The sequence below is a fragment of the Patella vulgata genome, chromosome 7, assembly GCF_932274485.2.
Source record: "Patella vulgata chromosome 7, xgPatVulg1.2, whole genome shotgun sequence".
Lineage (NCBI taxonomy): Eukaryota > Metazoa > Mollusca > Gastropoda > Patellidae > Patella > Patella vulgata.
Genome location: NC_065885.2, coordinates 52,282,069 through 52,417,152, shown reverse-complemented (window position 1 = coordinate 52,417,152; position 135,084 = coordinate 52,282,069). Strand labels below are relative to the sequence as shown.

The 135,084-nt window shown below is 34.1% G+C and overlaps 4 protein-coding genes and 1 long non-coding RNA gene across 7 annotated transcripts; 1 reads left to right on the top strand and 4 right to left on the bottom strand.

The window, feature by feature from the left end:
• Positions 1–14,728: 14,728 nt before the first annotated feature.
• LOC126827651 (integrator complex subunit 11) lies at positions 14,729–40,746 on the bottom strand. The gene is made up of 18 exons (XM_050557090.2): positions 40,559–40,746; positions 39,809–39,820; positions 39,418–39,503; positions 38,678–38,751; positions 38,144–38,255; positions 37,824–37,940; positions 37,285–37,383; positions 35,623–35,796; positions 33,940–34,059; positions 33,059–33,154; positions 25,526–25,648; positions 23,292–23,381; positions 22,504–22,666; positions 22,130–22,246; positions 20,715–20,779; positions 19,944–20,086; positions 15,960–16,083; positions 14,729–15,673 (listed from the first exon to the last, which is right to left on the bottom strand). Exons 1-18 carry the CDS (start codon positions 40,584–40,586, stop codon positions 15,617–15,619), a joined length of 1,800 nt encoding a protein of 599 aa, XP_050413047.1. The 5' UTR covers positions 40,587–40,746; the 3' UTR covers positions 14,729–15,616.
• A 14,464-nt stretch (positions 40,747–55,210) lies between these two features.
• Positions 55,211–64,856, bottom strand: LOC126827176 (ubiquitin-conjugating enzyme E2 J2). The gene is made up of 8 exons (XM_050556414.2): positions 64,755–64,856; positions 62,104–62,228; positions 60,789–60,829; positions 60,152–60,254; positions 59,153–59,243; positions 58,753–58,800; positions 58,501–58,581; positions 55,211–57,619 (listed from the first exon to the last, which is right to left on the bottom strand). The coding sequence occupies exons 2-8, from the start codon at positions 62,226–62,228 to the stop codon at positions 57,380–57,382; spliced, it is 729 nt and encodes a 242-aa protein (XP_050412371.1). The 5' UTR covers positions 64,755–64,856; the 3' UTR covers positions 55,211–57,379.
• A 126-nt stretch (positions 64,857–64,982) lies between these two features.
• Positions 64,983–67,053, top strand: LOC126827177 (beta-1,3-galactosyltransferase 6). The gene is made up of 2 exons (XM_050556415.2): positions 64,983–65,185; positions 65,706–67,053. The coding sequence occupies exon 2, from the start codon at positions 65,758–65,760 to the stop codon at positions 66,790–66,792; it is 1,035 nt and encodes a 344-aa protein (XP_050412372.1). The 5' UTR covers positions 64,983–65,185; positions 65,706–65,757; the 3' UTR covers positions 66,793–67,053.
• Positions 67,054–80,966: 13,913 nt separating this feature from the next.
• Positions 80,967–87,158, bottom strand: LOC126828643 (uncharacterized). Its single transcript, XR_007683185.2, has 3 exons — positions 87,039–87,158; positions 81,332–81,410; positions 80,967–81,026 (listed from the first exon to the last, which is right to left on the bottom strand). It is a non-coding gene; the product is annotated as an uncharacterized LOC126828643 (long non-coding RNA).
• Positions 87,159–94,335: 7,177 nt separating this feature from the next.
• On the bottom strand, positions 94,336–134,039 carry LOC126828644 (uncharacterized). Of its 3 annotated transcripts, none has more exons than XM_050558529.1 (23): positions 133,921–134,039; positions 126,157–126,298; positions 125,721–125,792; positions 122,822–122,994; positions 120,170–120,246; positions 116,385–116,468; positions 115,027–115,126; positions 114,225–114,264; positions 113,721–113,914; positions 112,881–112,953; positions 111,824–111,930; positions 111,215–111,368; positions 110,352–110,472; positions 109,999–110,059; positions 109,495–109,565; positions 108,930–109,033; positions 108,551–108,621; positions 108,281–108,348; positions 107,190–107,769; positions 105,521–105,657; positions 105,054–105,158; positions 104,426–104,659; positions 94,336–102,770 (listed from the first exon to the last, which is right to left on the bottom strand). In XM_050558529.1, exons 2-23 carry the CDS (start codon positions 126,249–126,251, stop codon positions 101,907–101,909), a joined length of 3,585 nt encoding a protein of 1,194 aa, XP_050414486.1. In that variant the 5' UTR covers positions 126,252–126,298; positions 133,921–134,039; the 3' UTR covers positions 94,336–101,906. The 3 variants fall into 3 exon arrangements, with proteins under 3 accessions (XP_050414486.1, XP_055958548.1, XP_050414488.1); XM_056102573.1 differs by having other exon boundaries at positions 114,225–114,261; XM_050558531.2 differs by lacking the exon at positions 133,921–134,039 and adding an exon at positions 127,475–127,946.
• Positions 134,040–135,084: the final 1,045 nt, after the last annotated feature.

The following is a 135,084-nucleotide window of genomic DNA, read 5'->3' as shown; positions in this document are numbered from 1 at the left end:
GTTTTCCTACTATCATTTTTAAAAGTCATCATAATCATCACCAATACCATTAATACTAATCAACACAATCAATTGAATAATCATGTAACCAATCAACAATCACCATCATCATCCGAATTAGGCGCATCCTCAAATTAAGAAATGCAGAAGCAGACACAAAAAGACTATTCAGAATTGTCCATCTTTTGAAAATTACAGACTTGTGCCCTTGGATTTCTCTCCAATACTTTCAAACGTATTCTGGCTTATCAATTGGAAATAGTTCATATCGTACCTACCAGGAAGAACACTCATCAAAATCCCAAGTATTACCTTTCGGTGTGCCGCACGGGTCAGTTTTAGGGCCAATTTTGTTTACGTTGTATATCGGCCAAAGATATTTTTGTTCGCCATAATCTTGAATTGATGTTGTATGCTGATGACGCACAGTTATATCTTAAATATAATGCATATTTGTCTCGCTGAGATCGGAGATGGATGAAGGCAAACCATTTAGTCCTTAACGACGATAAGACAGAAGTCGTACACTTTACCTCTTCCCTCAAATGAGATGTTTAGAGAATTTAAGAATGGGTGGGGTTGAAGTTAATCCATCTCTTTCAGTTAGATAGTTAGGTGTTTTGTTTGACAAGGACATCTCAAGTTAATCAAATCTGTAGGTCTGATTTCAATTCACTCTATAAATTAAGAAAGATTAGGGCACTTTTAAATCGCCAAGAAACTAATAATTAATTCACGCATTTGTAACAAGTAAACTAGATTTTTGAAACAAACTGTTAATTGGTATTTCTGGATACACAGTCTTCTTGGGTTTAGCACACCCCTATATTTGTAAACTGATAGATGAAATCCCAGGTCATCGAATACAAAACTTTGTCTGCTTCAGAGACGGGGAGAGAGATGGGGCATTGGTCTGTCATTGAGTGAGTCAACTATTGTGGTTTCGATTACCTGGTTGTACGTGACAAGGAATAGGGTCGCATGCTAAAATCCATAATAGTCCTGATACATGGAAATTATTTCGTGAATACAGTGCTAAAATCCATAATAGTCCTGATACATGGAATTTATTTCGTGAATACAGAAATTTTGTCATATCTGAAGTAAGAAAATGTAAAAAGGAATATTACAATAACATTGATAATAAAATTAACTATGAGAGATTTGATAAAAGGGCTTGGTGGACACTTGTTAAAAGTCATGCTTTTCATACCGGCAAATCCTCCACGGAAATCCATACCCAGAAAGTTAATGAAGACTATTTTATGGTGATTGTGAAAAAACTAATATTTTCAACGATTATTTTTCGAGTTAGTCTCATCTTGAGGATGCTAACGATGAGCCACCGGAACTTTGTGTTAATTCGATTGAAATTGAACAGCCAGTTTACACAACGGCTAAGGTACGCGATCAGCTGATCTCACTTTCGACAAATAAAGCCAGTGGACCTGACAGAGTTAACAACATTATTTTGAAAAATTGTGCTACGTCATTAAGCCAGCCCCTTTTCGCATTGTTTAATTTCCTACACAATACAACTGTATTTCCGAACATATGGAAACAGGCTATCGTAGTTCCAATCTTTAAACAAGGTGATACTCACGATCCCGAGAATTATAGACCTATATCATTATTAAGTCTACTTGGAAAGGACTAATTTACAAAGATATACACAATTTTCTATTAATCAATCATTTATTAAGCCCTCTCTAATCGGGATTCAGAATAAATGACTGTACTATTTATCAATTAATTGATATATATATATGATTATATTTCGTCAGCTCTCGATAACGGTAAAGAAGTAAAAGCCATATTTTGTGCTATTTGTAAAGTTTTCGACCGTGTGTGGCATAAGGGTTTGATTCACAAACTGAGTTGTATCGGTATCCACGGTAAACTTTTAACTCTTATATTAGATTACGAATAGAAAACAATCGGTAGTTATTAAAGGTGAAAGCTCTAATTTAAATAATATAACCACAGGTGTTCCCCAAGGATCAGTATTGGGTCCACTTCTTTTCCTTATCTATATCAATGACATTACTGAAAATATCAATTCTAATATACATTTATTTGCAGACGATACGTCGTTGTATCTAACTATTGAAAACCCAGGCGAATGTGAAAATGTAATAAATTTAGATCTGAATTTGATTAAAAGCTGGTCGACTAAATGGAAAGTAAGATTTAACCCCCTAAAAACAGTTTCCATGGCATTCTCTAGAAAATAATTCCAAACCTCTTTTGGATTAAATTTTAACAATGTAAGAATTAAGGAATCGATATACCACAAACACCTTGGTCTTATTTTACAAAGTAATTGTCAGTGGGATAACCATACTGAATATGTAATATCTAAAGTTAAACGCTCTATTGACTGTCTCCGTGGCTTAAAATATCGTACTTCTCGTTAAGTCTTTAGAGATTATTTACAATGATTTATTTTGCCCTTATTCGACTACGCTGACGTCGTTTGGGACAACGGTAACAAATTTGAGTCACTAAAATGAGAAAATCTCCACAGGTCTTGTTAGAGGTACTTCCCATAATGTACTTTACTATGAATCTGGATATAACCCACTATCAACAAGACGTATAAGGCACAAGCTTATTCTTATGTATAAAATGGTCAATAAGTTGGTTCCCCCTTTCTTAAGTCTTCTAGTACCACCTAAAATTTCTGAAGTAAATCCTTACCCTGTTCGTAATAAGAATGAATTAAAAAATATAGCTTCTAACACCAATTATTATAAGAACTAATTTTTGCCTTCAACAGTGGACCTTTCAACAGCCTTTCTTACGATACGCAAAACGCCTCCACTATACAAAATTTCAAAATTAAGATAAGCGTGAATGATCATAAAATACCCAAATATTATTACTATGGAGAACGTAAATTTCAGATTATCCATTCCAGACTTCGTAATTGTAAAAGTGCTCTAAACTTCCATACATTTTTAATGCATATTTCACATAATCCGACATGCAGATGTGGCCATACCCAAGAAGGCAGCGACATTATTTTCAGCACTGCCCAAATTATTCGTCTCAGCGTATCTCAACATTAAATACCCTCCCATTTAAATCCATACATACAAAAGCGTTCCTATATGGCGACCCCAACGAAAGTAACTCGTACAACGAAGTGATTTTTAGTGAAGTTCAAAAGTATTTAAAACTAACCAAGCGCTTTGAACAGATACGGTAATTGGCAGGCGACGATGAATGATTTTAAATAATGATGGTGATAATGATGACGATGACGATGACCATGAAGATGATTTATTTATTTATATATTTATTTGTAAAAATGTAAGATATAATACCGTTGAAATTTGTACATTTTAGCAATGTTATTGAAATTTACAATTTACATGGAGATGAATTTATATAAGCTATGGCTTGTTTTCAGATCCACAATATCAGTATTGTAAACAATCATGATATAATGGAAATAAAATATTGTTTAAATCACCTAACGTGGTTTCGACAGCCCAGTTGTACGTGACAAGGAATAGGGTCGCATGTCCAACCTCGTGGGTTTTCTCCCACTGCTAAAGACCTCTACGCGCAAGCGAATCATTGAAGTAAAATTGAACCATGTGTTAGTCCCGAAATGACCTAGTTTGTGTTGAGTGGACGTTAAACCCCATCCTTGTTTTATTCTTTAATTTTTGTTTTTATACTGCCATGGCATTCTATACATTTTGTGCTATAATGTTTGTTTTTTATTTCATACATTATCTTTGTTTAATATTTATTATACCAGTGTTCTGAGCTTCGAAAAAGCATGTAATAAAGACCATGCACAACATATTATTTTGAGTCCCCTACCCACCCTGGATATATCTCTGTATGCTGTTTTTATGGGAATTGTTATAGTGTACAGGACTATTACAAATAATTATTAGAAGTTATACATCCGGCCTCTAGGGACTTCCCGCAAATCATTCATGGCAGAAAATTCCAACACGGTTTATATAAGTTTACAGAAATAGTACTTCTGCGTATTCAGCAGGCATATCGATTTGAAGGTAGCTAACTTAATTTGTTATTCATCCCTGTGTTATCTAATTCAAGCTTTAACATGTTGCTATTTGAGAACGACACAAATTACAAGCCGGTTAACACAGTAGAATAAACACAGCTCATCACAGAACAAAAGTTCTCCGAAACTCGCAAATAAAAATCAATCAGTTACAAAGAAATTTAAAAAACAACATCAAGAAGTTACAACAAACTATTAGAAGTTAATCGATTAAAGGTCAAAGAATTCACCATGCTTAATATAAATAATAACCCTCTTTCATACATTGGGATTAAAGGAAATGAAATGGGGTTTAACGTCCCCCTTTTCAAGGGATTAAAGAGACACTATGAGGCGATAGAAAGGGTTCAATTCAAGGGGATCGTCCCATATCGCCGACTCGTAGATATTGGAAATTCGACCGCGGGTCTCTTTGAGGAGGTTTAAACCGATTAAGAGGGTTAACGAGTCAGGGACCAATCTTTATTAGGTTTACCAATGAATATAGTTCACTTAAATTATATGAACTTGAATTGTATCAGAACCCAACTCAATAACTAATACAGTTCAACATGAAGCTGACAGGTGATCAACATTCACACTGTAATTATTTCTCATAATGTAAATCATTTCGAAGACACTTCTAATGCCCAGTTGCAATCCAAGTTTATTCCCACACATAAAGGTGGCAGATACCTATGTGTTGCTGGTTTTATGCATAGACTGAATAATAGACAGAATAACAACTTAATGATATGGCAGTGCTGTGAAGAATGCAAGGGATGTAGATCTACAGCTTCTACCATTAATGATATAGTTAGCAGAATAGACAACAACCACACACACCGACACACCAATCCATTCCGATATACAGATAAGTTACTGGGTTAAAAAGAGTATCAGTAAAATTGAACTTCAATTCTCAATTTTAATTTCCAGTATTCTAATTTCCTATAATATATTATTTTTTAAATTAAAGAAATGATGGAAATGATGCAGGATTTAATGGGAAAAGCCCAGTCTTCGATTACTCTAATTTCTCAACTATATCAAGAGCAAATCAACAGTAAACGGAACGGGGAATGAACAGAAGAAAATAGAGACACAATCTCCAACATGTCAACTTTTCACACCTAGAAGAGTACCCTGTATAGAGCCAGAAATAAGTTATTTCTTAAACTACCAAAACAGCAACCGACGCTTAAAATAGTTAATTGGAAAAGCGCGTCCAAAGAGAAATGGGGTTTAACGTCCACTCGACACAAACTAGGTCATTTCGGGACTAACATATGCTTCAATTTTATTGCAATAATTCGCTTGCGCGTTGGGGTCTTTAGCAGTAGGAGGACCCGGAGAAAACCCACGGGGTTGGACAGGCGACCCTACTCCTTGTCACGTACAACCGGCGAATCGAAACCACGCCAGTTGACTCAATGATAAGACTTTATGATACTGCGCGCACGCGCTAACCATTCGGCCATCCAACGCCCCAAGAACAAAAGACAGTTGAAATCCAACTATTACAATATTTCAGTGGCCAGCGACAACTACCTAAAAGAAATATACTGATGTCAACTGAAAGACTGAAGATACTAAATTTGAATACGAACAAGGAATAATGGATTTGTTAGAATTTTTAGATTATGTTGGCCACTGTATGCGAGTTAAAAGTTGAAACTTTGTTATTATGTTTTAAAATAAATAAAAAAAATAATAAATGCTCCCCAGGTTACCTGCCAAATTAGTTTTATCCTCCAGCTTGGTCACTCAAGCCCTTAACATCGATTAAAAGTTATCCCCTAAAATCTGTCGAGTCGGCGATCTGGGAATTAATTAATTCAAGTTGGGCAGGATCAGCTTTATTCAGTTCAATCCCAACATTTCTAATGGGATTTGGTAAAAATTTGAGATGTTTAATTTCATTGCCTGACTCAATATAACCATATTAAAATATGTATGGTGTGTATTTCAAACGATGGTTGAACTCAGCGATATGAGATCAAGCGGTTGCCATGCAAGATTCGCCCACCTTTTGCAAGAAATGGACAGAGTAAAAGCTAACAGGGCGATTTTTCGTGCAATAAGGGGTCATAATTCAGGATGTTAGGGTCCGACGTGTCACAAATTTAAAAGAAATTTTGGGATATAAACATATATTTCAAGTTGTGTCCTATAGAGTATAACAAGCTGAAATTGTGTTTTTTGTACAATCAGCTGCCATAATTCATGAAGTTACTGTCCAATACATGCCAATATCGAAAAGAAGCGGGATCTTTGGAAGATAAACCTATATTTCAAGTTTTGTCAAAATCTGTTAAAAATTGTGACCTGTAGAGTGCCCACAAACCGCCGGGTGGGCGTATAAAAAGGGGAGTTCAGATGTCGTCATATAATGTTAAACTAAAACATGATGCAACTTCTTATTGTTTTAAAGATGGGTTGCCAGAAAAGTATTTATCGGGTGGTTATTTCCAATAAAAGTATGGTAATATATGGAAAGTAGAGATATCCAATTTTACTAGAAAAATACTGGATTCCCCGAAAAACGTATACAGGACAAAAATGTAATGGTTCCCCTAATCAACAGCCCGGCGATTAGGAATTTCTGCACACGTATGTCAAAGGTCACACGCGAACATTGAGCGCTTGATGTACAAGTTGATAAACTTTATGAAGAGTTAGACGTACAACACTTTCTGAGATAAAAATGACGGAAAAAGACGCAGGTAGTGGATAATCCGAGAATTTAATTAGGATTCGATATTTGTAATAAATAGTAAGCGATTAAAGACAACATCGTCTTATGTATGCAATGAATTCTCCTCGGACTTCCAAGAGAGGTAGGTCACGTGACGTAAACATGACCCGGTTTGGTCGAATTTTTATAGCAGGACATTCCTTCGCAATTACAATGTTTGAGAAGGATTTGAAGCAAAGTTATGACAAATTAATTAGTTTGAATATGTTTTTAGTCCATATATACCATTAAATCACCCAGTTTGTACGCGGGAACCCATCTTTAAAACAATTTCTGTGGAAATTATATTTGTTTGTTTGAATTGAACGTCGTTTTAGGGAGAATATATGGAGATTATCTTAAAGTTACAATTCCATATTTTCTAAGAAAGTCAAAACATAATTATTTCTATGTCTTTTGCTGAATAGGTTGTCAACTCACTAATATACGATCATAAGTGTCATTCTCACACTTAAAACTCATTTACACCGGAAATAATAACACAATTACCTCCCTTGTTTTCTATTCTCCACCATGGAGTAGTTATCTTCAAACGTTTGAATTTGAAGAGAAAAATGATATTTTTGCCAATTTCTCAACTGGCAATAGTGAATTATAGGATTAATAGGATTATTCTTTAACAAGGTAGGACTGTTTATAGATACCATCTATTTTAAGGCTTTATTTTAATAAATTTTAAAAATATAACTTAAAAATATGAAATTGCAACTTTAACGGAGCTTGAAGGGACAGAATTCTAAATTTTACATAGTTTCATTAATGTTGGTAAATTATTCAGATTGCCATAATAATCTTATTGACAATTTTTGAAAAAGTCATAGACGCAAGTTGTACCGGAAAACTGTCCACATTTTCTCAAATAAATCAATACATATAGTCCAAATCAATGAGGCTAGTCATTAAAGAAATATATTTCTTTTGCTGGACTGATGTTTGAAAAATGCCAAGGTATATGATATTGTGATAACTATCTGACAAGAAATGGGTGAAATTACATTTAAACCATTCCTAATTTTATTTTCTCTGTGATCTTGGAAATAAACTATAATCGAACGAAGGCTGTGGTGTACTGATAAAATTAATTATTTATTAAATACACATATCAGTGCCAATTCCCACCAGCAAATCAATTTCGTCTTCTAGTATGATTAATCGATTTTTTTTTCTATTTTCAATCAAAGTATAGTACAAGTCTTATGTCCTGAAATGATCGTCGTGGATTTTTCTTGGTTTGCCTTAACCATAAGACTAAAAGCGAAAGTTATTTATAATAGTTAAATATTGAATCAAGATTTCAATTGCTGCTTCGAATCGAGAATTCAAAATGTTAAGCATCATCAATTGCCCTATGTTCCTGAACCAACAACCGCGAGTTTTACAAATGTTAAAGCGAGACCATGCCTTCAAATAAAGATATAAATACCCAGACTCGTTCACTAAATTAAAGGTTTAATAAAAAGTAACTTTAGCTATTAGTAATAAAATCAACAATATTAAATTCCGGGTTGCGTAACAAATCGGCGAATAACCCCAAAACAAAGCAATAAAACGTTGGTGATAATATCATCATGGGAACAATTTTTAATTGGAGATACTTGTTTAAAATTCTTTTATTGTTTTGATCGTCAAGGCGTGTTTTCATGACACATTTTCACCTGTTTACGATTGGGCTTTTTTTTAAGGACATATTATTTCAGTTTCAGGAAAGGAGTGACGTTTAAACTTCTGCTAAAACAATAGTCGGTTATTCAGAGACTAACATGCTTATTTGTTCTTTCCTTAGCAGTGCAAGTATAAATAATTCTGTGGTGTTTCTATCTACACTTCATAGAAATGCATTTCATTGCTACACGGTTTGAATTTAGCATTTCATCCCATCCGAACAATTAGGCATAAAATAGATTTTGATGAATACGGTTGAGCAAAACATAAAATAGGACTTGCTATGCAACGAACCGTACTTCTACATACAACCTTTTCTTGCCAGTCATCTAAAAAAATAATTTCTTGCCAGTCATCTAAAAAAAATAATTTCATGTTTATTGACAACAACAAAGATTCTATGAAGATTTTTTAAAAAAAGGGTTTTTTTTTATTTGTGACGTTTTAGCTCAAGCTAATTAAAGCATTTATTTTTTTGTTCTTTAATAGAAAGTATTTTTTTAAAATTTAAAACAAAATCGACGACCACACATTTGTCTATGGGTACTATTGATTTACGGAATTATGAAACAATGGACACAGTAGGTCTTTTTAAAAGTATGTTTATATTATTAATTAATGCACTCGTTAGGAACATTAAAACCAATTATCTATACACATACACAATTACAAAAGACGAAATAGAATAGGAATTGTTTCGGTTTTTATGTTTCTCCATGTAAAGTTTTTGCAGTGAGCTATAAAATGTAGTGCTTCAAACCAGTGATTGTTTTCCATATAAATTGTGTTTTTTTTAAATTTCTGATACCTAGACTAGCAATAAAATGAAAAGGTGAGAAAATCAATGAACATCAAAGTAGCTATTAAGTATCAGTTGCTAAGTTGCTAATACCTGGCAAGAGTTTACATTGTCCGTCATGATATTTATACTTAATATATAGAGGATATTTGTCGTTTTAGAGTGAATAACATATTTTATTTCATCGAGAAGCAAGAAAACTTATATTTTCACGAATGCGTAGCATGAGTGAAAACATAAACGTTTTCTTGCTTAGAGATGAAATAAAATATGTTATTCACTCTTAGGTAAAAACAACTAGCCAGTGGAATAACACTTTTATTTCACTGATAAAACGTGGTATTCCACTACTGATCATAAAATAAATAGATGTATAGTACGGTTTTGCGTTCTATCACATCACTTATGGATGCATTATGCAATAGTTAGATACAGAGCTAGCAGTTCCCGCTATAACAGTTAAAAAAAGAATAACGAAAAAGTAATGTATTGAACAATTCAGTCAAATTACTCTGTTCTAAGGGAATGACTTAATTAATGAAGAATAGTGTAGTCTCGATTATCCTATTTAAAATTAAATTGGCAAATTAATAATTTATATAGCATTTGAGGATAAAGAAAGATCTGCGATAGGCAAATTTAACTCTTACATAATGCAATTTTAATAATACAGTTATCAACAGAAAAACATAAATAAATAATTGAAATTAGACACGCGTAAGTAAATGAATTCAGGTTAATGAGACAAGATCCCCAGACGGCACGAGAAGCAATATTTATATCGTTTTGGGCTGTGTAGAGCATGCTAGAGTTGATTTCTAGCATAACCTAGCCACGGTCTAGCTATGTTTAAAACTAGTGGTTGAGCATTATGTTTATGAATATACTGTTCAAAACCGAACTGAAACCACGTGATTTTTTCCACTTGGGGGGGGGGGGCGAAAATTGCATATCCACGAAAAAAAAACGGCGTATCTACTTCATTTTAGTCCATGTGACGAGATACTTTCTGTTATGTGGAGAGCATTGTTTGGTGTGGAATTTGATTTACTTATAATTGGTTGACGTAATAGCGGGGGATGGGCAATTTTCTGGTGTGTGGATTTGTGTTGACGTGGGGGTTGCAAGGAAAGTGTCCGAAATCGACGGACAGACAATTTCTAGATGAAATTAATGGTTCAACCATGACCACATTGGTAACGAAGACCTTAGGTTCATTGTTCTTATTTCCAGTTCAGTAGCCTATCGGAGAAATCGTTACACAGCGGATTTAAGTTTTAAAAGGAATTTACAGTACTGAAACACACATTTAATAGGGCTGTCCGATCCTGTTGGCCAACAGTGGTCAAAATCTAACATGGCGTTCAAAATAGCCGCACATTAACAGACACCCACTAAAACCCTAGACTGACTGCTATACGGAATTGATAAATAAGTAGTTTAAATAAGAATAAGATAAAATAAAGATTAGAATCCTATGTTGACAATTTTCTATGTGAGTTCAATTTCTAGAACTAGAAATCAGGACTTACATCTGCAGCTATTAATTCCCTGTAATACTTTGCTACTTCTGGCTTTAGTATAGCTGAATTTTTAAAAAGGTTTCCATTTACTATGTTGTAATTTAGATATTTATAAAATAATCTGTAAAATGCAGTATTATAATTTTAACAAACAGATCAGAATCATTTCGCAATCAATCAATATGAGTTTATTGTCACACAATATTTATTGTCCCCGTGTGGGCTTCATAAATCTAACAAGCGGTTGCCTCGCAAGATACGTCCATATTTTGAAAGAGATTGGTAGAAAACAATCTAAAAAAGCGATTATCATAGAATAAGGGGTCATAATCCTGGATATTACAGTCTCCGACATGCGTCAATATTTTCACAAAATTAGATAATATATTTGAACGGGACAAAATATTGAGACCTCTAGAGGGTCAACCAGTTAAAAACGAGATTTTTCGTACACTCAGGAGCCATAATCCTAGAATTTACTGTCCGATATGCGCAAATACCGAAATGATCCGAGATCTTTCGGATATAATCATATCTTTTAACTTTCATTGAAATTGGCTCAAAATTGTGCCCTCTAGGGGGCCCAAAACCTTGGTGTTACATACTTTTACACTTTTTGCGTATGTGGAGAGGCCATTTTGCAGGGCAGATTCGGCCAGATTGTCACGAAATTCAAACCCAACCGTCCATATGTAACGGTGGTATATTTCAATGGTTTTTAAAATCGGATAACAAGCGGTTGCCATGCCAGATACGCCTAAATTTTGCAAGAGATGGACAGAGAACAAGCTAAAAAAAAAAGCAATCTTCGTACAATAAGGGGCCATAATCAAGGAAGTTACGGACCGATACGCGCGAATATCGAAAGGAATCGAGATCTTTCAGACATAAACATATTTTTTTAAGTTTCGTCGAAATTGGATAAAACATTATGATCCACAACCTTGGTATTACATACTTTTACACTATAACCTCGTTTACATTACAAATTTTAAGCGTGCCAATTTGGCCCACTGAAGTGAGGTGGTCTCGGCATGGTTAAATTTTCGTAGTGTAAACGCTATCCGGGTCGAGATATTTTGAAAATATACAAAATCTCTAGCCTCATGTTGAACTGGTTTCAAACGTAACCTTTCGTGCGAACTCATCAATAGCCTCATGAAAATTAACAGCGCGTGAGAAGCCATTTTCGATGCTTAAAATTGCATGATAGTCATTGGTCGGCAAAAGGTCCGCAGTTTGCAAAAATATTGGAAAACATTGAGATTTTTAACGCCTAACGAAACGAAGACGAAAGTAAAAGTTTCTCTTTCAGTTTGCTTTTTAATGATCGGATACCAGTCAGCCTACATAAGCGATCGATAATCACATGCTTGATCACTTGCGCGCTCACTATCATTGTCGAGTTCTACAGACCAGGACTAGGTCCCGATTAATTGCAAGGGCCCGGATACCCTGGCGGTGACAAGAGCCTCAAACAGACCGAGGACGTGTCGGGGCCGCATGGCGTGAAGGCCTGGCAGGTGGTTTATAGTTTTAAAGTCAACAATTCCCCCCCCCCCCAAATGGACTGATAGAATCCGATTCTAATCCTACCCAAGTCACCGGGTTTCTTCTACTTTAAGATCAAGTAAAAGTATTTTATTTATTATTTTATACTAACAATTATTTCTTAAAACATTACTTGGCTTACCTCTGGGCCCCTCTAGGCTCCGGGCCCCTAGACAAGGGGCGACGACAATATAAACGCACATGAAAATGTGGGCGAATAAAATTTTTTATTGAATTTTTAATTTCATATTCTTAAGATAATCATGACTGAATTGGCAAGATATCGAATCAGTTTATGAAAATTGTGAATAGACCTAAATTTCTAATAAAAATATCAAATTGAATGTTTGATTCTATTTGCTAAAAATAAATTGTGATTTTAATTTGTTTTTAAATTGTAGTCTTATCCAGGGAAGATTTAGAAGACTAAAGAACACCTATGCAAAAAGGAATGTGTGTGGGCCGGGGGTCTAACCTCAGATAATTCAAAGGTGATCTTAGGAATGATTAGGTTTTTTTTTAAAGTAAACGGTAATCAATAGAAGACTAATCAATGACCTCTTTAAAAAGTAAAATAAGATGAATATTTACAAATAATCAATAGGAAATTAAGCTATGACGATTTCAATAAAATAGGGTTGATGTCATGCTATTTTACACTCAAATGGGTTGGGGCTGATTTTTGGATTCTGGTTGAAAGTGATTAATCCAGGTCTCATCTATAGTTACAAATCTAGCCAAAAAATTATCAGGATCTGCTTCAAAACTCACGGGACATCAGGAATCTGACACATTTCTGGTCCGCAGTCAAGAGTTTTGGCATCCATTTTGAAGAAACTTTTGTCATTCCTAACTCGTTGGCGAAAATGTGCTCAACCCGCTCATGAGATATGTCCCCAACACTGCCAATATGTCGAATAGTCAATCGTCGATCAGCCATCACCGGGTAATTTTTTTCATAAATGGACCATTGCTGTTAGCCTTCCAGTGCGCGGGTCATTGTCAAGACTCTCTCTGCCAGGCTTAAATCCGACAGCCCACTTCTTTACTGTAGAAAAGGAAGGGAATTCGTCCCCTAAAGTGGAAACCATGTCGGCATGTATCTGTGGTGGGATCAGTCATTTCAGTTGCAGGGAGGTTCACAAGATGGTCTGGTACGAAGACCATAATAAAACTACTCTATAATTCATTCAATTATTGTACTGCTTGGTGGTAAAAGCTTGTTACAACCCAATTGATCTATCCTTTTTGGGGATTAGAACGTTTCAGCCAGCTCTCGTAAGGAAATTGTTTAATCTCAAGTACTTCACTGTGGGCTCACAGATATTAACGTAGATCAAATTATGACAATATGCATGGATGGTTCTTGTGACCATAGTGACAAAAAGATTAAATTTCAAGCGGGTTTCGGTTTAACAATGAGCTATGAATAATTCATTTCATGTTACTGATTAGTCTGGTATTGATTACTTGTAAAATTTCACAAAAGATTGCTAATTGAAGATTTAGAAGGCAGACACATCTATAATCTATAACAAATTCTTCTGCCTTATATTGTGTTTGTTTATTTGTACCTTGTAGGTCAATGGTTAGTTCAGTCAGTATATTAATTGAACCATCGATAAAAATTAGTGTATATGGTATGTGTAGTCCCTGTGACGTCGCGAAAAGTGTTTTAAAGGGCAATATCGAATAATTAAAATCAGACTGGTGTGAAATTGTTGTAAAGTGTATATATATAGTAACCACTAACTTTACGTACATATACTTTTGTTTTGGTCATTTTATGAGCTCTTCAAGGTTAAATAAATATTTTTTCCTATGGCCATAAAGGAAATTTCAATTTAGATTATTTTGACATTATGCACTGATGCTGTCTTGGTGGCATCATCTTTTTTTTTATATTTTTGTTCAATTTACTTAGACGTTCGTGTTTACAATTGAATATTGTCTTGGTGGTAGATGATTTGTAAAATGTGGCAATAGCAGCAGATGGAATTCCATCTGTAGCAGTTCATTGTGTTTCACCCACTGGAACACCCACATACACAACAATTCATAGTGATCCATCATAGATCCAGAACATGCCTAGAGAGCAGCCACAGTGTTGCATCCACAGCTCTACATGTCATTCCAATACTAAGGTGGTCCTTTTACAACACTGGGTGTCAATGCCAATGGCATAGAGCTTGGGAAAGAGCAAGGAAGTATAGTATATTTTTCAAAAGAATTTAAAATCGTTTGGTAAGTGCCAAGTACCCCTTTTCATTTGCCATGTGCTCATTCCCTGTTAGAGTCTGGCTACGCCCTGGTGTTGTTTCATGCAAAGCAAGCACAGAATTGACTTCTCTGGCAGAAGACATTGTTTTCAATAAAAGAAAGAAAGTTCAATAAAATCAGTGGAGTTAATGCTAAACTGTTTTATCGCCATACATGTATGAATTATTTATGAACTATATTGGGTTACACTGCATAGGAAATATTATACAGTTGAATTGATGCAATCTTCTTCTCAGTTGATAACTTTGGTTAATAAAACAAATGAATTGATAAAAGGAAATCCATTTTAATTGTTGGTAATTCTAAACCCCAGGCGTGCATGTCACAGGATGAATTATCTAGCTGTCTCTTTCATAAGTATAATTTTACATGAAATCCTACGCAGTGCAGCTATCAGCTACTCAAAATAATTGAAGAAGATAGATTGCCAGGCAATGAAAAGTACCCTCACAGGTGTCCACAGGTGATAAACTTCAATAGTAATTCTTGGAAATTGTTGCAAATCACATTGCTTAATCATCTCATAAACAGTAACAATGTGTATGTCATGTCAGTTGGATAAGTTAGAGCATCCACAAGCAATGTTCCTCCATAAATGGTAGGATGTTAAACCCCATTTCATTTCCTCTATAAATTCACTAAGTTTACAATGGAATGTTTTCTACCAGAGTTCAAGATTACGTGTTTGTACACCCAAACTCTTCACAAATAATCATCCCCAATTTCTCAAATAATTGTTATACTGTATCAAAGTTTAGATAATCTAGATGAGTTGTTAACCTAAGATAAGTTTAATTATTGTGACAGACACACATGTGAATTCTGTTTTGTCAGAAGTGGCAGAATAACTGTGTGCGAAGTTCATTAATTTTATAATACATGCACACCTAATTTCGCCATTTTCTCAAACTTATTCGGATCACTTTTAAAATTTTAGCACTTTGTCTTACACTTCACTTTTCAGTCAATATTATGTGCAGTATTTAACTCTCCTTAACAATGTCTCACAATGTTCATGTTGTTAAGCTTGTTCTTAAAATCTGCAATAAATAGCTGCCCAGTTCTTCATCCTGTAATGTAAAACAGATGATAGAACATTTTTTTCAGAAATACTAAATATAACAATATATTTACAGTAGTAGCCTGGTATAGCTTGTGTCATATGAACCATGCTCCTTATCAATGCAATATCTGATACCACTTCTAATTTGAGGACTACACATTGCTAACAAACTTTTGATGTACTTTACTTGCAATTGTATAGTCTGACAATATAACCAAAATCTGGTTTCCTACAATAATCTCTGTTCTATAGCATAAATTGACTATTCAAGGAGTCAATCATAATTAACTTACTTGATAAGACCAAGAGACTAAAATATCTTTACTTTCTTCATCCCCTGACACTTTTATTAAAACTGATTCTGATACAGTTATAGAACCATCATTAGAATACTGTACAGGATAGTTCTTTAATTTACTATAAAATACAGTTATAGAATAATTAGAAAACTGTACGGCACAGTTCTTTAATTTACTAGAAAATACAATTATAGAACCGACACTACACACAGTATTGATATAACAACTGGCATTATGTAATTAACATAGTCCTATGGTTAAATCAACATTAAGGACTAATACTAACTACAATTTTCAAGATTATAAGTTTAAACAAATTACCCTAATATTATACTTAGATGCAATGAAAACGCATCACTGATTTGAAAGGAAGTGCTGGTGAGACATAATGAAGCTAAAATATGATTTTTGGCATGAATGTAGGCTGGACATTTACTGACACTAGAAACTCAACAACAACCCATAAAGACCATGACAACATTAATTTAGAGTGAACATCGGAACCAAAAGTAAATATCAGAAGTCAGAACGGTGTATGGCTACTTCTAGAAACCACACACTGCACGCGATGAGCCTCTGAATGGATCCATCTCCACTCTCTTTACAAAGCAGTTCATAAGAGACATAAAAATGTAAACAATATAATGTAAATCATAACCAATTTTGTCTATAAATATTACTTTGATCTGAAAGTCTATATTTTGTCTTTATTGCAACTAGCATGTGGATGTTTTAAGAGTATTATTTATCATTGTGTGACCTGTGATGGCAAAGTGAATCGCAATGAGGAAATTTTAAAAATTAAGTTACTGTTGTTTTTACATTGTCCATCTCAATACCTTCAAAATGAGGTATAGTTGGTATGAATAGGGCAAAAATTGACTGAGCTATATTCGTTTGAAGTTGCCCAATTCAGAAAAGGTAGTTTTAAGTAAAAGCAAGTTAAAGATTTTGCTATATTCTAAAAGAAAATCACATACCAACCACGCCATATATTTGTTATTTCTTCGTTTAATATTTCTTTCCGTGTTTAAATTTAGAACAAAAGAGACTAGTCCATACATTAGTAAGCTAGATTTTGTATATTATAAATTTTATGGGAATAACTTCCGTTAATCTCATCAATTAATTACCACCTTAGTACTCAGGAGATTAAGATTGTTGATTGGGTAATCAAGTTTAGTTTCTTGATAATCATTAGGGCGTCACAGCTATTTGTGTGTTCTGTTCTCTTCGTCACACGAATAAATTAAAATAAGGTTTTGCGTGTACAATAGGTCTACTGTTATTTTCAGGTACCGTAATGGTATCACAATCTGAACCCCTGATAGAATGACTAATAAGAGATGCTTACGTTAACTTAAGTGCATTTTAGGGCGTTATAATCAGGCGATACGTTTCAAGTCAGTAGCTTGAAGCGTATATATGGTATTAGTGTCAGTGGCCTGTGGCACGAAGTAACAGTATATTGTCGCATACATAATATATTATGTCAACGCTTGGGCGATATAATATATTATGTCAACGCTTGGAACTAGGATGGAGGTGACTAGGCATGAACTTGCAACGATAGATTTAATTGGCGCTTTGATAACCAATGAATGCTTGTTTTTTTCTTTTCTGTTTTTTCTCTCTTTTCTGTGTCCTAACCCTAACCCTAACCCTAATCCGAAAGAAAAGTGCCCTTTTTTGAAATTCTGACATCACAGGTGCCCTTTTTCTGATAAGGATGCCCTCTTTTATTTACAGGGACACTTTCTATGGCTCTGATGACGCGTACATTCCACTGAGTCTACAGGTCTAATATGCTAACACGCTTGGAGCGTCAACACAATATATTATGTCGCCCAAGCGTTGACATAATATATTATGTATGCGACAATATACTGTTACTTCGTGCCACAAGCCACTGACACTAATACCATATATACGCTTCAAGCTACTGACTTGAAACGTGCAGGGTGTTATAATAAACAAATTGCAGACCGTTTTCTCACTCGAGAATCGTCACTATTCGACCCGTTCGTTGTTTTGACGTTTCCGATTAATGGTGATAATATAATTTGAAACAATAATATCCAATTGGGCATGCTTGTATATTTTACATGCCGAATCACTGATAGAAATTTCAATTTCATTTGTAAGAGATGCGTACATTCACTTCAGTACTATTTTGCCGCGGTTCGTTGTTCTCACGTTTCCAATTCATAGTGATAATATAATTTGAAACAATAATATCCAATTAGGCATGCCTGTATGAAGCCACAGTAAACAGAATTCAAATATCAAAATATCATTTGTTTTTAAAGACGAAACGAAATCTCAAATAAACACCGCTTGGATAAATTATTCGGGGGGGGGGGGGGGCTTCATTTATATCATTGGCAATAATCAATCAATTAATCATTAATCTATGACAATTGATTAGTATTACTCAATGACACGATGGGGATATTCAGCTAGTTGACGAATTTATAGAATTCGGCCACGTGGTTGTGACTGACACTCAACGTCAATATATATACGATTAGAATTTTAAGACCCTTCTCCATTTTCTCAGAAATATTATGGCCAAATTAAATTTTTTATCGCAAATTGCAAACAAAAGCGCGAGCCCTGGACGCACTCGGCAAACCTTGGCAGACTCCGGTAGCCTACATCTTGCCTCGGCTGTATGACGGTAAGTGATATGTACCTACACCTATACAATTGCGATGGGGCTACCGGTTTACTTAACAGGAAAACTAGCCGCTTTTAGAAAGACGTTCTCAATAAAAAAAAAAACAGTTTCAGACATTAAGAGCTTTGTATGATAAAACACTCTTCATGAGCGTCTTCATGGGCGACGCCATTTGTAATTCGGGAACTTGAAATTAGTTCCATTGGCGGAATTCATCATACAGCCGAGGCTAGATGTGGTGTACTGGAGTCTGCCGAGGTTTGCCAAGTGCCATGGACGCAGTCACCATACCACAATGCAGTGTGCGGGATGTCTGGGCCAATCAACGAACGAACTGAGACGACTTGACAGCAACAAACTGATTTTGTTTACCTATTATATGGGTTTAAAAATTAGTTTGTATTCGTTGAGCATGTGGTTATCGGTAATAATAATATTTATAAACTAGAGATTCACTCCACCACAACGATGCCAAGTATTACGAAAGGGGATTGACTGGTCATCCCCCTGCGAACGGAGAAAAATAACTTAAGTTCGCTGAGAATTTAAAGACACAAGGAAGATTTATGAATACGATACTCTCGCTAAACGTCAAAATAAAGGTGTTTTGAAATGTTTTATTGTTTGATCGTTTGGGTCGATAGATAGTATATTTATAGACTCATTTTTGTGAAAATCTCAATTTCGATCAAAATCAATATTTTCACTTGTTTTGTCTGTAGCTCAATATTAGACTTTGCGCATTTTGCCATCACCGGTTACAATGTCATCCAGAGATAAACAATGCACAAGAAATCCTTTGAATCCTTGAATATAAAGCAATCTTATAGACTTGAGTTTTGTCATTGTTTGTTGGAAGCATTCAGTGTTTTCGGGTCTCTCTTTATTGTTTCAGGTGTATGAAACAATGCTCTTTTTGTAAACGTCGATAAAAACTATTGTTGTATAAAAGTTACCTAGTTAAACACATCATTCACTTTGTTAAATCTAAATATAAAAGTTTTACCTCCTAATATAAAAAAAATCCATTACGTCTATTGATTCATTTCTCAAGCAAACATATAAATATTTGTCTGTAATGTGAATTATTTCCTCATACATCCTAGAATATCATTTTATAAAAACGAAATGAGGTTTAATGACCGACCGACTGTTCTGCTCTGATCGCGATAATCACTATTTACAACAGGTGGAAATAGTGAAATTGGATCTAGCATCCTCTGCAAGAGGAGTTGGATTGACTAACCTGTCTCTTCCCTACACAATAATAAAGTGATGGTAGATGTTATATATTTTACCTTTTAGTTAATTGATATATTTTATCTACAGTTTGTGTAACAGGACCCTCTTCATCTATAGATACAGTACATGTGAATCGTAGATGATGTTCTTCTAAACCCAGTTCTCTAAAGGCATGAGCTGGATCTATTAACTGGAGTTTCTGAGAGAAAAAATAAATTTGGAAAAAATAAATTTTAAGGGAGCTTTTATGTGAAAACAATACGATTAAAATCCCATACACAAAGGTACATTAATCCTAATTGTAGACATTTTATTTGAATCCAACAAAGGTATGACAGGAAGTTTGTTTGAAATCAATATTTGCAAAAGGAATAAGACTTTTTTTTAGTATTTCTTGTTTTAGATTTTAAACATTTTTTAATATTTTCCGTTTAAGAATAAACTCAGGTTATTTTCAGACAGCGATTTATCGCAAGTTAATTAAAGAGCTCACATTTGCACAGGTTTTTTTTTATTTAAGTGGAATGGTGTTTAGTGTCTTGTCCGTACAATTATTTGGTCATTCTGAAACAAACATGTGACACTTTTTTATTTTTATGATTACATTTGCAACGTCAGGGAAAGAAATGAAATGAAATGGGGTTTAACTCCACAGTTCTGCAATGTCAGGGAGGAGAATTTGGTCTACGACCCATACGTTTTGGGGTTTGTTTTTTGTTTTTTTAACAAGACCAGTTTTTATTGTATATGGTCTTAAAGTAAATAATTGTCATTTAGTCAGGAGTATTGTATCTTTAACTGACAGTATCATTAAACAAGTGACTTACATTTCCTTTCATCACTAATGCACCATGTAAAACACATGGTCTTTTAGCATCAGGTGGTTCTAAAGCTAGAAATTAAGAGGAATACAAATATTATTACATCAAGTTATTCGATAGTAGTCAAATAAAAAGTATTGATCCTTTAAAAGTCAGAGCAAGAATGTGATATGATTCTACAGTAATATCTCATTAGCAGCTGCCACAGCAGATATGTTGATTTATCGAATGACAGCAAACAAAAACTTGAAAGCAATTATAGTAGAGTAAACAGAGCAAGATGAGCTATTACGAACATTTTTGTATATATTTTTACAGGTTCATTTCTTTGCCAATATTTGATGAATCATGTTCAGCTAAGATCTCAAAAAAACTTAAAACTATATTTATAGAATGCAGATTTTAAAATGGTGAAGGGTTAACTCCTCCTATTATAAACTTCAGCTCTTTTAGTGAATACAACCCCATATTTCATTAAATTAGTTCTGTAAGCTTATATAAATACACACAAATTTTCTTCCTTGCAATACATTTCAAAGAATGTTCATATTAATCATAAATTCTTTAGCCTTGATGACTAAGATTAATAGTTCATGCATTAGATGTTATGCTTATCGAGACTGGTTTCACTTTTTCAACATGTTTCTGTGTCAAGATGTCCCATTACTCCTCTACATAGGCTGTACTGATGAATAAGTCCTTTTTAAAGATAACTAAGAACAAAAGGATTTTCCTTCAAGATATGAAATGGGGTTTAATGTCTTACTTTTCTACGTACACTAACCAGAATAAATAGTATATATCCATATGTTTTAATTTGTGAAATCTATTTCTATATGTCTCAATCTGATTAAAATACAGATCTATATTTCAATTCGTTTTTTTTTTATACTTTCGATGGCCTATACTGCATGTAGTGGAGGTCGCATCAGGGGTCATACGAGCGGCTTTTGGCCCTATGACGTCAGACTTTGATTACCCAATCAACGTTGATGTTTCTAGTAGGATACCCACAGTTCCGTGCATCGCACGCCAAGAACTCGTTACAATAGACCGTTTCACTGGCTAATCCCTCACATCAACCAGAACGCGTCTAATAAACAACTCTTCCAGATCCTAGTGTAGTAAAGACAAGTAAAACGGAATTTTGAACTATAAAAAATGAAATCAAATAGGATCTGTGGTTTAGTTAGATTGTATATGTCTTATAAGGATTACAGACTAAATAAGACTGATCAAGAATTTTAATTAAGACCTCAAGATATAGGTATTGATATATTTTCATTTCATCACAAAACAATAACAAATAGTAATTTTTAATGCCAAATTTTATCCCTGACATGTCATTTAGGGTCAAAACTAGTAAAATCTGCTACTTTATTTGCTAATAAAAGAACAGCATTCAATTTATATACACCAACCTGATGACGTTAACGAACATTCTCGTTTAAGTAAATTAAGTGATATATCAACTGGTATGTTGTGTTTGGTTTCTATTTCTGCTGTTTCTCCATTGGCTGGCATATAACAGTTGATATCTGTATTGTTAAAAAATAAATAAAAAAAATACTAATAATAGCAATATCTTTTAAAATAAAATCAAATCTAATATTTATTCTTCACTTTTATCAACTGAATGCAACAACTCTTAGTTCTGCAGCTCAAAGTATCAAATTTTCGACTGTCAAACAAGACAATTCCAAATGTAGTGGTCAAAGCTTTATTAATTTGAAGCTAATATTTTTATAGTTCCAGTTTCACCGAGTTTGTTTTTATTTTTACCAGTAGTACTTACTAAATTCTTTCTCTATCTTAGTCTTGAGGAATTCCATCTTTCCTCCCTCTCCATGAACCAGCATCACATTTTTAGGTTCACATTGACCTATTAATGTCATAATGCCCTTGGCATCAGCATGGGCACTAAAAGACATATACTGTACCGACAGTTTTACATCTAGCTGAAATACAAAATTATCATCCGTGGGGAGTCAAATGTCGTATCATGCATAGTTTGTGAAATTCACATTTTTGCTACTTTCGAATTAGAATAGTTCTGATCGCTTTTCCATCGGTATTTCTAAGTCAATAATTGTTGTATTTTTAGACATTGTATTAAGATGTTGAATATGGGCAGTTTAAAAATAATATCTATATTAAGTGAAAAACTGTTGGATTACCTTGAAGAAAATCAATTTTGTTTCTCTCCAAAGTGTTAAAAGCAAACAGAAAGTGGTCAATATTGTATATGGACTAGTTATTTATCTCTTAAGATATTACTGAATGGGGTTGGGTGGCTGAACGGTCTAAAGATCTGTCATTGAGTCAGGTGGTGTGGTTTCAACGAATTCGATTCCACACTTGTACACTGAACTAAGTATTAGAAATTAGACAGTTTGTGTCAAGTGGACGTTAAACCACATACACATGTATCCCTCTCATATCTACAACTATGGTAAAAAAATAAAATAAAGGAAATAAAACTAATACTACTGTCATAAAGTGAAACCTTTTACCAGAACCAATCAAATTGTTTTCAATTATACATTTGTTATAAAAAAAAAATCAAATCAAATATCATATTACTATGTGTTTATTTTCCATTTCAATTTTTCTTTGTCCATTTAAAATTTTATGTCCAACAGTTCCTGCTACACAATATCCTGGCATTATAACCTGTAATTTAAATTAACTTTTGTACCAAGTATTATCAGGTTAATCGTGTAATATTACATAATTAAACATAACAATCCAACAGTGAGGCTGATGTCCCCCGCTGAAATTCCAAAATAAACAGATGACACATATTGATTAATTACACATTTAACTTTTTCAAAAGTATTGAGCAATCAAACTAATTATCTTTACTTTGTCTAAGCATAAAATGTTCACGATCAAACTCAGTCAAGATCAAGTTTATTAAACATTCTACCGCAATTAAAAGCAGAGTTGTTATGTTCCAAACTCTTGACCAATCAAATTGCTTATTGCTCTTTAGCCTAAGCAATTCTCACCATCAAACTTAATCTATACTTGGAGTTTCATCACTCTCACTTAATTAAAACCAAAGTTATCGTGCTCCAAAGCATCAACCAATGAGATTGCTTATCTCTGCTTACATTAAACAGACAATGTTTATCATCGAACTCCATCAAGGCATTCACCTACTGTACGCCTACATCAAGTTTGAACATTCTACCTCAATTACATTAGAAGGAGAGTTATTGTGTTTCAAAGTCTTGACCAATCAAATTGCTTAGCGCTCTGCTTACCCAGAGCAGAAAATGCTCATTATCAAACTTAGTCAAGGTATTGATGTGATAAAACAATACGCCAAGTGTCCTTACTCTCACTTAAACATACATTATGCAAGAGCTAAATCTGCCTATTTCAGGTCTTTCTTTAGGCCTGAAATGTTATCTAAATTATTAATTAGACATTAATTAACCTATCCAGGCCATAATCAACTCTAGATGGCAGCGCTAGCCTGCGATCTTTAGTGGATTGTAAGCCGATTTACTGCATAACTTTCCTTCTCGATTAAACGATTAAATGGATAATCAAGACTATGCTGTTTATCGTACTGACTTTAGTAATGATGACCGAGGCTTATGGGAAGTTCAGTTGCTTAGTTCTCGGTGAATGAAATTTTCACCAAATTGCTTTTACATTATCTAGTTTTTAACTATTATAGTGAGAACTGCCAACTCGTTACCGAATCTCCCATAATGTATCTTTAATTAGAACTAAAGTTATCGTGTCCCAAAGCATCAACCAATCAAATTGCTTATCTCTGCTTATCCTAAGCAGAAAATGCTCATCTTCATACTCCATCAAGGAATTGACCTAATAAACACCTACACCAAACTTGGACATTCTAGCTCAATTAGAAGGAGAGTTATTATGTTCCAAATAGTGTGATTGAGGGACAGACAGACAAACAGACAAACCCATTTTAATAGTCCTCTGCTTTCTTCCAAAGGCGGGGGACAATAATTAAGTTTATTAAACAGAGTGTGTTTATTTATAAATGTTAAAGGTGCCTATTGACAGAGATGTAATGTAATTTATAAAAATATATATAATATACACAGGAATTTAAAATTTTCGCTAGGTAGGCAATCGAGTCTATGATGACGTTTAAAAATGGTCTACGTGACTTAAATAGTAAGTGCAGGGGGACTGCACCACACAAAATTTACACAAAAACAAATACGCGGACAAGACATCATACTCAGAAAAACACAAACAGACAAACAATTCAAAAAAAGTAAAAGGATCTGGGGGCTAGCCGTAAGCGTCCACTGCGCTGTAGTCCCAGGTCTGTAGTGACACAGACTTCACTCAAATTTGAAAAAAATCAGGAATACAACCCAAAGAAGCCATTGTGTAATGCCAGCATGAGTCATGATCTGCTATATGCTACAAGAAATACGAAAGTAAGCATATGTCGCGTTGATAATTTTAAAAAGTCATGTAGACTCGATTGTCTACCTAGCAAAATTTAGTGAGTATTGCCACTGGTTGACGGAATCTATAGTAGTGAACTTTGATCCCAATCATTTAATTCCAATCCGTTTCTCACCTTCGTATTATTATATCTACTGAAAGAGAATCTGTTTCAGATGAGTTATTTGCTCCGCAGTTAGAAATTATAATCAGACCAGTTATTTGATAATCTCGCTTATGAACATGGACGTAACAGACTTTAGACATATACATAGTCATAGCTTAATGTTATTTTTGAAATATTTTCCAGATTACAGGCGCCTGTGCTCATGATTGGTATTATAGAACAGTGTACATAGTCGTTAACATACCATATTCAGTTCATTTGAGGCCCAGGATTTAAATATCTGTAATGAAAGTCCAGCATGTAACATTCCTGGTGTTGCAAATACAACCATTGGTCCTGGATTTTCGATGTAACTACGATCGAATCCCTTAAATAAAACAGAAAACAAACACAAATGTATTACACCACATATCAGACTTAACTGTCAAATATACCAATTTATTATTTATAAATTTCAATGGACACAAAAAGAATCAAATCGGACTCAAGTGGTGAGAGAGAGAGAGAGAAATGGGGTTTAACTCGACACAAACTAGGTCATGTCGGGACTAACATATGGTTTAATTTTATTTCAATAATTCGCTTGCGCAAAGGGGTCTTTAGCAGTGGAAGGAAACCGGGGATTCGAAACCACGTCAGTCGACTCTATGACAGACTTTATGATACAGCGCGCGCACGCTAACTATTCAGTCAACCAAACCCCCCCTTTACTAAAGTGGTAGCTTGGTGAGTACAGTGCTGTGTCAGGGTTCAATGCTGGTGCTGGCCAAGATAGTTCTTGCTTTTTCAGTCTGGTTACCTTTTATCCATGGGAAGGCGTGACAGACGACCTTGTAAAGAAATGCATCTAGTCATTCAGATAGGATGCAAAAACAAGGTACAGTATATTGGCAGCCCAGATGGAAATTGAAATATGATTGGGTCATAGTGCCGCTGTCTGGGCACACGTCCCCTCATACCACACTGCATAGCACATATGCCTATCATCTTTAGTCAGAACGGTGAAACTCAATTTTCTTTTATTTCATGTAAACAAAACACATTTAAAATGCAGTGCATTATATCAAAAACAACAATTAAAAATCCAACTCATGAATTATTCAAGTAGAACAATCACAGCAAGTATTTCATAAAATTCTATAACACGACTGGACTTCCAAGTGTTTACAGGAATAATGTGGGCATATAAAAACATAATGGATTTCTTGCAGAAGAGGACTTCAAGTGCAATGAAAATGTTACTTTAGATGTAGCTATTTTTACATAAATCATACCCTATTTGTTATATTCAGAAAGCAATATGATGTTGAGTCGTTTGCTAAGTATGTGAGTTTATAAAATAAAAAATCAATTTGGACAAATTGGATGAGTCCAATAATGTCAAGTTGGAAAACAGCATGTACAACCTCTTCACTACAAAATGCTACAGTTCAAGTTGTTGACGTCAAACATTTTGCCTTAGTTTTCAAGCAGCTCAGAGTTTTAATGGCAGATCTTAACTCAAATATCACCAGCAGTAAAGTCACCAAACACCAGAACTCTGACAATAATTATTGACAATCAATAGGCATCTTTCTCTCAAGAACAAAAACACAGTGTGTAAAAAATTGAAATCAACATGATAACTTTACCTCTAATGATCAAGGGCCACAACACTGACAGTAATTAACTGAAACCGTAGATACTAAATTATAGACTTTTTCATCCCATGACACTGTGTATAATTGTTGAAATTCAAATACTGTGCATCAATTGTAAGTCAATGGAATGATAACGTTAACTTGCGTAGAATGTTCACAAGCAATTCTGAACAATAGAAGGAAAGATGGATAAGGTGGGTACAACGTACGCCCATATTACAATATAGGTGTAATGAAGTTTTAACCTTTAAATCAAACAAGGCAACAGTGAAGCTGATGTCGGCTGCCGAAATTGCAAAATAAATAGACGACACATATTAATTAATCGCACATTTATTTTTTTCACTAAGTTTCATCACTCTCTATCAGATAGAATCAAGATTATCTTATCACAAACCATCGGCAAATGAAATCGATTAGCTCTGCTTAGCTTCAGCTCGAAATGTTAATTATTGAACTCAGTCAAGACATTCACCTAATGAACATCTACATGTACATCAAGTTTAAACATTCACCTAATAGAAACCTATGCCAAGTTTGAACATTCTACCTCAATTAGAAGGAGAGTTATTGTGTTCCAAAGTTTCGACCAATCAAATTGCTTATCACTCTGCTTACCCTCAGCAAAAAATGTTCATTATCGAACTTAGTTAAGGTATTCATAGAGTAAACAATAAAGTGGGGGACCCCTCGGGACTACATCTTATCGTTATTGCCATCCGGTGTGAATGTTCTTAAAGTTTGAATTCATTGGCTTTCCTTACGGCATTGTTTTTGCCGTTATCTGGGTCAGTCTTAAAAAGCTCTATAATTTTAATCATAACATTTCTACTCGTATGTCTATCTAAGTTGAAGTGTAGTGCGACCGGCTTTGGCCTGTTGTGTTAATAGCTGCATAGTGTTCCTTTATTCGTTTTGAAAAGACACATTTGCTTTCTCCTACAGACGTATTGTTTTTTGGAGGAGCATGTTAATTGGTAGACTATATTTCTACTTAAACAATTATAGCCTGTGCGGCAGGAATATTTCTTGCCAGTTTTACCACTAATAAAGTAGATATTTTGGTCTAATTTTTAGCAGATATCACAGTCTTTCTTGATACATTTTTCGAATAGATTTTGAAACGTGACTCCGCTGGTTTGCGAGTCCCGTGGTGGATGGATGAATCTTGCTTTCATCAGCGTATCCTTCAAATTAGGATTACTCCTAAATGCTGTGATTGGTTTGATGTCTGAGATGGAACGGCACATGTCCGATCCGGATAATAGATGCCATTTCTCTTTTATGAGCATGCTAACTTGAACAGCAGTTGGATTATAATCTGTTACAAAAACGAGCAACTTTCGTTTTTTCAAAATGGTAACCGTAGTCGGGCTTAACCGGTATTTTCTGGCTAGAGAATTTGCTCTGTTCTTATTTTCCGACACTACTTTGTGTGGGTAGCCTCTTTTATGATAAAAATTGAGAAGATTTTGGCTATGACTTTCATAGTCTATTTCTAAGCGACATACTGTTGTATGTAGTAAAGCCGGAGTTAATTCTCAGCCTAAACTGTCTCGGTATCATTTGTTTATCCAGGCATGCCTGGTGGTAGTCTATTTGAATACCCAGGCGGCTAATTTTGCTGCTCAAGTTTCGGAGTGTTTTGTACTCCGGTATAACTGCTAAGGGCAGAACAAGCGCTTTCTGATTGGCGGACTTTGCTCCGGTTTGATTTACGGAGCTGAAGTCTACCCTGAGTCTTTTTGGTACGGAGTGAACTTCCCCTATTGTGATGTTAGACTCGGAATCCAGGATCTCGTTTAAAATCACTGATTTTAAAAAATTCATAGCTTGGAATAGGTTGCTCCGCAGTTGGGTTGAAGTAAAAAATCTGTAAATAGGCGAACAGCCTTCCCAGATTTTTCTCAGCTACTAGTTTCGTTCTTATTCGAACTCTTCAGGCTTAAATGAGGATGTGCGGTGGCCCTCTATATATAGTGTCGGTGGGCACCGGAGCACATGTGATGTCACAGATGGATCGGAGTCGATCTTTGGCACCGGAGTCGATTATTCCGAAAAGTGTGCAAAGATATTCGGCTAAGAATTTGCCGTCATGATTATGCTTATTTGCATTGACTCAAGGCTCCTAACCCTTTTGATCTCTAAGTTTAAAGTTTCGTAAACTAACGAGGGCTTAAAAATAACTCTATTAGGTTATGGGCGTGTATGCACTAATTTTGTATTAGCTTATGCCGTAGGGGTACCACGGCTAAATTAATTGGGAACTCGTCCTTGTTTTTCATATTCGGCCTTGATTTAGGCTAAGGATTATGCTACTATTTCGCATTATACTTTGAAAAGTGGCTCTAGGAAAATATTTCTTGAATTCAACAAGGAGCTCACAAGGTTGTTTTTGCGTTTCTCGATTGAAACGTTGTAAAAATACCCAGTCTTCTTTACTGATGTTTGATTAGGCCAAATCATCGGAATTCGATGTGCGACAAACTGGCCAGGCCTCTAGTTCGAGACAAAGATCAACTCCTTCACAAAAAGCCTCCCAGATACTCATGGTTGGAAAAGGTACAGGACAAGGCGATCTGCCATATTTTACCTCCGTTGTTTTGGAGACATTGTCTGCAAATTTCCACAGATGTGCTTCATTTTCGAAAGTAGAAATATTAGTGGACGTCCCTATTGTGACATCACGGGGTACCTCTAAGGCTAATTGATGGCAATGTGCCAGGTATTTTGAGCGGAGTCAATGATACGAGTTCCAAAACTGCGCTCAAAATACCTGGCACATTGCCATCAATTAGCCTTAGAGGTATTTGAATTTGTTGAAGTTTAGTTTACGAAACTTTAAACTTAGAGATCAAAAGGGTTAGGAGCCTTGAGTCAATGCAAATAAGCATAATCATGACGGCAAATTCTTAGCCGAATATCTTTGCACACTTTTCGGAATAATCGACTCCGGTGCCAAAGATCAACTCCGGTCCATCTGTGACATCACATGCGCTCCGGTGCCCACCGACACTATATATAGAGGGCCACCGCACATCCTCATTTAAGTCTGAAGAGTTCGAATAAGAACGAAACTAGTAGCTGAGAGAGATCTGGGAAGGCTGTTCGCCTATTTACAGATTTTTTACTAAGGTATTCATATAATAAATCTATACACCAAGTGTCCTCACTTTCACTTAATTAGAACCAAAGTTATCGTGTCCCAAAGCATCAAACAATCAAACTGCTTATCTCTGCTTACCCTAAGCAGAAAATTCCCATCTTCAAACTCCATCAAGGCATTCACCTAATTGACACCTACGCCAAGTGTGAACATTCTAACTCAATTAAAATGAGAGTTATTGTGTTCCAAAGTCTCGACCAATCAAATTGCTTATCACTCTGCTTACCCTAAGCAGGAAATGCTCATTGTCGAACTTAGTCAAGGTATTGGCCTAATAAATACCTACAGCAAGTTTGAACATTCTAGCTCAATTATAAAGAGAGTTATTGTGTTCCAAAGTCTCGGCCAATCAAATTGCTTATCGCTCTGCTTACCCTAAGCAGAAAATGCTCATTGTCGAACTTAGTCAAGGTATTGATGTAATAAAACTATACACCAAGTTTCATCACTCTCACTTAAATAGAACTAAGTTATCGTGTCCCAAAGCATCAACCAATCATATTGCTTATCTCTGCTTACCCTAAGCAGAAAATGTTCATCTTCGAACTCCATCAAGGCATTGACCTAATAAACACCTACACCAAGTTTGAACATTCTAGCTCAATTAGAAGGTGAGTTATTGTGTTCCAAAGTCTTGGCCTATCAAATTGCTTATCGCTCTGCTTACCCTGAGCAGAAAATGCTCATTATTGAACTTAGTCAAGGTATTGATGTAATGAAACTATACACCAAGTTTCATCACTCTGACTTAATTAGAACTAAAGTTATCAAGTCCCAAAGCATCAACCAATCAAATTGCTTATCTCTGCTTATCCTAAGACGAAAATGCTCATCTTCGAACTCCATCAAGGCATTGACCTAATAAACACCTACACCAAGTTTGAACATTCTAGCTCAATTAGAAGGAGAGTTATTGTGTCCCAAAAAGTGTGACGGACAGACAGACGGACGACAGACGGACGGACAGACGAACCCATTTTAATAGTCCCCTGCTTTCTTCGAAAGGCGAGGGACAAAAAGTTTTTGTAACATATAGGGTAATAACTCTGATTTACAATAAAAATATTCTTTACTTTATAACAGGATTCCACCTTATGCTCCAATGAACAAATCACACACAAGTTGAAAATTTTGTCTTGGAACATCTTTGAAGTTTACAATACAAAATTTTAATAATTTGATAGGTTACATCCTTATGCATGCCTTTATGAACAATCTACCCGTAACAGTTTAAATTTGTTTAATTTTAATTTGATATGATATTTCCTCATACATTAATCACCAATCCAACTATGAGGAACTGTGTCCTGTATCGAGTTCACAAGCTTTCATACGCTTGAACATAAACAGGGCAATATGTGGCCAGATAGTGAAACTTCGAAATAAAGATAGGTTGTCAGGCAACGAAACAATAAGCTTTTTCGTCTCCTAACCTTAAATAAATTTATAGTCAATCGGATATTAATGTTAGTCTCTAGAGAGTACACAAGATTTTTCAAAGTCATCAAGAGTCATAACTCTGGCACTAATAGGCTTCTTTGTCTCATGAACATTTACACTGTGTATTAATTTAAAGTCAATGGGATATTAACTTTAGCCTCTATAGCATTCAAAAGATTTTTCAAAGTGATCAAGGGTCATAACTCTGGCAGTATTATCAGAAATCATTGAAAATCATAGGTGTCTTCATCTCATGACCTTAAACATTGTACATAAATTTAAAGTCAATTGGATATTAAATTTAGCCTCCAGAGTGTCCATAAGATTTTTCAAAGTGATCAAGGGTCATAAGTTTGGCAGTAATTATTTGAAATTGTTGAACGTCAATAGTCTTTTTCGTCTCATGACCTTCAACATTGTGTATAAATATAAAGTCAATCGGATATTAACTTTAGCCTGCCTGTGGACACAGTCTGGCCGGCCAGGCAGAGGTGAGGGCAATGTGGTCGTATGAAAGGTATTTATGATTGTGTTTGGTAGCAAACTCTATATCTAATCTTTATTCTGGCATGACCTAGTGACCAGGCCCAATTTTAGCTGAGAATAGCCTAGAATACCAATGGGATCGGTAAACAACCACAAAAACCAAAACGTAATTGTCATCATCACACAAGCAGGGAAAGGGTGGGGGGGGAGGATGTATGGATGACTGGGGTGGAGCCTGGGGGCCCCAATATCAGTTATATATATTTGTGCCACCAATAAATGTATATCTCTACATTACAAAATGCGTTTGTGTGTGTGTGACCGACAATGATCAGAATATGCCCCAGTAAAATTTCCAGCCAGGTGCCCCATGCAAGTTGGAGAGAGAAAGAGAGAGAGAGAGAGGGAGACGGGGTTTAATGGCCACCTGACACAAACTAGGTCATTTCGGGACTAACACATGGTTGAATTTTATTTCAATAATTCGCTTGTGCGTAGGGGTCTTTAGCAGTGGGAGGAAACCGGAAGACCTGGATAAAACCCACGAGGTTGGACAGGCGAGAATCAGTAACGAAAGGGCTAAGCTTATCCGTAAAAATACACAAGTATTAGGTGCACAGAATAATAAGCCATAGTTTCTACGGCTAAACAAATGAAATAAATTGGGGTTTAACGTCCTACTGTTTTGCTCCGAACTGGGCTAATGAAGACGGGCATACGCCATACAGTCTGCTATGAGAGAAATTTTGCCCGGACAGCGGTACTACAGCCTACTCTTATATCGATTTCCAACTGTCAAGGGATCTTTTACGTGCACACCAATGTGTACATGGGACCACGGTTTTTCATCTCATCTGAATGACTAGACAGCTGTCCTTGTCAGGCCCTCTGTCCTTCACCACTGACAAGGGGGAACCACGCCAGAAAATCTGGGTGAACTTTCTCGGCCAATGCAGGGATCGAACACCCAACCTCCAGGCTAGCGAGCCAGCGTCTTACCCACTTAGCCACAGTGATCCCCCATGGCTTAACAAAGCTAAATTACCTTTATATGGTTGAATTCAAACATGTTTCTTTCAACAAAGGTTTTCTTGATTTTTTGACTGGTCCAAGTTATAAAGAGTTTATAGTAGTTGTTGGCCTGAAAGATAAAAAATATTTAAAGTAGCCTGAAGGAGAAAAAATTCAAAATATTTGAATTAACCAGACAACTTCTGTTCTAGACAAACAGAAACAAGTCACAAAAATCCTTATTTCTTAATGTACATTAGATTTTACAAATATTCAAATAAAATTAAATGTACATTAGATTTAACAAATATTCAAATAAAATTAAAAACAAACAACAGAATAAATAAAGCGACAAAAGTCTATTATGATGGGGTTGTCCAATTGATGAAACTGTCAATATTGATACCATTGAATAGACGAACCTAAAAAGCTTTCCACTGTTTAACATTTACCGTCTGCAGGTATGCGTTGACATAGTAACTTTATAGGCGGAGACATAAAAACTATTTTGGTCCATAAAATTTAAAAGAAACAAAGAAATCTATGCTATTTTAAAGAAATTAATAAAGTAATCCAGACTATTTTGAAGAAATAAACAAAGAAATCCATACTATTTTTGTCCCTTTTATGAATTATTGTCATACAATATAACAAAGGGTAGGTCGACCTATATAAATAATGTACTTTAACACAACACAAATGTAGAGCACAGAATATGGTAGCTATGTGACATTTTCAGTAGTGCCACATATCAGGAATCCTTACATTTTAATTTAATAAAGATAATAGGTTTACATAACTGTAAAAAGTCTTTTCACATATGTTACTTACTCTAGATCTATAAACTTCGTTTCCTATTTTAATATTTGGACTTAGTTTCACATATCAATAAATTTTTATATTTCATTTCATTACCTTTTCTGTAAGACCAAGTGAGAAGTAAATAGGTACTTTAAGATTCATTCTCTCCCAGTATGTCTCTAATAAAATACATAACTCTTGAGCTCTACCCAGAGCAAAAACAGGAATCAGCACCTGAAATAAGAATAACATTGTTATGCATAACAACCTTACATCTTAATGCTGGTTGAAAATATGAACCATCAAGACAAAACAAAATAAAGATATAATTTAAAGGAGATTGGATTGATGTAAACATCTATGTGCCAAGCTAGATCTTCTGAAATTTTGTGTAATAATAAGTGAGACTAAAATACATCAATTTTCATTTCTATGGATACATGTGCAATGCATGGTGGAAATTTCCCCCCACACCCGGCTCGAATATGATTGAAAGATACATGGTCTCTAGCATCATTCTGACGTATATCTGGGGTAACTTGAGGTCACTTTGCTAAAACACAACAACATATCACATACCAAATACATGTACAGTAGACTCGGTCACTTCCGATATCTGAATACTATGGCATTCTGTGAAATCCGTCATCATTTTCATGTCCCAATTTATTTCCTTATTACTTCAACCCAAAAAGTTTTGCGTAGTCAGGATTCTGAATATTCCGAATTACGACATCAATCAGCGATCCCGTCACACAATTTGCGTTAACATTGGATAATCAGACCTTCAATCGGTGGGTGTTAACTGACAAGCAATAACCAATCAATTATCGGTGAGCTTAAAACATGTGTCGGTCTTTATAATTTATTGTAAGAGAGCGCCCAGTATTTGATTTGAGTTTCTCAAGTCACTTCATAATCTGTGATCGCCCTGCAAAGCGTTCCCGTACAGATTTGACATTATAGCAGATTCTGAGAAAGTTCCACAACCTACACAGAAGGAGTTAGCAGTTAAGTATGCATTTGACGTACTACAGTATCCGACATATTAAAGCAAAAAGATGAATACAAACAGTTTGCCGATAACTTGAACGCTAAGTTTGAAGACATCAACAGAATGACGCATGAGTGCTTTAAGGATATAATACTTTCGGTATTGAGGCAATTGAGTATTCTGTTATGCTGTGTAATCCGGCATATTGTATCGATCACATACGAAATCGGAATTGACAGAGTCCACTGTACTACGTTTTAGATTTACTGATGTAATAATAACCAGATATACATGATTTTGACAGGAAATTCTAAGCAAGCAAACAAATGGAAAAACAAAAACCCTGACCAGCAGACGTCATCACATAAAATCATGTTGAACTGGATTCAAACAGAACTTTTTGTGCACACTTGGAAGCGGGCATAATCAGTTACTGCAGAGCACGACAATGGAGCAGGAGCCCAGTTACCATGACTGTGATGAGAGCCTCAAATGGTAGCTTATAGTTTTCAATTGACCAATATTTTAAAAATGGACTGACAGAATCTGATTTTAATCCTACCTACGTGCCACTAGGTACCTACATTCACATCAGGTTTCTTCTGATCAAGTAACAGTGTATTTTTATATTAATTTATACCAACAAATTTGTTTTGAAACATTATTAGGGAGACCTCTGGGCCCCTGGACAAGTGTCCCAGCCCCCCCCCCCCATATCCTATTTTTAAGGGCTTAATTCTTCTATGGTAATCTCAAAATGTAAAAAAATAATTTGGAAAAAAAAAATCAACTTTTAAACATACCTTTCCTCCTTTCTCTACGCAATCATGTACTTTCTTTAAAAAATCTCTCTCTCGACATCTCTTTGAATCCCGTATAGTTGTGGCATAAGTTGATTCTGTTATGAGTAAATCTGGACGACATTTATCTATTGAAGCTGCTCCAAGATGTCTATCTGGTGTCATATTATAATCACCCTAATGTTAAAAGACCAAAAATTATTTTATGACAAATAGATATGGAACAGATCTTTGCTTAAATAGTCTTGATATGGTCAGTAAATAGTTATCAATGATACAGTTTGAGTAAAGCATATTCCTGAAGCAATGGTAATGAGCTTTAGACAGCAATTATGGATTTTTGTTTTCATTGGTCTATTGGGTTCGCTAGCCAACTCATCAGATGAATGAAACAGTGTTTAACAGTCTACTCCTATGCACAAACTGGGCTAATGAAGATTCTCTCTGTCGTCTGATACGATACGATAAGACTGTCCCTATTGAGTCCGCGATCTGGTATGTCCACATATGTTCGGATAAGTTTCGATGCGATCAACACGACTGCTACGACTGACCTCAATATATAAGACCTGATAGGATCACCATGAATACTCAACGATTGTAGCGTGAATCGTGATAGTGGGAACCTAGCATAATCAAAATAGTCCACACAACCTATCTGGTGTTTTTACTTGGCATTATCCACCAATCATACAAGCATCAATTAAACTTTTGGAAAAGTACATTTCATTTTAATCTGAGTTGCAGTGAGTATATCATGTCTGTATCATATAAAGGATGGGGTATGGGCCTGCATCCTAAAGTCTACCTCTTAGTTGACATCAAAACCAGACTCTAAGGAAGATACATTACCACATATGGCAGGTATACAAATATTTACCATATATTGTTTTTCAGAAAACTTATAGGAGTAGTCCCATTGATAAAAGTTGGTTTAAGTGTACAAATTAAAGAACAAATTGTCAAGAAAAAGCTCAAATAGAATACCTAAAAGTTCCATCTCCAAATATCTTGAGTCATTTAGGAATTCATCAGTAGGAGTCATGTGATAATCACGAAAAATGCAACTATAACACAAGCTAGTACGTAGACATGGCTAAGCATGCACAAGGAGATAACGTTTTGAATGCGAGGGTTTGTACCTCTGCATAAAAGTACTAAAAGCTGTAGTTGTACCTGACTTGGATAAGGGTTTCTAAGAGTCTTTGTACTTGCACCAGTTTTATTCAATGAAATATATCTGAGGCAGCTCTAATCTGATTAAATACAGATCTATCTTTTATTTCGTTTTTTTTTATACTTTCGATAGCCTACACTACATGAAGATTTGACCAGTTGTACTACATAAGAGCGACTTTTGACCCTATGATGTAAGACATTGATTAATCAATCAGCGTTGACGTTTCTAGGGGTTTGCCCACAGTTCTGTGCAGAGCACACCAAGAACTTGCCGTAACAGACCGTTTCATTGGCTTATTCCTCACATCAACTAGAACGCCTGTTATATAACAACTCTTCCAGATCCTAGTGTTGTGAAGACAAGTAAAACGAAATTTTGAACTATAAGAAAACGAAAAGAAATAGGATCTGTGTTTTAATCAGATTGGGGCGACTCCTTTAAAGATTACATATTACACATATTTAAACTATATGTACAGTACTTACAGTATAAACAACAGATTGTTGGCCTACTCTGACCTCAAACATGGCAGCTCCCAGTACATGACCAGCATAATAGGCTTTAATTTCTAATTCATCATCAACCTGTAATAATCATTTCTTGTAAAACATCAATCTCCAACCATTCAACTCACACACTTTACATGTATCTGCCTTAACCTAACACATAGACTACAAGATTTTCAAATAAAACCATTGAAACACAAATTTTATTCAAAGCATATCAGAAACACTTCTACTCTTCTTGAACATAAATTAGGCCATTTTTGTTTATCTTGATAACATGCACAGATTGCCCAAAAAAAATTCTGCTTTAAACTAAGCTTTTCTCTGTAGATTTCTATATACTATATCATTTTACGATCAATATGCCATCCGGTCCCGCCCTCTTCTCATTTTATCCTAAAAAATATAAAGCTATCAAAGGTTGGTTTTCTAAACATGCAGAATAACTCAATGATGTAATACTAAGGTGCCCTATATGTGTCTGGCTGTTCAAAACAAAAAATATTACATAATTGTACCTGTATATTTTGATGAAGATTGACAGCAATAACCTTTTTCATACATGTTTTTATCATATCGGATGTAAAGAAATTTGTTTCACCTTTTCTATCTACAGCGATCTTTCTCATATCTTCCTACAACAAAAGAAAATACTTTAAAAATTAAAAGAGGCGTTAGCACTTTGGAGATCCTAATGGTTGTTAACAAAATTTTCAATTTGATTAGACAGTTATATTGGACAATTAGAATGTTATAATCATCATTTAGAATTACAAGTTCTTGTATTTACAATGAACAATTTCCAAATTCAAAGTATAAATTCCCCGAAAAAACATACCAATAAAATAGGACAGATAGCTTTTGTTGGATGTGTCATATAAATAGGTCCATCATATCCTATCATTTCTGTCATGTAAGGAAGAGCTCCACAATGATCTAAGTGAAAATGGCTACAAAAAAGCAAATGGAACAGATTGAATAAGAGTAACAAACAATTTGTTACTTTAGACATACATGTAAATGTTTAAACCATAAAAGTTATGTCTGGTATACTTGGGTTCTCATATGATTTGATTAATCTTTAGATAACTTTACTTATAATAATAGTAGAATTCATTTGGTAGTGCGTCTAAATTCCAATAATGATTGAAGTTGCTCTGTCATTGTTACAGCATGAACATACATACACAATTATTATCTTATTCAGCAAGAGTGATTGACATCATAAGATATAAAAAAGGATCAGCATAATTTCAAATTCACTGCCATTATTTTACAAGAATGTTATAGTCAAAAAACTACTGCACATCTTAACACTTGAATATATGGAATGCTTTTAGAATTCAAATTAATGCTTAATATTATACAATACCTGATTATGACACAGTCTAGATGTTCAGTTAATTTACCATCACGAGCTATATAGGAAAAATCAGGAAAACGTCTCTAAAAGTAAAAATAAGACGAAACATGATATATTAATTGATGAATCTAGAGCTGCACTCACACTAGGATTATTGGGCAGATTTGTAAACAGGTCCTAGGCTTAAGTCTCAACCAAAAATAAGGATATTATTATCATTATTAGTACTAGTAGTAGTATTTGAGGCTAACTTCAGATACTGATTCACTTCGTGTGCAGGCTGTTAGTAGGTAGTTGGGTCTCGATCTGAAGATTAAGGTATAAACTCAATGTGTGAAAGCAAACGATTCCTTAATCTACGATAGCAGTCTTGCGATATTTTTTTAAAAATGAAATATCATTCACTCTGAGGTCCTGTGTTCGATTCTGATGTTCTCCAAGAAAGTTCCTCTGGAGATCTCTTTCAGATTTTCCCTTGTCAGTAGTACAGATAGCATGAAAAGGAAAAGCATTTAGTCATTTGGATAGGACAAAGAAAACAAGGTCCTATGTACACCATCAACAGTTGGAAATCTAAATAAACATGGGCACCAGTGCCGTGTCCAGACAAACATCTCTCATAGTACATTTTTATCAAGACAAATTTTAATTTAGATCCACTGAAAGAAAATAAGACTAAATATATACATGTATGGCCATGATTTGAAATTAAATAACAATATAATGATAACAAATTTCAGTAGGCCTACCTCATCATTGTATCCCATATGCATCCCACAATCCAACATAACATTTTTACCTCCTATTGTTAATAATATACAACTTCTACCAACATCTTTAAAATAAATAAATGAAAATAGAAGGTGCACTTTTATAAATTCATTTTACATTTAATATATTAGGCTGCAGTACTGTCGTAGTGACAGAATAGGATAACTTTTATCAAACTACATGTAAATCCATATCTAATGAATACAGCAAATAAACCAGTCAGTCAGTATTTTTTTTTTTGTTTGAGTTTTTAAATCCAATATGAGAATATATAAACAAATTGGATTCATAGAGCTTTAAGGACAAATTTGAATGGTTTGCGAACCCCCCCAAAAAAAGAACAGGGACAAAATAGTCTATTATACTCACCTTGCCCAGCACCTGAAATATATAAGAATTATAAAGTTAATGATTCTGTGGCCATGGGTGAGGGTGGGGTAATGGGGTATGTAAATCTTTTACACTATATAATGCTCAACAACTATAGCATCGGATCTTGATTAAACAACATTGAACCCTAGTACAATAATGTTACCGTGCGTTACTAGTATGTAAGTTGGTTTAGTCATACCGGTATTCAATAATCAATGAGATATCAAACAGCCTTTAACTTTTGTGCCCTTGATCACCCTTCTAGTTCTACCTACATTTGAAACTTTGACTAGCCGTACTTCACTCTTTGATTTGGGCAAGACTTAAGGGTGTATACATTTATTAATTTGAAGTCTACAGATAAAGCCAATGTTGACATAACTGATTTTGTTTTCTACATTGAACAGTTTAATTATTATGTTTGGCCAGGTGTATAATAAAGCTCTAAGTCTAAGCTAAGTAGATCCGAGAGGTAAACAACTAATATTAATAGTAATTAGGCTATAGTGTCCCTGTAAAATATACAAGGTGTCCCCAATCCACCCAGCAGCAATATATAGGAGTTCTAAACACCATAAGGGAGTATACGAATTGGAATGGTTTACCATTAAAAAAAACCAACACAGACGTATGTAATTTATCATTAAAAAACATCGTACGGTAAGCAGAGCTCTTTTTAAAAATGGAGTTATCCCCCTTCCAAGTCTGTGTTGATTTTTGTACTAATTCCTTTTCAAAAATATTTACCTAAGGGCGTCACTCTGAGTTCTGTCATTATATATTTTTATCTAAAAAAAAAAGATTTAATATGTGACAGAAAAATATATACAGCTATTCTTCGACACGACTGTCGTTTCAGATTCTACTGACATTTCTTCATTCCTAAAAAATATAGTTTAATGGAACGCGCCATACTGGTAACATAAAGTCGCTACTGCAAAATCGAAACGAAACGAAATTGTAGCAGAGACAATTTTAAAATATTATGATCTTTTTAGGGCGTGGTAGCGAAATGAAATAGTAAAAACGTTAAAACCCATTCCCTTCTCTGCTTACGATGGCCAAGATACGACGGGTTTTTTTTTGTTTTTTTTGGTTGTTTTTTTATTTTTCGAAGGAAAGAGTGATACTTTTACTTGTGTAAAATTGAAATGAATGTAATATAATTTAAGTTTAATTTTATGTCTTCTTACAAACATGTATGATAATATTCATCATAAAAATTAAAGATACTTTATGTAAGATTTTGATAAACAACTAGAGCTGGTATTCTGGTATTTCTTCATGCAAAATGAATATTGAAAATTTCATTCAAATTACTTTATTCGGAGCGAATATATTAGCCTTTGATGGTTTGACAAGATGTGTGCACTGATTGTAACCGCGGCACTGGTTGTTCGAGACTTTGTCTAGCTTCACCATTTTTAAATTAAATCACTAAATGGCCGAACCGTTCTGATCTTCTTAAAATCGGACCCATATCAAATTAATAGTTTATATAACATTTAATGCCTAAAGAGAGACATGCAATAGGCAGATCTAGCCCTTGCATAATGTCTGTTTGATTATAATATGCGCCGAAATTTTCGGCCAAATAAAGAAAGCAAGTGTCGGTTCTAGATACAATAACTACTAAAAATTAGAAGGAATGTGCTTAATCCAAATAAAGTACATGTATTTAGGAAGTATAGTGGGCTTTTTTTCAAATGGAAGATTAATTTTGATTTATGTTTTTCATTGCACTGTTTTTTTTGTAACAACCTATTCATATCAGATGAATATACATTCAGCCGGGAATATTCAAAAGGTCATATCACCATAACTTCATTTCCAATAATTGAGCTTCCGAAGACGGTTTATTCATATTTGTAATATACAAATTAAAATAAAAACATTTGAGCCTATCGAACATAAACACTCGAATATGTCGTCATTTAACATAATTTCTACAGATTTAATTTCACTTAAGAAAATACGCCTTTTTGATCCCCGATTCCCCGTGTCGATAGTTAAACGCACTGCCACACTCTAGTGACGAGGTTTGATGATGACTTGTGGATTTCGTAACTTGGGGATAATAATAATACGACAAGCGGAGAAAGAGAGAAATGGGGTTTAACGTCCACTCGACACAAACTAGGTCATTTCGGGATAACATATGGTTCAATTTTGTTACAATAATTCGCTTGTGCGTAGGGGTCTTTAGCAGTTGGAGGAAACCGGATGACCCGGAGAAAACCCACAACAAGGAGTTGAGTGTAGTATATCTGGCTAACCCATAGATCATGGATAAGTTTAACTCGACATAAACTATGTCATTTCGGGACTAACATATGGTTCAATTTTATTACAATAATTCACTTGCTGCACGTATGAGTCTTTAGCAGTAGGAGGAAACCCACGAAGAGTTGAGTGTGGTATATCTGACTAAGCCATAGATGGAAAAGTTTAACGCCTATGAGTGGAAAAGTTTGAAACCAAGAACCCCGCAATACGCATTGTTTGTTGTTTCTCGATTCATCTTGAAAATAAGGCTGATATATTAATTAATCCTGCTTGTTATTGCCAGCTTCCATATATTCCTTATGTTTTATGCCATTGTTGAATATTGTGTGAATGCACTGGACAGTACCAGCGCCAAATGTCGCCAATAACATTATTACCCTTATATTGCTAATGCTTCTAGAAATTATATGGTGCATAGATTCAGATTGTTTGTGGTGATATGGAAAGCAATGGCTTACCAATTCCAAATGATAACCACACGATTGACGTGTATCACGAAACAGAATCCCTATTCCAAAGATTGAGGCATGCGTCGTTAAACACGAACAATGTTTCTTTTTTATTTCCATCAATAAGTAAACAATTCGATGCAATTTGCATTAGCTTACAAAAAGTATACAAGATTTGAGTCGATAGAATCTACCCGAATCAGTCACCATGAACAATCGTAATCCCACAGAATAGTAAACACACTTTTTTATTTTGTCTATTTTGTTTAATCAATCAATAAACAAACAATTCGGTGCAATTTACCATGCATATCTTTCATAAAGTATACACGAATTGGGCGGATAAAACATACCTGAATCAATGGCCATTAAAGAATGTAATCAAACAAATTATTCTAGTGATATACATTTCCGTCTCGATTAATTGATTTATTTTCTGTGTAGTTCGTGTTATTCGCAATTACGTATTTATTAATTGGCAGCGGTTTTTAGTAGTGATTCGATAGTTGGATTTAAAACGGCATTAACTCTATTGTTCAGATTTCGCTAATGAGGTGTGGAAGGTAATTTTTAATATGATATTATTAAAAATGTGTCAAAAATGATAATGTACCTTTAAAGAGAGAAAGAGAAATGGGGTTTAACATCCACTCGACACACACTGGGTTATTTAGGACTAACATAAGTTTCAATGTTATTTCAATAATTTGATTCCACGTAGGTCTTTAGCAGTGGGAGGGAACCGGAAGACGCGGGGAAATCCACGAGGTTGGACAGGCGACCATACTCTTTGTCACGTGGAAGTTGTGAACCAAAACTACATCACTTGACTAAATGACATACTTTATGTTCTAGAGCGCACACCTTTGATCATTGAACCACACAACCCCACGTATCTTTAAAGAGAAAAACACTGCTAACCATAATTCTGCGACACTAACAACAGGGTATTTGTTCAAATACTGTTAACTGCGGTTCCTGTTACAGACAATATAATATTTGATATATTGCGTGACAAAGGATGAGCTTGTTGTATAAGGTCTCAATGATATAAAATCACCCCATTTTCTGACTGTGTTATGTCTGATCAACATTATATAGACCAATAGAGACTAGTTTGCAATATGAACAGCATAGATACCAACACCTTGTTGGCCATGGGGGACTTAAGAAAGGGCAAGCAGCGATAAGCAATTTGATTGGTTGATTGGTCATAATGTGGCCCAAAATATGACCTTCGTCACCAGTCTTACGCCAAGATTGTTAAACTTCTGTCGCTCTTGATAATTTTTGGCTTTGTTTCAGCTATCGACTCTAAATTTTATTTACGGTCAAAAATTAGTGCTAATTAATTAGCTCTTAAGTAGCATTAGTACAACTTTTTAAGCTCTTAAGCAGTCATTTTGTGCAGTGAAACTCATAGAAATGATCATTTCGGGACTAACATATGGTTCAATTGTATTTCAATAATTCGCTTGCGCGTAGGGGTCTTTAGCAGTGGGAGGAAACCGGGGGACCCGGAGAAACCCACGAGGTTGGACAGACGACCCTACTCCTTATCACGTACAACCGGGGAATCTAAACCACGCCAGCTGACTCAATAACAGACCTTATGATGGAGCGCGCAGGCGCTAACCATTCGGCCACCCAACCCCTCACCAATGTTGGATATGAGTACCATTGTTGGCCAAAGTTGATTAGTATGTGCCGTTAAACACCAACCAGCATCCTTGTCTATTCTGTTAATCAAACAATACGGTGTAATTACACTATCTTTCATAAAGTATACAAGATTTGAGTGGATAAAATATACCTGAGTCAATCACCATTAAACATTTAAAACGCACAGAATAGTAAATATACTTTTGATTTATTATCTCTATGGGAATCGTTGGTGGCAATTGTGTATTTGGTAATGGATAGTGGTTTTGCTTTTATCTCAATAACTATAATTGCGAATCACTAATTATCATGTGAATTGTTCAAATACTGTTTTAAAAACTATTATTCTGTGTTACAGGGTGAGATTGTATGGAAGGGTATCGCTGCCAATATTAAATGCTCTGCGACAATGTCGTTTCCATTGATAATATGTAAAAAGTACAATGTACAAAGTCCTAATACCGGTAATGATAAAGTCAAAATACCTATAAGGCAAGAGTTAAATGTAAAACGTCAAATGTTAAAATGTCAAATGACAAATGTTTTGTTAGAAAATGCTTTAATTGATGTGTCTACATTTTACATTTGCGCTTTGCCACATCTCATTTGTCCTTCACGCTTTCTACATAGCATCTTTCGCACAGCATCAACTTCCATATGCAATTGTAGGATATCACGTGACTTATTAACATATACGGAAACCTGGCACAATATAAGCCGGAACAAGGATATTCACGACACTACCAGGAAATCAGCACACAACAAGAAATGTACTTACCTTGAAACTTTGGATGTACTTTACCATGATTTCGGGGGGGGGGGGGCTATGCAATGACCAAATATGAAATTCCAGGTATCATTTTACATATTAGTGAAAAACACGTTCATTTCCATTTGTAACTATGTAATAGCCTATTAGAGCTTTGTACAGTGTACATTTTACATATAATCAATGGAAAAGACATTGTAGCAGAGCATTTAATATTGGCAGCGATACCATTCCATAAGATTACAATATCATGTCTAGTTTCAAGATAATCGCAACATTAGCTGATTGTGCTATGTCTGATCAACATATATCGGACAATAGAGACTAGCTTTCAGCATGGACACCATAAATACCAACACCGAGCTAATCATGGGAGACTTAAGAAAAACTTTGAGATACATATTTTTCGTGATGAAATTATTTGGGATATTTGTGGACCGCAAAGAAAATTTAACGCCAGTGGAAAAGTTTGAAACTAAGAGTCGGGTAGATCGGATAATTTCAGGAATTCGTTCCTTTTCGTGCCACAACTTTTCTCGAATATACAACATTGTTTTTTTGTTCATTGCATGGTTATTAGTAATAAGGTACACAATAGCCATATTTTATGGCTATCCCGATCTTGAACCTGGGTTATTACCGTATAGATTGTTAAGTCTAGGATATAGTCTGCAATCCGCACTAGAGCTGTCCATCATGGCAAGGATGTTTCGGTCCAGAGATCGGTTTTATAAGTTTATTGACAAATGGCAGTCATTTACTGTTTGGGTGATAACTAATGGATGCCCTAATCAACAATTGGTCTACTTTAAAATAAGGCGAACATATGTAATCCTGCTTGTAATGCTATTTATTGTTGTCGGCTTCAGTATGTCTCTTTTCTTTGGAATTTTATTTTATCCAAGCGAAGATGGACGGGCCATTGCTGAAACTTTTGTTGATCCGCTGAAAAGAACTACCGCCAATAAGATTATTGCAGGTGCAGTGGTGATTCTTCTAGAAGTTCCATGGTGCATAAGTTTAGCTCTTTTTGTCTTGACGTCTAAAGCACTGTCTTACCAATTCCAAATGCTAGCCAAAAGATTGACGTGGATCATGAAACAGAATCCCAGCTCATATCCAAAAGATTTGGAAAACATGCGTCAAGTCCATTTAAGATTATGTGAAATGGTAGAAATTGTGAATAAGGATTTTAAGCATCTATTGGCCGTTGCCTATGTATTAAATATTTTTCTAACGATGTTTGCTGGCTATAACTTGGTTAAAGGCGCAAATGCTTCAATTGCTAGCATTGTCTGTATGCTGTTTTGGATACTTTGTAACATCAGTAAAGTTTTAATTCTGTCACTGAATGCTGCCCATCTTCATGAGAAAGTAAGTCTTTCAGATACAATTCATGCCTTTGATACATTTTGTGTCACGAAAAATAAATCCTTCATACCAACACATGCTACTCGTGTTTCAGTCAGCATAGTGCCATTCACACTGTCCGGTTAAAAGCTCAATTCTTAAAATGGTTCCATGTACGTCATTGATTGTCTTCTTCCCAAACAGCCTAGCCCTTAAAATATTTATTTAATACATTCAGTCAGGAACCTCGCACTCGCAAGTCTATATGGCGCCTCAGGGAAAAAGTTTCAATGACCCCCCCCCCCCCCACCGCATACTGTAACTGCTACTGATGGTTGCCACTGTCCACGGGATATCATCCAGAGGCCTGCAACTTGTTGAACGGGGGCTGCAATTGCATATAACGGTACATTAATATTGCATGTGTAATGGCAACATTGTAATTTTTCAGTCGCTTGAGTCACTCCCTGTGTTATTTCATGCGAATGTTAAGGACATCCAACTCGAAGAATCGAAACAGGTAAATGAATTTAATAATTAAGTTACAATTTTGTAGGACAATCGGGAAAATGTTACTCTGGTGTCCAAAAGAAATCCGAATTTACTTACAACAAAATTGGACCGTCGGGTAACTGGACCTTGTCGGCAAAGCAAGATACTTGACAAGCTTAAATAGTCCGGCAGTAACAAACAGAAATCGTCTTCTTTATTTTATGTGCACCTCCACCCACCATGTATCTGTGAGCCCTATATGACGTATTGTTATGGCCAAATCTATTGATCGTCGAATTTTCAAAACCGTTGACTATATTAATATTAGGTTAACACTGGATATCTACATGAATAACTTTTTTATATGTCGCGACAAGCATTTGTTTTCTTTATTTAAAATATTCACCCATCTACGCTCGCCACGTCATTTACTTTACACTTTACATGCAGTATAAGACAATGTAATAATGATATATTGCTTAGCACCAAAAGACATAACATTATCAATTAGTTTGGTTAAAAGGTTCAATATTCAAATCTATAGTATGCCAAAATGTAATAAAATTTTTAACCGTTTATGTGCTCGATCTGTTGGATGTTCGAGAAATGTTTCGCCTCTTTGCGCTCGGCATACAAATTATTTTACATATAAGAATATCGGGATGTTTTGGCTAGTTCCACTCGAAGTAGTACATAATTTATAATCTAGAATAAGATTCATATCATAGCTGAATAGAGCTCAAACGTTTTCAGTTTCCCTTCGCTCGGTAATATTACCGATGGCCCAAAGAGCAGTTTGGTTGGAAAGTCTTGCTTGGTTCTTTGCCCGTGTCCAAAGTCCTAGCCAGACGACTGCATATCTCACCATGGCCAATTCTCAATTCACTACACAGTGTAAATTTCAAATAAATCAATTCATGTCTATTTCAGTTCGATATGTTTTTTCACAATCTTCAATTGGCAAATGTTGGTTTTACAGTTGCTGATTTCATGTTAGTACGCAGGGAGACCATTTTAACGGTTGGTTATGTATTTAGATATATACAAAGTAGGCTACTAGCTATAGCTGTGTTACAAAGATATTATAACTATTGTCTAAACTTCCCAAATAAATAAGTACAAGTGGTACGTGGTGTTCTGAAGAACACTGTCTAAATGCCTGGTAGCTGAAGTTGCCATGTTATTAAAATGCTAGTGTAATCTAGGCTGGTATTGCTCGTCGCTGTTGCTACAGGAATTAGTTATCTTTGTAAAAAGAACAGTCTCACCAAAATTCCAATGTACAGAATTCGAAAGAATATTCCTCCCTATAGATATAAAGTATATAATAGTCCGGTAAAAATAATAAATAACCTAGAACAAATTGCAACAGAATTATTCTCGACGGAATCTGGTAGAAGGGTCCCTGAAGGCCTCCCAAACAAAAATCGCCCAAAATAAAAAGATAGGTTTTCGAGTAATTATCATAAATCCAATATGGCCGCCATTGGCACCTTAAAACTCCAATATCTCGGGAGTGATTGATTTTATAGGGTGTAAATGTACTAGGGTAGATATAAAAGTGGTACCAAAGAATAAAAAAGCATAATCTATGACGTCCCTGTGACGTCGTAACGTCATACGTCCAACAATTGGCATAAATCCAATATGGCTGCCATAGGAACCTTAAAACTGCAATATATCGGGAATGGTTGAGTTTAGGGGGTGTAAATGTATTGCGGGTAGGTAGGAAAGTGCTACCAAAGAATCAGAAAAAAACATTGCCAAATTACGTCCATGTGACGTCATAACGCCATAGTCCAATTATTAGTATAAATCCAATATGGCCGCCTTTGGAGTTCTTAAAACTCTAATATTTTATGTATTATGGGCAGACAATGTGAAAAGACGTAATGATTAAACGAAGAACCTGGACAATTCTTCGACAATATTATGATAATTCACGAAAGGGGGATTTGGAATTCGACTAGAAGAGATTTATCAAAACAGTAGTCACACTAATCTGCAGCAAGATTATTAAACAAAATCCATCACACATCCAGAAAAGTATTACTTGGACCTGAAACAATAAAGTTTTTGAGTGCATTTTGCATCAATTTTGCTAAAGAATACACAATCACTTTCAACTGTTTAAACGATCCTTTGACACCATCCTATTTTTTCGATTTGGTTAAACAATAATTATGTGCCTTCTCGTTCCTTACGTTCATCTCATAAAATCCAACTTGTATTTCCAGTACAGAAGTCAAAGTTTGGTGAGAGAGCTTTTGTGTACGCAGCACCAAAAGAATGGAACAAATTGCAGTCCAAAATATAGGCTATATTTAAACGACGTCTAAAAACCCGTTTCTTTTTACCCAAACTTTTAAACTATAATTTAAATACTTCACTTTCCATTTGTATGTTGTAACTTTTGTTTATTTGTATATACATGTATATTTTTTATAATCATATCTACGTTGTAAAGCGCCACAGAGCAGTTAGACTGACTGAATATTCAGTGCTATAGAAAACGATTATTAATATTATTATTATGCTTGGTAAAAGCGGCGAGACCCCAAGCAATTTTAGACCTATTTCATTCAGCGTTCGCGATACAGCTACATCATATTTATAGTCTAGGATTTCTGATCGGTACTTTGAATGCATACGGCTTCTGTATCTCTTATTTGAAATTAACGCAGTAACGATGTAGTAATGCCGGACTTCCTTGTTGTGTTACCTTTGTGATCGTAAAATAAAATTACGGGTTAGTTCGTTTCTACAGCTTTACTATTAAACTGCTTGCAAGGTTTCTATGTTCCACGTTTTCAATAAAGCATTGATGATAGCTGCTAGGAATATCAGGGTGGGTTCTGCTCAATTTCACTCAACACCCTCTTTTATAACCCCCTAATTTCTGCACGCCATAGACTGACCTAGGCGTTCATTTCCTTCCCAAATATGGAATAAGCACACCCATTTACCCCAAACCAAGGGGAGCACATTACCTTATTTGGTCTATCAACCACATGTCATAAACAGATAGGATATTTTGACAATGGCAAGGATTTTACCAAAATATCACTGATTTATTTTATAATGTATATAATAATATCATTCATCTTCATTAGTACGTGAGATTTGACTCTATAGAATGTAATATCCAATAATTAGTTAAAGGACCAAAGTAGTAGATTGATCAACCTTCTAGAAACACATGGACAGACGCTCCAGAACTAGACCCGACAAATTTGTTAACTAATTCACCTGACGCCAACTTAAAGATTGAAATTCATAGTCAACGATTCGCATGAACCTGAACCAATTGCATACATGATACTTCAGTCCCTGGAATCGTCAATAAAGAATAATTGTTAGCAGAAGAATTGTACAGTCCATAATTGAAATCCAGGTCTATCAGAAACCTGGTACAATATTCCTGTTAAAATCTTTACAATCTGATGACATGTAATAGATATTCAAGAAATATATGAATTGATTGACAAGATGATACAAGTAATACATTTTCACCCTCTAAACTCAACCATCCGCGAGAAACTGGATGTTTATGGTTCCAATGGCGGCCATATTGGATGTATACTAATTATTGGACGCATGACACTACGACGTCCCGGTGACTTAATATGGCAATGTTTTTCCCATTCTTTGGTAGCACTTTCCTATCTACCCGTAATACATTTATACCCTCCAAACTCATCCATTCCCGAAATATTGGAGTTTTAAGGTGCCAATGGCGGCCATATTGGATTTATGCTTATTGTTGGCCGTATGACGTTATGACGTCACAAGGAAGTCGTCTGGCATTGTTTTTCAAGTTCTTTGGTAGCACTTTCCTATCTACACGTAATACATTTACATCTTCCAAACTTAACCAATCCCGAAATAGGCCTATTGGAGTTTTAAGTTTCAATGGCGGCCATATTGGATTTATGCAAATTATTGGCCGTATGGCGGTATGACGTCACAGGAACGTATTTTAGCTATGTTTTTCTGAATCATATTTACCACTTTCCTATCTCCCCGTAATACATTTACACCCTCCAAACTCAACCATTCCGGTGATATTGGAGTTTTAAGGTGCCAATGGCGGTGATATTGGATTTATGCTTATTACTCGAAAACCTATCTTTTTATTTTGGGCGATTTTTGTTTGGGAGACCTTCAGGGACCCCTCTACCAGATTCCATCGAGAAAAATTCTGTTGCATTTTGTTCTAGGTATCCATTCCATATGGCTTATCTTTACCCGACTATAAGTCATCTCTGTAAAACGAATAGTCTCGCCAAAATTCCAATCTACAGAATTCGAAAGTACATAAAGTCCTTTATGTCAAATATCAAAACCAATTCGTACAAATTGCGAAAGAACACAAAGTAAAGTATATTTTTTATATATTTTCTAGCCCGATATGATGTCATAAACCATTGATTTCGAGCCTTTAATCCCTATATTTATATGTCATGTTATATAAAATGAGTTTTGAATGAATGACATGCATGTGCATTTCGATATTATTTATACAAATGCAACTCTCAGAATTATTGTATGCTACATTTCTATAGTTTCTCTTTTTTACACAGTTTGCAGGATTTCTCCTTACCTACTTCTTCGTCCTAATACAGTTTAATATTTCTTAGATTGTATTGGTGAAAGCTACTGGATAAACTGTCAAAGATTTGGTCAAAAGGAAAAATGTGGCGTTTACTGAAAATTATAATTCGAAATAAAAGCTACAAAATAAGACTATAAATTATTTAAAAGAATGAGTTGTATCGGAAGCAGATCGGGTTTAAGACCCGTGCTTGAAAAGTAGTCTTGTCTTGTTGAATAGGCTGTATATGTAGTCTATGCATCATTAGATTTTAATGATGAGTGCAGCCAACTGCATTTTGTTTTAGAAAAAGAAAAAAATCTCGTACACGATGTTGTGCGGAAGGTATTAGAATGAATTGGACAATTCAAAAACTCAAAGACCATTTTGTTTATTATAAAAACAAAGTAAAACACCATGTTATTTCTAAGTCATTTCTCAAAGGCAACACAGACGGTCACGATGTTCCAAAGCCAGCAAGATATCCACTAGTGTTATACCTGAGCAAGTTGGTTCATACCACAGGAGTCTGACCTTCTATCCGTATATATATGCATAGGCCTACACCATGTCCAACCAGACAATATATAATTCTTTTTTTTATTGTATATTGTCTGGTTGGATATGGTGTATGCATATATAGAAGGTCAGACTCCTGTGTTCATACCTAGTTCCTTTGGGAACTGTATCTGAGCGGACGACCTCCACTGACGGCTACTATCCGGCCCTATATAGTTGCAATATGAAAATACCACTCTTCCCCACCTCTGTTCGAAAGCTATTTTAGAATTCTTGCCTGCTATTTTTCAACTTGATTCTACTTTAATCGCCAAAGTAATCATTTCTTGCCACAGCTGACACACATTTATAATGATTCAACACTATTTTCAAGTAGAATCTTGCGATTAAAAACATACACAAAATACGTTTGAACTGATCAGCCATTACGGGACCTGAACATGTACAAACTGCATGTTTATTTCATCGCTGAGGGGGGGGGGGGCGAATGGTTAGCACGTGCACGCTCTATTCCCCGGTTGTACGTGACAAGGAGTAGGGTCGCATGTCCAACCTCGTGGGTTTTCTCTGGGTCCTCCCACTGCCAAAGACCCCTACGCGCAAGCGAATTATTGAAATAAAATTGAACCATGTGTTAGTCCCGAAATGACCTAGTTTGTGTCGAGTGGACGTTAAACCCCATTTCTCTCTCTCTCTCTTCATCGCTAAATTTTACTTGAAAATGGTGTTGAATTATTATAAATTTGTGTCAAATATAGTGAGAAATGATTCCTTTTGGCGGAAAATAAAGAATCACGGTGAAAAATAGAAGGTTAGGGTTCTAAAACAACCTAAGAACAGAGGTGGGGAAGAGCGGTATTTTATCGCATTTTCATATTACAGCTATATAGGGCCGGATAGGAACGGTCAGTGGACATCATCCGCTCAGAGACTTATGGCAGCTGCAATGGGCAGTATAAATGGGAGCTAGTTACCCTGGGTCATGTTCTCAATAGTGACACCTGCCTACCTTCAGTCTAGTATACAACCTAGTTACGGCTGTTTATTTTAATTTTCAATTTGTTACTTACTGAACATAGTTTGTGATAATAATGTGCAATAAAAATTTCTTAGCTATGTGAACTTCTCAAATATCACACAAGACACCCGTAACAATTCTCAGGTTGTGGTGGTTTAATTTACCACCCATATTGTTGCTAATGCTTGACAATTTTAGAGAAGCTGCGGTGGCAAAGAGAATAGGCGCTGCAGATAAGTCAACCGGGTAGTCAATAAGGGTAATAACAACATTGCTCATTTTACGACCTTAAACTGTGTATATATTTAGAGTCAATCGAATGATAACTTTGGAATGTGGAGCGTCCACAAGATTTTTCGAAGTAATCAAGAGCCACAACTCTAGCATAAATCGTTGAGAATCAATAGGCTTTGTCAAGATTTGTCATTGTGATCAAGGGTCATACTCATAACTCTGGCTGTAATAATCGGAAATCCTTGAAAATTAACACGCTTCTTTGTCGCATAACCTGAAACAGTACTTATAAATTAAAAGTCAGTAGGGTATTAACTTTAGTCTCTAGAGCTCCCACAAGATTATTCAAAGTGATCAATATCTCGGGCAGTAATTATCGGAAACCTTTGAAAATCAATTGACCTCTTCGTCTCATGACCTCAAACGCCGTGTATAAATTTAATGTCAACCGGTTATTAACTTTAACCCTTAGAGCGTCGACAAACAATCGTGTACGCCGGACTGACCAACGGGGACGACGACCAAATTCAATATGGGCGTATAAAAATGGAACACTTCTGAATATTATTTGTTTTCAAAGAGTAAATGGGCAATTATATGGGGAACCAGGCCCATCACACATGTAAACGCAATTATATAGGGAACAGGGCCCATCACACATGTAAACGTGTAGATATAACTAAATAAAAGTGCAGTTTAACTTGTTTACATTTTTTAACCGCAATATAGATACAAATATGTATTGTGACATTACATTATTTACAATAACCAGAAATAAACATATACAAACCAAACCCAATATTATAATTACATTCCCAATCATCCATCCACTCATAAATCCATTAATAAGACTTCCATTTATTATAGGAATATCAGGATACTTTTATTTGCATTAATTCACAACCTACGTACTATCACACGTTATTGTCTTAATACTAAAGCATTAATTGTATTGTATTTTGATGATTTGTTCTTCAACACAATTCTTGTACTTATGTAACGTAATCACATGATCAACACAAAGCTAATATAATTACATTCACTATAACATTGATTAATGAGTGCCCTATAAATTTATAATATAGAATACAACAGTATGTAATTAGATAGAATGACCATAAAGTTAACTTGATCAAACTTTGTTTTAGACAATGCAGGAAATCTGCTAAACTAAGAATAACTAACTGCAAAAACAACTACAAAAAGACCTGCAATTAATAAAAGTTGCCTAAAATGAGTGACTTCTTGCAATCTTAATTTAAAAGTAATACACCATGTTCCAGCTAATGGCATCCTGGTTGAGTACAACTCTGGTTAGCCTGTCATCTATTCAGAAGGATTAGGTGATAATTACAGCCCACTGAGAGCTTAACCTCCATTCAACACTGATAAGGTAATACAGATACCTGTTTGAATAATTCACTTCAACACAGGGATCTTCGCCAGTGGGAGAAAACTGGATTTGCTGGAGATAACCCAAGAGGTAAGACAGGCAACCATACTCCTGATCAGGTACAAGTCTGGGTTCATTGAATAAACCCATAAGAGTGTCCACAAAGAGAGAAAGAGAGAGAGAGAGAGAGAGAGAGAGAGAGAGAGAGAGAGGGTTTAACCTCCACTTGACACAAACTAAGTCATTTCGGGACTAACAAATGGTTCAATTTTATTTCAATGATTCACTTGTGCGTAGGGGGCTTTAGCACTGGAAGGAAACCAGAGGACCCGGAGAAAACTCACGAGGTTGGACAAGTGACCCTACTCCTCGTCACGTACAATCGGGGAATCAAAACCACGCCAGTCGACTCAACAGGTCATTTTTCTCTTACTATTTTAAACAATGCGTAAATCAATTTACAAAAATCCCAGAAATAACAGAATTCTAGTAATGAATCAATTAGTTGCAGCATTAATTTTCAGGACAAAAATTTTGGTTGTAGTCTACAGAGTGTTTGTAAATGATTGTGGAAGACGAATTGAAATGGTTGATGACCATATCTTCAAAATTGATACAATTCTAAAAAGTATGTTGAAAATATAAGTAGCTTTAATACAGAAATTTATATTAATAAATGTAGTTTCAAAGGAAGACAACTCAGCAAATAAAAGACATAAAACAGTGAGTATCAAAAGTATATATTAATGCAGGAAGGTACAATGAAGGAGGTACGTGTTGATTCTCAACCCAAATTTGCTTAACATCATGGTTAAAGCTTACCCCTTCTAGAAATTAAAATTATTGATAAAATAAGATGCTTTACTACTTAATAACACAGTATATGCTTAATCATTATCTGTCGTTTTATCTCTTTCTCTTTTGAAGACCATTTCATCATTTATTTAGTCTCTAAATAGTATATCTCAAAAAGACTTCAAGAAAAAAGTTGATCTCCATAAAATGCTAATAATATATGGATTAACTTGCTTTAAATACTATTGACTTCCCCAATCCTTAAATACTTCCCACAATGTTAAAACAAATCAACAGTCTTCTTCCTATACACCCCGCTACCTGTATTTTATATATGAACAAATGACTAGTATCATGTCATTAAATATCTTGATCAAGATGAACATTTTCTTGAATTGGTTAACCCTGTACCATTTAAATAACAAAACGGGGGATGAAAAGGCCGCCTAAGGTTAACAGGATATTTAAATTCTAATCAGAGCTTCTACTTCCTTCATTTACACTCTCAGCTTCATGTTGACTAGAATGTAGACAATCAAACATATTTTTAATACTCTCCATGTTTTTAATCAAACTTCAAGATTTTCAGACTTTATAATTCACATGTAATTAAATAAAAACAAATGATACAAAATTTAGACCAACTAATCTTCTAATTTATGAGTCAACTTTACAATAAATATTTCATAGAATTCACTGTCTGTGTCTCTCAGGGTTATTGAAGCCAAATATAAAATTGTGTATTGCACATTTGACTTAAATACACAAGAATAGTAAGATAAATAATATATATAGTGCAATATTTATGCTTTTTTTGGTTTATTTACATATTTACAAGTAGATATATTTAAATCATGATACAGTGCTGTGTTCAGCAGTTATGGTTGTAAGTCATAATTAAGTATGAAATTGGTGTAAAAATCATCCATACCACCAAATCATGGCTTGCAATCACACATTTGATACAGCCTGGCACTGATTGCTGATTTATCATCTGTCATCACAGTTTTACAGTTTATATTATAAATATAACATAGGTTGCAGGACAATGAATCATACGCCCAACAGTTGTTAAAGTCTGTTATGAGCTAACAACACATAAAAATGTCGAAATGATCAAATCATATTTAAAGCCTCTAAGATGTTAACAATATTACATAACAAAAGGTCTCTTAATGTTAGAAATCACAAGGCTTCTTCCTTTCAATATTTAAACAACTCACACAAATTTTTAAAAATATCAGATTCTTATTAAGGCTACTAAGGCACTAACAAGTTTTTGTAACAAAGAGAAATAACTATTGTTATTAAACATCTTTGAAAATCAATAGAACCACCCTGGAAGTCGTTTAAAACCAAGTGTTCTCTTTTTCCATAGGATACATATTCAACATACATTTCAGACAGAAAGGATTACAAATCAAGCAACAATTGTGCTAACAAGATTTCCGGATCCGGACTAAGGGGTATATGGAAGTTGAAAATCTCAAAATTTCAAAAAGTTATATAGTTTATTGTAGGCTCTGAAATGTGAACGCCAGACGAACAGACAAAAAGATGGACAGGGTGTAACAGCAATAAACAACCAGATTAAAATGTGGGCATATAAAAACAATAAAAAGATTCACTTTCCTATACGAATAAGCTCTTAAAAGAGAACCCCAACTGTGGTAGATTCAACATATTTTCCTATGAAATTGTTGAGAATTTTAATTAATAATTATATATTTAAAATATGTAGTTATCAATTATATATTTCTTTTCAATTAGTTTCTTAACATTACTGAAAATTTGACTGGCACATACCAATATTTACTGTGAAAATAATTATGAAAGAGTACAGAGTGAATGAATGAAATGATTACTACTATAAATTATTATGGGTTAGTCAGTGTATTTAATAATGAGTATGAAAATAATACTCAGTAATCAGCTATCTTATTATTATTCTCCATCCAACATCTGTTAGTATATACCATGTAACAAAAGAGATAACTCTTCTTTCTGTTAATCGATCACACTTCTCAGAACATATTTGACAGTAAATGCGAAGGCCGCAAATCCAACAATCACAAATATATTAGCCAGGGCACTACCCCAGAATCCCTGGTTTTGTCCATTGTTATTATATATTTCATTAGATGATGGGCTATTGTTTCTAATACGAGAGTTATTAGATAATCGTCCACTACTTTCTGTCGCTTGTTTTAATTCTTCCTCTCTTCTCTTTATTTCTGTCTGAATTTCCTGCAAAATTCACAAATACATTTAATTCTAAAATTGTCTATTGTCTGTTTGCCAGCACAATTTTGTTGACAATCCAAATTTTTATATTTACAGTACATAACACACCGGAAACATTTATCTATTGGAATTAATATTTGATGTAAAACTAGTGGTTGTCATGCTAGATACTCCCACGTTTTGCAAGGGATGGATAGAAAACGAGCTAAAAAAAAAAAGTGATTTTTTGTGCAACCAGGAGCCATAATCCAGGAAGTTACAGGCCCGATATGCACAGATATCGAAAGGAAACAAGATCTTTTGGATATAAACGTATATTTTAAGTTTGATCAAAATCGGATAAAACTTGTGATGTCTAGAGGGTCCACAACCTTGGTATTACATACTTTTACACTATTTGCGTAGAAGAGGGGCCATTTTGTCAGGCAGTTTCGTCAAAATCAGATAAAAAATGTGACCTGCTGGGTGTCCACAAACAAATTATGGATGGACATCCGGACAGAGGCGACGACAATATACGTCCATATGAAAATGTGGGCATATAAAAATATGCCTATTGATGTCATAAATGTTTTTTGAACAAATTGTTAGAAATGAACTGCACAGAAAACATGCCACTAACACCACCATTGTAGTAGATCATGTGGGCAGCTGTACATGTAGGTATTGGCTGATAAACACCAATTTCTTGTTCATCAATATTGAGTTTAGTAAGAAAGATCAGCTGTACTGTAAATATTACAAGGTATTTCAAAATATGAACCAGGGACATTCAAGAACAAGTCTGTCCCAACCAACAGCCTCGGTCCCAATAAGACAAGAAGAACGGATTCATCTACACGACTGATTTAATATAAAAAATTGTTGCTTAATAGTAATCATACCTCTGTTAAGTCAGGAAATAGTTCACAAAATGTTTTATTATTGAGATTAAATGGTCCACTTTGAGAAGCAAGTTGACGTTTCTGGAATAAAAAATCAAGAATATAGTGATGTTGATCAGGAAACATAAGCTTTATATTTATAATCAGAATTCTAAACAGGATTCAATGAAAATCAAGGAATGAAGAATAAGAGGTTTATTCCTAGGTTTATTCAAATAAATAACACAATCAATTTTCATAAGATATACTTACTGTGTAATCTGAAGTTTCTATGCTACCTAATGTTGGACTCTTCTCTAACTGAAAATAGTATCAACTAATGAATAAAAAAGGTAGCATTACATATGAACAAATCACATCCAGAGAGAGAGAGAGAAATTGGGTTTAACATCCACTCGACACAAACTAGGTCATTTTGGGACAAACATATGGTTCAATTTTATTTCAATAATTCACTTGTATGTAGGGGTCTTTAGCAGTGGGTGGCAAATTTTATAAGAGGCAATCTATAAATATACATGATTTGAACAAAGTTGAATCAGAAATGTGCAGGAAGACATTTTAATAAACAATAGACTTTTAGTTTAAGAGTTAGTGTCCACTTCCAACCGATGTATTGTATTAAGTTAGATTGTAAACTAAAAATTCTCACCATAAAACTTAGTAAACCTGTTAAAATAGTGGCAACAGACCATGCTGGATTCCAGGTATCTGGATGAAAATCACTTATAGATAAACACAACCTAAAATAGACAATACTTTTACTTTATTATAATAACATCTACATGTACACAACTGATATTTATAATATATGCTAAATGAGACACATGGTTCCAAAAATCAAAATATGCAACAGTTCATATGTATTTATCTTATAAAATGGCTCAGATACTTAGCCTCAAAGTTGGTACAGATAAACCACAATATTAATTACAAAAAAAGAATGAATGAAAATTACTAAAACATTTTGAAATGAAATGAAATGGGTTTTAAAATCCTACTGTTCTGCTCCTAACTGGGCTAATGAAAACGGGCATACGCTATACAGTGTGCTATGAAGGAAAGTTTGCCCGGACAGCGGCACTACGGCCTACTCTTATATCGAATTCCAACTGTCAAGGGATCTTTTACGTGACGCCAATGTGTACACGGGACCTCGGTTTTTCGTCTCATCCGATTGACTAGACAGCTGTCCTTGTCAGGCCCTTCGTCCTGCATCACTGACAAGGGCGAACCACGCCAGTAAATCTGGGTTAACTTTCTCGGCCAATGTAGGCATTGAACACCCGACCTCCAGTCTAGCGAGCTAGCATCTTACCCACTTAGCCACCGTGACCCCCAGGTCAGATTTTGATCTTTTAAATATATGTATTTTTTTTCATATTTTGTGATGTGTCTTAATTAGCCAGAGAAGACATTAAGAGTTCTCATTCCACTGCCCTAGATACACTTTTGTTTAATTTTAATTGTATTTACATTACAAAATTGAAATGAAATTTACATTTGCTTCTATCAAAGTCTTCTATTTGCATCGTCATTAAATTTTTTTTAACAAATAGGAATATTTAGCACCTGTATGATGCAATTTATGCTTATTTTAATTAACAAACGATGTAAATGAACTTTTTATGACCAATATATACATACATACCTTGTATTACATTTAAATCTGCCATTAGGTGTAATAATATAAATACTAGGAGGTTTAAAAGGGAATTCTCTTGGGAAAATCAATTTTCCATGATAAATACCCCCTGAAAAAATAATGTATAATTAGACAGGAGCAGATAATGCATTGTGTTTAACTGGGTTTTATGTTCACTTGACACAAACTATGTTATTTTGGGATTAACATGTGGTTCAATTTTATTTCAATAATTTGATTGTGAATAGGGGTCTTTAGCAATGGTAGGAAACCGGAGGACCCAGAGAAAACTGGTTCAATTTTATTTCAATAATTTGCTTGTGCATAGGGGTCTTTAGCAGTGGTAGGAAACCGGAGGACCCAGAGAAAACTCATGAGGTTGGAAACCGGACCAGGAAAGAACTTATGGATGGGATTTGACAGATGACCCTACTCCTTGTCTAGCGGATAATTGAAACCACGCTACTTGACTCAAATGCGCATGTGTTAAACCATTCAGCCACCCAAATCCCCAAAGAACCAACTACAAATAACAAACCAGTTGAGACATTAAGTGAAGATAATTTGAAAGCTAGTAATTCTTGTTAACAAATACCTCAATGTTTTCTTCCATTTTTAACTATATCCTGTATTGAACACTTACCTTCATAAGAAGTTTTTTCTGGTCCCTGAACAACATAATGCCTATAAAATAATAAAATTTATAAGAAAAATACAAATGAAAAATACAGCCACAGCAGCTATTTTTGTCTGAGCTGTTCACAAGGTTCATCTCACATGTAAACACTGTATACATTTAAACGTCAGTGAATGATAATTTAAGCTGTTATGGCATCTACAAGATGTTTGCCACCTCTGATTTAAGTGCGTTGCCATGTCTAACCTATGGTAACTTCACAATTAATTTTATATTATTTTTCAAACTCTGTTCCACATAAATTTGGTATGATCATTAAATAGACATCTGAAGAAGTGATTTAAGTCATAGTTTGGGCACATATCTCTTGTGGTTTTAAAGATATTAAATTTTGAAATCGGCTTAAAAATGATCAATTTTCGTCATAAATCTAAAATGTTCTCAGTCTTGCCTGATCCGAATTAAATAATTTTTTGGCATGCAAATAGCTAAGCTAGTGTTTAATAAAATTACGGGCGTTTTTTTTTCATGGTGCCAATAATAATGTCAAAATTCCAGAAAATCAAATAAATCCATAGGTCGTTATGTAAACTGTTCTGAAATAAAATCTATTTCATATAATCACAATTGGTCCCACTGAAATGTTCCTCCGAATGCAAGCTTTAATTTGATGCCAAGTTCGTTAAAATCGGTTGAGTAGAACTTGTATTTATTTCGTCGTTTTCCTTGGTTACAAAAAAGATCTTTTCGAATCGTGACGTATTGGTGTAATAATTAATGCTATTTGTAAAAAAATGGACAAAATATCAAGATTTAGCAATGAGTAGACTTTGCCGCTCCTGTCTGTGTAGTTTATGAAAAATAATATGATATCTTCGTCCCACAAAACAAAGAAAAGGAAAGGAGCCATTTTTTCGTTATTGGCAGCTGTCAAAAAGACTGGTTATTCAACATCGAATGAATTCCCCCTAGTTAAGTTTCTGTGTATCAAAAATGACCAAAACCAGGCTACAGAAGCATATTTCTATGCAGAAACAAAGAAAGACGAGCTACTATACTTATCTTAACGTTCAAAACAAATTCGGATACTATTTTTAGATCAACCAAGATCAGGAATTCCCTCCCTTTGACCTATCCGGCGAAGTAAAAGTTTCTTTCTGTTGACAATTTATGTTTTCAGGGGAAAAGGAGACAGGTACTAAAGTATCACCAATAAATAGTTTGAAAAGTTAGTGCGAATCTTAGATATGGCAACACCCTTAAGTGTAAATTGGGCTTGACAAATAATGAAGGTAGTTTGCACTAAGACTTAGATTCATACCATTCTAAAATATTTGATGGAAGTGGAATTGCTCTAACATATGGTACAGGATCTTTCATTAATCTCATGTAATCTTGTTTCAGTCTAGCTGTGGCTGTTGTGTTCACTCTCTTCGTTGAAGACATCTGAAACAGAATCAAATACAATATTATTTCAATTCCTGATAATGGTTTTTTCGCTAGCCAATGTGTGGTTTACTATAGATATGCCTTACAACAGTGTAAATTTGAGAGTCCCAAATTTAAACAAGCCAACAGTGATGCTGATGGGTGGACAGTTTCTGACCAATTTTTACGAAATTCAAACTCAACCAACAACAGTGTGATATATTTAAACAATCTTTAAAATAGAATAGAAATTGTAACCTCTAGAGGGTCCACACGCTAAAACCGTGATTTTTTCGTACAATCAGGGGCCATAATCCAGGAAGTTATGGTCCAATATGTGCATATATATCAAAAGGAACCATGCATGATCTTTGGGTTATAAACATACATTTCAAGTGTCATCAAAATCGGATAAAAACTTTGACCTCTTCTTAGAGTGTCCACAAGCTAGAAATGTGATTTTTCGTACAATCAGGGGCCATAATACATGAAGTCACCGCCGAATACATGCCGATTTCGGAAGCAGCCAAGATCTTTGGGAGATAAACCTATATTCAAATTTCGTCAAAATCAGATAAAAATTGTGACCTGTTGGGTGTCAACAAACAAATTTACGGTCCGATATGCGCAAATATCGAAAGGAACCAAGATCTTGGGGATATAATCACCTGTTTTAAGTTTCATCAAACTTGGGTAAACCTTGATATTAATACTTTAACACTATTTTTATACAGGGAGTGCCCATTTTTTCTGGCAGTTTCGGTCCAATTTGAACCCAACCATCATTATGACATACCAGTGATATATTCAAATGATTTTTTAAATCGGATAAAAATTGTGACCTCTACTCTAGATGGACCACAAGCTAACCAGCAGTTGCCATGTAAGATATGCCCACATTTTGCAAGAGATGGATAGAAAACAAGCTAAAAAATAAAAATGTGATTGTCCGTACAATCAGGGGCCATAATCAAGTAAGTTACGGTCTGAAATGTGTGAATATCGAAAGGAACTCAGATCTTTGGGATATAAACATATATTTTGAGTTTCATCAAAATTGGACAAATATGGTGACTTCTAGAAGGTCCACAACCTTTGTATTACATACTTTTACACTATTTGAGTATTAGGAGCGGCCACTTTGTTCATCATTTCCTATCCGATTTTCACAAAATTCGAACTCAATCGTCATTAAGGTGTAACGGTGATGTATTCAATTAGTTTTTAAAATTGAATACAAATCGTGCCTTCTTGAAGATTAAAATCTTTGAAAAGTTGAGAATCTTCAGTCATTTATTGCTTTGCCTAGCAAATTACAATAATTTACAATCAAATTCTTTCAAAGATTTCAATTTTTTTCTCCCAGGCTTACCTAAATTTTTCGTTTCATCTTATATGGCCAAGTTCGTAAATTTGTGCGTTACCCTTTCAATGAAGTCCGCCAAGTCGGTTAGAAGACGGAGACATATTTTTTAACAGCGTGTTGTGTCGCTCATACTGGTTCTAGCGAGGTAAGCAAGGTCTTATTTTCTCACTAAGATGTTCAATTATATTGTTCAGGCGTTCACAGGGACTGACACGCGACCGTTTAGCAGTAAAAAGTTGCCCAGTAAAATTGACTGGGAAGCAGAGGTCAAAGTGTATCAATTTCGAGTTGCGTAAAAATACGCAGAGCCTCTCAAAATATTCAAAATAGTAGCATGTAAAGTCGTTTTGTGAACAACCCTTTTTTAAGCGTCCTTATTTCATTGATATGCCTACTGTATTTAATCTAATGACGACTGGAGGTTAACGGCATGTCTATGGTTGACGGCACAGTCATTTCAATCTTTCACTTCGACAGGACGTAAAGCGAAAACTATCGCTATGAAAGCCAACATTTGATTGGCTGAATGTAAACAGTATATCTTGTTCTAGCCAATCCCAAGTCTTAATTTGTATGAAATGTGCTTTATTGCTTCAAATAGGATAGCTACGTAGGCTTACTGCCATGAACTTATGAATGAAATAAGAGGAAATATAAAAAATATTTGCGTTTATTTTGAAAAAAATGAGTGAAAAAGCAGATTTTTGCTTGACTGCGACCTCTGCTGGGAAGCGATTTCAGTTTCGCCAAGGATTCAATAGGACAGTCCCTGAACGTACAGGCCGAGTGTAATGAGACCTACGTTCAGAGCTGAACGAGTTGAGTCCGAAACGAAAGGTAGCAATAGCAGGACCAAAACATTGTGCTACGGTACCGGTACCTAATAAATGCCAGACCTGACAGTCAAGAAAGATACTCAAAACACATGTTGTGTTATCCATTCTAACACTAGGCTAGGCCTACCGTACTGGAAAAGTTTAACGTTCGTCAGGTTTGGGATCCTACCCTATATCCTGCCTTTTGAGATGTTACATGTAAACACAGAATAAATAAAAATAAGGAAGAAACGGGACACGTAGAACCTAAACAAAAAAATGTTATTACTTCGGGTAAACTGAGAGTAAGCCAATTTGGGGGATACATTTCACCAGATGTATGTCACTTTGTCGTTTTCATACCTTGAAATTATCTTATTATTATTTTCTTTCAAACCAAAATACTTCCATAAGATTTCTTTCAGATGTTAGTAGACGACGACAGGAAGTGGGGTTTTTTTTACCCTAACGCCATCTATTATTGACATAAGGGGGACAATTATAGTAGTAAACTAAACGCAAAAACTCTAAAATGATGGTTTTACACAATATATGAGGTATTTTCGAAATCTGTCATATTTTGGGGAGAAGATGAAAAAAAATATGTGTGGGTTTATTACTTATAGTTTGGTAGTCTAATACATGTAAAGTAGGACATGTGTTTTCACCCGTGCCATTTTAAGAGTTTCCTCCCTTTCACTTTTCACCGCAATCTGTAAATCAAAACAGAAGGTGACATGTCATACCTAAATGAAATGAAAGCGAGAACGTGCTGAATGATTGAGTTTCTGCAGGTAACTATTGATGTCTTAAATGTTGCTATTTGTTGGAAGTTAACAAATATAATATATTAAAACCTGGACTGCAGTATGAGTAATTTTGCCAGGGCAGCAACATAGTATAGGGTTATTTATGAACATAAATTGGCCCAAACCAAAGCGACCAAAAGTTTTGGTCATAACGGTCAAAATCCATTTTGGTCAAAACGGCCATAATATCGTCATAACGGCCATATTAATAACTAGTCTACACCTATAGACATTCCATGAGCTTATATCTAGGACGAATGGCCAGACAAATACTTTGTATCACAAGAAAATCTGTCACTGTAACTCACTGACTGAGTCAATAGGATTTGATTCGGTCCCAGGGGAATTAATGTCACCCACCTAACCTCATGAGTATTTTCCAATTCCTTTGCGATTTCCACCCACAGTATTAGTCCCAAAATGACAGTTTGTGTAGCGTGGACGTTAAACCCAGACATTATCTACATGACTGTAAATCATCATAATATATATTGTTTCATTGCAGGTAATTTGATGTTATATAAAAGCAGCTTAAAGGATTTGATCAAGGAACCATTATGATCAGTAGAACTATCGAGAAAAGATTAAACAAACATATAACAACAATTTTGATTGGTGGAATTTTCCTAACGTTTAGTGTGGTACTGATTTTGTCTATGTGTAATATTCAAGGGTGCCATGATCAGACTTATGCCATTAATAACAAACATGCACGGCATAGCAATAGCAAAGACTCTTGGCAGAAATCCTTTCTGGAGCCAGTTAAAGAATTTTCGGCAAAGTTAGTGGTCATTATAATATCTGGTCCTAATAATACACGTCAACGAGATGTTATTAGAGAAACATGGTTGAATGACTCTTCAATTAAAAGTCATGTCATTTGGCGGTTCGTTATTGGGGCTGCAAACATGCCAAAAGAATTAAGAAAAAAATTGGATAGAGAAAGTTTCATACGGCATGACTTGTTGTTAATTGAAGACCTTGAAGAATCCTACCAATCACTTGCAAATAAAGTATTACAGAGTTTTTCATGGGTTGACCACCATGTTAATTTTGAATTTGTGTTAAAAGTTGATGATGATTCTTTTGTTAGACTTGATCAAATATTAAATGAACTGAAATCAAAACCCAAAGAGAATTTATATTGGGGATTTTTTGATGGCCGTGCCCATGTCAAGAAGAGGGGGAAATGGTCAGAGCCAGATTGGATTTTGTGTGATCGTTATTTACCATATGCTTTAGGTGGAGGGTATGTGATATCTAGTGACCTTATTCATTTTATTGTAAGCAATGGACCTATTTTTAAAAAATTTAACAGTGAGGATGTATCTGTAGGGGCTTGGTTGGGTCCCTTAGACATTCAGCGTATTCACGACCCCCGATTCGATACAGAATATGTCTCTAGGGGATGTCGAAATGTGTATATAATTACTCATAAGAAAAGTATTAATGACATGAGAGAACTGCACAAGAATTTAAAAACAACAGGCAAGTTGTGCAGCAAAGAAAGACTTATTCGAAAATCATATGTCTATAATTGGAATGTTTTACCAACTGAATGTTGCATAAGAAATAATACTCAAATACCTTAACTTAAGTTTCTTTTTGTTTTATTATTCATTTCAAATTAATTTCCTTTTTGTTTTTTTATCTTGACAATTATTATTTCATTTTGTTAACATATCATGTGTTTAATTAATGTTTGATCACTTAAAAAAATTAGGTTAAAATGTTATTAATGATCAAAATCTGGTGATGAATTCCTTTGCATATTTGTTGACAATAAATGAGATTTTAAACTGGAAAATGGCCCATGGATAAAAATTTGATTATTTCGTCACATAATTAAAATTTCTAAATAATGGAAAACAAAAAAGTTTCAGTGTCAAATTTCTCTTTTTTAGAAGAAGCCAACTGAGAAAAAAGTGCACATGGATCAAAAAGGCATAAATAAATACCATTAAACTAAAGAAATAGGCATTAGGACACTGGTGCATTTTGTCCTGTATTACATTCACAACCAAGTTCAAATTGTAAATGGCAAAAATAGCTCTATAGTCTATGGTTTGTGTTTGAAATCTGCAATTCGTACATTGATGGGGTTCTTCCTTAGGCTCTAATTCTAATGAATAATCCCTGTGAATCTGAAATAATTCTGTGCATGGATGAAAGGGATGACAATAAGAGACAGAGAGAAATGGGGTTTAACATCCACTTGACATATACTAGGTCATTTCGAAACTAACATGATTGAGTTTTCTTCAATAAATTGCGTTGGTCTTTTAGCATTGGTTGGAAGCACCCAGAGAAAACCTATGAGATTTGACAATTGACCATACTCCTTATCATGTACAAGCGTGGAATCGAAACTATATCACTGGACTCAATGACAGACCTTATGATGTAAAGTGCACCCGTTAATCCAATCGGCAACCCAACCACTCCATTAAATGTGACAGAGATGGGGTTTAGGGACTAACACATAGTACAATATATTTCAATAATCCGTTTGCGTGCAGGAGGTAACTGGAGAAACCTATGAGGCTAGGCAACCCTATAATTTCTTACAAGCTTGGGATCAAAATCATGCCACTTTCTGATCTAAAGTGCATGTTAGACCACTCGACAATCACACACTATGAAAACAAGCCAACAGTGAGGCTGATGCCCCCTGCCTCAATCCCAATTTCAATAGAATCTGATGACATTCATTAATTACTTGCACATTTATCGATTATACAATAAACAGAAACTATTCTTCAAGGTGTTGACCTAATGAAACTATACACCAAGTTTCATCACTCTCACTAGTCTCACTGAATTAGAATCATGATTGCATTATAAATGAAATGAAATGGGGTTTTACGTCCTATGTTCTTCTCTGAACTGGCTAACGAAGACGGGCTTACGCCATACAGTGTGCTATGAGGGAATCTTTTACATGCACGCACATGTGTACACGGGACCTCAGTTTTTTGTCCATTCAAATGACTAGACAGCTGTCCTTGTCAGGCTTGCATTATAAAGCAAATGGCTTATAGTTCATTGACAACCTTAGTCAAGATATTCATCTAATGAACATCTAAACTAATTTGAAATAGAGCTATTGGTGCTACATTGCTTAAAATCTGCTTCGCCCAAGCAGTAAATGCTCATCAACAAACAAGAAAAGCAATACTTCAGTTTTAAAACAGGCTATTTTAAATCCATACATTAACATCAAATTATACAATGTACATAAATCATAAGTTAAGATGGGAAGTTTATGGGAAGAATGTATGGGATTTACAATAAGATAAGTACATATAGTATGTAACAAAACAATAGAACTATATTAACATCTAAAAACAAAAAGTTCCTTTTTATGAAAAATAACCTTCCGAATTGGTGCATTTACACTACATTCTAGTTCCCCAAAAATTCTCTTTAAAACCTCTATACATGCTCTATCACAATACATCAAAGTATCAGTTTTGATAGAGCATTTGTTTGGTTCATTGTAGAATTTCTGGACTAGAGTGATGGAATTAAAATTCAACAGTTATGACAAACATACATACATACGTTACAGTTAGTTGAAAGATAGTGGGGGTGTAAAAGAATGCAGAGAGATACATATGTGTTAACTAGCTTTTGAAGATGGATAGAGAGAAAAAGGAATGATAAATAACTGCCAGAAGAATGAAGAACTAAAGCTACATCTACATTGACAGTTTTACACCATGAAATAATTATATAATACAAGAATATTCTCCTTTCAATTATATGCACTGACTCACATAGTTAATAGAACATGTACAATATAATATATGATTAGTTAGTAACAATCCAATAAATGTACAATCGATTTCTGACAATCATTTTAACAAAAGAGAAAATGTTCACTAATAACAATCAACAGAGCCCGAAAACTGTGTACAGAAAGCCAGTGTTAATATGAAAATATGTAAAGACTGTTTCCAAATATATGACATGGAATGTACAAACAAGCTATAGTTAACTAGAGAACCTTTACTGCTACATTGCACATAATAATTTAAGAATATAAATAGAAAATAAACAGAGAAATACTCTAATGTACAGTACAGCAATCAAAAGAGCTATATTGGTCTATATGTATATATCTTACGGAAGGGATAACAGTAACACAACTTTTATTTCCTGAAGATTGTCTTTTGAGCCTTGTCCAGAAGAGATCAAGCGACATCAACATTTTCTTCAGAGAAAATGTGTGTTACCTTATACACTTCTGTAACTTTCATATAATAAGCACTAATCAAAATAACGATAATTTGAATTCAGTAATAAATTTGTGACCTGGCATTTTGTAACACCTTTTCCACACAGATAAAAGTTTTTCAGATAAATATAACTGTATATTTTGCAATATATTAAGAAGATTAAGTGTAATAAAACAACCATAAGTAATCTATCAATCATGTGTAGATTGTCATTGTTTTTGCAGTTCTTAAATTTCCTTCTTGTAGGATTATCAGCGCTGTATCTGCTATCTATAGACATGGTATGATCCCCTCAACCAATTGTACTAATAAATGCCAATCCACTTTAAATACAATAAAAACCAAATATTAATTCTTAATTTCTTAGTAAACAACCCACTTCAGATATCATTTTATCTTAATAAATTTTCATACATATATTACATATATGTTTCTAATTAATTTCCCTTCCAAATGTCAACCCATTATTATTTCATTTAGCAGTTAACATACAGGCCTATCATCATTTAGACTTACACTATTATCATATATGCAATATCTGACATTTCAATTACAAATTAGATGATATACAATCCAGAATCCTACATTTACATAAAACAGACAATTAACACTTGATAAATAATAACATTATATATATATAATTCAACAAGATTTCTTTATGTACAAAACAATATACAATCATGTCAGAAATGGATCTACAGGTTTGGATGATTCAAGAGGTCCTTTATCAGAAAGTGTTCATAGTCTCTAGGTCATTACTTTTTGTCAAGATATTCTTCCGTCCCGTATTGCCTTTAGTAAATGAATTAGGGTGAATCGCTGTGTAAGCCAAATACTTGTTAAATTTAAGATTCATAAAGACCCAAGCACTTTGACTGGCCTACAAAATCAGTGTCACTTTGATTAGATCAGATATGTCATGGTCATTACCGTTTTATACCCATTCATAAAAATAACACATCAGATCCAATCAAATGGAAGGTTTGTTTTTATATAAACCAAAGACATCCTGCCCTAGATTACAATGTGGCTTTGAATGAAGCATGAGCTGAATATGAGTTAATAGGATACTTATTAATTAATGTTATTCTTTGTTCATGTGACAGTATTACAAATGCTAAAGTTTCTTAAGACAGATTCTGTGAAGGACTTTCCTCAAAACAAACATTTATTCTCTCTACATATTTTCAAAATATTCCATAAAATTGACAAATTAACACTAAAATAGCTACATCTAAGTAGACTTTTGAACACAAGTTTTTCATTGAAAATTTTCTTTGAAAAAGAAACTGGAACAAGAAATGTCTACTTTGTATTGTGGAGAAATAGTTCTACATTTTAATGAACATTATGAACTTTTACACATAACCAATATAAATAAAAGGGTGAAATTTATTTGATCTGAAAAATAGTATTGGATCCTTATCTTGTGTCTTGTAGGGATGTGTTTAACCCATGGCAATACATAAGTACAGACTTCGCACATTATCAACTTCATGTGTGTGATTATTCTGTTCAAGCAAAGCTTTGGAAATTTGTAAGTAGCATTCATTTAAACTTTTGAAGATGTTATTCATTCATAAAGAGCCATGCAGACATCCACTGTTATACCATGCATTCATCTATTCATTCAGAACTATACATTCATCCATTTATTCAGAACCATATGGACATCTACTCATTCAGAACCATATGGACACCCATATGATCAGAACCATGTGGACACCCACTTGTTCAGAACCATGTGGACACCCAAACCCATGTGGACACCCAAACCCATGTGGACATCCATTCAATATGATGCTGTCATCCATTCATTCATTCAAAAATTCAATCAAACCATGCTGACATCCATTTATTCAGAACCATTCATTTAGGATTCCTTGAATGCCAGTGTAATATTTTAAGGCTTACCAATGGTCTCCAAAATACATGGCTGTTATTCTAAAATTCCTGGATGCCAGCAATTCATTAAATGCTTCATAAATTTTCCTTTCTATCCATCCATTGATTAAGGATATGGTATATAATATTAATCAGAACAAATAATACATTTTTCTGTAGGAGACAGTTTAATTAGAAACTAAAACAGCGATAATTATGTAACACAGACTAAGAATTTGAACATTTAAAAGATATTTATTTCTATCAATTTAATAGATTTCCTATTTCCTCTCACACACCAATCTATCATAATTTCATGGAATATATTATAATTCTTTCTACTTATATCTAAATTAGTCATCTCGCCATAAAAGTTCATTATATCTACATATAAATAGTTGAACTTGTATGACTAGATTTCAATTGGGGTCTTCTTTATTTAGTGGTTCCCTTTTCAATGAGTAGTCCTTTTAAATATCTTCACAAGAATCTCACTTGTTTGCTTCTACTGCCCACACTGGAAGAAAAGAAGAAAAACGATTATTCAACAGGATTTGTTATTTCTAATTGATATAATTAAAATATGTGTATATTTATAAAGTATTAATTAAAAGGTTACTAAAAACAGATGCAGGGAGCCTTGACTAAAAATCTACTGCCACTCTCAAATGTTATTATTCTTAAAATTAAGTTGAAAGCCCATTTCTAGTCTAATCCAAATATACAATGAAAACACTCCACTTTTATAAATAGATGATTGGAAATCTTGCTTGAGATGTGTTTTTTAATCTTGAAATTCTTAATACAACAACATCAGATCATGATGACAATATCTGAGAATGATGTGTTCACTATCGGGTAATGCCCCAGACGTTTGATCTTTACCCCTTGTGTCTACTTTTCACTTTCAGCCAGCACTTTCAGTTAAATCAGTGATACGTTTTTATTGTGTCTCAGTGTATTATTAACTGACAATATTTGCATCCAAATATTTCATCTACAGTAACATAACATCATTTGGTGATTCATTAGAATATTTTCATATCAAGCAATGGATGGAATCAGAATGGGATACAGAACAGAGATCCTTGTTTCTGGAATCTTTTAAATGTCTCAAATTAGGTAACAACTAGAATATGTGATGGACAAACATAACTTAGGATGGCTAACAAGTATCACATCAGAGAGAGTATCATTCGTTTCATCATCAACCTGTCGTAATTAAATGAGAATTGGCCGATTTCTCTTTGATGTGGAAAAATGAAAATAAAAGCATAAAATCTTCAAAAAGTGCTTCAAATGTTAAAGGACACTAGTGGTGTCAGTCATTATCACACATGTGATAGAACTGATTAAACATGTTCCAAATATAATTTTAATACAGAGATCATTGCTACGATAGATGCGTAATAAAGGTTTCAACAATCGGAAGTGACGAACGCAAAAGGAAAACATGAGTTATCCCTCTATATAACTGACATTAGTGACGAGTGATAACAGATACACAAGCAAATTTCTGTGCACTAATAATTCCTTCGAAGACCAAAAGTTATTATATGAGACTGTAAGAGGATATTTGATAATTCAAAAAAGTAATTTGATTATAGACCAGAAAAATAGAAATAGTCCGTACATGCCCTTGTTTTTTTTTTCATTCTATACTTAATAAAAACATGGTAATGCACAGACTTTTTCTATTTTTCTTTCGTCTTCTCTTATCTAGTGACAGTCAATTCTTTTTATGAATTGTCAGATATCCTCTCATAGTCTCACACAACAACTTTTAGCCTTCGAAGGAATTATTAGTGAGCAGAAATTCGACCATGTATCTGTTATCACTCGTCACTTCAGTCAGTTATACAGAGGGATAACTTGTGTTTTCCTTTTGCGTTTGTCACTTCCGATTATTGAGACCTTTATCACCCATCTATCATAGCAATGATCTATGTGTTAAAATTATATTTGGAACGTGTTTAACCAGTTCTATCAGATACATGTATGTGATAATGACTGATACCAATATTGTCCTTTAAAATTAGTAACCATAAGGTGGCCACAATACCAAAACTAAATCTGACTACTCTCTGTTTAGTTTCGTGAAGAATTAATAAGATATTCAATTGACTAACGCTATATTTAAAGATACATAAACCAAAATCTACTCTGTAAACAGTAGTCTCTAATTGTATACCATAATCATGTCTTATTAAAGTATTCATGAAACTCGTGTTCACACAACTACTGGAATATTTGAATTGTTATTTAAACCAATTGTTTTAGTATTTGTTATTCAATGTCGAACTAAAATGATAAAATTTGATCTGATTTTATGTCAGCTTGAAAATATTTAATAATATTAACTTAGTGATATCAACCAATTCAAACATAATCATATATTAATCTGAAATTTGAAAATGTAACAAATTGACTGCTTCAATTAAATATAGCATTTGAATATTTGAATATTAACATCGGCATTTGAATAATGACTTAGAATATTTGACTAGAAATATCACCATTTGATTTGACCGATATATGAAACATGGCAGAAAACAGCTTTCTGAATGACTGAGAATGTGTTGTCACAAATATGACAGTCCCAGAAACCCTAAATATCTTATTCATTCTTCATATTGATGATCTATCTACTTTGAAATTATAAACAGTTTGACCTATTCTATATCTACACATTTCAAATGTCAAAATACTAAAGTATCCAAAACATGCTAATAATATTTAGTCTTAACCACAACATTGAGTAAATTGTGAATGTCAAAAATGGTGCAGATTTGCTTTGTGGCTCTGTGTAACTAACCAACTAAACAGTCTTGCCACAACCAGTGATAAAGAAGTGAAAACCGGTACTCAAATTATCATCATTATCAAATTATCAATAACAAAACATTGTCAAATACAGTTACCGGGTAACTGAACAGCAATTTATTTTTCCAAGAGGCATATCAAACATGACAATAGAGGTGAGAATATAAAGTTACATGATAATGAGATGAGAAAGTTTTGATGAGAGAAAAAGTAATGATGTCATGAATGATCAGCCTCTTGAGGATAAACCATAAAATACTGCTTAAATTGAAACTAGGTTTATTTCCAATAATAGTAGGGGCTGTATAAAGAACACAAATTTTACATCTGTATAACAAACATCATTAGAAATATTGGTGAAATTGGTAACCAGAGGTTATGGGAAGGGTTTTCTAGTTAAAGGGACAAACTGACAGGTCTAATGCCAAGTCTATCCAGGCTAAAAATCCATGAAAGAAAATACTGGTAAAACATGCATACTATACTATTACATGTATGTAGGCCCACATAATGAAGTGAAATGATAATAAGGTTTCCCAACTAGGTCAAAGTCTAACACCTTGACTGATGGCTTAGATTGTGCATGAGCTATCTTTTAACTCCAACAGATCACTGATAAGGCTGACCTTAAAAATATCTTTGTTTCACCAAACCCGACCCACAATCGAGGAGAAGGGTCGGTAGGTCGGGGTTTTTTTCAGATTTTTTTTTTTAAGAGCTAATTTGACAGCTTGATAATTTTCCGGGTGCAAACATTCGTCTTCTTTTATTGGCAAACAAATCAATGACATCGGGATTTTTCTTGATGCACGACTCGCACACAAATTGCGACAAACTCACGTTTGAAACTCCCTCAACACGTTTTTAACGATCGTGCGGGTTGTGCCTTTATTTTTCTCGAAAACGGATATTGAAAATATCGTCGTCATGTTTAAAACGACGCCCCACAGACATAGAGGCAGAATCATTTCGTGGGAATGGACGTGCTTTCGTCTGCAACCATTTTGTTGAGAAGCGACACCTATGACGCTTTCGTCTTGATCAACCAGTTTCAATAATGAATCAAACCATAGCCATAGTAAAGGGAAATAACTCTCGTGATATATTTCAGGTTGACACACAAAATAAAATAAAAAGATCGCGGAAAAGTGCAATAAAATAATTTAAGTCGGGGGTGGTTTTAGTTAGTCGGTCGCGTTAGGCGAAACAAAGATATTTTTAAGGTCAGCCTAATTGTAAGAATTTATACTGCGTTATTGTGAAACAGGGTACATACATTCAACATAAGTTGTATGTTAATTATACCCATCCCCAAACCCTGTTTTCTGTATTAGTAATAAATTGTATGAAAAGAACTGCCTTTGCACGAAAAAAACATAATTTGGAATGACAAGCATGAAGAAAATGTAGTTCAGAAGCAAACATGCATGAAAATTAAGTTTCATAATTATAGAAGATAGTCTGGAAGGAAACGAAACATGCCTGCAGCATCTATGCAGCATTATGATTCTTTGTACATATGTAAGTAAACAAGAGGCATAACTATGAAAGTAATTATCATGTTACAAAGTTCAGAAGTGTTGCTAACTTTTGCTGCTATAGCATTCACAAGATTTTAAGGAACCATCAAGCAACAGCAATACCAATAATTCTCAAAATAGTTTTAATTCTATAGGTTTTTTCAATTTCTAATCTAATCGTTAAATGAATAGGCTTCCGTGCCTTTAAAAAGTTCTGATCACAACTGCTCTATAGAGTGTCAACGAAGAATAATGGGGGATGGACCAATGGACAGACAGAAGACAATATTACAGTAAATATGGGTATGTAAAATGTAACTTAACAGCAAACATTTGAAGAAATATAAAAGATTGATAGAAAAAAAGAAGAAGGAGAGATTAAACCTTATGTGTACTTCTGAGTCACCCATACTGGATAGAAAGATAGCATATGAAGTGAAAAGAGAAAAGAAAAAGAGAAATGATACAGTTTATAAATGATTTCTATATTTATTATGCATTCAAAATCTAATTATGATCATAAATAATATAACAAATCTTTTCCTCCACACATTCACAAACATCAATTTAACTCGAGCGGAAATAAACCTCTGAACTGTAAAAGCAAGATTTGGCAATGGGCTCAATCATTACAATTTGCTATTACCAATGAGAAAGGTCATTTACACCAAAAATAAATTTCATCGGAAAATGAAAACCATTCCTTATACTTTATTTCAAGAACTTTTTAAGTTTCAAGAAATAAAGTTCTCTCTCCAAGCTGTCTTAATATCTTTATATTAAACCTTACATTTATGTCAGAAATGTTTCATAGACAAGGCTGTCAAGTGATCTGCTCTATGGGAAATCATGTCAAAGTTAAATTTGGGTATACTTCTACTGTTTCTGAGAATGTATGTTCCCGGTCATATTTTTTTTGCTAACTACCATTTTTAACCATAATGAAAGTCATCAGAGAGATGGGTAGGACAACTTCAATTCATGCATTTGGGATATTTTGAATCTCTATCCTGCCAATTACCTGGGAATAACAAGCTAATATCCAACATGGTATCTAACTAAATCTAATATTCATTTATTCATCATATGTAGAGGAAATTTTCCCTAAATTATGTTCAATTTATTTCTGAGCGTTTTATCAAATAACAAAACAATATCACTTGATATTATCAGGGTAAAATGTATAAAAATATCTACCACATCATGTTATGAAAGCTATGGTTAGTTGTATACAGATTGGTTTGTTACATGCCCAGAAAAACACTGTTTTAACACAATGTTTTTAATTCCAAATAAATCCCTTGACATTATAATACTGTACTGGTGTTATATGTAAAATGTCAAAAACAATAATGCAGCTGCAGCAAGAAATTACAAGTAGCATACATGTAATGTATTGTTTAGGCAATATCAAATTCTACGACAAATTGCAGAAATTTGGTCAATCTACATAATTATGCTATTTTGAATGAATGTTTACTGTTACTTGTGTTAGTATTACAACATCAAAATACAATCGCCACATGCTAAATAAGTGTGTGAACATTTAGGAAAATTTCCCCTTAACAGTCAAGTCTATTGGGTAAACTGAAAATACTGTGATTACAGAAACTGAGTGAGATTTTACACCATATATATATACATATTTATAACTTTTCTTTTTAATACATGTACCTTGAATTATGTTGTTGCCCAAACTGTTGCAAAATAAAAGCAAGAAAATTATGATTTAGGTTTTTCGTTTTACTTTCTAACAGTATCAAAAGGTCTGTTTGTTTATACCCCAATCTAATGGCTAGTTGACCACAAAATTTTATGCATTTGCACATAATGTTAACAAATACCGGCCATTTCTATGAAATGTGTTACCGGTACTTAAAAAGTTACTTATCTGTAATATCACACATTCAAAATTCCATTTATTAATTTCATTCACACAAGGAGTTAAAATTCTATCAAAATCTATTATGTATTAATCCATTACCACAAAAATATAATTAACAAAAATCATCGATAATAAAGTATGTTTATAAAATATTATTCTGACTTTTGATACAAACCTTTCTGAAAAACAAATCTCTTGGTTACAAAATAAACATCCATAGCACAAAAAAAGAGTTAGTAAAAGATGGGAAATGTTTCGTTTAACTTTGCTAATCCATTAAAATTTTGGTACATGTACTGTACTTAATGCATGAATTCGAAGTTAAGAATATAATGTCAAATCAGTGTCAAAAGCTTTTATGAAAGTTCTTACTCAGAATTGTTTTGAGAGGTTGTAAAGATGACATTATAACAAGCCTGGAAATAAGGCACTATAGAGACATTTGTCAGGCACAAACAAATACAGGCTTTGCTAGGCACAGTTCCTCTTTTATTTTGTCAATGGTTTCAATGATACCTATAAATACATGTCCAACACAAAGTTCAAAATGTCAGATTAGTTGATTAACTACAATCGTTATTTCCATGCCTTAAAGAAGAGGTTAAAGAAGGGAAACAAATTTAATTAAAAATAAACACATATATTTTATAAACTGAAAATGATAAGAAAAACTCATAAACCAAGGAAAACTAAAATAAAACTTACCAGTAATAATGATAATTATCACTAAAATTACGGCAATAAGAATTGCCCACATCTGAAACATAACAACATCTAGTGCAGAAACTGAACAACATCTATTTATGTGATATAGATTAACTATTATCAAGTGAAACAAATGAAAAAACAAACATACAGAACAACAAAAGAAAATAATATAATATACTGAAATAAGGCCTGTGAAAAAGGTAAATGTATATCTCTAACCTCGAATTGGGATATATATTTCTGGTTTATACTGACAAAACTTTTGCCAAGAGTTGAATAACTATGTCTCCTCAACAGTAGCCTGTCTCGGAACGCAAATAATATACATATACTTTTTTTTTTATGAATCAATGATTGCTTGGTTTACAAGACCAGTAATAAATTAGATAGGAGCTAAATCGCTAATACTATCCATTTTTAAGGTAACCACATCGACCACAAAACGTATTTAAATCTACTTATATCACAGCCATCTGATGGCATCGAAAGTTAATTATGGTCTTGGTAAGTTAATTAATGTCTAATTAATAATTTTTATAACATTTCAGGCCTAAAGAAAGACCTGCAATAGGCAGATTGCATAATGCCTGTTTAACCGTTTTTATGTTATTCAGCAAGCTTATTGTGAAAAAATAAAAAAAAATAAAAATCAATAATTTCTATGATATTCGCAATATTGTAAAAACAAAACTCAATACAGCTAGTTTAAAAAATATGTTCAATTGTGTGAAACACATCTGGTGCATAGTCATCTAAATCTCACATTTGTTTTTTTTATAGTCAATAGGACTAGTATACATAGTATAAATAGTCTTTATGTATGGCTGATCACCCACAGTTTATTTTATCAATATCTTGCAATAATACTGTTTTACTGTTATTTATATAAGCTTACAGAAATTATATTAATACAATCAATTTGTGCTTTAAACTAGGGGCGTGGGGGGTATAGTGATTTAAAGCATGCCCCTGAAATCACAAGGTCTGTCATTGAGTCAAGTGGTGTGGTTTCGATTCCCAACTTGAACATGTCAAAGAGTAGGTCTCCTGTGCAACCTCATGGGTTTCCTCTCTCTCTCATGCTTTATAGATATGTTCCCTGCAGCATAATTAGGTCAATTATGAAGAATATTGTCTGACTAGAAGATTCAAAACCAGTACACCAAAATCGAGTCATAGGCTAATGGAGATGGGTCACAGAATAGTATTTTCAAACAAACTTGTACCCTGATTCAAAAGGTCATATATCAGTCAATATTAATGTCATATAACTTTGCAGTTTTACCAAAGTTTGTATATTTTTTTTTTAATAATCTCAGGGGGTCACCTGACAACTTTTTTAGAATTTGCTCCATTTGACATTGAATGACCACCCTGCTCTAGACTTGTTTTTCTTTTTTTTAAATTGGATAACTTTTGCTTATTTTAAATATTCTACAACGTGGACAAAGACTTAAAATAATTATTGGAAATTTTCTTAACATTTTAATAACATCTGATGATAAATGCAGTCCGAAGGGTAGTCAGAAGGGTCTTCGAAAGAAATTTTGAATGACAGCTACAGCAAAATACAACCACATTACAATGTGGGAGCATATAAAAGAATGGAACAACATAATATTACAACTGAACATAATAAAACTACACACTCTATAATACAACATATTAACATTGATGGTGCGTACACTGAGGTCTTAAACTTACCAATAATAATGATTATAATAACAGCAATAATAGATCCAAGTATTATCATCATCTGGAAGGTTAGTGCCATTTCATAATTCCAGTTCATTATTAATTTTTATGCCAAACATGTATTTAAAATCTATTTTAGTGATTTTACCTGAAGTTTTTGTGAAACAGGGCCAAGACCTAAACTACAGGTGTCTCCCCTGTTTTATCATACTTGCTCAAACTAGTACATTTCACAACTGTACTTTTATCTCAATAGTCACAATCACATATTGCTCAATTACTTATAACTTGTTGGTTTTTTTTATTTACTACTGGCTATTTTTAAGGACAAGTTTACATGAAAAGTTAGTACTGTTATTCACAGAAAGATCTAAACAATGTTAGTTGTTAACATAGTGTAATGATCAAATCTATTCATTATGACCTCATTGGCAAAATGTTTAATGAAATGGTCTCAATCCTACCTTACAATTCTTCCACCAATACTTTCGTTTAAGTTTACCAGCAGAAGCTTCAAATTGTGAAGCACCGGCTTGTAGGGCATCTAAAAAAACAGAAAAATATTGTTCCTAGTAGTTATTGGAAACAAAATACCAATGTAAGTTCCAAATATGAGGAATCACAAGAGGTTAAAACAGACAACCCTTGTCATTTAAAAGTGTTGGCTCAAAATCCTGACATGATCTAGAGTGCATGCATTAAACCGCACAACTCATACACAAGGGGTCAACCTAATCCTCTCATCATGTAAAGGCATGGGATCGAACTCTGAGTATTTTGACCTACAGCGCATGTACAGAATGTATTAGGCAAACATCAAAATCCATCATTAGTTTCCTTGTTAACATGGACATAGTCCAATAAATACCCTTATAAACATTGAATGAAATTTATACCAAAAGACACTTTCAAGGTAACAATTTCCAGAGTTAACAGTAGAATTCCATGGCAGCGGGAGAAATATTGGCAATATTATTTATACATGAATTACCTGCTCTGTCATCCAATTCTGAGATTTTCTGATCTCTTTCAAGCACCTTGTCAACATTTACTCTCATTATATCTACCACCTGAAATATTTTCATATTTATGAACTGTACTGAATGATAACTTTTCTATACATTCTATTTAAATACAAACAGCCCATAATAAATCTCTGGGCACTTCAGTTTGGAATATATGGTATCCATTTGGAGAAATCAGTATAATTGTACCAAACCAATGGTCAACACATCATGGTCATTGTTCAGAAAAAGGTTAACTTACTCGGAGTGACATGATATAAATCAGATTAAATATGACTATGAAAATAGTTTTCTGAAAGTTCACAAAATCCATTTTTTTTTTTTTTAACAAATCACATAATTTATATTACCTCGTCAACCTGTGCCTGTGTTTGCTGCATGCGTTTACTCTGCATGTCTCTAGGTGGTTGTCCTTCTGGTGCTCCTGACCTACGATAGAAAATACATTCATCATTATAAATTATGACATTGATATTACGTGCGTACTTGATATTACCTAAAATTCTATATTCTACATGTAGTTCAGATTTCTTTCACATAGGTGCATGTTATCAAATTGGAAATTATTTATTATACAGTTTATTTCACATACGGTATGTGCATTTCTATTATTAACCACAACTCTTTAAAATTTAGATTGCAGATATGCTTAATTTATAAAAATGAGATATGTCACGTTCCTCATCAAATAACAAATTAACATTACAATGTTAGTGTGTAGGCCCACATATATAATTTGTGTATATTGTACATATAAATCAAGAACACATGCAAACTTTTAAACTAAAAACTGAGAAAAAAGACTATTCTGAAAAACACACATTTATGATTGATTGATAAGTAAGAATTCATTCCTGGCATCAGATTTGAAACTACCAGTACTGATCTACATCCCACACCACTGTGCCCCCAGAAAATGTCCAGATTGGATTAGCAATGAGACGAGGTGTTTAGCAAAAGATTATATGCATGCAGTTCTTTTGACTAATAGATGTACCGTACATGTGGATATTAGCTCCATCGAATTAAGTTAAATGGGAGCAACCTCATTTTCTTGGTTCAAAAATAAAGATGTCCTGTATCAAATTTTACCTCATCTATCAGATTCTAATAATCAGATTTAACAGTAGACTAGTAGCTTGTATAAAACATATGAACACATTAGAATTATCATGCTTTCCTTTCTACTTCCTTCAGAGTGAGGATAAAAAAATAAGTGAAATAAAATGGCGTTTAATGTCCTACTTTTCTGCTCCGACCGGGCATATTATGCCATGCAATGAGCCGTGGGAAATTTTGCCCGCACAGGTACATGTATGACCTACTTTTATTTTGAATTCTAACTATAGTATCAAGAGTTCTTTTACGTGGGACGTCAGTTGTTCGTCCCATTGTCCTATACGAGGAACTTTCGTGGCCAACAACGGGATCGAACACGGGACTTCCAGGTTAGCGAGTTAACATTTTACTCCCTGAGCAACTGCTGCTACTAATCAAATAAGGGATTTCAAAGACAGACAAACCCCTTTTGGTTCACTGCATAATTTCTTTAGCATAGAAAATTAATCTTATTCGGTACTGGTACTACGTAACTACTGTTTACCAGGTAGGCTCAGTGGGCTCGCTTAAAAATCTTGACTTCCATTAATTACGGTACTAACGCTTGCCATACTGGTAATAATATTAATATTACCATTGAATAAAAGTAAGTATATCATGAATTGATTATGAACTAGGTGTGTACAAGATGGTAGAAAAGTTCTCATTAATAAAGTATAATGACCATAATTTATATAATTATGTGTGCACAGGACTGTTCCATATTTTTCCTCATGAGACTATGTACAAAAGACTAAAGACAAGTAATGAAGCCAAATATTCATTTATGCAATAATTATGCAACTTCATCTAAATACTGAGAGATAATTTTAATTTAAAGTCTCATTGTGTTCATTTACCATGATAGGAATCCCTTGTGAAAGATGAATCACTCATTATAGAAATATCAGTCCAAAAATGTTCAATTTACAAAGATACATGTATGTTGGTTTTGAAATTGAATCAATCTATATACAGCTTGCCATGTAAAACTAGAAGTATGTAATAAACCTGCCACCATTCTGTTGTGATCGAATAGAAATGATAGACCTATTTTAAAATTTAAATCTTATTTAATCCAAGTCTGGAGGTTATCTAGTGTTGGTATTTTGATACATATTAGTGTGGATTAAACATACATTATGCAGGAGCTAAATCTGACTATTGCAGGTCTTTCTTTAGGTCTAAAATGTTATCTAAATTATTAATTAGGCATTAATTAACCTATCCAGACCATAATCAACTCTAGATGGCATCGCTAGCCTGCGATCTTTAGTGGATTATGGGCTGGTTTACTGCATAACTTTCCTTCACGATTTAACGATTAAATGGATAATCGAGACTATGCTGTTTATCCGACTGACTTTAGTAATGATGATCGAGGCTAGGCGGAAATTTCAATCGCTTAATTCTCAGTTCATAGTGGATCAATTTGATTGAAATTTTCAGCAAATTGCCTTTACATTATCTAGTTTTTAACTATTATAGTGAGAACTGCCAACTCGTTATCGAATCTCCCATAATGTATCTTTAAGCCCTGAGAAATTTAATCTTTAAATGAAAAATGTAAATGATGCATCGTTACTGTAAGACAGTCAATGATAAAAGTTACACTGTTACAGTTAGGTATATGACTTTGATGTTAAGTACATATTGATAATAAAATAACTGAACTGAATACAAAGTATTTCGTACAAATTATATTTTGAAGAATAAATCATTAAAGATGCATTATGTAAGATTTAAATAAAGAACTGGTTGTAATAGTTTAAAAAAAGATAATGAAAAATATATATATTGAAACTTTCAGTCAATTATTTTATTCTGAGCAAAGTTATGAATGTTTGAAGTTTTGAACGAAAAAAAGTCTACATATTCTTTTCATATTCTCAATTGTCAAGTACATGTTGACACAATATTACAAAGTCTTTATTTTCAGGCCTTCAATCAGCAGTCTCCATGAGTGGTAGCCATATTCTCGTTTACTGAATGTAAGGGTGGCATTGACTAATCAACTTCTTGAAGATCTGGAGAGTTGATTATGGGTGTGTCATGTGAATAAATGTCTAAAAATAATTTATATAACATCTGAAGTCAGAAAAAAGACCTGCATGCCATATTGTGCATTAAATTCTCAAACAGAACTACTTTGTGCTAAGTCATACAATCTTAACTATTTAAACTAAAATAAAAAAATAAGAATGACAGATAATATATGTAAAAATACATAATGATAATATTGATATAAAAAAGTGATATTTAATATCTAATAAATACATAATAATGAAAATATTGATATTAAAAAAATTTGAAAAAAAGACATTCATAATTGATATCATAACTGAAACTTAAGTATGAAAAGACATTTATGACACAGAAATAATTGAATACACATCAAAAAACATGTTACAAAATCGATCATCTGCTGGTTACTTACGGAGGTCCACCTGGACCTGCCTGTGGGTTTTGTGGACCTGGACCAGACCTAATAGACAATTAAATTTAGGTCAAATAGTTATGTTTAGAGAACAGCACCTGTCAACACCCTCGTATGAGGACTTGTAAGGGTATAAATATAAATAAGTTTTATTCATAACCGTATACCACAGACAAATGCAAATTAATCAGTATGTGTATCAACACTTCAAAAAGTCAATGCACATTAAGAAACATTCAATGTAAAATAAATGACCAAGATAAAAGTCTCATTTTAAGAATTTTATTTCATATGTACATGTAACATGATGGATGGAGGTGTACCACCAACCCCAATCATCACCAACAGCAGAGTTGTCTAAGACATCTTAAACAGCGGGAGAGAAATGGGATTTAACATCCACTCAACACAAACTAGGTCATTCGTGAATAACATATGGTTCACATTTATTTCCATAATTTGCTTGCATCTTTAGAGGTGGGAGGAAACCAGGCCAGGTTGAACAGATGACCCTACTCCTTGCCACATACATGTATAACTAGTATAAGCGGGGAAACGACACCATGCCACCTGACTCAATGACACATGATTTAAAGCGCACACAACACATTAAACCATTTGGCCATCCATCAGTAAGACATTTTAAAATGGATGTAGCACATTTCACAATCCATGTCTTTATGAACAGTAATAATAATTCTAAAATTCTATTGAAAATACGTATGTACCATCTGCTTCTCTGAGTTAAAGAAAGTAGAGGCCTACATGGCTACATGATTTGCCATAGTTATTAAAAAAAATATTGAAATTTGCATTCACAACTTTTATTCTTCTAGTCTTAATGTACATACTGTGTTTTCTAAATGCTGTCACAAATTCAGAAGCTGTTTCTGTCATGACTCATTTGGACAATCCCTCCCCAGCAAGCAAATGGTTCATACAGAATAAGAATGGACTGACCAATGCCAATGACAACAATATACATCCATATTTAAATAAGAAGAGATAATAATAATCAAAGATACCATTTCCACTTTAGAATAATAGGATTTACCTTATTTGAACATCTGGGATTAATTTGTCCCTAAAATACATCATATGTATTTCAAAAATCAAAAATGGTGGTGTGACTACTAACGACTGGGTTTGAATTTTCATAAATTTTTTTTAATTTAATCATTGAATAATACAATACATGGTTGTTGAGCAGTGGGTAAATGTGCATTTTTGATAACATAGTGCACCGTAAGCTTATATGAACAGGTTCTAATACTGATAGATTATTTCGCAAAAAAATAATATGCATGTCGCACATGTATGGATGTTAATAGAGCAAGTCAATCCTATCTTTTTTTAATATCAAATTTCAGTTGACACATTTGAAGGCTTATTCATATGAATTTCATTTCTTATGTTATAAGTTGTAAAATATTTTTATGTTCATCATGAAACCTAAATGTTGTAATAGAAGGAAGTAAATGGTAATAGTAGGCTATTGCAATGGGCTAACTTGCCCATTTATTAAGGGATGGGATTACATTTTCATTAATCATCACCACCAGAATTAGAAAGGGGATTTTGAGTGCTCTTAAACTGCAAAGAAGACTATCGCAGGTCTGCATAACACATTAATCATTATACATGTCAGCACAAAATAGCTATTTACTTATCCACTTCCCATCAAACATACTCAAAAGATTTTAATACATCGATTCATTTCATGTATAAAGCTTATCCATAGAAAAATGATCTCTTCTTAGGAAAACGTACACAAAAAATGTAAATTCCATGAAATAGTTAAACTTTACGCAAATTAGGCTTATTATAAAAGTAATTAAAAGAGAATTCATCAATTTGAATAGGGAGGAAAAATTATATGACTTGTAATTTAAGAACACAATTAGATTATATTGTAACAGTAGGCAAGCCTACTGATCTAGAGTAAGTAGTAGTATAATTATTAGCATCACTGTGTGACTTTGCAATCAGTATCAGTAAAAATTTAAAGAATAGGCCCTATGCCTCATTAGGCCTACAGTATCTAGAATTTTCTTGTTTTTCAATATCTTTAGAACATTTCGGATTATCTTTCATTATACCAACATCATCACTGCCATAACAGAATTGATCAAAGTATTTTTATTGCATGGATCACATTGATTGATAGATTCTTTTCATCAAATGCATCCAAGGGGTAGATAACTCTTTCCATAAATTATAAACAAATGTTTATTGAGATAATTAGTGTACCGATTTTAGTTATTCTTCAAACTATTTCATGAGTTATTCGTATTAAACACGATGCATGTTATATCATTACTTCCAATATAATCCGAAATCTTGCAATCCTATAACGCATCGTCTTTTTTATTGAAAGTGTATGTAAAATCCTGGTAAATTCCTGTAAATTTCTGATTTTCACTGAGAAATCTGTTTACCAATAAGTCCTTTTACCAGATACTTTCCTGAAGAAGAGCCCCAAATATCCTATTTTAATATTCTCTATGTCTATTTCTACTTACATTTTGTTATTACACCTGAAATTCCTGTTCTATTTACAAAATATCAGATGCCAGTGAGTCAGAATTTTTCTGCCGACTGCTTACAACAAAATGGTGGATAAATCAAGTCTGATGTCATCATCCGGGCACCTGCCTAATAAACATACCGAAGGCTCAAAATGACATTGCGTAAAACGAAAGTAGAGAATGATATTGATTGGCAAATGTTCGACCTCATTATCAGTAATTTCGTGGATTTAATGAATTATAAATCAGTGGGTGCTGTAAACATATTAATTGCTAAACAAAATGATGTCATTAGGTTCATTATGGCTCTATTGACAACATATGTCTCTTTCATCGTTCAAACGCTTGGTACGCATGTTTTTGCATGAGGAACAAGATCCCGTTCGGGTCCCCAAAAACACAATATGTGTGTGCGAGGGGGAGGGGGGCGTAGCCTCCCTGTGCTGTTCGGAACATGCTAGAGTTGATTTGTAGCATATCTGACCAACGTGTACGTTTGACACTGGTTGAGCATTATGATTATAGCCTAATCTTGAAAACCGCATTGAAACTCCAAACCATGACACAAAAGCTCGTCATTGCGTCATTCTCAATTAGTGATCCTTGCCTGGTCTCTTTTTGCGAAAATATAAACAGGGTTACAGCGAGGCAATTAAATCGCCTGATGATAGGCTACAGCTAATCCCACCACCAGGCCCGTAACTAGTGGGGGCGCAGGGGGCCACCCCCTGCAAAAAGTTTCGCCCCCCCCCCCCCTGCTGTGAAAAAATTGTCCGTCAATTTGACAGCACCCCTGAGAACATTTCCCGCCCCACCCCCTCACCCCCCTCAACCCCACCCGGGCACTATACATGTACATGTCGATGCGTTATCAAACAACACATTTGGCTAATTGTACTAGTATATTTTAGTTATTTTAATGTCCTAGGAGACTAAATGAAATGGGGTTTAACCGTCCTACCGTTTTTACATCGACTGGGTTATAAATGAAGACGACAAAGAAGATGATTTTAGAAAAAAAATAATTCTGGGCTTTTTTATTTATAGTTTTACAGTTACTTCCATCTTATTTATGAAGGGGAATCGTGGGTTTTAGGGCAATTTTCATATTGAGGTGGACCAGGCGCGACTATGTCAAACCATCTTATCGAGCGTAGCGCCACTTTTTAGAACTATACATGTATATGTTTTTTGTTTTTTTTTAAAGAAATATGTTGGTTTTAATTTTTTTTTTTTTAGACAGTTGTCTATTATATACAATCCAGTAAATGTTTGCACTACAAAACATAAACGAATTTGGGATTATTTGTATTATAAGGTCCATATATGTTAAAACGAAGGAAATTGATTTAATAGAGTTTTTTTCCTATTGCAGCTGACGATTGTTTTATTGAACAGATGAATTGAAGACGGGGAGCTTCTTCCTATATATGCTGGGCTGGAATAACCATTAAGCAAAATAAGCACGTGCTTAGGGCATCATGGAGATAGGGGCACCGCAGAATTTTGTTAGATGCAAAATTTAAATTATTTAATTTCAAAATCGCGCATTTATGTAGAGTACTTGAAAACAAAGCTTAACCGCTGGATAACTTTCCGGTCAAAGTCTTCTTTTATTGCAATGAAAAAGTTCTATATTCAGTAAAACATAATATTGGGTTGGTGTATATGGAGCTTTGTTTTAGAATGAGAAAGGTGTCCGATTCAAAAAGAATCAATGAGTTATGAAACACCAGCAGTGGTTTTAGACATTTTCGAAGTCTTTCAATAACAATTAATAATGTGTTATTACATATGCATAGAGACTCCCATTTCAAAAAAAAAAAAAACATTTAAAAGATTTTCTTCGATCAACAGATATCACGTAATTACCTAAAGGGTTAGAAATTATTTTTCTTACCATTAGTTTAATTGCGTTGGCATGTCACAGTTACCCCCCCCCCCCAAAAAAAAAGCACCTTTGCATTACCTGTGCATGTACATGTTAAGACGTCTCTCAGTGTTCAGTTTTCTCTGTTCAAATATGAATAATGGAATATATGTCTACATGTGCGTTCTTTTTTGTCTGTGTTTTATTGTGCATCCCTATTTGATAATGTAACTGATCTGGACGCCCCGTGTCCCAAACATATCAGTCGTATCTCAACGTTTTCGTGACGTACAGAGGCCGGTTGCTCAAAACTATGTTATTTTAATGATCCGTTAAACGTGTCGTTTGTTAACGCGGTCCGTTAAATTTCTGGGCCCTGTTTATGGGGCACCCCCATAAAAATTTTTTATGTGTGACGCCTATGCCGTTAGCTAATTACCGGACTGATTAAAGTTAATCCAAGAGAAGACTGTTCATTGGCTGAACTTTAAATTTTTAAATTCAATGTAGGCCTACATGTATAACAACTTCATAGAAGTTAGTATTAACAAGAAACTGAAGACAGTGTGACAACTGTGCCGTTTTTCCACAAAACTTGATTAAAGACAAAAGGATAAATGTAGAATTTACTACAGAAAACACTATAAAAAAAGCTATAGGATACTTTATATTTTCCTTTAGAAATTTTAGCATAAATCGAGGGGGGGGGGGGGGTATGGGATTTGCACTAGAATATTTGGGGAATATTATTTCCTACAGGGCCCCAAAATTCTGATGAATACTATAGAATTTCATCCTATAGAAAATGGAATAGCCCCCCAACCCTCTAGAATGTTCTATAGAAAATTACACTGGTAATGTTTGACTTTTTGCTAAGGGTATACTTCGACTGACAACAGACTAATGCCATTGTTAAACAGATAACGGAGTCCAACATAAAGGCAGGTTAACGACATATTAAAGTTAACGGGGCTTCCAGTAGCAGACTTTCTCTCCGTTAAAGATAACAATCCATTAACTCCATGTTAACGAGTCGTTAAAAGTTAACGGGGCATTGAGCAACCGGCCCCTGGTAGCTACCCTTATTCAGTGTCTGTTAAATTTCAAGAATTCGTCAATACAGGTCTTAGTCCAGTGGCTGAAGGGGGGGGGGGGGGATCGCCACCCGAGCTGTGAATTTATGAGACCACAGTTTTTCTAGACCAGTTTTTTGCGTAGATTCCGAATCTGGGTGGTGATCAGGCGTTTGAGGGGGCGTTTTCGAGATAGGGGGGGGGGGGGTCCAATGTCTACGATTGGGGGAAAATGTGATTATGTTGACATATTAATGATGATCATGTTATATAATTATTATTAAAACATAAATTTCCAGGACTGCCCATCTCTAAATAAGTGTTTATAATACCCCTGGACAACTGTTTTAATTTGTGGCGAGGTGGGGTGGCTGGTTGCAGGTGTATGGGGGGGGGGGGGTAAAATTGGCGGGAAATGAGTTCACGTCGATATAAATGATGATTTTCTTAGAGCTTGATGAAACATCTCTAAATATGTTTATAATATTCCCATTGTGTTGCGATGGACGCCTGAGTGGGCGCCCGCGGGGGTGGGCGGCTTGTGGAGGGGGGGGGGGGTAACATGTGTTTTTGTGGACAGAAATCATTTGGTTCAAAATTGACCTTAAAAGTGGTTTCTCGTTAGCTTTTGCATTCATTACCTATTTCGTCATTCAATATATTAAATTATAATGGTACTTTTCAAGAGATCTGAAAATGTACTTAAAAAACACAGTAAATCAGAGACATGTTTAGATATTAGTTTATTCTTAGTCTTCATCAGAAGATTCAAAATCAAAGTTCATAATATGAGTTGGATAAATATCTTCTTGGTTGCTGACCAGCAGTTCGCATATATCCTTTGGATATGCTTCAGATAACAATTCACATTCCAAATCTTCATTCCAGCCATGCAGCAAAAGACCACTACGGCAAGGTAGTAATAAAGAAATGTCTGTTATTTTTTCACCCAGAAAATCTGTCTTCTTCTGCGATCTTTTCTTCCTTTGCCCATCTCATTATCGATCAAAATGTGTAAATTTGTATCATTGTGAGGAGAATGATTGAGATGTCTATTTCGCCCGAGTAATTTGTTTTAGCGCTTCCATTAATTTGCAATGCGATGAGGAGTAGGTAAGCTATATTGGTGTCCTCGTGGTTTGTTGTCAGTTCTAGGATATTCTCGATACTTCAATACTAATCTTGATATATTTTTTGATCCAATCAAGATTAGTATTGAAAGTGTCGAGAATATCTCGGCCTACATGCTTTCAGTGGTAATGACTAACTGTCTTTCTTTTTCCAACTTTCTAACAATTTTTAAAGAGCTGGGACAGACAAATGATGTTTCTGATGACGTAATAACTGGTTTAGAAAAAATTGTTTATACTATGTACGGTGAAAGGCGACTTACATCAGTAGATGACACTAGAAAAAAGATTTTCTGGGGAATTTAAATTGTGATGAAAAAAACAAAAAAAAAAACTTTCTTTCTTTATTACCATCTTTCCTGAGTAGTCTTTTGCTGCACATTAAACGCAACAATTATGTTGCAACAATATGGAGACAGGCTGCAAAACCAATGATTGAACATGATGATCCTGCGATACAAGGCTGGAATGAAGATTTGCAATGTGAATGGGTATCTGAAGCATACCCAAATGATATATGTGAGCTGTTGATTAGCCATCAAGAAGATATCTATCCCGCTCATATTATGAATTTTGATTTTGAATCTTTTGATGAAGACTAAGAATAAACTAATATCTAAACATGTCTCTAATTTACTGTGTATTTTATGTACATTTCCAGATCTCTTGAAAAGTACCATTATAATTTAATATTATTATTCGGAATGACGAAATTGGTACTGAACGAAAAAGCAATCTAATACAGATGTATATTTCGTTTCGTGTTTTTATACTTTCGATGGCCTACACAACATGGTTATACGAGCGGCTTTTGACACTATGACGTCAGACATTGATTACTCAAATCAGCGTTGACGTTTCTCAGGGTTTACCCCACAGTTCCGTGCAGAGCACGCCAAGAACTCGTCGTAACAGACCGTTTTATTGGCTAATTCCCTTACATCAACTAGACCGCCTGTTATATAACAACTCTTCCAGATCCTATAGTGTTGTGAAGACAAGGAAAACGAAATTTTGAACTATAAAAAACGAAACGAAATAGCATCTGTGTGTTTTAATCAGATTGAACGAAAAAGCTAACGAGAGAACATTTTTCAGGTCAATTTTGAACCAAATGGTTTCTCTCCCCCAAATTACAATTACCCCCCCCCCCCCCCGCCCCATACAATGGGAATCTTACACACATATTTAGAGATGTGCAGCTGAATTAAAAAGTAATGTTTTTACCAAGCTCTAAGAAAAATCATCATTTAAATCAACGTGAACTCATTTCACGCTAATTTTACCCCCCCCCCCCTCCCGATACACGCACACCTGCTACCCCCAACCCACCTCCCCACAAATCAAAGCAGTTTTCCAGGGGGTGGGGGCATAATATACACTTCTTTAGAGATGGACAGTCCTAGAAATTTATGTTTTAGTAATATATAACATGATCATCATTTATATCAACATAATGACATTTCCCCCAATTGTAGACATCGGACCCCCCATATCTCGAAAACACCCCCTCAAACGCCTGATCACCACCCAGATTCGGAATCTACGCAAAAACTGGTCTAGAAAAACTTGGTCTCATAAATTCACAGCTTGGGTGGCGACCCCCCCCCCCCTTCAGCTACCGGACTGTCTGTAAAGTACGCGTCTGCCGATGGGACATTTTTGTGGTCGGAAATTTAGTTCAAATACTTTGTAAAAAAACATTTTCATTAATCCTTACTATAATTTTTCTTTTTGTGAAGAAGTTTGGGCCTGTTTTATCCATTCTAAATAACTGACTGTTTCTGTTCTCTTAGCAGCATGCTTAAGACCTAACCATAAAAAATATCACGCAAAGATTAGGATAATTATTATTTTTCAGACTAAAGGATTGACTAATTGATATTTATATCAGTGGTAGAGATAATTCAACAGGATCGTCTTAGGATTCGACCTGTAATAACACCGGCATTGATTAATTGAAACCTCCATAGGTAACTCTGAAAGTAATTATCGGAAATCATTGTTAATCAATAGGATTCTTCGTCTCGTGACCTTAAACACCGTATCAATTTCAGGTCAGTCGGATATTAACGGACGGACTAGGGCGACGACATGCCAATGTGGGCGTATAAAAAGCTCATTTCAGTATGGTTTTACTGCAGTTTTATTCCCGACAACAATTTTGATGTCTCATTCTAGAATAATTCTGTTCATATTGCATTTCCACAAAATCATTTTGCGCCACACAGATGTAAGACTGATAGTGGCCATATTAAATTTTAAGATGGCGGTGGTAAAAAAAGTGATGTGAATCTACAATAAGCTCATGTCAGTATGATTTTGCACTACCGTACTTAATAATTCATACAATTTTAATCCCCACAATTAGAAGCTAGTTTTGACATCCCATTTTAGAACAATGCTGGTCAAACTGCATTTCCACCATATCTTTATCATTTGGCACCACATAATAGTAAGAAAATATGGTGGCCACCGACACACCGAAAGGCAGCCATTATATTCTAATGGAAGTTTTGGAGATTTGACTTAAAACAACCGGTTAAAATTCTAGAATAATGCTGGACATCCTGTATTTCCACCATATCTTTTATCATTTTGCGCCAGATATATAATAGTAAGACGATATGGTGGCCATATGGTTGGAAAGAACAAAACAAAATGTTTCATTTACAATCAACAATGATAGTCATTGCCGTTCTCTGAAAAACAGCGTAAGAGAGAGAGAGAGAGGGAGAGAGAGAGAGAGAGAGAGAGAGAGAGAGAGAGAGACGGGGTTCAACATCCACTGGACCAAAACTAGGTCATTTCAGGACTACCATATGGTTCAATTTTATTTTAATAATTTACTTGCACATAGGGATCTTTAGCAGTGTAAAGACCCCTACGTGCAAGCGAATTATTGAAATAAAATTGAACCATGTTAGTCCCGAAATGACCTAGTTTGTATCCTGTGGCCGTTAACCCCATTTCCCTCTCTCTCTTTAGCAGTGGGAGGAAGCTGGAGGACCCAGAGAAAACACACAAGAGTGGACAGGCGACCCTACTCTTTGTCACTACAAGCAGAGAATCTAAACTACACCACTTGACCTTATGATCTAAAATGCATGCATTAAACCATTTGGTCACCCAACCCCGATAACATGGCACAATCAAAGGAGCACTTTGTCCCAGATATATTATGGAGAGATGATGCACCAATATGACATTTGCTCCAATAAATTTGGATAGGTTTTATTGAGTTTTTTATATATATTTATTTAACAACAAAATATAGTTACAATATAACAAACAATTAAATTCAACACCAATTCCTACAACGAGGCACTGTAAAATTTACAACCATATATTGTTTAATTAGGTTAAGCTCATTGATTGTTGTACACATTAAAACAAAAAACTCTTAGCTTAGGCTTACATTTTACATAAAATCTAAAACTTAACAATGCCAACATAGAATCTGTAATTTAAAAGTGTGAAATAAAAATCTAAATTTATAATAATAATATAATAATAATTGATTTATATAGCGCCAACAATTCAACTCAGCGAGCAGCCCTCTGGCGCTTTACATAAGTACAGCTAATATAATTTTCAACAATTACAACACATTAATCCATAAAAAAAACCCAAAAAACCCCCGAGAACATTATTTAGTACACATGGTAAAAGAATGACAAACACAACTAGAACCGTATTCAATCAGTTGTATATTTGAGCAAAATGTTCGGTTTTAAGATATTTTTTAAAACCTAAAATAGAATTTGGGTTTTTGGTTTCGTTTGATATTGAATTCCATAACTTCGGAGCACCTACGGCGAAAGATCTATCACCGGAGTTTGTTTTTGAAAAAGGCTTAATTAAGAGATTGTCTAATTGTGATCGAAGGGTTATGCAAGGTTTATTGGTGTTAAGAAGGTCTCTAAGGTATTGAGGCGAAGAATCATCATTTAGAGCAGAATACGTAATAGACAGTATTTTAAAATTGATACGTTGACGGACTGGAAGCCAATGGAGATCTTTCAAAATTGGTGTCATATGTTCATTTGGTTTCGTCTTGGAGTTTCTGAAGTCGTTTGGTTTTATTTTCAGGTAGATTGTACAAAAGTGAATTACAGTAGTCGAGTCGTGATGTAACCATAGTGTTTACTAGCACTTTAATTCGCGTCACTATCAATGAAAGATCTAATTTTTCCAATATTAAATCTGAAAATTAATACTTTTACACATGGCCGAAATTTGTCGATTCATGTCCAGATGAGAGTCAAAATAAACACCAAGATATTTTACAGAATCTGTTGGTGTAATAGAGATATTGCCAATTTGATAGTTTTCTGTTTTAGATTTTAGTAGTTGCTGCCTGATGTCGACTTTCATTATTTCTGTTTTGTCATCGTTGAGTCCATCCATTTACGAATATCGGATAAACAGGCCTCAAGTTCGCATATCTCAGATGGTTCAGAAGAAGGCTCAAAAGCTATATTGAGTGTCGTCGGCGTACACATGGTAGTTAAGACCGTGTTTACGAATGACATTTCCTAAAGATGTTGTGTATTTGGTAAACAATAAAGGACCGAGAACGGAACCCTGTGGCACGCCATATTTTAAAACAGTTGATTTGGATGTGGAACCTTTGATAACAATGGTCTATGTACGGTTTTCACGGTATGACTGGAACCATGTAAGGGCTAGTCCACTAACACCAAAGTTGTTTAGCAATCTTTTTAAAAAAATGTGGTGGTCTATCGTGTCAAACGCAGCGCTTAGATCAAGCAGGACTAATGCCGATGCTTGTTTCTTATCCATTTCGTTTAGTAAGTCATTTTGAACAAGTAATAAGGCGGTTTCAGTGCTGTGTTGTTTTCTATATGCGGATTGGAATACTTCGTTGAGGTTATTATTATACAGCCAGAAGCCAAAGAGGAATTTACAATATCTGTGATAACTGGGACCATCACTTCAAGACACTGTTTTAGTAGCCAAGTGGGAATGGGATCAAGAGTACACGATGCTTTGATGATTTACTGGGAGAGTCTGTTCTGGCCCGTCTTTATTTAGAATTCTATTGATAACCTTGTGAATTTCACGGGTATTACCACGATTCTCAAGAATACTGTTCATAACATGGCGACGTTTTGCATTTCTTATTGTAGTGTTAGTCTCATTTTTACATTTTATATATATTTGCCTGTGTATTTCTAGATTTGATTTTCGCCACTATTTTTCCGCTTTCCTTTTCTTCTGTTTACATTTTTGAATTTCATCATTAAACCAATTTCTATTTGATCTGATAGTTATACTTTTAGTTTGAACCGGTTCATGTTTATCTAATAATTTAATAAGAATTTTATTATATTGTTCAATCTTATGATGAATATTATCATGTTCTTTGATCTGTTCATAAAACTGCTCATAAGTTATGTCGGCTTTGAATTGCTCTACATCAATGTTTCTAGTTTTTCGGAAAGATATAGTGCGTTTTATTGGTCCAGGTTTATAAAGCGCCAGTTTAGCGAAAACACTGTAATGATCGGATATCAAGTCATTTTTAACATGAATGGAATTTAGTAAATTATCATTGATTCTCGTAATAATAATGTCTAGGGTATAACCAGCGCGATGTGTAGGCTCATTTATATGCTGAGTAGGATTAAATGCGTTGGGAAGTTCAGTGAATTTCTTTGTATGTCTGTCAAGTGGGATATCTAGGTGAATACTGAAATCCTCAACTATAACTAAACGCCCCGACGCGGAAGACAAAACATGGAGTAGATCAGAAAATGCTTCGAGAAATTTCCCGATGTTAGATATGTTATTTTTTAATGCTGGGGGCCGATAAACTACCACAAGATGGATAATTTCACTTTTGCACTGAAATCTCAGCTGCTGGATCTAGAAGCTGTTATATTTGGATGGATTGAGTATAGATGACGTCATAGACTTTTTGTGGACAAAGGCGATACCACCCCCATTCCTACATTCTCTGTTTGCAAGTGAAAAATCGTAATTTACAGGGATGAGTTGGTTTATTGCAAAGTTATCTGTTGACTTTAACCTCGTTTCAGTTAAAACAAAAATGTCAAGATCATTGGGGTGGATTAAAGGTTGTTAGTGAGCACAGTTGATAACTTGAGGAGATCATTTTTAAGAAATATCCTTCATTTACAATGCTGAAGAATGCTCCATGATTATGCTTAATATAAACATGTATCTAACACAGAGCAAGAGGTATTTTTGTTAGTTAAACTTCAAATCATTTTAGAATTAATTGGATGAATTGTTTTCTGCCAAAATGTCCAATATTACTGAACACCTTTCTGGTCATTTGTGTCAGGTAAATTGGTATTGTAACTAAATTTACAGCCAAATATGGTTTTATTGGTCTTGGGAACACTTACCTAGGAATACAGGAATACTAAAGCACTGGTGGCACTGACCACTTTTTTTTTTAAAAAAAGATGAGCCACAACATTTAATAAAAATATCTATAGTCAAATATACTTGTAGGAACAATGAGCTAGATATATCCAAACAATTTAGTAATATCTTATGTCCTATGGTACAATTTGATTAGAATAAAGATTAACAATTTCTTTCTATATAATAATTCAAATATTTACTTTACTTGTGAAAATTGATAACAAGATCTGTCAAGCAGATATAAAAAACTTTCAAATTATTTAATGTCAAAATGATAACAAGATCTGCCAAGCAGATACAAAATACTTTCATATTATTCAACTCACTTCCAATTAATGAAAAGTGTTGAAAGATATGAAAGTTAATAATGAATCCAATTTCAAAATATGAATAAAATCAGAAAAGTAGTTTTATAGATCTGTTTATAAAAAATTAGTTAATTCTATATGTAAGAAGTATTTTGGTCATGACTGCTATATTTTTTGACAGATTATTCAAACATTTATATAACTGATTTGTATTTCGATACTGTACCTTTCATACATTTTTCAGTAACAAAAAAGCAAGTATTCAAAAATAAAAATGAATATGGCAGTGAAGTTTTTGAAGATAGTCTATGAATCAAATATTTTGAACTTTAATTTATCAAGGGTATATTATTCAGAAAATTTCTGAAGTTTATCTAATTTCAAGTTCAAATTTTATCAAGGTATTCAAGTCAAAGAATAAATAATTACTTAAGGACTCGAAAAGCTCACCTAGTATCAACTATTTTTTCTTATTTTTTTCAGATTTAGAAAATTTTTAGCCTAAGATTAAAAAATATAATGTTACAATTTTAAGAAATACTCGTAATAACATATATTTCCTGGACACTATGTTATCAACAGTTGAACACAAAATTGATTATAAGTGAACAATGGCTTAAACTAAGGATGTGATTAATGTGAAGTTTTTGATGCAAATTTACACACAAAATGACATTGAAAAGATAACAAACATGTGACCTTGAATGAGATTTTAGTATGTAACCAGTGGCTGCCAGGCAGGATACGCCCACATTTTGCAAGAGATGGATAGAGAACAAGCTAAACAAAAAGCGATTATTCGTACAATCAGGGGCCATAATTCAGGAAGTTACACTTCGATATGCGCAAATATTGAAAGGAACCAAGATCTTTGGGTTATAAACTTACATTTCAAGTTTCATCAAAATCAGAAGAAAACTGAAACCTCTAGAGGGACCACAACCTTAATTTTACGCTATTTGAGTATCAGTTTTGGTCCAATTTTCACGAAATTCAAACTCAACCATCCTTAGGGTGTAAAGGTGATATATTCAAATGTTTTTTGAAATCGGATAAAAATTATAACCTTTATAGGGTCCACAAGATAAAAACACGATTTTCCGTACAATCAGGGGCCATAATTCAGGAAGTTACGGTCCGATATGTGCAAATACAGAAAGGAACTGAGATCTTTGGGTTATAAACTTACATTTCAACATTTCACGTTTTATCAAAATCAGAAGAAAATTGTGACCTCTAGAGAGTCCACAACCTTGATATCTCATATTTTTACGCTATTTGAGTACGAGGGACGGCCATTTTGTCTGTCAGTTTTGGTCCGATTTTTACGGATCTTTTGGAGATAAACCTATATTTCAAGTTTCGTCAAAATTGGATAAGAATTGTGACCTGTAGAGTGTCCACAAACAATTGTGGACGTCCGGACGGACCGGGACGACGGCAATATACGTCCACGTGAAAATGTGGGCGTATATAAATATTATAGGTTGTGGTTTAATATTATGCTAAATTTCTCCTGTTATGACTTATATAGTAACCACATATATGAAAAACCACATAAAGAAACTATGCAAAATGACATTGAAATACACATTTAGGAAACCAACGAAACAATTAAAGTACTTGTACATGATCAGATTTAACTGCTGTATTTTCTTTAAAATTCTCTTAGTGTTTTTAAGGAGATATTTGAAATGCTGCCAAGAAATAACCCTCAGCTGTATTTAATTTCTTTGGTTTAAAATACATGGAACTAATGATTGATAGATTTCAAATACTTTTAGTAAGATAGGTTGCCAGGCAACAAAACTACAACCACAGCAGCTAATTCGTCCTGGCAGTTGCATATTTATCCTTGAGTAGGTAATGTGAGCATTTACAAGACACTAAACACTGATCAAGAGTAACAACCCCTGAAGTAATTATCAGAAATAATTAACATTGGATTGACAGTTATTATACAAAATAAGTACTGGTAATTAAATAATTATGTGAGCCTCAAGAGTGGCCATAAGATTTTAAATTGATCAAGGTCCATAACTCTGACAGCAATTATTGGAAACTGATGAAAATCAACAAGCTTCTTCGTCTCATGTTCATTAACACTGTGTATGGATGACAGATCGATGGACCAACGCAACGGAAGGGGGTGATGACAATATATAAAGCACATTTCAATGTAAGGGTATAAAAAGAATTATGAAAATTTCTTGTGTTCTGTGTAAAAGCTACCAGTTTTCTGTAGATTGTTTACAAGGCTTAAATCGCCTATGAAAAATGTTTATTCTGTATAAAATCTACCAGTTTATAAGGCTTAAATCTCCAATAAAAAATGTTTCTGCATCAAAGCTACCAGTTTTTCAACAAATATGGTAGGTTGCTTACCCACTGAATAAGACTTACATATACAAAATTTTATCATAAACATAAACAATAAGTATCACAGGAATAATGAAATATATATATTAAAATGTATTTACCGGTACATGCACAATAGTCACTTAATAAAACAATTCCAATTACAACGTAAACATGATTTTAAAAACAGAAAATGTACAATATTATGGCGCTATAAGTTGTTTAACCACAAAAGTTAGATGTGGTGCCCTGTCCCAACATCTTATTAGTCAATTCGAGTTTTAAAAGAACAGATTGCAGTGAATGCAATATACATCCACATATACCAAGACAAAGTTGCTTAATAAAACAAGCCAACAGTAAGGCTGATGTCCCCTGAAGAAATCCTAAAATAATTGCACATTTATCTTTATCAAAAGTATCTATACTTGGTCTGAGCATAAAATATTCATGATCAAACTCGGTTAGAATCAAAGCTATCTTGTTCCAAAGCAACGACCAATGAAATTGCTTAGCTCTGCTTAGCTTTAGCGGGAAATGTTAATCATTGTCTAATAAACATCTATACCTCATTGTTATGTTCCAAAGTATTGTCCAATCAAATTGCTTATCGCTACATAGCCTAAGCAGAAAATTCTCATCATCGAAATTAGTCAAGGTATTGATATAATGAATCTATACCTGGAGTTCATCACTCTGACCCAATTAGAACCAAAGTTATCTTATTTCATGGTCTCAACCAATCAAATTGTTTATCTCTGCTTAGCCTAACTGGAAAATGTGCATTATCGAACTCATTCACCTCTTAAACACCTACACCAAATTTGAACATTCTACCTCAATTAGAAGGAGAGTTGTTGTGTTCCAAAGTCTCAACCAATCAAATTGCTTATCACATATCAATTAGAAGCAGAGTTATTTTGTCCCAAAAAATGTGACTGACTGACGGACGAACGGACAGACAGAAGCAGGGGACAAAAAGAAGATTGCAGTTGGTTAATAAACACACGCAGAAGGCATTTATGTTCGAATTTATGTAGATGATCTGAAATTGCATTTCAAATCCAACAATTGGATCAGCATTAATTGTGAGATGGACAGTTCGTAAAAATTCAAGTACAATTCTAGTTGAGATATTTGTAACATAAGTAAAGTTATTTCACTTCTAACAATTTATCAAAGTAATTCAAATAGGCTAATTAAATATGAATCGACAGAAGTGACTGTGATAATGAATTGATTTTCAAAGTTTCATCAAAATTCATTCACTAGAAATGATATTATTGCGTTCCAATGGAATCAAGACAGACGCATAGAAGGATGGATGGAAGATTTGACTTAAATTTGTGCTTTTAAAAATCAGATGTAACACTGGAAAAAAATGAATTTTGATTATATGATCAAATGACAAGAATAATGAATGGTATGTCCTGATAAGTAATATCATGTCAAAGTTGATTTAACAGAGAACATCACAAAACAATGTATATACAATTGACAAAAGAACATGTATGTTGAATATTTTTTTTCAAATCATTTCACCACCGGATGTTCCTTCATGTCAAAACTATTCTTTAATATGCTAGTCTCTTCAGAACCACTTTAGCAGTTCCTTGATAACTTATCATTATGGCTTGATTTCTGGCATATTAAGCTAGTTAAACAGTATAGAAAACGACCATTTTAGCATTATATAAAGTCATTTAAAACTGATCATCCAGGTCTTCATCAGGTGAGATTCCTGTGCTGTAGTTTCTAAGAGAATCTATGTCCAATTCCTCCTGAATTATAGGTGGCTGGGAATTACTGTCTAAAAATTCTCTGTCCATCACTAACTGGTTTGATAAATCTGGTGTATCTATTTGATATCGATAAGAAAAATCTTCGGTTAAAGAAACGTTTTGTAACCAGAAAGGCTCCCCCAAAGACAAAATAGAGTTTCCCACAAAGTCAAAATCACTAGGCAACCGTTTAAACAATTTATCATAAAATGGTGCTCTGATTTCTTTCGTTTTCTTTTGTCTTCTAACAGGGTATTTTTCATTAGTTCCATCCGATTCTTTTAAAGAACTTGCGGAATCTCCAGTACTTGTTTGGTCACTTGGTGTTATGTCACTGACAATTTTTTCATCACTACTGCCCTCAGAGGAAACACTCATATCTCTTTTTGAAGACAAGTCTGTTTTAGAAGATTTGGGACTTAACATATTAAGTATTTCATTTGTTTCTGATATGTCACTATTTATAGATTCCACATTCAAAGAATCACAGTTCAATAGATCATCATTATTACAATTCGCCAAATCTTCAGCACTACAGTTCATTAAACTGTTAGAATTAGAGTTTGTAATATCGAAAATATTACGATTTGCGACATCATCAGCATTACAATTTGTAACATCAGCAGCATTTTCACAATTAATAGCATTTGAATGTGTTGCCATTAATTCTTCCTGAACTCGTGATTCCATATGTACCTGTAACTGATGTCCAAGTTTAAATATATCTTCCATAGCGGTTTCTTTGTTTTTGTCTTCACTACTATTCATACCAGATGATTCTTCAGACTGAATAAAAAAATGAAAATTGTCCTAAAATTTTGTAACAAGTATAGATCAAATAAAACACTGTCAAGCACAGCAAAATATATTCCACAACAGCTTTTGTTATTTGAGCTAACAATGACATGGATGAAAGGATGGAAGACTGAAGCATCAGGAGAGAAAACAGACATTGTAGCACCATGCAGTGATATGCATCGCTGGTTACACTGTAACCAAGGTATCATTTAATCTTGTGTATCTAGCACTAATTTCTTTCACATTCGTTTAATATCAGATCTTTGTTTAGAAATTTGTAAAAACTGTTTAAAATCACCATAAATCGTTTAATTTGTACTTATGTCCAGTTTAATTTCTCAATCACTGTTCAAAAATAAACAACCCAATTGATTACTGATGTATAATGATTAATTTTTGAACAGTGGTCAGGAAATTAAATACTTGTAAATTGGACACTCATTATCAAAATTAATCAGTCAGCTTTAAACTGGACACAAGTACAAATTAGATGATTTTTGGCGATTTTAAACAGTTTTTATAAATTTTTAAAGAAAGATTGGATATTAAATGAATGTGAAAGAAATTAGTGCTAGATACACAAGATTAAATGATACCTGGGTTACAGTGTTAGATGTGGAGGAAAGTACATGGGGAAAACTCCCCACGGCCAACGTGTGATGCATACTTTCTTCTGCTACATATTTTAATAGCCTTGTGACCGTCTAGTATTGTATCTGGTTATATTTGTAATTATCTTTTTATGGCTAGAACCATACTATCTCAGTTTTTACATTTTATATCAAGCACTGGGTACATAGGTTACAAGCTTAGGTTACATTACAATACTTAAAATTAAGATGTCTTTCTCTCCACCCCCTAATTCATAGATTGAGTTTACTGACAGAACACACATCATATGACTCTCCTACAACCTAACAGGGCATTCTGAATCCAGATGGTGTCTCTTCAACCTCAACGGTATCTCCCAACATTATGCCTCTCTCTAAGAATCTAGCGACTGTCTTCTGATTGCCCAGAGCTCTGATGGTTTTTTACACTTGAGTTTCGACTTTAAATTATCTAATTGGTCAAATATGACGTAAGTAATTAAAATGATTGGTTACTAAGCCAAATGATGCAATAGTAATTTTCCTATCATAAGTGATCTGGTGATATTTTGTTTTCAAATAGAACCAGCTATGTTTACCAAATTATAAATCTTTTTATGTGACAACCCATCACTCATTCAATTTGAATGTGCGAGATATGACTTCTCTATATTATGAAACCAATAATTAGTTAAAGTTATAATATGGTCGTAGAGACCATAGTACTACAACATGCACATTTATTATTCAGAAGCCTACAGTTAACTGAAATACTTAACATTGTTTGTTTAAGTCATAATGACTACAAAAAACAGTTTTGGAATTCCAGAACCCCAATTTGCTTTATGGCACACATCCAAAACATAAGCCGGTGTGGTACACTGTAAAGTAATTATTATTGAACGCTACAAAATCCCTACTGTGTAATTTTTTATCACCGTACAGATGGTATACAAAATATTGGTATAACTCCAGAAGTGTAGAGTTTCAAACAGTACAAAAACACAAATATTATAAATTTATTATGCATTATTTAAGGAATCAGAAACTTACAATTTCTCCTAGTAATTCCAGTAACTGTGCCACAATCAAATCACTTGAGATCATATGCTTTAAAAAATCTTTATCACTCTTTAGCACATCTTGTAAATTAGGTGTTGGCATCTCATATCGCATCTGTGTATCTTGAGTCCAGTGAACAGCTTCAACCCATTGCGGTTTAACTCCCATATTTAGCGTAGATTTATGCTGAGTGGGTATTCTCTGCTGGTTTTTTCCAGTATAGGTCTGAAAAGGTTTAATTAGAAATATAAATAATGATAGAGATTTACCCACCCTCCAATTTTTTCAACAAAAACCACAGAGTTATATTTCTCTTGAATGCAATCTAGCAAAAATTATAAATAGGTCTTGAATTTTTGTATGTACTATGCAATAATGTATACTGTGAAATAAAATACTGTATAAAAAACCTATAGTCTTGAACACCACAAATTACATTATAATCCAAAATCTAGGGTTGCCATCAGGTAAAATTATATGCATCGATGCATCAAAGGAAAATATTTTTACTGGCATCGATAAATTTGTCACTCACAGTAATGTTTTTAAATTCCTTGCCGCAAAAGTCTGTTTGTTCATAATGTTAAAAAATGTAAGTCAAAAACAATACCGTTCGTACTTTTGGTGGGTAATTACCACTATCTAGTAATATATACAGTGATGAATTTGTCTCCTCTTCTGTTGATGAACAATCAGGCTCTGCAGAGTTACTGGATGACTGATGCTACAAAAAATAAATACAAAATATTTCATACAGTCTCATGATGTCATTACAACAATTTAGTACTTTTAATCCAGATACGTCACTTACTTGTATTGTCACAACCCCACTGACGACTTTCCAAATTTAATTGTTTAACTACCATAATACTTTATTTTGCTATTTTACATAATATATATTGATACTTAAGTCTGTGTTGTAACTATTTTTCAAAATTCAAAGCACTGACCCGCCAACTTAGGACTGTATCTCAGCGATCAGTTTTGAGATTGGTCCCAGTTACATCCTCTTGTAACTGTGTAGGCAAATCAAGTCAATTCAAAAATGATTTATTTACAGATAAGAAAAGATCTCTATATCCTTACCATCATTTTAAAATTTAGCGGTTGAAGAGAGGCTGGCCAGGGTACCGTTAATAAATTACCATGTTCATCACTAGCTGGACCTAACTCACCACCAGAATGAAGTAATCCTCCCATAACAAATGGTGAAAATGAACAACCTGTAAATCAAAATAACATTATCTGTAACTTGGATTTAATGTCTAATTACTTAAATTAATAACATACGATAAATTTATTTCTATTGCTACAATGCGAGGAAGAGTCTTTATCACAGGCAGCGGTTTCATCACTGTATCTCAATTAGAATCAAAGTTATTGTGTCCTAATGAACATCTACACATTCTACCTCAATTAGAAGCAAAGTTATTGTGTCCTAATGAACATCTACACATTCTACCTCAATTAGAAGCAAAGTTATTGTGTTCCAAAATGTATGACAGACTAATGGACAGACTCGTTTTAATAGTATAGTCCCCTGCTTTCTCTAAAAGGCTGAGTATAATAAAGTTTGAAATATAATGACCAATCAGAGTTGAATTAAACTAAATGTAGTAAAAATCTTCTTTGAAATTAACTGTCAAGCTATGATAGCTTTCATGTGTATTTTTTATACCAAAATGCAAGTCACAACAATGTAGTTTTATTGATAGATTCTTATATTCATTTTAAAATTATACCATTGGAAAAATAATTGCAGACTATTCAATATGCCATGGCAAAACCACTGAATTGCAACATGACATACAGGGCTTGCCACGAGCCACGAGCAGTTGCTCGCGCTGTGCTCGCGCTGTGCCCGCGTAAATCTACATTTACGCGAGCGGTTCGTTGCTCGCGCAAAATTTTAAGAAAACCCTGTAAAAATAATCAAAATATTGACAAGTTTATTGCCGAAACTAAACCAACAATGTCAATAACTTCATAAATTCGTCTGTCAAACTGAGATTCACCCAGCTGCAGGCGGCATTTCCTCCTTAAATTTGATTGGCTAAAAAGTTACTCAGCACTCTTGTTACTAAAAATACACTTTAGACCTGAACGTTATGACTGGTTTTCCTACGAACACCAGTAACGAACGCGTGATAATCGAGTCTAAAGTAAAGAATGTTTACATCCGGCATTAGGCATTCACGCTAAATGAACACGTTTCAAACTAATATTTATCGGTATTTTCTATTTTATCAGAACTTCGGTTTTTATTCCATTGTGCAGTCGTATAATTTTCAATCTAAGCGTAATAATGGCCAAAGGCAACCTGATTGCCCTATCCACATTTATTTCGTGGGGTGAAGAAATCCATACGGAAATTGGTTTTAATAAAGAAGAGTACGTATGACTGTCAAAAACAGAAAGCGATGGTCACACATGTTTACTGCAAACTTTGTGCCAGGAATAGCAATTTTCTTATGATTTTAAATTGAAACAATGTTACAAAATGTGTGCTCACGCAAACAACATTTTGCGTGAGCAATTTTTATTGCTCGCCTTGCTCGCCCAAACCTAAATTTGCGTGAGCAGTCATTTGCTCGCCATCAATTTATCCGTGGCCAGCCCTGACATACATTTATACTGTTTGTGGAATTCCACAAGGGACACAGTAGAAAAAGTTCCACTGCTTCTCGTCAAGAGACAATAGGTTTCTATGCCAATGTAAGAAAATGAGAGTAAATAATTGAAATATTAAGTCTACCTGGAGAAGAATAACACGGCCACTGGACATCTTTATTTCCCACTTGTTTATCATATCCTGAATACAGGTCAACATTACTTGACTCAAAAGACATGATTGGTAAACCTTGTGGAAATGCGCCATAATTACTTCCCACTGGAGCAAATTCAGCATCTGGTATTTTATTCGCTTTATTTGTATCTGTATTACAAATCGGCAATTTGGAACGAAACAAAAAGTTTGAATTTTGTAAGGCTTTTTTAACCGCCATGTCAGCATCGCCTAGGTGTACTTTTTTACTTTTTCCTTTAGCGATGTCTTCATTGTCAGTTTCATGCTGTGATCGAGTACGTTTTCTACACGATGCCACTTTGAGAATAATAGAATTCTGATTTGGTCTTGGTAAAATGATACTTTTATCTTTTTTAACTCGTTGAACATATAACTTCTCCTGAAACTTGGTGTGTTCACGTAGTCTAGCTTGTGTCAGATGAACTGGTGTAAAGACTTGCCGTACTGGTGTCATTTCAATAGACTGCTGAGAATCCTCATCCACATTACGTGGAGATCCTATACACACTTCTTGATCTGACATATTCACCTGAAAAATAAAGTCAGAGAGACTTAATAAGTGAAATGAAATGGGGTTTATCGTCCTACTTAGGCTGGGCTAATGAAGACCATGTGCTATTAAGGAAATTTTGCCCGAACAGCGGCGTTATAAAGCCGACTCTTATATCGAATTCCAACTGCCAAGGGATCACTTACGAGCATGCCAATGTGTACACAGGATCTCGTTTTTTGGTCCCATTTGACCAACTAGACAGCTGTCCTGTCAGACCCTCCGTTATGCACCACTGACAAGGTGAAACCACGTCGAAAAATCCTGACAAACTTACTTGGCCAACACTGGGAGCGAACCCACGACCTGAGAGACATAAGCCACTATATTATGCAATATAAAATTTCATAAGAGGGTAATAAGTATTGGGTAAATTCAAACATAATTGGCCAAGGTTTACAACGTAAAATTCTTCTATTTCATCAAGTGCGTGTGTTAGGCCGAGGATGCCCATCAAAAGTAGAATGCATCAGGAATATTTGAGACCTACCTTGATACTACTATCATCTGTATGAGCTGTTTGATGTGATGGAATACTGATCATAAACTCATCCACGCCTTTAAAATAAATATCATTCACAAATATTAAACTTCAAGATTTAAGCTAGGCATATTCATCCTGTGATGGAGATCAAAAGGGTAATGCTCTAGATCACAAGCCCCCCCCCCCCCTCCGAATATTTCACAATATCTTTTACATGAATAGATAGCAATTGTGTGGATGGATGTTAAAGAAAAATCAAGAAATATCTGTATGTACCTTTAACATCACCACCAGACTGTTCATTTGCTTCCAATTTTGATAAAGTCAATGGTCGACTCTGCAGAAATCTGAAAATAGTCAAAACATACATATGGATTTCTAAATCTACTGTATTCACATAAGGTTTCATATACAAAATAATGAACATGCACAATAGTTTATAATAGCCATACACTACAAATATGGTTAACAATTGCATAAATTTTATCTTTGTCACTAGTTAAAAAAGGATAATTTATCAGTCTGTATCCAAGCTTATCTGTTAAGCCTTGGATAAATTCCTGGTCAAGACAGATTTTGGAAGATCAAGATATTCTAATTTAAATAATTTCATCACTAGTAATGCAAAGGAATTTGTAATAAGTAAAATTCTCACCTTTTAATATTGTAAGAATAATTGAGTTGTCCATAAGATACATAGGTATCTGAATCTGTTGGTAAACTTTCAGCTGGAGATATTATGTCACTTGAAGATTCACCCTACAAATGATATCAATCATTATTTAATTGGTTTTTAAACCTAACAACTTGGCTTGGCATATCTATGGTCTATAAGATTTTATTCATTACTATCATTTGAATGTTATGGAACAGAATTCTCTCCTTCTCAAAAACCGCAACAATCAAGTGAAAAAGCAACTGTGAGACTACACAGTAGGAGTCAACTTAGAGATAGAGAAAAATTTGGGTTAAATGGCTATTCAACACTGACATTTCCAGACTAGCATATTATATCTATATTTCAATGAAATGCTTCCAGCACAGGGGTCTTATGACAGTGGAGAGAATCTGAGAAAACTCATTAGGCTAGGCAGACGATCCTTACACATTAGTGACAAGACATATATATCTCGGTTAATCTTTGAAGAAAATCTTGAATTTTTTATTGGTTTTTTTTTTTTTTTTGGATCAAAACAATTCAAAGTAAAAAATTAATATACCTTCTTAGAATCTGAAACAGCTTTTGGCAGAGCAAATGAAGTGTTACTTTCACAGAAATGATCATCAGAAGCTGGAAAGTGAAAAGGGTGAAATGTATACATTAGTATTAACCTTAAAACGTTTCAGCGTGTTTAGTAAATAAAGGTAATACACAGGACACAATTTATTATTACTGAACTATATTTTAACTGGGCTTCTCTAGTTTTTATCAAGCATTTTAATGAACACCAGAAAACCCTATGTTCGAAAAGCCACTTAGTAATATAATAAAAACAGTAATTGTGTTCCTTAGATTTATGTCCATTGCTTGATAAAGATGAGCAAAGCCTATGTACAGTATTAGGAGGTAAGCACAACAGCAATACTACAAAATAGTGTTGGGTTATCCATCAAAACTTTACAAGCAATTTTAAGTTGATTAAAAGACATTATTTAAATAATTCTTTTTTCTCCAGATGAGTCCAATCCAATTTTCAAAATAAAGTTAGCAATATTCAACTTACTTATATTAGTTCCAGTATTATCTTCACTCAGTGATGATGACGAGGCTATAGCTGTTACTGGCTGTAGATAAAAATATTTAACAAATAACATTATTTTGTCAAAGAAATACTACATGTTTTTTAAAAAATCAAAACAAAGAACACCACAAGAATATACTTTGGTTTCTACCTAACAGGTACATAGTAGACTGTTCCAGCTGTTCTAATTTCCATAACTCTTTTTCTTATTTCCTTTTTTTGGTGTCTGTGTGTGTTTGGGGAGGTGGGGGGGGTGTCCTAAAAATGTTTTCTTTTTTTAAATTTATATTTGTTTAATTGGATGTCCTAACCTCATAACACAACATAATACTTACTTGTTTCAATAATCTGGTTATCTTTCTTTGAAGATTTGTCACTTCCAATTCTGTTAACTTTGTAGGAGTAACATAATTTTCTGTTGTTTTTTCTTTAAAGATATCCGGATCTTTTGGACCACTGGAAACACAAAGGCAGGTTGTTAGTGGACAAAACATACATGACAAACAAAATATTCATGATTATGCCACCATTCACATACGACACATGCATTAAAGTAAATGTATGTCTATTTTTAGTATCAAAACTTTAACAAGTGGTTGCCATGCAATATACACCCCAATTTTCCAAGAGATGTACAGAGAACAAGCTTAAAAAGTGATTTTTTGTACAATCAGGGGCCATAATCCAGGATGTTACAGTCTGACATACGTCGATATCGAAAGAAACCAAGATCTTTGGGATATATATCTATATTTCAAGTTTCATCAAAATCAGATAAAAAATTTGACCTCTATAGGGCCCACATGTGCTACCTATTTTAGTTAGCTAATGAAATTTGAACACCCAGAAGAGTTTTGGAGGTGATCATGGACAATAATTATTGGAAATTGTTGAAAATCGGTAAGTGTATTTGTCTTATGGACATGAACACAGTATATAAATTTCAAGCCAAGATCTTCCACAAGATTATGCAAAATGATCAAGAGCAAAAACTCTGAAAACAATTATCAACAATCAATGGTTTCCTTTGTTCTAATGAAAATATTCAAGTATATACATTTTTAAAGCAGGGCGTCCACTTCAAAATTTTTACCGTCAGTCAAGTGATTGTGAGCATCTACAAGAAATCGCAGGAAACAGACAGAAGAATGGACAAACATGGGGGAGAACAACATTTATTAATGCATATTAAACCTACCTAATAACTTTATGTTTACCCATGATTATTTCTACCTGGTTTGACCAGGGATTAACAAAACAAGACCATTCTGTTTCCACAATAATCCAGTCATTATTCTTTGTTTTCAACTTCATTTTCAGTGTTTTAAATGGTTGACCTTTCATGGTAATGACTAAAAATAAAATAAACATAAATGAATCAAATATCATGAAGGCACAAAGCAGTTAATTATAGATTTTAATATCGGAACCTCATATGACCCAATTATGGCCGGTTTGTTTCAAAATGGATTAAGAACCCTGGTTGGAAGTGACCGATTCCACTGTACAATACTTAATATCACACAGAATAACAGCAAAAAATTCAAGACCAGAAACTACAAAAAAAACATAAACGACCCCAATCAATATTACTCCCCTCTAAGTCTGACACAATTTGAACATATTATTTTTTACTTGTTTTTTATTCGTTTTACTTTGACAGTAATGTGGTCATAACAAAATAACTGGAAAATACCAACAGATAATGTAATGTGGGAATATAAAAATAAATTTAATGGTCAAACAGATAACCCAATCAAACTAAAAGGAATATTTCGTTAAGTGATTATATGTTACTGATAATTACCTCGTCTGTATGTATGTAACAATTCTTCTAAATTATCAGGGTGAAGAAGATTAAAGATGGAGGTTCCCAGAAGATCTTGAGGAAGATAACCCAATAATTGTACAGTGCTGGAATACATAAAATAATACTTACAATTTAATTTAAAGGGGCATTATGGGATATTAGATAAAGAGCTGACAGTTCTCGCTATAATAGTTAAAAACAAGATATGGTAAAGGAAATTTGCTGAAAATTTCAGCCAAATTGATCCACTCTGAACCAAGATTTTAAATTTTAGGCCTAGGCTCGATGATCATTACTAAAGTCGGTACGATTAAAAAACATAGTCTTGATTATCCAGTTTTGAATTAAATCATCAATGAGCGTTGAGCAGCAAAATGGATTCAAATCCAGTAAATATCACAGGATAGCGATGACATATGGAGTTGATTATGGTCTGGATAAGTTAATTACTGTCTAATCAATAATTTAGATAACATTTCAGGCCTAAGGAAAAACCTGCAATAGGCAGATTTAGCTCTTGCATAATTTATGTTTAAACAGAATGTATTAGATATAATAATAACCCCTTGCCCCAAGCGCCCTCATGCTGACTTTTCTTGGAACCGTATTAACTGCCATGCTTTTTGACGAGTGATTAAATATGAAAAGAATCAAGCCGATGTACCTATTTTCATTAATGTTTGTGGTAATCTTAAATATTAACCTATTCAGAATACGATATGCTACACAACTATTTTTGTTCAAGTATGGTTATATTAAAGAGAATGGATTAAAAAGCATGGAATTTTATGGGCATACACAAAAATAATAGTCTGGTTCTTAACTAATTTTTCCCCAAAAGATGAGACCATGGTGTCAAAACATGCATGGGACCGACAGCTAATCAGCGTCACATAACTCTTTTGGCACTAAGTGATTGGCTGTTACAATTTTAATCTTCATATTCCATAAAAATGGAAAATAACTTACAATTATCGGTACCTGAGGGACCGATAGCTGAGGGACTGATAGCTGAGGGACCCATTGATTAATCACAAACAAATGTAATACATACTTTTTACTCAAATGGGTAAATTTACAATTAAATGAAAGTCTTATGCTGAAAGATTTTTCTACAGAGGCACCCGCTGAAATTAACAAGAAAATAATGATTAAAACAAATTTGTATCTTACTTTCCAATCTGATTAAAATAAAGATCTATATTTCGTTTCATATTTTTAGACTTTCAATGGTCGACACTACATGAAGATCTGACGGGTTGTAGTGGAAGGTCATGTCAGGGGTTGTACGAGCGTTTTTTGACTGTATGAAGTTAGACATTGATTAATCAATCAGCATTGACGTTTCCAGTGGTTTACCCATAGTTCTGGACATAGCACACCAAGCACGCGCCGTAACAGACCATTTCATTTCAACCAGAATGTGGATTATATAACAACTCTTCCAGATCCTAGTATTGTGAAGACAAGTAAGTAGAAATTTTGAACTATAAAAAAGCGAAATGAAATAGGATCTGTGTTTTAATCAGATTGCATACTTCCACATTAAAAATGGTATTATAATTGATTAGAAGTCGACAGTGTTTTATATTAACTGTGTTTATATGCAAAAATGAAAGCATATTATCTTTGTTTATCTATATTTTAAGTCTTATCTATATATAACAACTCTTCCAGATCCTAGTGTTGTGAAGACAAGTAAAACGAAATTTTGAACTATAAAAAAAACGAAACGAAATAGGTATTATAATTGATTAGAAGTCAACAGTGTTTTATATTAACTGTGTATATATGCAAAAATTAAAGCATATTATCTTTGTTCATCTATATTTTAACTCACCCCATCCCAAATACTTATATAAAGCTAACATTAATAATAATATATGTCACTTACCTGGTGTATATGCTGATATACATGGTTGAAGTTTTAAAGTAAAACATTTCTCAACCAAGTCAGATTTATCTGTAATGTATGTCCAGCTTGGTTCTAGTTTATTTTTACCCTTCTTGAAGACTATCTTGGCATGTAATGGTACATAATCTGCCGTTTTATTGACGGTAAAACCATGAAAAATGTCCTGGAAACACCTGTAACACAAGTTCAAGAAAATTTATCTACAATTTACAATGGACAGCTGTCTAGTCATTTGGATGGGATGAAAAGCTGAGGTCCTGTGTACACATTGGCGTGCACATTATAGTTTCCCTGAGCAGTTGGAATTCGATAAAAGAGTAGGCTGAAGTGCCGCTGTCCGGGCAAAATTTCCCTCATAGCACAATGTATGGCATATGCCCGTCCTCATTCGCCCAGTTCAGAGCAAAACAGTTAGACATTAAACCTCATTTGTAACCTTCTTGTTTATGTCATTTCTAAATGAACAATTAATGCCATTCTTACCTGAATCGTGCAAAAAAACTTTTAGATTGCTGACCATCTTCTAAAATAGAAAATAAAAAATTTAGAAAAATGAAAATTTGAATAATATTATATTTTATGATATTCCACAAATAAGACTACAGAACCATCAAACACACATGATGCACAATTTAAGGTCTATACAAGTATTCACACAAATAATGAATTGATTAATTAGAATAAATTAACTGACTAAAGAAAACCTACAGTTCACCAAGTTTGAACATTCTACCTCAGTTGGGGGGTTGGATGTTGTATCATAAGGTCTGTCAATGAGGCAACTTGCGTGCTTTCGATTCCCTGGTTGTATGTGACAAGGAGTAGGGTCGCCTGTCCAACCTCATGGGTTTTCTCCGGGTCTTCCGGCTTCCTCCCTTTGCTAAGACCCTTCCACACAAGTGAATTATTGGAATAAAATTGAAGCATGTCAGTCCTGAAATTACCTAGTTTGTGTCAAGTGGACGTTAAACCCAATTTCTCTCTCTCTCTCTCTCTCTCTTTCTCCTTCAGTTAGATGCAGGGTTATTTTGTTTGAACATTCTACCTCAATTAGAAGCAGGGTTATTTTGTTTGAACATAAATGGGGATATAGCTCGAAACATTTCGAATAGTGTTCTTCCTTACAACCAAATGAACAATCCCTGTGAGTTGAAGGGACCAATGGACATAGGTGATATCTCAGAACTTGAATAAGATTTAAGCAGTTTTGAAAGCACTTATATGTACCTACTTTAGTTTAAACATATTTTATTGACACATATCAAAAGGATCAGACGCAACTTACCTGCATTATCAGTAGATGATAAATTACCAAGTGTTGTGTTCAGAGTAGCCAGATCTTTCCTCAAGATAAAATTAGTAAATGAACAACCCTGCCAACTATCCTGAAAAAATGAACATAAAATTGAGTGCAGTGAGGTGTATAAATATTCATTCCTTCTGGGTTGGTTGTGTTTGCTACTCCACAATCTACATGTTAATTTCATCAGAAAATAAAATTCTTCTTATGAACTCCAAAAATACAACTACAGTGGACTCTGTCACATCCGACATCGTGCGGTATCGTTACAATAATTCGGATCACACAGCGTTTCGGAATACCGAGTTTTCAACAAAACCGGAAATACTGTAACTTCGAAAACTGGAAGTATTTATAAATTGTTGCTTCGAATCACCAGAATGCTATTCCCTTTATAAATGATAAACTTTTCTGTACTTTCAAAATTTTATTATATTAAATAATTAACAATAACAATGCATGCGTACAATATATTCATAAATCGTTTACATGTAATATCAATGCATGCGTACAATATATTTATAAATATCAATGCATGTAATCTTTTAAAGTAGTTTGCTTGGTTAACATTACGAGGGAAGCATATCGTAAGGCGGGGTCCTGGGCAACATCATCTTACAAATGAATTGTTGCGATCATCTTTTCGTCCTTAATCTGTGCGAAGTGTTTAATGTCGTTGAGCATGCGTAGGAATTTTGAATAGGTCAAATCTGTCGTTAATATCTATTCTTCATCGTCCCCGTCTTCAGTCAATTGTCATTTATAATCTGTCGTTCTATGTCCAGTTTTTCAAGCCAATCAAAGTAAACGGCACCTGTCATCCAAGCTTTGCGATTGGCCGACCAATTGACTGGCAGGTAAATCTTGTCCACTCCCTTAAAACAACTCGGGCTCACTGCTTTACCATCAAAGTAATCAACACAGTTTTAATCTCACCGATAATTGATTGGTGATTACTTGTTAATCTTTTATGGCTTCACACCCATTGAGTTTTAATCTCACCGATAATTGGATGCTTCACACCCACCGTTTGAAGTACGGATTATATGGTGTCGATTCAATGGAAATTGTGTGACGGGACGGCTGATTGATTTCGGAATCCGGAACATACAGAATTCGGATTTACCAGCGATTTTTTGGCTGAAGTAATAAGGAAAAAATTCGGGACATGAAAATCATACCGGATGTCACAGCAATCCGGAGTGATCAGAGATCGAATGTGACAGAAGCCACTGTATACACAGTTGCTCCCATATTTAAAGATGTACAATATTTTATTACCTATCATAATACATGTACATACAGGTAGTAATATGTAACTGCTGTCTAAAAATTAAATATACCTTACGAAATCCTAAATGGTTTGTCAGATTTTCAGACACTTCGATTACCATCAATTTGCTGCAAGTCAATGTTACATAAAATATCTGAAACAGAACAAAAACATAAATTACAATTTAATGCATAATATTTAATACATCTGCTGCATCAAATTCTTAATAACTTCAGCATGCATATAATGCACAACAATTCACATTAAGGGATTAAACATCTGGTATTAATTTTCTCATATTCATCATCATCATCTTCCTTATGGCTAGTATATTAAAATACAGTTTGATGAAATTATATATAGTAAGTGCAAGAGGACTGCACTGAACACAAACAATTACACAAGATAAATCTACAGACAAGAAACAATATACAGTAATCACAAACAACAAACGTACATATCAGATACAATGACCCAATCGGGGGGGGGGGGGGGGGGGGAGCGGTAGCTAACCGTGAGAAGTGTCAACTACGCTGTACAATCCCGGGAGTGTAGTTATTCCGACTTCTATCATGATAGGTCGCCAAGCAATGAAACATACGCCCACAGTGGCTAAATCGTCCATGCAGTCAACAATGTGTCGCATATTTAATCTTTTGTAGGTAATAAGGGACGTTAACAAGACAATTTCATACAGATTATAATTTTTGTCCTTTGAGAGTTCACAAGGTTCTACAAACTGAAACAAGGGTCTTAACTCTAGAAGTAATATACAAAAATTGTTGAAATTTGACAGTCTTATTTGTTTTATTAATTTCAATAATGCATATAAATTTTATACAGATCAGATGATGACTCTTGTTATTCGAGCGTTCACAATGTTCAACAAAGTAAAACAAGGGCCATAACTCTAGAAGCAATTCACGGAAATTGCTGAAATTCAATAGACTTCTTCATTTCACTAACTCAAATGATACACATAAATTTCATACAGATCAGATGAAAAATTTGGCCGTAAGAGCGTTAACTGGGTTCAACAAAGTGAAACAAGGGCCATAACTCTAGCTGTAATAAACAGAAATTCAATAGGCTTCCTCGTATAAATTTCATACAGATCGGATGATAATTTTTGTCGTTCACAAGGTACAATAGAGTGAAACAAGGGCTATAACTCTAGACAAAATTAACGGAAATTATTGATATTAACTAAGCTTCTTTGCCTCATGAATGTACACAACATATATCAATTTCAAAACAATCAGATGATAAATGTAGCCTGTAGACGCACGGACTGGGTCGAAGGTAATATACGACCACATTGGGTGTATAAAAATGAAAGATAGGTTGCCAGGCAACGTAACATACGCCCACAGCAGCTAAATCGTCCGGGCAGTCAACAAGAGTTGTCGCATATTTTTACAAAACTTTTAATACTGTATCATGAATTTAGCTGTTCCAAGTCATAAAAATTCATTGAAAATCAATATACTTATTCGTCTCAAGATCTTAAACTCTGTGTATCAATCTGCAGTCAATCGGATATTAACTTTGGCCTCTAGAGCGTCCACAAGATTTTTTGAAGTGATCAAGGGCCATAACTCTGACAGTAATTATCGGAAATCGCTGAAAATCAATAGGCTTCTTCGTCTCATGACCTTAAACACTGTGTATAAATTTAAAGTCAATCGGATATTAATTTTGGCCTCTAGAGCGTCCACAAGATTTTTTGAAGTGATCAAGGGCTATAACTCTGGCAGTAATTATCGGAAATCGCTGAAAATCAACAGGCTTTTTCGTCTCATGACCTTAAACACTGTGTATAAATTTAAAGTCAATCGGATATTAACTTTGGCCTCTAGAGCGTCTACAAGATTTTTTGAAGTGGTCAAGGGCTACAACTCTGGCAGTAATTATCGGAAATCGCTGAAAATCAACTGGCTTTTTCGTCTCATGACCTTAAACACTGTGTATAAATTTAAAGTCAATCGGATATTAACTTTGGCCTCTAGAGCGTCCACAAGATTTTTTGAAGTGGTCAAGGGTTATAACTCTGGCAGTAATTATCGGAAATCGCTGAAAATCAACAGGCTTCTTCGTCTCATGACCTTAAACACTGTGTATAAATTTAAAGTCAATCGGATATTAACTTTGGCCTCTAGAGCGCCCACAAGATTTTTTGAAGTGATCAAGGGCCATAACTCTGGCAGTAATTATCGGAAATCGCTGAAAATCAATAGGCTTCTTCGTCTCATGGCACTAAACACTGTATATAAATTTAAAGTCAATCGGATATTAACTTTGACCTCTAGAGCGTCCACAAGATTTTTTGAAGTAATCAAGGGCCATAACTCTGGCAGTAATTATCGGAAATCGCTGAAAATCAATAGGCTTCTTCGTCTCATGGCCTTAAACACTGTATATAAATTTAAAGCAAGGGTCAATATGGGCATGGAAAATTTAGTCTTCACTGGCTACTAAATGCTAAAAATTTACTAGCCAGAACCAAAATTTTAGTAGCCAGAAATTACAATGCTATTAACTGTAGTCTGTAACGTAAATCACTACTAGATATTACGCGTTGTTTTTTTTAATCTGTGTCTGAGAGGAATCTTCCTTTTTTTTAAAGAAAGAGCTTAAAAGATTTTGTTTTTATTCATTTTATTAATATATAGGGAATAACTTTAATGTATGGGTTAGAAAAATGGGTCAACAACATGCGTAGTCGGACATTTTGTATACATTGCCGTAAGTTAGAAGTTAGAACGATTTTCGGCACATGGTAAGAAAATATATGAATGTCGTAAATATTTTCGTTAAATTGGAGTTATTTCCCCTAGTAAGTTCCGGTTTTACGAGGCGCTGAATAAACAAATTCAATTTTGTAAAAAAAAAATTTGTAATTATTTTAAAACGAGAAAAAAATCTTACAGTACCCAGCTGGCGACTCAAGTGAAAATTATAACTAGCCAGAAAATATATTTTGTCGCCATGGCGAGTGATTTAGTCGCCATGTAGAGCCTTGATTTAAAGTCAATCGGATATTAACTTTAGCCTCTAGAGCGTCCACAAGATTTTTTGAAGTGATCAAGGGCCATAGCTCTAGCAGTAATTATCGGAAATCGCTGAAAAGCAATAGGCTTCTTCGTCTCATGGCCTTAAACACTGTATATAAATTTAAAGTCAATCGGATATTAACTTTAGCCTCTAGAGCGTCCACAAGCAATTGTGGACGCCGGACGGACGGACGGACGGACGGGGGCGACGATAATATACGACCACATTTCAATGTGGGCGTATAAAAACAGACATACAATAACCGAGTATTTCTCAAACATTGTATAATAATATTGTGAGTTTAAAATACAGTTTGATAAAAGTAATTAAAAGTTCTGGCCTGTAAAGAGCATGCAATTGATCCAGAATTAAAAATTACAGTAGATGCCTCGTAATCCGGTTTCACGTAGGCGTTTTACGGACTGTCTGGTCTGAGATCCTACGTTGTCCAGGAATTGCGGCTGCACTAGTGGTCGCTGTTGTGAACCGTTTCCGTAAATATAATATAATGTATTATCTGAGGTCAATGGAAAATTGAAGTGGTTTCAAATGAACAATAACAGTCCGCTAAATTTTTCTTGGAATTTCTGTTCACGATTTTATTGTGAAAACCAAACAAAATAACTTTTGTTTAATCTCCTGCAAATCATCTCATGGCATGGAATTTAGAAAACTGTATACTAATTCAATGCCACTTATTCCATCTATTAAAATCCAAGAAATTTCTTTTTTGGGCTATAATAATCACAATTAAATAGAATTGCATGCAAACCAAATAATATCTGCAAGTACAATAATTACCTCTGATTGGGAGTCTTTATCAGAATTAGTCCTAGCGGTCTGTAGATTGTCTTTAGGAACAACAATGTTACCCTCTTCTGCAATACAAGAAAAAATAAAACTCTCTCATTTTAGTAAATGAAATTAAGGACACCGTAAAACTAAAAGATAAGTCAAATGTATGCATATAAATGTAAGAAAGTCCAATAATAACATCTTATGGTGTTATTTTCAGTGCACAATTCAATTGATCACATTTAATAATATTCTAGACAACACTGATCAACAATTTCCTCTTTTGTAGTACAGTGTGGGAGGGTTCTTCCTTTATTTTTTTTTTTTTAACCCATTTCAAGATGTGTTTTTCTGTGCCACTTCTGTGACATGTCTAGCTTATATTCTTTGTCGTCTACTTAAAACAACTGTTTATTCCAAAGTAAAATTGGAAATTATGTTTGGAATTGATCAAAGTATTTTTACAAGGTGCCCCGCGATAAAAAAAATCTCACTTAATATCTTAAATGTGGACTTCGGCATTAACGTCCTACTGGTTTCCCACACAGCTATGACTTGAAATTAGTTGGGCTTAACCAGACTATTTTTTACAAGCATTATTAGACAGCTTGGAAAAAAATACAAATTCAGAAGATCTTAAGTGCACGTAAATTGTAAGAATCTTAAAAAAACATAACAAATGAAACCAAAAAAATCGCCAAAAGTTCTCAATCACAAATTCTGTTTAACCAAGAAATTATATGCTGTGAATTCCACTCACAGTTGAAAATGAACACCATCTTGTGCCATGCAAAAGTACAACAAAAGATTTATAGCTATGTGAACTCCTCATATGAGAAGTAGGAAGCATATCCTACCTTGTGTATAGTTGAGATCCGCATTTAGAAATTGAAAATGAATAGGATTAAGATAACTTGCGTCAATGTCACCTGCTGTGCAAATAGCTCAGTAGTTTAAATGCAAACGCACAAGCTTAAAAGTCACCTCATTCATTCATATTATGAAACCTAATAACTTCACAATTAGTTCGCATTTACAGTAACAAGATTTCAATGCAAAACATTGATGTGAGACTCTAACAATTACAGTAGGTTCATCGTGTTTTTACTTTGATGACAATATCTGACACTAGGGAATATTTATACGGTTCTACATTATGAAACCTAATAACTTCACAATTACTTGTAACATCTCAAACTCTGAGTGACATGGCATTTACAGTAACAAGATTTCAATGCAAGAAATTGATGTGAAACTCTAACTTACAGTAGCTTTATTGTGTTTTTACTTTGATGATAATATTTGACACAAGTAAATATTTATTTAATATTCTATAAAATGATCTAGGCAGTGTTTCTTTAGAATCTGGCCCAAAAATGCAAATTAATTAGGTGTTAAAACTCACAGAAAAGCTTCAATTTTTTTAAACGTTAATAATTTCTGCCGTTCATCGCGAGTAGTTGTAACTTTCCACCAATAAACAATCCATGATGTCATTCCAGTCCTTCTGCTCATATTCTAGTCTATATTTCTATGAGCAGAAGGGGATCACGTGGCTAAGTGGGTAAGACGCTGGCTCGCTAGCCTTGAGGTCGGGTGTTCGATCCCTGCATTGGCCGGGAAAGTTCATCAAGATTTTCCGGCGTGGTTCTCCCTTGTCAGTGATGCAGGACGGAGGGGCTGACAAGGAAAGCTGTCTAGTCGTTCGGATGGGACGAAAAACCGAGGTCCCGTGTACACATTGGCGTGCACGTAAAAGATCCCTTGGCAGATGGAATTCGATATAAGAGTAGGCCGTAGTGCCGCTGTCCGGGCAAAATTTCCCTCACAGCACACTGTATGGCGTATGCCCGTCTTCATTAGCCCAGTTCGGAGCAAAACAATAGGACGTTAAACCCCGTTTCATTTCATTTCATTTCATTTCTATGAGCAGAAGGACTAAAATGACGCCACGGAATGTTTATTGACGGAAAGTTACGATTACCCTCGGAGAACGGCGGAAATTATTAATGTTGAAATTTACATGTTGCAGGTAATATTGACATTCGGGTTCATGTTATACTTATGGAAAGGATATGTGGAAATAATTACTTGCATTATTCAAAAAATTTAAGAAGCTTTTCTGGTGACTTTTAATTCAAAACTGCAAATTAATAAGGTGTTACATCTAATACAATCCTTATTAAATTACTGTTTAGAAAAGCAAAGATCCCTTGGCCTTTTAACTACACCCATTGTACAGTTTATATATAATACAGTTAACTAGTTGAAACCAGTAGCACAAGCAGTCTTAGCACAAGCAGTCTACAATGTATTATTGATTGAATGTTACCATTTATAGATTTCTAGAAAAGCATGGAATGCAACGTGATTCCTCTCATATACCAATCTATATCACAAGGTTATAATTCCAAGTATAGGAAAGAAATGTGAATGATGTTTTTCTGACATTTTATAAGATATCTGACAAACACATTTTTTTTAAATCAATAATGTTGATAGTCTAGCAAAGGTAGCAAATTACAGATTTTAAAAAAATAAAATCGATTCATTGCACAAAATATATCTTTGCATGAGATCTAAGGTCACTTATGATGCTTCAAAATATTTATTTTATCAGCAAATAGAAATACCTTTTAATAAAATATGATCACTCACCATGATTTATTTTTCGAATTCTTTCTAGCACCTGTTCTAATGTGGATAATGTTCCTCCATGTTTACCCTTTGATTTACTCAAATTTGACATCAAAGCCTTGATTTCATTTAAGCAATCTTTCACTTTCTCCCTTTTCATTTGCTTGTATTTCTGATGTTTGTCAATTCCACTGCTGCTTGAGAACAAAATAAACCATGATGATTACAATAGCAATTTAAATTTATCTTGATAGTATCATGAAATCATGCCAATTGAGCAAAATTATAAAATGAAAAAAAGATGTGTGCCTATATGTAACTCCAGTTTGATTTCAATTCATATTTACATTTATCATTCATACCATTGCTTTTAAAATGACATTATGACCATAAAACAGGTTGCCAGGCAACAGAACAAACAACAAAAGCCAGTAAAAGTCACCCAATCAGTCCATAAAGACTGTATATTTAATTCTTTTCAAGGGCAACAACCACAGAAGTAACTATCAGAAAAACTAAAATTTGATATTTCCCAGTTTTTCATATCAGTAACATAAATAGAATATGTACCGGTTATTATATTATGTATCAGCTGTCCAGTTATTGAAAACCATTGAAATTCAATAGGCTTCTTCGCAAAAGAAACACTACAGGGTATCGATAAATTTCCAACTAATCAATAATAATTTCAGCTTGTTCGAGTTGAGAGCATCCACAATAGTACACTACCTATTTTCAAAGCGATCAAGTACTATAATTTTAACAGTAATAATCAAAGATAGGTTGCCAGGCAACGAAACATACGCCCACAGCAGCTAAATCGGCCGGGCAGTCAACAAGAGTTGTCGCATATTTTTACTTTTTTCGGTAATGAAACATTTATAATACATTAAAATCTGATTAAGAGCAACAACTCAGAAAACCATTAGAATTTGTTTGGTTTTTATAAAGTTCTGCCCCATGCTAACGTTTTGTATACAAAACTTTTAACACTGTATCATGGATTTAGCTGTTCCAAGTCATAAAAATTCATTGAAAATCAATATACTTGTCCGCCTCAAGATCTTAAACTCTGTGTATCAATCTGAAGTCAATCGGATATTAACTTTGGCCTCTAGAGCATCCACAAGATTTTTCAAAGTGATCAAGGGCCATAACTTTGGCAGTAATTATCAGAAATCTTTGAAAATCAATAGGATTCTTCGCCTCGTGACCTCAAACACTGTGTATAAATTTAAAGTCAATGAGATTAACTTTAGCCTTTAGAGCGTCCACAAGGTTTTTTGAAGTGATCGAGGGCCATAACTCTGGCAGTAATTATCGAAAATCACTGAAAATGAATAGACTTCTTCGTCTCATGACCTTAAACACTGTGTATAAATTTAAAGTCAAACGGATATTAACTTTGGCCTCTAGAGCGTCCACAAGATTTTTTGAAGTGATCAAGGGCCATAACTCTGGCAGTAATTATCGGAAATCGCTGAAAATCAATAGGCTTCTTCGTCTCATGGCCTTAAACACTGTATATAAATTTAAAGTCAATCGGATATTAACTTTTGTGGACGCCGGACCGATGGACGGACGGGGGCGACGAATATATACGACCACATTTCAATGTGGGCGTATAAAAACTGTTGAAAATCAATTGGGGAACATGAAGCCAAACACTGTGTATAAATATAAGTCATTTGGATGAGAACTATAACAGGACAGTTTCTCTCATAGCACACTACATGGCATATTCCTGTCTTCTTCAGTTTGGTTGTTGCATAAAAGTAAGACATTCATTTCCTTGTGTGTGTATGAAAATGAAGCAATGAAATATTATATATATTTATATGTGATGTTATTAACAACCACAAGATAGTACACAATTAAAAAATTCTCAGTGAATGTTAGCTATTGGAAAGCCAAAGTTAGGCCTACCTGAGAAGAATTATCTCAAGTGATACATAACTTTGGGGTGGGGGTGATTTGTTGTGGGAGTTTGCAGGTTGGTGGGTAGGCATTTAGGTAATGATTATTTTCTTCCTGATGTATATATATTGTGCTGGTAAAATGGTGGACTTTGATGGATGGTTAAGGGCACTGAGTAGTCTAAGATACACACTAACTTTTCAACATCAATCTTATTAAAATTTTGCTTACTTGTTCCATGTGTAAAATATCTCAAAGGACACATAACAGTCCGACTGTTTGTTGTGTAATAATGGAGATACACATGGAAATAAATAAACTATTTATAGCAAACGAAAAGCTTTCCCTGACCTAGATCAGTTCTTGAATAAATTATGACCTCGTACACATCACGTCATCCACAGTAAAAAATAATGGCTGCCTCCAGCAACAGTTTCACACCGGTCCATTGACGTCTATCTATATATGACATCAGAAGGAATTCCCTCCAAGACGCGATTTTCCAGGTCTACTATATATCAGGAACCTCACAGAATTTCTTCTTTTGATGGTCGAAGACTACCATTTTTGAATGTATTTAGGATTTTGAGAGTGGCGGAATAGTGTACAGAAGTAAATATTTACTTTTTACATCCTAAATTGTTGTATTTTAAAACTTGTTGTGGATGCATTCAAAGAATTACTGAACATCAAAAGCTCTTTTGAAGGTAAATAATGAACAAATATTTCAAAATATTTCGAGTATATAATTTTTAAAGTTTTTGGAGTAGAAATGTCGCTTATAACCTGTACTTTTGATCTAAGGAAGGGATTATCGATATTTCTTTTTAGTATGAACTTATATAATTTCCATAACAACTCATCATTATTTTTGCCTTTCCATGGATACCAGACAAACATGGCAAATGGAGGAATGGGGGGGGGGGGGGAGGTCATTGATTAGTAATAAGAATTAGAAGGAAAAGTACCTCTTTAATGTCCAGAAGAAAATTAAATTACAAACCTACAACCACTTGTGGACATTTCTTGCTGGAAGTCGTTACTTGTGTTGGATATACTTATACTGCTTAAGCTTCTGTAAGAGAATATAACCATATAATCTTTAAATGACATTTAGCAATTGAACATAATATAAAACAACACAGTTTTATGAATAACAACCATTTTACTACACAAGACATTTCTACAAGGTTTTACTAGTCATTCTCAAGCATACAAAATTACAAATCTAGAACGCTCAGTGAAACCTTGTTATGAGTATATAATATCTTGATTGTTATCCATAGAACTGTGTAGTCTTAAAATATTATACATGTGTAGTAATGATCCAACCATCAAGACCAACTGTCTTCATATGGAGGAGCTAAAGTGATCTTTCTAATTAATTATATGTTGTTGACATGGAGAAAATATTTTATCAAAAAAAATTTCCAGCTTACTCCACAGCCTGTGTCCTCGTTTCACTGCTGCATGAATAACCATATCCAGTTGATTCTGAGTTCTTGGACGCTTGTTCTTGTCTTGCGTCATCCATATTGATACTGGTGCCTGAACTTGCACTATTAGATGTGGTCTCAGAAACTAGAATTAAAATAAAATTTCAGAAATATTATTATTTAAAAAATTAAAAGTAGAACATAGTTATAGTAAGAAAGACATATATAAATCAACTTCACTGTTGTAAATGGAATTATATAATTTGGATCTGTGCTGTGTGCAGATCGGCAATTTGAGAACAATGGTGGCTGTGGTCTTTGCATCTTTCTGCGCTAAATACATGTATATTGCACATGTAAAGACAATTTGCATTCTGCTTATTAGGATATGTACATGTACTTCATCATACACAGGACCTACATGTATATAATTACATGTATATTTGTTACAACCTGCAATCTGGCCTTCCATGTTCTATTTAAAATTAAAGGCACAACACGCCAGATTTTTAACATTATATCAAAAATATGTACGACCGGTATGTACTACTACTGGTACATGGATTTTAATAAACACTGTTGTTATTATGCAATTCATAAAGAATGGATTGGCTTGTATTATGTAATGAACAAATTATGATTTATTTGGGAAAGATACATTAAACATACATTATGCAAGAGCTTAATCTGCCTATTGCGGGTCTTTCTTTAGGCCTAAAATGTTATCTAAATTATTAACTAGACATTAATTAACGTATCCAGACCATAATCAACTCTCGATGTCAACACTAGCCTGCAATGTTTACTGGATTAGGATACCATTTGCTGCTCCACTTTATTCTTAATTTAATCATGAAATGGATAATAGAGACTGCATTTTTTAACGTACTGACTTTAGTAATGATGATCGAGGCTAGGCCGAAAATTCAATCACTAAAATCTTGTTTCAGAGTGTATCAATTTGACTGAAATTTTCAGCAAATTCCCTTTACATTATCTAGTTTTTACTACTTTAGTGAGAACTGCCAGCTCTTTATCTAATCTCCCATAATGTATCTTTAAGTTGGCAGTGTGAAATCAACAGAGACCAAAGTTAATTTTTAATGGCAAAAACTTATGCAAGTTGGAATTTAAATACGTTTTGGACAAACTGTTTTGAATGTGTACAGATTTAAGCTATTCAGCCTTTATTCTGGCATGTTGGTGCTTTAATTTCTTTGTATAATAAGTGTACATGTAGCTATCCTAAACCTGTAGAGAGCAACAAATATAGGGGATATGGCACAGGTCCCGATACATGTGAAAAGATACATTGACTTACATGTATGTATCCCCCTAAACAATATCTTTTTGTTTTAAAGTTGATATCCTAAATTGTTTTGTGGAATTGAACAATTGAAAGCTAGTTGATAAAATCCATTGAATTTGGCACATCAGTCTGTTTTTTCAAAACTTCACGGAATCGAATTCCTCAGTTCAGATACTGTTTTTTGTTTAATAACACAACACAATTCTCAATGAAGTCTTTTTTTCACACAGTTATTGTTTGTTATTGAGAATGTCTGGATACAGGATATGGCATACAGACTTTACTGAAACCAATACATACAGTATGTGAAAATCGAGAAAAATTCACACATACATGTAAGCTTACACACATTTACAACCATTCTTAAAGGGCCAGGTTTTCTTACAATAACAAAGTGCCATTTTGATTAGGTCTCATGATTTTTGTTGTACATTTACATGTAAAATAGATAAAGACTTTCTCTTCAAATAAAACACACAAAACAGGTTTTAGTACCGGTAGTATCAAATGTTATTTATTATTGATTAAGCATTTAAATAGAAGGTATTTTATGGAACTAGACAAATTCCCAATCGTCGTCCCCATGACAATTTCGGGGGGTCAAATTGTCTCCTAACAAAACTGGTTGACATCTGATTGACTATTAACAGAATTATCAAAAACAAATGTGTTATCAATATGATTTATTTCAATTCTTACATTTGTATTGCCTCAGTGAAACATTACAACTCTGAGCTAAGTTGAGTTCTAAGGTCGACATCGCCATGAGTTATATAATTTTACATCTGTATAAACTGAGGTCAACAAATGTCAGAAATTTTATTTTTTTACATCTGATTAGACTAAGTTTTAAGAGTTTAATACTTTATTTACTAGACCGATAAAAGCTTTAATTTCTGACTCGTTAAATTCAACACAGATTTTGATTAAATACATTCTATTGTGACTGGCCAACACAAGGTCGACTTTCCAATAAAAAAAAGCAAATATTTGAAAGGTTTTGGTTTTGAATATCAAGACATTTGACTGTCTAATCATTGTCAACAGTATTTATAATGCTGCTGTCATAACCTATGTCTTCAGGTGTTACCGATTAAAAAAGAACAAAAACAACTTTTAATTCCAATTAGATTGGATTCAATGCTAATAATTACATTTAATTTAATACATTTATTTTCCATTCTAACCAACCGAGTTTTGTACTTTAAATGAAGAGTGTTCTGGGGGCTTATCCATAACAGAATTTTAAAATAGTAATGTACACAACAACCAACAGAAGACCTTTGTAAATCACATTTTGTTAAATTACTAAAATGATGTAAAGGGAAGAAAAACTGGTCCTTCAAGATCATTTTATAAGAAATGAAGTGAGACTGATTGTTTTATAGCCTGTTAACACTAAAATCAATCCATTAAATCAATCATAAATCAAGCATTACAAGATGGTCAGTTTTCAAATTAGAATCCAATGAATGAATCTATCATTTTTTCTAAAATGTCAGTACAATTGAGATTGCAGGATATAACAGTGACACAGTTTGATGTAAATATATGATCCCAAAGATAGATTTATAATCTAAATAATTCATATTGTGGATTTTACATAAAATCAAAACACCCTAAGATGCTCACCAGCAGCCAAGTCATCAATATTACTAGATATAAAAGCAATATGCACAGAGCACAAAAATTGAGCGCATTAAGATTGGTACATTGTAGATATATGTGCATGACAGTCTTTTGTTTTGATACACTAGAAAGTTAATTTTTTAAAAATTGCTCTAAATTTTCAGTGTGTATGTACCATGGAGGTTTATATATTGACTAGAGTGTATGGTGGTCACGACTCACATGATCGCATGCCGACTATGGAGGTTGGCAACCATTTTACACCCGGGAAGATTGAGCCTACATTGTACATTGGCATATACCAACATCAACATGCCGGACAGTTGTTGTTGTTTTGGTAAATTCAATGTCAGGCGAAAAGGGAGTGGATTATCATTTCATAAGTAGGCATGATAAGTTATAAGTGAAATAGTGATCTAATAGATATAGTATAATCATGATAATAGTGTAAAATAATTTAATAAACACGGTGAAAAGACGTTGAACACTCAAAGCTTAAGGCCGAAAAACCGGGCGGGTCCATTCACTTAATTTATTAGTATTGATACTTTTATTATGTAATAATTACAATGTCCGTGTGTTTAGCCAACTTCAAAATTAATGTATATTTAATTATTATGGAAATTGTGCATCTACATACACATCTGGCATTGTATAAATTTAAACTCAATCGGATATTAACTTTAGCCTCTTGAGTGTCCACAAGATTTTTTCAAAGTGATCAAGGGCGATAACTCTGGTAGTAACTATCGGAAATCGCTGAAAATCAATAGGGTTCTTTGTCTCATGACCTTAAACACTGTGTATAAATTTAAAGTCAATCGGATATTAACTTTGACCTCTAGAGCGCCCACAAAATTTTTTGAACTGATCAAGGGCCATAACTCTGGAAGTAATTATCAGAAATTGCTGAAAATCAATAGGCTTCTTCGACTCATGACCTTAAACACTGTGTATAAATTTAAAGTCAATCGGATATTGACTTTGACCTCTAGAGCGTCCACAAGACTTTTTGAAGTGATAAAGAGCCATAACTCTGGCAGTAATTATTGGAAATAGCTGAAAATCAATAGCCTTCTTTGTCTCATGACCTTAAACACTGTGTATAAATTTGAAGTCAATCGGATATTAACTTTAGCCTCTTGTGGACGCCGGACCGACAATTTACGACCACATTTCAATGTGGGCGTATAAAAATGGTGAAAACTTCATTCCCAGTCAAATTTTGTAAATAAATTAGGCCTGATATTTTTTTCTAATCGGTGCTACTACTAAAATCTCATTAAGTTAGTCTTATTTTTTTGTAAAATTTAATATACTGCTGTATTTTTCAACCAAAGAATGGAAATTGAAAACCATATGAGCCTACTAAGGCCTTGCTAGCCCTGTTGATATTTTCCTTTTTTTTTAAATATTTCCCATCTTCATCAGATATTATTCTACTCGTAAATGATAGAAGTATTATTTATTTATTTATCGCCCATTATCATCTTGATGATGTTATAGTTATCTGTCAATCAAGCAGTCCTTTCATTTCAAATCGTCAAACAAATTATTTAGATCTATCCAAAATAAAGTTTTATGTGAACTACGAGGAGCAATGTTCAAAATTTAGACGAACACTTTATAGATCTTGACATTCGAGGACGTTCACTTTTCTCAATTAATATTAATAATAAAATAAACATGATTTCGTCAGGTCTGCATTACAATTTACACCATATCCACGGTTTTCATTATGCTTTATGATGATTATGAATTATGATAAGAGTTATTCTTAATTATAAAAGTCTCAAAAATATACCAGTTGACCAAAACAATTTTGTTTTTAGGACAGTAAGGTAAGACCTTTCAATCATCATTATTTGGTTGACATTGTTGAATTAGAAGTGTTTTTCTAATGGGCTTGGCCTTCCTCCGTCAGTCTATTTTCCTTTATTTACATAACGTTCATCCGTTCTTTCTCGGTTGAAACATGGCGGTCGGTCTCCAGTGACGGCCCACAGCGTTAACGTTACGTCAATGGGGATCACGTGACCACAATACACTCTAGTCAATACACCTCTATGGTATGTACATACATGTAGGTAAATAAAAGTTTACCAAAATATGTATGTGCCTACAATTTCTAATAATTACAAACACTTTTAAAAAATTCAGATACATGTAGCTGTTTATACAATGTATGGTTCATAAAATCTGTTTAAAAGTCATAAATAATCAAAAATTAAGAAAATTAAATGAAAACAATATTTCTCTTAACTAAAAGACTGGAAAAGCACTATCACAAGAGGCACATGTCAGCACAGCTTATAATACATGTGCAATATAGGTCATGTGTACAGCAATATACTAAACACGGCTAATATTGTCAATGATGTCATAGTATAAATGAAATCGGGTGTTTAACCTCTAACATATACAGGTATGTTCTTTTCTGCATCAACTGTGCTAATGAAGACAGTGTGCAATGACTATGTGCGAAATTTTGTTTAGACAGATGTGCAACAGAATTCTTTTATTTAATAACATAGAGCTTGGTTTATTGTAGTACACATTTTTCTTGCCAGAAGCTTCCTCCTGCAGCACTGGGGAACCAGGCTTAAAAATCCTGAGGTAAAATGTACGTACTGTGAGCCAAAACCAGATCGAACTCGTACATGTAGTTACAATGGTGGCTAGTGATGACATTTTTCCGTTTATTTTACCAACATTTGATAAAATTTCATCAAAAACATTGTATAAATATCACTAGTTTAACTATTTGTGAAGAATTATCCCAGTCTTTACACATATTTTAAATTGATTTTAAACCTGAAATCTGTAGGCCTATAGAGTAAAATTCTTTGAGAATCTAATTTTGTGTCTTATGACTGAAAACAGGGCCCTACTTTACCTTATCTGTGAGGGGAATAATTTTGTAGATGGTTCGAGTAGCTAACAGAATTATATTCACTTCTGCTGTGCCTTTCAATGAGAAAATGAAATGATATTTAACCGGACTAATGAAGACGACATACGCTATGAGGGAAATTTTGCCAGGAGAGTGTCGCTAAGGCCTACACTTACATCAAATTCCAACTGCCAAGGATTCTTTTATGTGCACGTCAATGTGTACAGGAGACCTTTGTTTTCTGTCCCACCCGAACGACTTTACATTTGCCCTTGCCAATGCACCACTGAGATTTCTCAGTCAAAACTGGGATCAAACATGTCTTACTCACTGAGCCACCATGGTTCCGGCATTCTATTAAAATTTCTAAGCTTCATATATAATATTATGGTAAGGCTTGTTATATGAACATTTTGGGGGCATAATTACTGATATGTAAACTAAAATAGGATCAATATCGAACAAACATGGCCATGGATGGAATCAAACAGGTCTTACTCACTGAGCCACCGTGACTCCTGCATTCTATGCTTCATATGAATCCTAGATGACTCGGGACCAAGTTCACTCGGTACCCCCATTTTGAGATCACTCGGGACCTACTGGTTTTATGGTAGATTAGTGTATGCGTGGACCCGGTGGTGTTAATTAGAGTGTTAATTAATGTATTTCTGTGTATTGTCAATTATATATGCTTAATTAATTATTACTATTAAATGTTTTTGATGGTTTCAACGATGTTTTGATGAACATGGAGTTGTTAAATAAAAGTATTAAATCCGTTGTTGATTAATTAATTAATTATTACTATTAAATGTTTTTGATGGTTTCAACGATGTTTTGATGAACATGGAGTTGTTAAATTAAAGTATGAAATTCGTTGCTTGATTGTTATGTTTGAGTAGTCTATAAAACATCAAACTAATTCAAATTACTCACAAGCCTAGAATTGGTATATAATTCTAAAAAAATATGAAGCATTCACCATTTGATATAATAATTGACTACGAAACCACGGCTATTATTTTTACGCAGGTATTCGTACTATATTTCAATTGTTATTGTTTGTTTTAGTGTTAATTATCTTGTTGATTGATTCTCAATAAATATATTTTAATCCTAATCCTTGTCTTAATTAATACCCATAGACAGTTTATATTACTGTATATACACCAATCTACCATAAAACCAGTAGGTCCCGAGTGATCTCAAAATGCGGGTACCGAGTGAACTTGGTCCTGAGTCATCTAGCACCCCTTCATATATATATATTATGGTAAGGCTTATTATATGAATATTTTGGGGGCATAATAAAAATATTGATATGTAAACTAAAATACATGTAGGATAAATATCGCTGAAGCTTGCACATGGATGGACAGGTCGAGGACCCTCCATGAATTTCTTCCCACATTATAATATGCGACATATTCAGTAAATTTTATCCAGTTATCAGGCAATCTACAGATTTTATTCCGGGTTATGTGTGTCGGGTTCTAGTTACAGTATTTTACAAATGAATCTGTAAAAAGTGTACTGTATTCAAATTTCAAGTTCTTTTCGGAGAACATTTCATATGATAGATATAAGATAATGAATTCACTGAATTGGGTCAACCAAGGAAGGTTCAATTAAAGAATTGAAAATACAATTCTAATTCTATCATTTCTCACAAAACCGCTTTTTATTTGAGGTTTTGGCACGTGGTACACCTTTTATGGTAGATGTAAAACTAGGCATAAGCTTACCCGATGGCGATGTTTGTTGACAATTTTTCGTCCACTGCACTATTTCCAGTTCAACAAACACAATGTCCAATGTTACTCAAGATTCTTCAAGATTTATAAGTTCATGCAACTCCCGACTATATTGTTGGCGCATAAAATAACCACAGGCTGAAAGACGTTAATCAATAAATTCCAAATGCATGTCCTACCTTATTGTGTGGGCCATCGTTGAACAACAATAACACTTACTGACAAACGAAAGTTGTTCAGTGAAACAGGTTTATCCAATATCACAATCAACTACATTTCTTTCAGTCGCCATGTTGGGATAATTTGACCTACTTATGACGTCATATCCTTCAATTAAAATTTGAGGACCCCTGTTTTACGCGAAACGAAATGTATTTTTATTTTACAATATTTCTATGGATTTCGTATGTTCTGTTTTTGTAGATATTTTATATCAAAGAGCAACATATAACTCCAATGGAGTTACGCGCAGATATATATGTCTCACAGATAACATTCGACTAAGATTAAAATGAACCTATTTGCAACTAAAGGTTACGCGCTGATATAAATATGTCTCACAGATAACATTCGACGCAACTAATCAGCTAGAGAACGCGTTACTTACTCGTGTCATGTTCCTCCATTTTTTCTTTCTTTTTGTTTGATAGGCCGAATATTCACAAGGTCGTAGTCATAATGCGATTCATTTTACTCATCATTCATTATCTATGACTCCATGCTTTTCTTCTGACGCGAGTACCGTCACGTGACTTGAAATGCCACGCCTGTGATCTGGGCCTTGTTTCACAAAAACTTAAGGTAAAATCACTAAAATAGATTTTAACTAAAATCAAAATGAAATTTAAAATTTGGTGCGTTTCACGAAGATCGATTGTAACGTAAAATGCAATTTTAAGAGATTTTAGTTAAAATTACTTGCGCTCGCGCAGTGTACATTTCCGATGCTGGAACTTATAACGGTGTAAGGAAATACGCTTCGAAACTGAAAACTGTTGACAGGTTGAACTGACGTGTACAATATCAATAGGGAGAGTTTCATATGATGTAGCAATGTTTGCACATGGCCAGACAGTCGCAGAGAGGTGAAATAAATGAGTTTATTGCGTATTATTCGTTTCGAAATGTATCCGTGTGTTGGCCTTGAACTTGGCATTTGATTCGTTACCTTGGCATTTGATTTACTCGCAGGCTTCAATGTAAATAATGTGTATCGATAAACTATATTAAACGACTAATCTAGGATGTAAATTGTTGTCGAATTTTAAACGTATTGAACAACTTTGAAACTAATCCACCAAATAGCCAATGTTCCGATGCCTAGATTTGAAATGTCATCCTAT

Bases quoted from the DNA above. Each gene is read 5' to 3' on its own strand.
- LOC126827651 (XM_050557090.2), bottom strand. From the start codon at position 40,586: ATGACAGAACTCAGAGTGACGCCCTTAG. The intron at 37,941-38,143 runs GTATGTTTTTTC...CTTTTGTTGTAG, and splicing joins CTATCTGTCCTATTTTATTG to GAAGATATGAGAAAGATCGC. The intron at 35,797-37,284 runs GTAAGTACTGTA...TTTTAACATTAG, and splicing joins AACAATCTGTTGTTTATACT to GGTGATTATAATATGACACC.
- LOC126827176 (XM_050556414.2), bottom strand. From the start codon at position 62,228: ATGTCTTCAACGAAGAGAGTGAACACAACAGCCACAGCTAGACTGAAA. The intron at 59,244-60,151 runs GTATGTATGTAT...TGTCTATTTTAG, and splicing joins AGATTTAAATGTAATACAAG to GTTGTGTTTATCTATAAGTG. The intron at 57,620-58,500 runs GTATGATTACTA...TGAATTTTGCAG, and splicing joins TATTTCCTGACTTAACAGAG to GAAATTCAGACAGAAATAAA.
- LOC126827177 (XM_050556415.2), top strand. From the start codon at position 65,758: ATGATCAGTAGAACTATCGAGAAAAGATTAAACAAACATATAACAACA.
- LOC126828644 (XM_050558529.1), bottom strand. From the start codon at position 126,251: ATGGATGACGCAAGACAAGAACAAGCGTCCAAGAACTCAGAATCAACT. The intron at 108,622-108,929 runs GTGAGAATTTTA...GACTATTTTCAG, and splicing joins TATTCTTACAATATTAAAAG to ATTTCTGCAGAGTCGACCAT. The intron at 108,349-108,550 runs GTACATACAGAT...TTTATTTTAAAG, and splicing joins GTCTGGTGGTGATGTTAAAG to GCGTGGATGAGTTTATGATC.